Genomic DNA, 127642 nt, shown 5'->3' with positions numbered 1-127642 from the left:
CATATTTTGGTTGTCTTACGGTGAAATACTTCATACATACATACATACATACATACATACATACATACATACATACATACATACATACATACATACATACATACATACATACATACATACATACATACATACATACATACATACATACATACATACATACATACATACATACGATTATTGTGTTTGTATGAATGCTTTGCTAATGATAGCCAGGCAAAACTATTTATATCCATCCATCTATCTAGTTTCAATGCGTTTTTAATTTTTTTTGATAAAAAATTAATTTTATTTGAGAAAAAACTAAATTTATTTTAGAATTTTAATTAAAAAAATTTAATTAACAAAATTTTGTATTTATCAAGCAATTTGAAAGTTATACTCAATATAACTTTACACCAACGTTTAATATTTGCACCTTGAGTAGCTACAAATAACTGTAGAAGCATTAACATCGTGTTGCATCGCGGAGAACAACAACAACAACATTAATAATAACAAACAACAATAACAACAACAACACATAGATACGAAAACCTCAAACAACAACAACAACATTTCATAGCAACAACATTCAGCATCAAGTAAGCTAGACGCAGGCGAGAGCTTGCGCCATGTACAAGGACGCAAAAAATTTCAATTTAAATCCCCCCAAAAAAAATCCTGGTGAATTTGAAATTATAATCAAGAAATTATTCAAACTTGAAAGGAGTTTGCCAGTAGATTTTAACGGCTTCCTGTATAACCATTTGATTGCTGTACAATAACTTAATCAAGAACAACAAGATAAACATTAACAACAACAACAATAATAATAATAACAATGATATCTAAAACAACAAAATCACTGATCACATCAACAACAACAACATCAACAACAACAAATACACCCATCATCGTCATCAAATGAAAAGGTAACACATCATAAACACCAACACCACCACCAACAACAACAACAACAAACATAAACATACATAATAAGGCAACAAGAAACATTAATGCAAGCGCTATAAGAAGATCTTCAAACAAATTCATAATAAAAAACACTCAACAACAACATTAATAATAATAATAGCAACAACACAACAACGATTCAGAAATTTGTAGCTACCAGCTTGAAAAGAATCGTGGCAAATAAATTTTTAATAGATAATATTTTTTTGTGGTTGTTTTCACTGTTGCCGATGTAGAAGTGTTTGTTGTTAGTGTTATTGATGTAATTGTTGTTTGTGTGGCTAATGTAATTGTTGTTGTTGTTAGTGTTGTTAAAGTAATTTTGTTAGTGATGTTAAAGTAATTTTGTTAGTGATGTTAAAGTAATTTTGTTAGTGATGTTAAAGTAATTTTGTTAGTGATGTTAAAGTAATTTTGTTAGTGATGTTAAAGTAATTTTGTTAGTGATGTTAAAGTAATTTTGTTAGTGATGTTAAAGTAATTTTGTTAGTGATGTTAAAGTAATTTTGTTAGTGATGTTAAAGTAATTTTGTTAGTGATGTTAAAGTAATTTTGTTAGTGATGTTAAAGTAATTTTGTTAGTGATGTTAAAGTAATTTTGTTAGTGATGTTAAAGTAATTTTGTTAGTGTTGTTAAAGTAATTTTGTTAGTGTAGTTGATGTAATTGTTATTTGTTTGTGTAGTTAATGTAATTGTTGTTGTTTGTGTTGTTGATATAATTGTTGTTGTTTGTGTGGTTGATATAATTGTTGTTGTTTGTGTGGTTAATGTAATTGTTGTTGTTGTTGTTTGTTTGTGGGTATTTGTTGTGCTATTCCTTCTACCTCCTACTGCGTTTGTTAGTCATTAAAGTTGCATAGGTGTCGATGTTTAATTGTTGTTTAATTGTCTTTGCTGATTGTATAATTGATGTTGTTTGTATTAAGGTCACTATTTATGTTAATATGATAGCATAGTTGTTGTTTCATACACAAGCGTTGTTTGATGGTTTTGTTGACATACCATTTTTTTGAGTAGCTTGTTATATTTGAAGGTTCGCTGACCTCGGCTCTTCAAGGTCATTCAACCTGGTTTCAGTACGTCAGTCTGCATGATAACTTCTTGTTTTAGTTCTTTATAAGGATTCCCTCGTGGGTGTATGGTGAATTTAAAACTGTGTGTGGGTTTGAAAAGTAGTGAAGAGGTGTATCATAAATACAACTTTACACGATCTTTCCATTAATTTTTTGAAAAAGAGAATTAAAAAATTTGCATATGATTGTAAGAAATAAATTTAATAAAATCTTGAAACTGTGTGTCGTAAAAGGAACTGCTAACTTAGTTTTGTATTTTTAATTTTGTGACCGACAGTCATAAGAAAGATGGCTTAGCAGAAACAGATGTATAGAAACAATAGAAACAGTCGATTTGTACGTTCTTGCAGATGAATGAACACACATGAAGCCATGTTGTGTATACATACAGCCTGTTCACATCACAGATTACGTCATCCTCCAATATATTAGAGTTAGAAACCATTTATCTAAATTATTCCTTAACATCATTCATTCATTCATTCATTCATCAAATAATTATTATTATTATTTTCATCTTAACTATTTTTTGAATTAATAATGGACTTTTAGTATAAGATTAAATTTTCAATCAGAATTTTGATAAAACAACTTATTAACAAAAACAAATACAAAAAGTTTGTTTCATTGAATGAATAATTTGCTCATATATCTGCCGCTAAACTAATTTGATTGTCACGTGATAATAACGAGTGTGACGTCACATGTTAACGAATGTGACGTCATATATTGACTTTTGACCTTTATAACGAATATGATTCATTAAAAATTATTCATGACAGAATTGGAAAAATAAATAATTTTCTTAAAATTTTTTGACGCCTTCAGATGTTATCAGATCAAGTTTGTTTGAGTGAAGGATTAATCTCACTCAACTAAATGAATGAATGAATGAACGAACGAACGAACGAAAGAACGAGCGAACGAATAAATGAATGAACGAACGAATGAATGAATGATTGATTGGTTGAGGAAACGAATTAATGAGTGGATGAATAAACGATAGAACGACGACACCTATCTAATGATAGAAGAGCTAATTAAAGTTATGCATTGAAATCAAATTTGTGAAGCTCTTTATCAGTAAAGAAATTTTTTTCGTGACACCAAAAACTGTTGAAGAACGTCGCCAATAATATACGCTCATCTACTTACAACAATTCTTAATTCCGAAGAAATAGTTTTATAATGTTTGTATTTTAAATTTTAACTTCATAATACAGAAGAAATTATTTTAAAAGATTTGTTTTTTAAAATTTAAGTTCATATAAATAAAAGTAACTAGAATGTAGAATTAAAAAATTAAATTGCCTTTCGTGATATTTCTTAGAAAAGTCGTCTTATTTTAACAGGTATTAAAAATTAATAATGCATTATTCAAATAATTCAGAAGACTTTTAAAAATAATTCATTGATGTCTATTTTTTGTTCGATAATTTTCAGACTGAGTTCTTTATCTCTGAAAAACAGAGCTATCTGCCTTTGTTTGATCTAAGAGCTTTGTGCATCATATAGTTAACATGGAAAAATTACTTAATAAAAAACATAGTAAATTTAGAACTTGTTAACTCATAAACAAACAGACGAACGAACGAACGTATGTTTAAACAGAGCAAACAAGCCTGACATGAGATGACAAACACGTACATGTGCACTTATGTACATACACCCATGTAAACAACTGTACATCCACCCGTAAACACACAGAAAGAATTATGTATAAACGTTCATTGGTACATGTATACGCATATTATAAATACATATATATATATTATAAATTATAAATACATATATATATAGAAAAAGAAAAAGAGAGAGAAAGAGAGAGAGAAAGACAGAAAAAAAGAGAAAGATGGACAGTAAGTCAAACAGAAGGACAGAGAAAGAAAAAGGAAAAAATGTTTATATAACATGTATTACTGCTTAATAATTTTCCTTAAACATTAGCAAGTTTGTTTGTGATAGAGAAGAGTATGCACACGCACATACATCCACACACACACACACGCACGCACGCACGGTCACACAAACACACACTGTACACTTGCTTCGTTTTATTAATTGCATCAGCTGGATGGATTCCTCACATGATGCAAGCATGCATTGTACCATACTGGACATACCTACCCATTATACACACATATGTATATATATATATGTGTGTGTGTGTGTGTGTGTGCGTGTGTGTTTTTACAATATTCTATAAATTCTACCGAATTTTTGGCGTTAATATGTTTGTAAAACGAACTACAAACATATTAACGCCAAACATTCGGTAGAATTTATAGAATATTGTAAAAATTATGGTCTTTTACCAACATATATATATGTATATATACATTTATGTATACATATTATGCTATTAATATCATAATGAATTTCAACAAATTTCTCATTAATTTCAATAAATTGATAAACAGCCATCAAACTATTGTTTAAAAAAACGAAAGAATTATTGTAAAGTATTATAAGTTAAAAATTGGTAGATTTGATTAGCTCTACTTATGTTATAAAATATTAGAAATTATCGGTTTTTGTGTGTACAGAAAGATGCTACATCGATGGTGATTTGTTTAAGTTGCGTGGGCATTTATTTGTCAGTCAAACAGAAAGATGTGTCTGTGATTGATGGATTGATTAGAAACTTGTTTGCACTTGTGTTGAATGATGAAAGTTAGGTTTGTTGAAAGAAGGATAAAATATTTAAAGACTCTCGTTATCATCGTCATCATCTTCGTCGTCGTCATCACCATCCTCATCATCGTCATCGTCATATCATGCGGTTGGCTCTTTAATTAGGCAGCGATGATATATGAAGCGCAAACAGATTTGAGCCCAGGCTTACGTACGCGAACGTGTACGTGTAATATCGTACGAGTGTCCATCCATTTCTATGTACCTGCACTTCTATGGGTGTCCATTTTTGTGTACGTGTATATGGGATCGTTTTTTCGCATACGTGTATGTGCGTACGTGTTTGCAAGCAACCTAATGTATGCGTGTGTCTCTGCATGTGTGTTCAACTCACATTGTAATGCATTGTAGATTTGTAGAGCTGGTCATTTGGATTATCTCTAAACGTGTATCTAGACGTGTCGGTTGCGTTCCATCTTGTTAGATAGATACTATTTTGAAGGTTCCTGGAAAATTGTTTGCGATCGATACTGTTGACGGTTTGCAATGAACCAGTGGTGAGTCCCCAATTGAGAAAATTTTGTCTTTGCCCCAAATGAATCGTTTGTAACTTACCAAACTTCTCAGTCGACTTCTTTCGAAAATATTTCAATCGTAACTGGATTCAGTGGTTCTCGCTAATGATCTTGTGTGCTTCCTTCAATTTTCAACGGTACAGTTTTCCTTCGTAGTTTTTCTCATTATGTTTTGTCTTGACCATTTACTGTAGCATCAGTTTTATATGAAAAATTAAAAATTGATATGTCAGTAATTTCATATTGCGTTTTGAAGTTATTTGTTCATTTTTGTTTTTTAATTGTTTCTGATGTAAACTGAACACATTCTCGTCCGCCATATTGCTGATGTCACGAACGAGCACTAGTTGAGCCGCTCGCTCATTACATCAGGGTAATAGGTTGTACGGCTGTATTCATTGTATGTTCACTGTTTGTTCGTCGTATGTTCATTGTGTTTTCATCACATGTTCGTCAAATGTTCATTGCTCATCCATAGTATGTTTATTCTATGTTCTTTATTCATTTAAGTTTCTTTCTACGTTTATCAATTGTTCATCAAAGGTTCATCACGTGTTTGTTCAGTACATACGAACATTCAAATAAAAAAATTTTAAATTATGATATGTAGCCATGTTTGAAGACGTTCATATGACATTTCAATAGCTTTGTTGTCTGTAGATTCAAAATAAATCATTATGGATCAATTAGCCTGCTCTTTGTTTTTAAAACAAAACTTTGCCAGAGCATCTGGAGCGAAAGATGTTTATTTGAAGTTGGGGAAACCTGAGAGAGCCCTGATACCTAGAGCAAACATTCGAGATTTGTTCATGCTTCCTTCTTACACCTAGTACCTCTCATACATTCCAATGTTCGAATTTCGTTCACCTTGAAAAGTAAATGAAGTGCGAATAAAAACTTCCGCCTAATGACTTTTTTATTTTTTGAAGGAAAGTTTCAAATTATTCAGCCAATTAAATTTTTTGTGAAGAAATATTTGCTTCAACTCAATAATTACGAAACTTTCTTTTTAATATTTTTAAAGTAATTTTGAAATGTTTTCTAATGATTGTATGTTTTCGTTCCCTAGAATCAACTTTCCAAATAATTTATTTAAAAATATAATTATTTAAAAATTTAATTACAAAATTGTAAGGAAATGACAGAGAACGGAACTTTACCTGCAAGCCAGAAACGACTTTCGGTTTCGGTTTGACTTTGTTGGGATCGGACAGTGTGAGAGAAAGATAGCGATGGAAGCCGGATTGTTTGATGAAAGCAGGTTTCGATACTTCTTGCAAAAGGCAGGCCTTGGGTTTGTTTATTTGTGGTTTCTGTTGTTGTTGTTGCAGCTGTTGTTGTTGCTGGGGCTGCTTCAGTTTTTGTTGTTGTTGTAAAAATGACAAATCTCTTTGCACGTGTGTGAGATAATGTGCTTGTTCCACTTGAGAAGGTTCATGCGTTAGTGTGGAAATAGGTGTTGATATTGATATTATTGTTGTTGGAGTTGTCGTTGCCATTATTGTTGGTGTTGCAGTTGCGGTTGTTGTTGGTGTTGTATCGTTGCATGAATCCGAACCTAACAACGATGAATTGCTGCTCCAATTATCTGCCCCACCCACAACTTGATTAATATACTGCTGCTGACGCTCATGTTGTCGTTGTCGTCTAAGATATTGCTGGCGTTGTTGTGGCTGTTCCTGTTGTTGCTGCTGCTGTTGCTGTTGCTGAGACACTTGTCTACGCTGTTCTTGTCTAGACACGTTGCTGTTTTTAAAACTCATTTTCTCAACAGATCTAGGATTGAAGTCGATAATTTATTAAGCAGATTGATTAAAAGTAAAATTATACTGATGAATATTAAATGTGAAATTTATTAATCCATGAAATCGAACACGTTTAATATGGCGAAAGTCTTTTACGATGAATTAATTTGCTCGACTATATCTGCTACATTCCCATAGCAATCTCTTTAAGAACTGATAATGTCTATTGTGAATTTAAAATAATATATAGCTTCATAATAAGATTGAAATCATCTAAAAATCATATTATTAATAATAAATAAAAAAAAACAAAAATAGATAGAATAAAAAATGATAAAAAAAGGAATTTATATTCTTCCACTTTCAACACATATTGGCGTGACAAAATCGCCACCTCCCACATAAGGGGTTGTCGGTCTAGTCCGCACAACCTGCAAACAATTCCATTGTTGCCAGTGAATCTTTTTAAATTTGATTGACAATTCTATTGTGAATTGCACTGTTTATTCTCTGGTTTATTCTGTTCATTCCCTTGGTTTATTATTTTTATTACTCCGTTTGCACCGTCATCTTTTTGACGACGGTGTAATGTGCGTATTATCTTCTTTGACATGTATCATGTTTACGTGTGTGTGTGTGTGCGTGCGTGCGCGCGCGCGTGGGTGTGTGTGTGTGGATACGTTTAAATGTATTAGTTGATATATTAAACATATCTTGAATGATTTATTTTTATCCAGAGCCGATCTAGCGGCAACATTAACGAGGCCTTAATTTGAAATTTGACGGGTGGGCCAAAAACTACCATGTTTTTATTGATGTGACAAAAATCAGACTGGCAATCTTTTTTTTCCCTATTGCGCAAATATTTTTAATCAATTTTCTACTTGAAACGGTTTCCCAGTGTGAAAGCTGAAAAGTGATTTTTCATAAAGATACTGCTTTGTAACTTGGGGGTGGCCCTCCAAGTTCTAACACACACACACACACAACAACACCAAATTTATACAGATAAACACATACACAACCACATAAATACTCACACGTACACTCATACAGGCATACGCACGTACACACGTAAACATCACATACGCACGTACACACTTTCTATTTGCAGACACACTGCATATACACACACGCACACTCGCACGCACATGCATCACACACACACATGAGTATACTTTTGGAGAAAATAAGAAGGTTTGTTTGAGACAGATAGAGCCAAATGAATGGTTTCTGCCTGACCAGTTAAGATGGCAGGGACCTGTTTGCAATTTGTTTGTTTGCATGCCTCATCCTAATGTTTTTTGCATTTGTGTGTGTGTGTGTGTGGTGTGTGTGTGTGTGAGTTTTTATTTTAGTTTTATATATGTTTCTTGAATATTTGTTTGTAGGTTCCATTGTTTGGCTTTCATACGTTGTTTGTTCTTGTGTATGCCTAAACGCTAGTGTTTATATTTGTGTATTTAAATATTTGTTTGCATGTTTATATTTAATTTAATTACATTTGGCTGCGTTTGGTTATACGTTTAAATAAGCATGCATTTATTTACACTAGAAATCTGTTCGTTTGGTTCCTTACGGATGTGTCCATTTCGAACCTAAAAGTTGTTTGAGTTTATGTTTTTGTCTCTTTTTAATCGTTTATTGATTTATCTGATTGTTGTACGCACGAATGCCTGTGTGTGCGTGCGTGGTTTGTGTGTGTGTGTGTAATTGTGTGTGTATATATATGTGTGTGTGCGTGCGTGCATGAGTCTTTCCATTCGTTTGCTTGTCTGTTTGTTCGTTCATGCATAAGAATGTGAAACATTTGTTTTCTATGCAGACTGTGTTGTCAACATTTTCTCTACAAGAAAATGTTGCAATGTGTTGGAATTTATTTTACATTTGTTTTGACATTTATTTTTTTTTATTCATTCATTCATTTATTCGTTCGTTCGTTCGTTCGTTTGTTCGTTTGTTCGTTTGTTCGTTCATTCGTTCATTCATCAATTTTTTTAGTTTTTTTATTATAAGTATGTTCCCATTCAATTACTTTCTTTTAATTTCATAACATTGTCAATGGCGGTCAATCACATTTGTTATTTTGTACTTTTTCCACCACAACTGCTTTTATAGTTACTACTCCTCTTACAACTACGTACAACGAAATATGCTGCAACAACATGCTAAAACTCCAGTCAACTGGCAGGCCTTAGACGGAAGGGTCATTTGGCACGGACCTCCAATTATTATTATTATTATTATTATTATATTTGTTGTTGTTTTTTTATTAAAGGCCTTTAGAAAAAGGTTTCCAAAATGATATTATGAAACAGTGAAATGAAATAAATTTGTACCGACCGAGTTTTACAACGTGCAAGTGTGTTTAGTATTGAAATCAGTTTACTTTTTAAAACTTTTATTTAATTGAAAAGAAAATCTTATTATTTACTGTAGCAGATTTTGTTTAATAAGTTAGGCGTCACATATTATCAGTCAGTCAGTAATTATAAAAAATTTATAATGGTAATAAAAAATTTATTACAAATGAACCGCTTAATATTAATTGGAAAGACATGCGGAAATAAATACAAATGTCAAGGTCACATGCATCATTTGCATAATATGAATATTTATTATTACTAGATCTTCATTAATTGCATGCCAACGTTGATAGACGTATTTGTCATCCAGTCATTCCTAGTGTTGTGTAAGTAATGTACGCACATACACACACACACATACATACATTAGCTACAATTTAAAATTATCAACCCACTACGTAGTTATATATATGAGCATTTGTTTATTAATTTTTAGAAAAATCACAATGCATCATTTGCATAATATGAATATTTATTATTACTAGATTTTTATTAATTGCATGCCAGCGTTGATAGACGTATTTGTCTATCCTAATCTATTAGTTTATCCTAATCATAACGTGTTTTGGCATCTGTTGCATATAAAGTACACTGAAAATTACATAAGTCTAAGATGTTTGTGTTTGTTATAAATTACTTGTTACTTGGGGCAAGTACAAGGGAACCAGCCGTAACAAAAAACAAACCATAACTTTATTATTTAAGCAGTCGCAAACTCCTTGTTCAAGGTTTTACAATCTAAAAAATAGTAATCTCGAAATATGCAGTCAATTAGAAATATTTTTCTTTAACAATTCTATCAGAGGAAAATTTTTTAAAATAAGTCTTAAGCCTGATGAATTCCTTTTAAAAGAACTTTTTAAGTATAGTTGTCGGCTGGTGGACTAACGCGTAAAGCGGGCAGATACATTATATTTGTTGGTTTGCTGGTCAGTTAGTTACTATTAATACATTATATTTGTTGGTTTGCTGGTCAGTTAGTTGTTACATACATCATATTTGTTGGCAATGAAACGGCACATGTTAAAATTATATCAAATTAAACTAGAAACCTTTAAAAAGCAGAAACTATTTTACATGATGTGAACACTGAACAAGCAGCATTAACGTTACTAGGAGCGACAATAACATTAGCAATGCAGACATCAATCAGTTGACAGTAACGACAGTAACGGGAAATATAAAGACGTTAATACAGTACGTTACAGCAGAAACGAGCAGCAACAAAAACACGAACAAGGACACGAAGAAAGACAACAAAAGCAATAAGGAGTGCCGACAATAATAATTTCAACAGCATGTTGCCACAAAATATGTTTGCCGACTGCTCGTTATTTAATGTGTCAGGAAGACTGCAAACACATTCCTCCAGCATTGTTCTTCTTGTGATGTAGATATACATGCGCCAATAAGCATTATTAAATATCTCTTTGTTGCATGGCCATCTTGTTCGAGCACTTAGGCTTGTGTATCTTGTAGAGATTCTGTTGAGTGTATCTGTGTGCGTGTATCTCTGTGTGTGTGTGTGCTTGTGTATGTACGTGTGCACGTGTGTGTATGTCCAAATATGCGGATGAACACGACAATGCTGTTGTGTTTTTGCTTTGATGAAATAAGCTGAACATTTTTTCAGCGCTGAACTCGTAAACTGCAAAATTTATTCAAATGATTGTATTTCTGTTATGCGCTTTTGAAAAGTTTATTTAAAAAGCGCTATATAAATGATCACAATAATAATAATAATAACAACAACAACAATTGATTTTGTTTGACAACAAAGAGGATGTTAGTGATGTGGTGTACATGCATTAGTGCGCCCGCGTGAATGATCGGCGCAACTCGCTGACTGCCTACAAACAAAATGGGAAAAAATCCAAATGAAGCGTAGGCGTGCGGTTTGTTTCGTGTTCATGGTAATAATCACTACGCATGCATGTATGCGTGTTCGGAAGGCTAGGTCTCTTGCACTCCATAACGATTTGAAGTCATGCTCCTTAATGACGACGATGATGTCACGGTCGGTGATGATGACGACGATGACGATGATGACGTCATGACGATGATGATAAAAATGAAGTCAAACAAAGAAGAAAATGATGACGAGGTGCAAGTGATGAGTGGCATGGCGATAATGGCGGAAATTAGGATGATTGTGATATTTGTGAAGTCATGAATCTGCATTAATGGACAATGAGAGAAAAATAAACAAAAAATTTCGTGAAAAATTTCGGCAGTCGAAAAATAAAAACAATTTCTGAGACGCAATTCTTGGAAGAAAATTCTGCGCAGTTGATATACGCACACGAATTGTTGGTGCTTCGCGAATAAAGATGGCGCACATTTTGAGAATCACAAACAAGAATAACCCTCAAAATAAGTTATCCTCTTTTGGCTGAATTTCGATATGAATGTCAATATTGTCTTGGACACGTGGTTTGGTGTTAAATTAATGAATGTTTAAAATTAAAGTGATCATAACATATATTTTTCTATAAATCGCTTTCCGGTTCTTGAAAGGAGGACAAGAGAATTTTATTAGGAAAACTTCAAGCCATCTCCATGTCTAATGTTAATGAAAGTTTTACGGCTTATTTCTTGTGAGTATTTGTACAGCGTCTTTCCCAACTATCTAAGAGCCAAATTATTTTATTTACAAATTAAAATTGCTTGTCAATAAACTAGTTTTTTTTTAGTTTTAAATATTTGTAAACATAAACAAAATTGTTAAAAAATAATTTTTCGAACAATTTCAAAGTCTGATATAAAAAAAATATTTGAGAATTGAGATTATCTCGCGTGAGCACCACCACGCTGTCCGTCGTCCACTCGTTTGACTCAGCTCTTGAGATCCTTTTTTTAACATCAGATGTTAATACTGATCAGATGATAACATTGATCAGATGTTAATATTGATCAGATGTTAATACTGATCAGATGTTAACATTGATTAGATGTTAACATTGATTTGCAGCCCACTCAATTCACGTGGGCACATCCTTTGTGAAACTGTTGAGCGCTTTAACATCAGTGATACATTAATTGAACTTTAATTTCCAACAACACATCTTCTTACAGAACATTGACAATAATTCCGTTATGCTAAGCTTAGATTCACCGTTACAAGAATTGTAAACTGGCTAACAACTAACATTAATACAACAACAAATTGTTTCAAGTTGATTGGTTGTATTATCCAGATGTCCTAGTCAGTTAGTTGACCAAAGTAAGCAAGTAAATTCAGCGGTGGACAGGCAGCTTTGTAAATGATGTGAGAGAATAAAAAAATTTGATTGTCAAAATAATTTGTGTTGCCCGTGTTGAAGTAATAAATTATAGGATTGATTGAATGTTGTTTTAATGAATTAATAAATGAATGAATGTACAGTTTCTGCAGGTGCTATGATAGTGTCAAGCTTAATTTAATTATTTTATATAAGCATTAGCAATACTTTTTAAAACATTCAGCAGGAAGAAGAATGTTGCGACTGTTGAAGATTGGAAAGACACGACAGCCACAAGACCCACAACTGAGTATTTATGCAAGGTGATGGATATTTTGATAGTAAAAATTTTAAGAGTTGTTAAAATGGCTTCAAGTGCAGCGTATAAAATGCTCATCTGCTTCAAACTGCTGCTTTAATGCTCGGTGGAACATCAACTGGTCATGTATGCAGTTTTGTCGGTGTATGCAATTACTTCATTGTATGCAGTTACTTCATTGTATGCAGTTACGTCAGTGTATGCAGTTACTTCAGTGTATGCAGTTGCGTCATTATATGCAGTTACTTCATTGTATGCAGTTACTTCATTGTATGCAGTTGCATTCTAAATTTTATAGTTAACTCAATTTTTCGTTATATAGGACATAAGAGAGAAGAATAGCGAGAGAATTGAGTGGATAGTGAGCGAGGAAGATAAGAGAAGAACAGGGTGAAGACATTCCAGAAAATATTTACATAGATGCATACGCGTGCATGTAAACGCGTGCACACACGCATACACTTGTGCGTACGTGCGTACACCAGTTTATTCGTATGTATAGTCATAAAAATGTACGTACGTATGCACAAACGTATACAAAACTTTCACTGTTTGTATGAATGTATGGAATGTATGGAGAGATGTACTGAGCCAGACACAATATTCCCTGCGCGCATGCAGGGTTTGCTTGCGTTGCTTATTTGTGCGTACCTTTGCTTCTACGTATACGCTCCTTTGTATATGTGGCTTCAATTGTATGCTTTTGTATCAAAACGTTTGTATGTATTTTTGTATGTGTTGGATATGTGCACAAGCTGTGTTTGTGTACGCGTCTTTACGTATTAGTATGTGTACTTATATGTGTATACATGTTGGCGTGTTGAATATAAAATTATGCGTATAAATGATTGCGTAGGGTGACATATTTTGTCAGAGTACCATGCATTACTTATGTGCGTGCATTCGTGTGCGTGTGCGTGTGTGTGTGCGTGGCTTTTCAGATATTTCTCTGCTTTCGTGAGGTATGTGTTTTGTATAGGTGCATGTACGCTCGTGGTCATCCGTGTACATGAATGATGTTATGTGTGTTGTAAATGTACTTTAATAGAAACTTGACAGTATTTACTTTTGCATTAAAACAAATTATAGAAATCAATAAATATTTATATAATATCAAGCTCAAACACTTATTCTATATTTATTTTGAATGAAGTTTAATTTGAACAAGCAGCAATTAAAATAGAAGCTTATATTTCCGATTCATCCACCCAGTCTGTCCGCTTTTTGGTATCTGAACTAGGTTTCAAAGTTCTGATGTTTGCCTGCACTTGTTGCACAGACATCAAACAAAACAAGATATATTGTGAATCTCTTTCTCTCTCTTACTCTCTCTTTCTCTTTCTCTCTCTCTTACTCTCTCTTTCTCTCTCACTCTCTCTCAGCTTGTTTTCTTAGAAAAAGGTCTTCAGCGTTTTTGTTCGATTGAAATTTAATAATTTTACTTTAAATTTCACGAAGCATATAAGCCAATATAATGAAATAAAATTTCCACAACTGCATAGAACATTACTCATCTCTACGGAGCGATACAAATGTGCTAAATGGCATTTTATGGGGTACGAGCAGGTATTGACAAGTGTAAATAAAAAAGTTACGCCATTGAACTGGCGTGCAGAAATTTATTAGCACCTCTCAGGCCATGATTCATGCTGCTGTGACGTGTCATTATATAATCGTCTCACATAAAAATGATGGTTTTAACGTTTTTTTAATTTGTCCATTATTAATATTACCCCGTGTCATATTTCCTATTTTACTGTTTTTCTGTTTTGATTAGCGCTAACAATTGTCCTTAAATGATTAATTTCATGGAGGGTATAGATTGTTTCAAAATGAATTATTTACAATTTTCTCACGTGAAAGCCAAATAAGCATATCAAGCTTGAACTGCGCGCATAATAATTAAGAAAAACGAGGTTTGGAGAATGAAGTGTTTTTTTCTTCAATGATTAACATAAGAAAATTAAATTAATGACACGGCAAATAAATTAATGAGCTAAATGTGATTACACATTGGCGTATAATAAATTAAATAAATTAAGCCAATTAAGGTTAATCAATTTTTTTTTTCTTCATTTCAGCAAAACCGTTATTTTTATACCTACAAATATTTTTCTATAATAAATTAGTTTGTATCTCACCTTATAAGATCAGATTGCCAAAAAGATATTTAACAAATAATTAAATATATATATAAACGATTAAATTGGAAAATTTGAATATAACAAATAAATTCTGCTCTCATTTATATATGATAACATTAATTCAAATTACGATAATTAATAACATCTATTTGGCTACTTCAAGCAATTTTAAGAATAATTAGTAGAGATACATATACGAATTTTGAAATTAAAATTTCATAAAAAATTAACTCCAAACAATTTTAATGAACTTTGCTTAAAATTTATTAAAATAATTCATAGAAAGTAATCTAAACGATTTTAATAAACTTTGCTTTAAATTTAATAAAATAATATCTAAACGTTTTTATACAGAATCCTAAATGGCCGCCAAGAAAATCAACAACACGCACAGAACCCGGGCCGAAAAAACCTTAAATCTTATTGACCGGGCAAGACAGCATTAAAACTTTCTTCAACATATCTGCCGGCTTGCGCTGTACGCATTCATATATGCGTATATGTGTGCACAATGTATGTATGCGAGTATGCGTATATGTTATGTTATGTGTATGCGTGTATGTATGCATTTGTATATACGACGACATAATGTAACGCGTATTCCAACAAACGCTCTCATAATTTCAAGAATTATTCCCGCTCTGTTTAACTGGTAAAGTTTGCATGGGCCAACGTATTTCATTTGCTTCTCTCGACAGTTTTTTGACCGATTTCATGAATACGTGGTTAAGTAATTATGTTACAGTGTTATGTATCAATATGTGGGCAAACTTACATTGTATATATTCTACTTATAATTTTATTCAATTTTTTTATTAATTTAATTTTCATATTTATTCATTTATTTATATTTATTTAGCTGTAATTTGTAATCAACATAATATGACATGAAAAGAAAAAAAATTATCTAAGATATATTATATATTGTGATTTCAAAAATTTACAATAAAATTCAAATTTTTTTTTATATTTCAATTCAATTTCGAAAATTCAAATAAATTTTTATATGTTCGTAAGATAGACACACGGACACATACATACTAAAACGTACTCTCTCTCTCTCTCTCTCTCTCTCTCTCTCTCTCTCTCTCTCTCTCTCTTTCTCACACACACATATAGATAATACACACACACACAGATACACTTACATACAGAAAGACATTGTTTGATAAAACTTTTTGTATGAATGATTCACGTGATCGTACCATACTTGTAATGTATAAATCACTTAAATATTTTGAAATTGAAAACTCAATCACTTTTGAAAGTGTGAAATACGGATAAATCATTGCTGTTCTCAGTTCATGTAGGTAGTCTGGATATTATTTGTTGTGTACCTACCTTTAGACTTACCCGATATTTTAATTAATCACAGATTTTTGAATTTTTGACTAATTTACATGAGATACACAAATTTCTACATTTTGATCAAATTTTTTTTAACCTGTTAGCAATTAATGACTGCAGTTTTGAACAGTTTTATGTTGTTTTTTCAAATAAACTTCTTCATTTGTAAGAAACCAAAAATTTTAACAAAAATTTTATTTGCGAATCAAAAATAATTTTTTGTTAAAAAAATGTACTACTACTACTAATTTTCATGGTTTTAGGCCAGACATTTATGCATAAGCAAAATCGTTCACATTAAAAAATTAATTTGAAAAGAAGAACAATTCAAGCGAAATAAACGCAGAGACTGTCAGCTAAAGACATCTCAAACAAACACACATACACCATTTTAAACAAGCTCAAACATACACACATACACCAAGCTCAAACATACACACATACACAAAATAAACTCACGCGTCACACACACACGCATCAACACCACATCGGAACAAGGAGTAAGAAGTAAAACAAACCAAGCAGACAAATTCATATTGATGCACACAAGTTGGCATTCCTCGCGTTGAAAAAATGTTGATTACATAATTATATTTGCATGTGAATTCGTATGAGGAAGGGGAATGTGACAGGAACACGGACAGATTGACAAACAGACAGGCAAATATACAGACAGACAGACAAACAGATATACAGGCTTGCAGATATACAGACAGACAAACAGATATACAGACTAGCAGATATACAGACAGATACATAGACAAGTGTAAAAGCAGATATAGCAACAGATATACAGACAGACACACATATGCTTACCGATATACAGACAAATATATAAACACAAACAAACGAATAGACAATTTAGAATGATGCCTGTTTAACTAAGTTGGTGATCAAACTCCACATCGTGTTCAATTCATTCATCTATCAAATTGTTCATACACGAGAATATCTTATCTTTGCTTGAGGTATATTTTCATTTATATTTTATCTATAGTTATATATTTTAAAAATTTCTTAGTAAACCATATTATTTTCATATTAAAAATACCATTCACCAGGCAATCAAAATCTTCAGAAGTAGAACTGTAGTAGAACTGCAAAAAACACAGCACCGAGATATCCAACATTAACATAGCAATGATGGTATTTGCACTTTGTCACTCATGTCAGAATGGAAATAGGAAAGTTATACGGTGATAACAGATATTAATGATGTCTACGATTATCAAGGCAAGTGATAACGATGATGGCATTAATGATAATGATAATAATAATAATAATAATAATAATAATAATAATAATAATAATAATAATAATAATAATAATAATAATAATAATTACAAAATGATTGCAGCAACAAAAGCAATGGCAAGACAATGGTAACAATTGAAATAACTATAACAATAATGACAACAACAATAACAACAACAACGACAACGATGGCACTAATAACAATAACGTCATTGACGACTTGCTGAGAAATATCGAAATGATGACGTTTGAGCAACGTTAATTAGGCTGCAATATGATGAATTGCACTTGTTTGTAGTTAATGAAGTGTTCATCGTTGCCGTGTCTTCGGTCTTCGCGGATGATGACGACGACGATGACGATGAAAAAAAAAAGAGATGATGAAGATGATGAAAGTGATAATGGTGAGTATGTGAGTGTTTGTATGAATTTGGATTTCTGCGTTTGCCCCTAGGGATGTGTGTGTGTGTGCGTGTGTGTGTGTGTGTCTTTGTTTGTGTGTGTGTACTGTATATACATGATATATTTGAGTTTGTTCGCATTTTAATGTTAGTCTTGCATGCATTTCTCACGAGAACACGGCTTTCTTCATTTCTACATAAAAACCGATTCCACGAAATTAAAATGTTTTTTTAAGTTATAGAAGTTTATTCATAAGAATAAATACATAAATAAATATTTATTTAGCTTAAATTTGCACGCAAAATTTATTTCCAAAAAAAAACCGAATTTCGGAGTAAAAGCTCAATTTGTTTTTAATTGTTTGAAATTTCTGAGTCCAAAATCAACGACGCTGGAGTGAAGGTGTGGCAAGTTGTTTCCTGGAAGATCTAATTGAAAAGAAATTATTTTCATCCAGACAAAACTCTAAGTTGGTTTCGTGATTTGTAATAAATATTTCATTGAGGAAAGACAAAAAACAAAAAAATTGAAAAGTAAAAGTGAGAAAGAAATATAGTGAAAAAAACAGACTTCTAACAGCAATTTGGTAAGAGATCAAACAAACAAGTGAAGATGGTTATGACGGTACATAAAATGTATTTCATTGAAGGAGAACATTTCAAAATGACAAAATTCCGTTCCGACCAACCGTTAATTATAGTTAAATAAAGCTTGTTTGCGTTTTTATATGTGAGTGCAATGAAAAGCAGGCCTGGTGTGATAAATGATGAAGAGAGAATACCACTACTACTGCTTCTGCTTCTGCTGCTGCTACTACTTCTTCTGCCATTATTAAAAAGAAGAAAAAATTAGCAATAATAAGATATATTGTGCATACATGTGTTGACTTGCATGTTTTTTAGTTTGAAAATTATTTTTTGGAATCATAAAACAAATAAAAAAATTAGCAGCACACATTAACTCTTGTTGGACAATTTGCAAATTATTGTTCAGGCGATATCAATCTAACTGTTCGACACTTCTAATGCAGCAAATGCAGATGAACAGTCTGGGTGTGCACAACAGTTTGTGCAGGGTTGTGTTAGCTTTGTTTGTCTGTGCAAACACACACACACACACAACACATACATTCACTTTTATACGCTTGTCAATAAATAGCAATCTTGCATATACAGACAGACAGACATAAAAGACATATATCTTGGTACATTTGCACGTACAAACAAACCTACTTGCATCTATGCATTACATACATAAATGCACGCATCTATACAACAAAACCACATTATATTAGATTCATGTATAAACTCATTCATTTGAATAAAGTTGTACACACATATACACAGATACATAAACATACAAACGACAACAAACTGTGTTTCTAGCCACGTAATGTGCAGAAAATGTTTGGAAGGACAGAATTGCGTCTTCCCTCAAAATGACAATCAATTAGGTTGATGCGAAACTCGTGTTACGTCAGTTGTGGAGGAGAGAGGAGGCCTCCAGATCAAGAGAATGTACTTCAGTCACATGCTCTCAGATGCGCGTCATCATTTTTATATATTTTCCACAGTAGCTTTATGCATTTGAATACACGGCTGTTCCACATTTAAATGCTACGATGACTTTTTTTGAACTCCTCCCTCCTACTGTATACAAACACAACATGAACCTCTTACGTGAGATTTCTATTGATGTTGGCTCAACTCTTTTTTGAACGTTCTGTCATTCTGTAAGGTGCAGTCTGCAGGGAAGGTCAAGGTTGAACAACCTGCCCAGTACTCGTTCGTCTGGTGTTTACGTTGATCTGTTTTAATTGAATATTAATTCACAATAGGCATAGTAATTAATTTATTAATAAAAAAATGAAATAATATGAAAAATACAGTTCATTTTCTTTGTTAAATAACAGTTCATAATAGTAGCAATTTTTCATTTCGTTTGCTGACTTAAGGTATTAATGAATGAATAAAATTTATATTAGTTAACCTTCATAAGAGGTCGCAGTTTTAAAATTTATTGTGTCGTATTAATTTTTCTCTTTAACTTGCAGTATGTAAATTATTTCCACCTTTTAAATTCAGTAATTTTATTTATACCTGCCAGCTCTTGCGATGAATCGTTTGCAGCAGGTTCTACTGTGCTGTGCTGTAATAATTAAGACACACAAGTTCAACTTTGTCTGCATTGATTTCCATGTTGCTCAGCCAACTATATTGTCGATAATATTATCTCTATACATCGTTTCTTCTTCTGTTTGATTGTCAGCGCATTTCCAAATTTTTCTCCGATGAAACAATTTGTTTCATAAAATGTATTAGATGATTTGTTTTTTCGTATGTTTATTTGTTTGCTTGCGTTAGCTTGATCACCTGATTGTTCAACCCTTTCAATTCCAAAATATGTAAACACAGAAAAATGGTTAACACAATTCCATCACAAATTATAACGAAACAAAATTCTAGAGAAAAGAACAATATCAATTTTAGAGCATGAGTCCACATGTCACCCGCGCAATAGAACGTGACTTCATTGCCAATGATTATTCATAAAACAATTTCTGCCATTTGTTACGCAAAGATGGACGTTGAATTTCAAACGAGACGCTGACCTCACATAAAATTCACATCTTTGCTCAGGTTCTCAATGCATTGGAGAGTGTCCAGCGTTGTCATATCTGGCACTGCTGACGCTGTGAATTTTTTTCTGGAGTCTGATGTTCTCATCATCGAATGACTCTCATCCCTCTCTCTTCATTTGACATCTACTGACAAACCTTCCATTCTAACAACGTTTATATTTTTTGCTATAGAACGCTCATTTGTAATGCATTTATTCATTCATCCATTGTTTTATTCATTCACTCACTCATTCGTTTTTTCATACACACAAGCATTGATATATTCTTCCATTCATTCATTTTCCGTTCATTCATTCATTCATCGCCTGATCGTATGTTAATGGTTTTTATGTGGCTAATCCTGTCCAACAGTCTGTTTCATCATGATATTTATGCTCTAACGTGCGTCTTTCAAAGTACCAACCAGCCACCCATCTCATCTCATCAACACTACAAAATGCTGCTTTGCTTTCTTAATGTCCTCTGCAATACTAGCACATTGTTGAAGACATTGAATGAGTCTGTGTGTGTGTGTGTGTGTGTGTGTGCGTGTAGGTGCGTGTGTAATTGTGTGCGTGCGTAGGTGTGTGTGGGTGTGATAGTTTGCATTGGATGGATTTGTGTGTGTGTGTTTATGTTATGGTGCATTTGATGGTTTTGTATTAGAGATGGATGTGTTTGATTATTATTTTTGTTGGATCAATGTGTGATGGTTTGCGTTGGATGTATGTGTGCGTGCGTGTATCTGTGTGTGATGGTTTGTATTGAATGCGTGTGCGTGTGATGGATGGTACTGGATGTGTGAGAGTGAGCAATGGTTGATGCGAACGTATGTTATTTTTGGATATATCCTGTCTCTCAGTTAACAAAACGTATTCGAGAATCATGATTTGATTTTTAGCAATAATGATACATTTTGATCTTTCTATTTTTTTAAACTTTTGCTGCAAGAAAGAATGAATGTTAATTTTACGAAATTAAGAAACTTTGCCAGACATGCTTAATAATTTAACGACCGTTCAATTCACACATTTCAAATATATGCTGTGAAATTTAAAAACTTAATCTAAAAACTTTTGTAACAAATTAAGAACAATAAAAACTTGAAGCAGATTAAAATTTAATAATTTATTTAACAACATCTTGAGATGTTACCAGTAAAATAATAAGTTAATTCAGCATATTCAATTCACACATGTCCTACCATAAGGCGCCACTCTTATGTACGACATTAAGAATTTAATTTATGCGTAAAAGTAACTAACATATCCAATAAATACAAAATATGTTACAACATTTTATGTTTAGTTGTGATAAGAAAGGAATATCATCTCTGGATAAATGGTTTAAGCACGCCTGCATTTATCTACTTGTCTGTTTGCACAAAATCTTTCAATGTTTTTATATTGCTATACAAATATTCCTGCATATTCGCATACATCACACATTACAAACAAGGAGACAAGCACACGCACACACAAAGGCACACGCACAAACATGCGAGTTATGGGTTGTTGTTTTTACTTTTTTATCAACAAATAAAATTTGTTTCTCTCTGCTCTTTATTGTTAAGGTTTGCTTCAACAACCGCTAATGAAAAATTATTTTCCTACAAAATATTTGATAACAGAATAAGCGAATCTGAATTTATGGACGCCAGTCACTTTTTATTTTATTTAAGGAACCCACCAACGACAGAATTACTTACATAACTCTGTTCTATACTCTAGGAAGTTCTCAGTTGACAGCAGCCTGACAGCCAGAGAAACAGTTGATAAAACAAATCACATAAAAAAACAATTGAGGATGATATATTGAGATTTTATTAATACTCGAGATTTTATTAATACCGCATCAACGTATTTATGTGCTTAGAGAAGTTGAAATATTTTGGATGTAATCTTTCTTGAAATAATTTTTTTTGTTTTCGTAAACTTGAAATTTCTTTCGTAAGAGGAGTTTTATTTTTAGAGCAAAGCAAAAAGACGTTTCTAATTTAAGATGGATTTATTTATTTTCACCATCAGAAATAGATTGAAAAACGCACATAATGTAAACATTAACGCAACTTCAAACAAGTCTTGCATTAACAAATTTCTCTAAAAGTCAACAAAATATTTAACAGCTATTTAACTCGAGTCATTTTTTTATATAAAAAAAATGTCGGCATATTTAGTTGAATGTGTGCAGTTTGTAGCCGTGCAATTGAATGAGAAAGGTGAAATGTTTGGTTCATTTGGAGTGCGCCGCTGCTGCTGAAGGATGAGGTGCATTTGATTTTTTATGCGTGGTTGAAACGACAGGAGTTGACGACTTGTGGTTTTGTTGAGTTGTTGTGGTAGTCGTAGTGGTGGTCGTGCCGACTTCAACCTTTTCTGTGCTAACTGCTTTCACTGTTGTAGTCGTTGTAGTTGTAGTAGTTGTTGTGGTGGCAGCTGCTAAAGTTGTAGCTGAGTCTTCTTCTTCGTCGGAAGTTTTTTTATCGGATGACAAATTTGACTCTGCGGAATGTTTGCTTTGAACGTTAGCGGTCTTGATGTTGTTGTGCGGTTTTGAATGTACGTGCTGACGGGGAGCTCGTTCGTTTGAAATTGAAACTTTTTCCGATGGCACTAGCTCGTTAAAATCTTCATTCACGACGTCCTTCTTCTGTTCTGGTACTACTTCTGGTTCTCCTTGGAAGTCTGGTGGGACAAGTTAAAACGTCTAAACGTTAAAAATGAAATAAATTTTTGAGTAATTTATTTTTTTAATTATTAATTATAAATATCATCTCCTTCTTTGACGGCACAAATTAAAACGTTTAAAACAAAAAAAAGTAGATTTCTCAGTAATTTGTTTTTTAATTAATAATTTAAAATATTATCTTTATGAGTATCACTATCTATCAGTTCATTTGAATAATTGAAATGCACTTACATTCACACTGCGGGCCTGAATAGCCGGGCGCACACATGCACGCAGCTGCCTCCAACATGTAAAAGCACGTTCCTCCGTGGAGACAGGGGTGGCTTTCCAGGGCGCAACTGTTTACACCAATGTCGGCAGGGTACAAAATGGGTCCCGACGGTTTTGAGTCGTCTGAGGTAGCTGGAGTGGCTTCATCATCGTTTTGCGATAGTACCGACTGCGATTCTTCTTGGTGCTTTTGAAGTTCTTTCTGCTGCGAGCTGACCAGCTGCTCCAAATGCTCCAACTGCTTCCTCTGACGTTCCAAAACGGTAATTTGGTCTTCCAGGAATTTGTTTGCTATTGCTATTCAATTATAATTAATTATATCGTTTAATTAAATTTGAAAACATTTATTTTAATAACTTTAATAAGTTCGTTTTTTAAAAAATGTTTCACTACTGCTACCTATAGTTACATTAAGTTACATTGTCTATTCAAACAACTAAAACATGCAATTAATAATTGAAAATATTTTTCCAAAATTTTTGTTATCACTATTAATTTATATTTTAATATATCGTTTTGTTAAAATAACTGAAGTAGTTAATTAAAATCTACATCAATTTTTCTGAGATTTTTAAACCATTGCCATCCAATTATATAAAACTATCTCGACATTGATTTTTAAATAATTTAACTAAATAAATATTACCAAAAACGAAAAACTTCAAGTAAAAAAACCTGGCTTCGCTTTGGACAATGTTTGTTGCAAGGAGAGAGTAAGAACGACAAATGCCAGGAAGAACTTCATCGTGCTGCTTTCAATAACGTTCGTCGACTTAACAGAAACTACAACTTCCTTTAAACTGTAAGTTACTAAGGGTTAGTTAGATCCACTCGCTGTAGTTTTCTCCACTCAACTGATTTGAATTCCAACGAAAACTTACCAACATAATTGTTAGTCATACAATTGTTTCGACGCACCTTAATTTTTCTACTAACTTTAAAATAATCCTTTAAAAAATTTAACTTGCACACTACATAGCATGTTTTAATAAAATATTATTATTGTTTTGATTAACTTAATTTTATGTATCACGCACGAATTCTATGAAAAACTTCAGTAATAATTCGTAGCAAAGTTTTATAAACTATAACGTTAAGCAATGAATGATGTCAACTTCAATTTTTCTCATTTATTTATTTTAATTTATTTATAGTTGTTTTAGCTTTCAAACCAATTGAATTACAGTACATAGAAGGGGAAGTGAAGCGTTTGATCCGTACGTAGTCGATTCAATTATCTAATAAATAAATAATCACACTATTATATTCTAATTCCACAATATACAAAAAATTTGTTTGATATCCCAAGTTTTCGCATTTCCATAACTTTTCACACTTTCCCAATCTTATGCTCCAACATTTGAAACGATGCTAACCATTAAATTACGCATACGAATTAAGACATAAACCTGGAAGCACCTTGGAAGCACTATATTTATTCTACGCAATATCTCTCGTCAATAACCTGATACTCAGCGGTAAGGGCATCTCTTTTTTTTATACGAAAGAGCGAAGACCGCTGTCAAATACCACTATGCTAACTAAATCAAACATTCATGTAAACCACATAAACCAACTTGTAAACCACATAATTCGCTAAATCGCGTTCTAAATAATCAAATTTACTTAACTCGGGAATTTCAAAGAGATTTAACACAATTCAGTTTTTCATTACTCTTTATTTACATTTAACAGTTTAACTTATTACAGGTATAGATATACATTAAACAAAGCAGTCACAGCATGATTAAAAAAATATATAAAAAATTATATCAACAATGTAAGGAAGCATAATTGCGTAACTATAAATGTAGACACACAGAAGTCTTTAAATGTACCATTGATCAATTGTAAGCGTCTACATCAATGTCAATATATATCGCAATTATCTTCAGAGTTATAAACAATATGTACAATGTCTCAGGGTATCATTTCATCCAATGATTTTCACTCCATCTAATGGTTGTTCTCAACTGAAATTGAATTATTGAAAATAAAATTTTACAGAAATATTAAAAATTGTTAATAGAATTTTAAAAATTGAGACATATTCGAAATATTCAAAATTTATAAAGTTTAAATTCTTTTGAGCAAAACGTACTGTATGTAGTGTGGTCAATGACATCAGGTAGTTCGGTGATGTTCACTTCAAACCTTTCCTGCACCTCATTCAGCACCTTGGCATCAGTTTCATCTGACACAAAAGTCACAGCCAATCCTTTTGTACCGAATCTGCCAGCACGAGCAACCTATTTTGAAAAAATTTTAATTAAAATTAGTACAAGGCTTGTATCAAATTGCAACTAGATAAAACTGATTGAAGAAAAGATGCAAATTTTAAAACTAAGAAAGGTACCCTGTGAAGATAAGTGTCAGAGTTTTCAGGCATGTCATAGTTGAAGACAATGTTGACCCTTTCAATATCCATCCCTCTGCCAAACAAATTAGTTGCAACTAGTATTCTACTCTGGAAATCTTTGAACTGCTGATAACGACTCAACCTGAAAACAAGAAACCAAACACGGTGTAAGTATTCCATCTCATATGAAAATGTATGTCTTAGTAAAAAAAACATGAAACATTAAAAAATATCAATTACCTGTCATCTTGACTCATTGCTTTGTGGATGGCAATGGCAGGAAAGTTTTGTTCGACGAGCAGCTGAGAAAGAGCCACACACCTCTGTATGGACTTGACAAATATGATCACCTGGTTGAACTCAAGAGCATCCAACAACTCAAACAACTTTCTATTCTTTTCATTGTCCTTCAATTTTACATAATGTTGTTGGAGACCGTGTAATGTTAATTTGGAGTCATCATCCACGTATACTTCCATTGGCTATGAAAAAATAAAATATATAAAACTATAGAATTCATAATAAAACAAGCTATTTTAGATAAAAATAATATTTCAAAAAACTTCATTTCACAAATTGGGACCATCCTGATAAGCAGTGGTGTGCAATGATGAAAACATTGGCATGGAGATGTTCTGTGACTATCACATGTGCACAGCCATCAAAGTACATGGTTTCCATGCCCCCACAATGTAATCAGGGTGTATCAACCAGTTTCTATTTGCTTCTGATTTTGTAGCATTACCAAAATCAAAATGTTAATACCAGGTAGAGCCAAATTTAATCGTCAGTTTAAATTATTTTTACCAAGACCTAGCTAGACCAAACATTTTCTATAACCAAATTTTAATCTTCAGAGGAGTAAATCGATTTCTTAGCACCACCTAAACCAAAAATATTGTACCCTCACACAAACATATCCGACATGTCCCACCACTAACCAAACCATAAACTATTTTTACCAAAATGCTTAGCATCAAGAGGAAAAATTATTTTCACATTCACTATTTGTTAGTTTCAAAAATTGTTCAACTGATTTTAGGCTGATGAGATGGAAGGTAAGGAATTTGATGAAACTGAGAAGGTAAAAAGTTATCATTACATCTTGCATGAATTTTTTGCAGACAGGTCTAATATCCTTTCCGAGTGTGGCAGAGAACATCATGACTTGCTTCTCATGAGGGGTTGATTTGAAGATTTCTTGAATGTCTCTTCTCATATCTGTTGGAGTAAAAATTTATTTTCATCGCTAGTGTTCATTCAACAGAATGAACAATATATATTGCAAGTGGTATAAATAATATAAATATAATCCCACAACAAATTCAACTAAAATATTATGCAATTTTGGTTTTATAAACAAATATAGCCTAATATTTTAACTATTAATTGCATCAAAATTTACAAAATATACATCTCAGCAACAAATGAACAAACCTAATTGGTCCAACATTTTGTCACATTCATCAAGAATGAAGTGCTTCAAATGCTTCAGATTCCAAGTCTTTTCCCTAACCAGAAGAAGAATTCTTCCCAGGGTACCAAACAACATTTGGGGGACAGTTTTTTTCCAAGTTGCTTCATCCTTTTGTTATTGCCATTCCACCGAAGAAGACAGCAATCTTGACACCATTCATATACTTGCTGAACCTTTCGTATTCTTTACTTATTTGGAAGGCTAATTCTCTTGTATGACACATCACCAAAACGGAAACTTGCTTGTCAACGATCTCCAGCTGTTGAAGTGTTGCCAGCACGAAAACGGCCGTCTTACCCATGCCGGATTTTGCCTGACACACAACATCCAAGCCAAGAATGGCCTGAGGTATACACTCATGTTGAACTGCAAAGCAATAAAATATATTTTATAACTTTTAAAATACCTGGCATAAACATACGACAAACTGAATCAATAGATAATAGAAATAAATAACAATAAAATAAAAATTTTTAATATTTAAAAAAAAATTATTAATTAACTTATCTTAGAACATACAAATATTATAACACAATATAAAAGTAAAACACAAATATATTAAACAACATAAATTACAATTTAAAAAATGCTTAATTCATATGCTTATATGCACATATGAAGCAGATATAAGAATTTCATGAGGATTGCACTGCAACAATACAGATCATAGATAGAGGTTGAAATACAAGAGGATAATAAAAATATCTATACAATTGTATCTATAATTTACAATAAAATTTTAAAAAATTAAAAAACCTTCAGATGGATGTTCAAATCCGCAGTCAACAATGGCTCTCAATAACTCTGGTTTTAGGAGAAAATCCCTGAATCCAGAACTGTGAATGGACACATAGGTTCCTTTGACATCTTTCTTCTGTGAGACTCCATTTCTCTCTTCTACTGCATCAACATCTTCATTTTCTTCGTAATCAAGCAGATCATCCATATTGTCGGCCATTTCAACTTTCAATGAAAATTTTAATCTGAGAACGTAGAACGTGCGATAACACAGGATGCTTACCTAAGCTAACTTGACGCAAAATGTGAGGAGCGACCGCCGGGCCTGCTATTTATCGTCTAAGCAAACAAAGAAAGTAAAAAATATATGTTTTACGATGATGCAAAGAAAAATAAAATTCTCATTTAAAGTGAATTTTCTGTCATTTTAATATCTTTATTATACTTAAATAATGCCGAATAAAGCATATATAATAACTTATATAAATAAAATATACTATCTATACATGTAATTACTAATATTATTACAATTTATAACTGAATTAGAGCATTATAATGAAAGAATCTCAAAAAATTTTACTATTCGGAAATAATGTATATTTAATCCGGGGTGTTGTAAAACTAACTTTGTTAATACTCTTGTCAGCATTTAGTATCTTTATATCCTTCAGTATTGTAAAACTATCTTCTAGAACTATTATCCACGAAAGCAAAGAACATCGGTATTCCCATTACCAAATTATACATTTTCATGCTCAGGAGATTAAGTGCCATATGAATACAAAAAACCTACTATCTTAATTCAATAAATTTAAAAAAATCGAACTATAGTGTGTCTTCAGTGTTACACGATAACTAACTAATCGGTCGATTCAAGTAATTATAATTATATATAATTATATATAAATATATATATAAATATAATTGTTGGTAATTGACCATAATTTTTACAATATTCTATAAATTCTACCGAATGTTTGGCGTTAATATGTATGTAGTTCGTTTTTTCAATTTTTCTCACTAAAGTTTTTTGGTGAACGTTTAGTTTATTAAAATTCAAAATAAACTTATTTTCCGAATTCATGCTGCATATATGCATTTATAAATTCTTTCCGGCATAAGTTTAGTTCATTCTTGACACTGCAATCAACATCACAGTGATCCTATTGATTCAACAATTCAGTTAGTTAATTAGACAAATCTAGAACTACCTTCCTTTTCTAGAATTACCAACATTTACTCGAAGTTCTGCGACCAACCGACGCAATCTAACAATTGAACAAGATCGCGAGCAGCGACTGCTCCATCTCTCTCGAGAATTAGAAGTTTATTACCAACATTTACTCGAAGTTCTGCGACCAACCGACGCTATCTAACAATCGAACAAGATCGCGAGCAGCGACTGCTCCATCTCTCTCAAGAATTAGAAGTTAAAAGGAAGGTAGTTCTAGATTTGTCCAATCAACTAACTGAATTGTTGAATCAATGGGATCACTGTGATGTTGATTGCAGTGTCAAGAATGAACTAAACTCATGCCGGAAAGAATTTATAAATGCATATATGCACCATGAATTCGAAAAATAAGTTTATTTTGAACTTTAATAAAAAACTTTCACCAAAAAACTTTAGTGAGAAAAATTGAAAAAACGAACTACAAACATATTAACGCCAAACATTCGGTAAAATTTATAGAATATTGTAAAAATAAATATAATTATATATAATTATATTATATTAATTATATAATTCCATGATTCAAGTTAACAGATATAATAAACGTCGACGAGATATACATTACATTTTCATGCTTAAGAGTTTGAGTACCACATGAATCCAGTAAAACCTACAAGCCTAATTCGCTATATATCAGCGTCACATTCCAAAAAATCGAATTATACTAGTAATTAGTGCTACATAATAACTATTCGGTCGATTCAAGTTACAATATATCAAAACCATGGAGATTTTCATTTCCAAACTATACATTTTCATGTTTAGGAGATTGAGTACTGCATGTATCTAGTAAAAACTACCGGCTTAATTTGCTATATCGGCGCCACTCCAAAAAAATCGAACTACGGCGCTCCTTTAAAACACGTCCACAGCTAAAATCCAACAATCATTATAACGTTGTTAACATTCGTTTTTTACATATTCCGAAATATTTGAAGAACAAGAAACAAAAAATAATTGTTAGAAATTTATTACATCACATTTAATGATCGAAGTATGATCTAACTTATATAAACACACCTACATATACATACAATAATCAACGAACGTTAGATTTTAAATAAAAAGTAGCACTCCATAACAATAAATATAATAAAATATTTATTTAAAATAGTTTCGTTTGTAGGAATCATAAAGATTATTCTGTCCGGGCTTCATCAATTTGTCTGCTGTCTCACCACCTTAAAAAAACAAACACAAATTTAGCATATTCATGAATACCAACTATTATAGAAATTATAAACTACGTCAATAAGTAAATACTTTAATTAGGAAAGATTATGCACTTTTTGAAATTTTTAACAACAGATAAATCTTGAGAAAACATACTAAACAATTTAACTTTGTTTTCACATTGCAGAACATTACAACACAAAAATAATCTAAAAAATTAATTACCCAAACTTAATCTTCTTGATACATGTGAAACAATTGCCTTCATATCATCTGTTTCATTAACTAAAATTAAATAGGAAGTTAGTTAAACTTTAAATTTAAAGCCACTAATGGATAAAAATAAATACTCACAACAAAATGCTATTTACAAAATTTTTTTTATCTGAACTTGTAGAAACACAACTAAAATTATTTTATCTTAGTGTACCTAGCTAAACATGCTAATTAAGCATAATTAATTTAATAAAAAATGACATACAAACCTCCAAAGCAATTCAAATCATCATTCTCATAATCAGAACCATTATAATCATCATCTGATTCATAGAAGCACAAGTTTTCGTCTGGGTAATCATTCCTCCAATTAGATTCATCATCTTCATTATCTTCATCTTCGTAAACTTCTTCATCAGCATCTTCAAGGTATTGAAAATCATAAGTCTCCCTGAAAATAAAAAACATTAATTTAAGGAAAAAATTGATTGCATTAAATTTATTTAAAGTTAATATAATAAAGTGTAATTAAACCTAATTTAAACGCAAATATTTAAAAGATAGTAAAATAATTTATGAATATTAACCAACCTGTAGGCCTCTACCGATTCAATATTTTGCAGAAGTGAAAAATCAAATTTGTAATCATTCATATAGAAGATATCGTAAACGTAGTTCTTATCATTGGATACTTTTTCTCTGGTCAAGGTTGCATCATTGCAACTTATGCTGGACTTTATCTCATTTTTTTTGGCTTCGGACGATTCCTCTATTTTTTCCAAATTGAAAAGGAAATATTTAGATTCTTCAGTGACAGATTCTTTCTTTGAACTACCTAAAGAATCCAAATTATCTGCTGTCTTTTGCCCAATAATTGCATATCTACACAATGCAAAGTCATGTTATAGTTAGATGTTAGAAATATTAAAAACATTTCGTATGAGTACGGAAATAAATTAAATTTCAATATTTAATCTTTTAATTTGAAAAACTATTGATTACCCTTTTGTTAATGATTTGTTTGGTTTTCTAACTTGTTGAGGCTCAGCTGCTTGATAAGAAACTTTCATTTGTTCATTCTCTAATTTACGTTTCTTTATTGCACTCCTAACTGTTCTAATAACAGAATCATCCTGAAATTGAATAAATTATATTTTTTAGCTAGGACATTTCTTTTTAGTTTTATTTATTATAATATTATAAAATAAATTATATAAGAGACAGAAAAAAGTTTTGTAAAAGTAAACAAAAACTTCTTTTGAACTTTATCTTTCAAATTATTAAATATTCTGATTCCTACCAACTTTTGCGTTTGTCTGATCGTCAAGATCATCAACAGTTCCGGCAAATTTGAATTTATCTTCAATCCTCAGTAGTTCCTGCTGCTCCTCATCCCCAGCAGCAACTTTTTCGCATAACTTGGCTTTCTTACAGACAAACACAAGCGAATCTACCGGATCCTCGTCTCTTCTGCGTTTTATTCTCACGATGGCAGCCATTATTTTCAACAAGTAAAAAATAAGTAAAATAAAATGATATCTACCACAAGTAAGAAATGCCTAACGTACGAACATTAAGACGTCCCACAAGCGATATCCTGAATGTTATAGGAAGCCTCACTAACGTTACTCGTATATATCATTGCATATATATATATATATATATATATATATATATATATATATATATATATATATATACATATATATATATGTATATATATATATATCAAAAGTATCGATATATATGTATCAAAGATACCAGACATAGATACAAATATATAGATAATGTACCAATGCCCAACAATCAATCCATGGATATATATAATATCCATGAATCAATCAATCAATCAGTTATTGCTGTGCGTGCAGTGACAGAGTTTGAATATGACAAAAAGATTTCCGCCTATTGCATTTTGCACGTTTCATGTGTGATGCACCGATCGTATCCATATACTCTGTTCGTGTATTGTTGGTGATTCCCCGGAACCTAGGAAGAGTGGAATAGACCGAACCTCTAAACATTTTTTAAACTGAAACTGCTGAAGTCTGCTCAAATAATAAATATAAAACTTTTAAGATTTGTATAGAAATAAGCAATATATAAACTTATATTTACTATTATGATAAATGCAATATACCAATTCTATGATAAACGAGGCGAAAACATCTTGCGATAAATATTTTTTTGTAGTTCTTTGTAAATTAAATATTTTTTGACATTGTTGTTTTGAATTATCGTCTTATTTTATAGAATTATTTATTTTAAGTTACTAATTTTTTAAATTTTAACTTAAAGAAACAAACGCTATTAAATTAACGATGCTAAAATCATTTTTTATTATTTACTCGATTTTGCAACTGTTGACAGGGTTTGTATATTTTTTTTAAGTAAGTAGATGTTAAAAAAAGCTAGATGCTAGATTGTAGAGTAGACTACAAGCAGCTTGAGTACAGTACAGTACTATACTTAAATTAATTAAACATATTGGATTATTTCAATTTTTTTTTTAAATTTTTGTTTTAAAAATTTATATAAAGATTTGATAGAACTAAAAAATATAGTTTAGTCTTGCTCTTCAACTCATTAGAATATTAGAATAAAATAAATCTTCTTAGAAGTCCATTTTAAATTAATTTAAAATAAATATTATTTAAAAATGTTATGTATAAATAAATAAAAGTAATATGTTTAATAATATGTTAAGTTTTTTAATATATTAATTATTGTTAACACTTTCTATTTTCAATTCTATTTCAGTCAAATCCTATTCTTAATCTTAAAATACCTTCTTGACCATACAAATACACATTTTAGGTTCAGTGTTGTAATGTGTAATCTGTAATGTATTGTACTGTTAAGTTAATTAATGTTCAAAGATTACTAAAGGATCAAAAGACCACCTAAGTTCATTTGAGGCTAACTACAGATTGGCATTCTTATTATTTAATTTTTAATAATTATATACTTAATTAAAAATTAATTAATTAATGTATTTTTAACATTTGCCAGAACACACTGCGATATATCAAATAATATTGTCTCTAAATTGCTGGTGGACATGACAAAATTTGAAACTATTCAGAAGGTTTGTCTTTCTATTTGGTTATAATTATAATTAAATTGTTATGATTTTAACCTAACTATTATTTTTTTATATAAACTCTAAAAATTTTTTAAATGTGATAATGTTAAGCTTGGTTTAGTAAATCTAAATGTCAAGAATTTAATAATAATGCTATAAAAGGTGCACAAAGTTGAATTCCATTTACAAGTTGCAGAATCTGTATTTTTTTTTAAATGAGTTGATGAACAACTTTTTTTTGTTTTCAAAGTCAAAAGTTTCAGATTACTTCTGGTGAATATTTAATTAGTATTTTATTTACTCATAAAAATTCAGTGAGAATAATAATGAAACTAAAATCTTTTCTTTGCCTCTGTCTGTCTCTGTCTGTTTGTCTATCTTTCTGTTTGTCTGTTGGTATTTTGAAATGTAATATAACGCTTTAAAAGATGTGAACATACAAAATTTATTGTTATAAGGCCATGCAGTCATCATTTTTATCTGCCTGTTGTATGGATATTATTAATAGTAGGTAGGCATCTAAAAAACCAACTTTTCATTAATCGATTGACACTTAGACATTCTATACAATACAACATTAGGATTTATTCCAATCTATGAGCATTGCTCTGTTTAATAGTGTGGTAGTGTGTAGCTTTTTATTAGGTTATTAGATTTTAAAATTTTTGCTCAACTGCAAAGGTTGATTGAGCTCATAGTTTTGACAAATTCTTGAGAAAATATAATAAAATAAAATAGTTCATATTCTGTTTTTAATTATATTTAAACCTAAAAATTTTTCTGTATGTTTCAAATATTCAAATATTTGCCTACTTGAGAAAAGAATGATGGTGAAATGCCAATACTATTAGCATTTTGATTAGAATTATGAGAATGAATGCAGATGTTATTGTCATTAGATCTGCTGCTATTGCAACTATTGTAATACATCTAATATGCACTGTGAAATTTGGTTATTTTCTTTCTTCATTTATTAATTATCATTAAAATTACATTAATAATATGTTAATTTGATAATATATTAGTTGATTTAATAAATTTTATGCAAATTTTGTGTTGAGTTATGTTATTTGGCAATGACTTTTGATAAATTTAAGAAATTGGACCACTTCAAAATACCATTTAACCTATACCAATGTATCATGTTTAAAAAATTTTTTTCACTCTGTCAATTTTGCACCTAGAGATGTTTTGGAATTGAAAATTAAGTAACTTAAACAAAGTTTTTTATTTGTTTATGTTTAACTCATCCTAAATTGTGCAGTAGTTACCTAGCATAATCTAGCATTTTGTTGATGTTTTGTGTCTGGTTGCTTGTCTAACTCAAATGAATATTGGTGAACTATAGTTTAAATGTGCACTGATTTTGTTGTAACTTTTTTAAAAGAATTATGACAGGAATGGGCCGAGTGTTGAGGTAGTGAAGGTTTCACTGGATGAAGTCACAAATGTGGCTATCACACTCTCGAGGAAATTGCAAAATTATAGAGAAGAATTCAAGGTAGAATGTTTTTCTCATTTTCAAACAAATGTTTTAATAATATTTTTTTTTGAAATATTTACCTAAACTAAATTCAACTAAATTTTCAGAATCTTGTTGTAAAAGCTGAAGACATTTTAAAAAATTACAATGAAACGGTTTGCTTATTTTTTTAAACTCTTGAAAATTTGCAGATTAATTTTATTTGATGTTTATTTTATAACTAGTTTAACTTTTTTTTAGAAAGTTATCTCATACATTTGTTTGATTAATTGTTGTTTAATTAGTTGTTTAATTAGTTACTTATTAGTGAGTTGGTTGACTTGATTTATTATTGAATTGAATTATTCAAATAAATCAATCAGTCAACTCATCAATCAACAAATCAGTCAATCAAACATATTTATATCATACATTTCTACAATTCAATGATGCTCTAGCCAAATTAGCAAAATAATGTGTTTCTAACTAGTTAAATAATAATAACAATAATAATAATAACAAATGATTTGATCTGTAGACTTTATTAAACCCCGATGATGTACTTTGGGCTAGAGAGGCCAACAAATCAGAGACTGACAAGTCATTCGTCCACATACCTATCGATATATTCAGGGAAGGTGTGCCCCCTTTTTGAAATTATCTCATCCTTATATATATTTCAATTACTTGAAAAATTATTGTGAAATTATGTGTTAAAAATTCAAATTTGAAAAATGCATCTATTTCTGTATTTAATATTTTTCAATGATTATTTGGAATAATTGATTTTAATGTGGATGAATTAATGAAATGGCGTGAAAATAGAGAAGGACATAATGGAGGCGATAACGTGGACTTCACTGCTCGATCCACTCTGGGATGACCTCCTCAATACATTCACTGAAATTAAACTTCAATTCTTCGGCAGCACGACTGGCGTCATGAGATACTTTCCTGGTCGGTATGCCGTCAATTTTATTTCGATCAATCAATGAATAAATTATTATATTATTAATAATTATTAATTATTATATAATTATATATAATATATATAATAATTATATATATATTATTAATAATTATTTTGTTAATGTTAGTGAAAGACATGTTTTGCCACAATATTTAGGCTAAAAAGGTTGCGGAGAATGAAATAAAGGTGAAATGTATTTAGGATCAATAAATAGTTCAATCAATGAATGTATTGTATTGATTTTACATTAAAGTCTATTATGCTTACAAATTGTAAAGTCAAAGTTGGTTATATTCTATACATTAGTTTTACCGGCCGTCTTAGTACAATTCAATCATTAGATGCCAATAAACATAGAAAAATAATGAATGGAAGAGAAATTTTATTACCATAGTGTTGCATTTGCATGTGGCTGACTTATTTTATTTTATTTCTGTTTCTTAATGTTTTATTATGTGTAAATGTTGCACGTGTTACTCCTCTAAGAACTGTTAACTCTTATTTTAGTTATTTATACAGCCAAGAAATAATATTTTTTTAACCCTGATTGCATTTTACAATTAAGACGTACTCGAATTATTTATTTTATTGAATCTAAAATAAAAAATTCAAATATAGAAACGTTAAAGACTGTATATAATTTTTTGAAACTCATTTAACTTTGTCTCATTTGTTCTCTGATGAGTTTACAATTCAATCTGTTAGGGCCGAGATGACAAACACACATACCAAAGAATGAATTAGTATTACATAGAATTTTCATCGTTATCAAACTTGACAAGTCATATATAGTAGTGAAAAAGAAATTTCGTTGTGAATTTGTATATAATTTTATTCCTTTTTCTAACTTCAAGAGAATTTATTTAGAGGCGGTGTGGATAGGATGGAATTTTTAAATTATAGAATCGTTTTTGCACTGGTAATGTGCAATGAAAGATGAGAAAGATTGTGAGGGCAAATATTTTAAGATCTAGATTTAAAAAGACTGGAAATGTAATTCTCAAAATTTGATTGAATGATTGACAGGTGATAAGTGGACAAGTAGAGAGCTGGACAAAGATGAGAAGCCAATTGATCTGTATGACGTTCGTAGGAGAACATGGTTTGTGAACTGACCATTTTAGTTATTTACATATTTATTAGTTCGTTTGTTCCTTCACCTTTGTTTATTTGTATTTATGTTTTTTTTTAAATTATTTACATATTTTTAATTCATCTATCTGCTCATTTATTAATATTTATTATTCTTATTTATATAATATTTCAAAGGCTTGTTGATTTTTTATTTTAATGATTCACAACGCATCTTAGGTATATTGAAGGCATGTCAACACCGAAAGTTGTTCTCATTCTTATTGATAGGTCGGTTTTTTATTATCTAATTAATTATATTAATTAGTTAATTAATAATTAGTTAGTTAATTAATTAATTAGATATTAGTAGTTTACTACACTGGATGGTGATAAGGAAGTTGATAATTTGGATGAAACCATGGCGATGATGAAAATGATAGTAAATGATAATATAGTATGGAATGACGATGATGTCTGATGATCACATATGAAGTGATAATAAAATGATGGTGATGGTTATTAGGATGGAATATGGACTAAACTGATGACGATGATGATAATGATGATGGTAATGATGATGATGAATTATACAGTAGCGGAAGTTCGCAAGGACAGGCACTTGCTCTGATGAAGCACATGTCAAAGCAGCTGTTGGATACATTGACTGAGAATGATTTCTTCGATGTTCTTAATGTTTGTTTGTTCGTTCATTGTTTCATTTGTTCATTCGTTCGTTTCTTTGTTTTTTAGTTTAATTATTTTTTATAGCTTTTTTTAAGCAAAGTTAAGTTATCAAATTTTAATCATTCAAGTATTTTTTTTAAGTTGTTTTGATACCTTATTTATGTATAACGTTAAATTAATATTATCACATACATCCACCGTCATTCACTGATATATTGCTGGTTACTAACTCAATACTTTTGAACAATTGTTAAGTAATAACTACTTGAATCAAAATAAATTATGTTAATAAACAGTTTCCTAATGAAAAAACAGCAGAAATTGGGTCATGTTTTCACTCATTTGTTCGGGCTACGAAAAGAAACAAACTGGTCCGTTCGTTCAACTCATTTGTATTCATCATTATTTTCATTTCGTAGTGAATTTTTTTAGTTTTAGGAATAAGGTTGTTTTTAATTTCAGGATACCGATTATATCCGGATTCGCAAAATCTAATTTTTGAGATCCGTTTTAAATGAATTCATGATTAACCAACAGTTTATTATTTAATTCAAATTTGAACTAGTAGTTGAAAAAATAGTTTAATAAAATAAAATTGTGTTGTTTGTAGCTCAGTTTTATGTTACTAAATGCAACTTTTTTAATAGTGTTTGTAGGAGGAGTGATAGAAGTTGTAATATTGAAATGTACCTCCGATATTGTAGTGTCAGGAATGTTTCTGCCAACAGCAATATTTTCTTCGTGTAGTTAAATATTTACTGCTGGCATAATAATAAATCATTACGTGATGTGATGCTGTTTGGTGATGCAGAAATCCTGGGAGTACATAGAAGCCATGACATCGCTCGGCATCGCCAACTTCACCAGGGCCCTTGAAAATGCCTTCATTCTCTTCAACAACGTTCGCTATTTTATACTTTTTAACAATTTTCAGTCTGTTGCCTTCATTTTGCAACATTCACAAACGCAGAACTTCATACAAATTGTTTTTTCCTACTTCAAATTGCACCTTTTTAACACAAAATCTGGAACATTTACACGTCGTGCGTGCACGCACACGTTCGCGCAAGTTCCGCATCATACGCATAAGCAGACAACATTCTTACCAGATCAACCAAATTTTTCCCCTAATACCTAAAGAGAGCAATAGTTGTACATTGAACAGATTACAAAATCTTAACTGTAGCCGAAACTTTCCGACTGTGACTTGATTTGTATTTGATCAGACTGCAAGTTACGACGAGAGTAACAGGCTGTTTGGTCCACATTGTAACAAGATGATCATGCTGCTGACGGATGGCGGCAATGAAAAACCAGCTGATCTTCTCAGAACATACAATAAATATCTACAAGTGCGTTGAGATAACTTTCTTAAATATTCATTAGTTCCACTTGTACATGACTATACCTTTTTAGATGGTGTTAATTTATCATCAACCATTATAACATCTCACTATAACGATGATGCTAATTATATATAATTAAAGTAACAAGGGTATTTATTACTTACTGTTAAACGTAATCACACCGATGAAATACATCCATAGATAAGAATATTTACTTACCTCATTGGTCCCATATCAACACATGCTCCTGCCATTAAATGGATTGCTGAAAAAAATAGAGGTACGTTAAATGGGTGTGTGTGTGTTTTCGTGCGTGCGTGCGCGCGCGTGTGTGTGTTATGTATGTGTGTATGTATGTTTTTCTGTCTTCTGTTCTTTAAGTCAGTTTTCTTTGACATATGAATATTATTTCATAATTTATAATAATGTGAAAAAAGTTGCACGTTGCAGAAGTTGTTAATTATTTATTTGTCTGATCAGGGAAGTTCTACCAAATACCTTCAATAGTTGCAATCAGATCGCAAACACAAGTTAGTTGTTGTTTGTTGTTGTTGTTGTTGTTGTTGCTGGTGATGTTGTTGTTTGTTGTTGTTGCTGTTGGTAAACTTGTTGTTGCTCATGTTGTTGCTGCTGTTTTGTTGATTTAGATTTCAAGGTGGGTGCTTTTATTGCTCTACTGATTGACTGGAGTGTAATTGCGTAGTTGTTATTGTTATTTTGCTTCCAATTTATGCCGTTAGAGACGTCAATTTGTTTGATTTTGTCAGTAGATTAAGATAGCTAATAAAGTGCTTTTAATTTTATTAATTTAAAACAGTATTTGTTCAAATCAGATTGATGTTTTTCAAAGAATTACATGAAACTTTTGAAAAAGAATTTTTTTCTCTATTTATTTCAACATAGCAACATTAAATTTAACCTAAATTGATATTCTTTAAAGGATTACATAAGGTTCCTGGCGGACTCAAAGGCTCAGTCCAACAATTGGTTGACCATGACCACAGCTCGATATGATCAGATGGTTAGTTGGATCAGATGTCTTCTAATGCTTCATGACATTATGTGCGTGATGATGTCACTGATGACGACGCCATGTCTTCCTTATGATCGTACTGATTATGATGTTGATGATTGTGATGATGACGACGACTACGTGTAACAATAATTTGATGATATTTTAATGTTACTTTCATTTTGTAATTTTCGCAAATACTCTGGCGATATTTTAGCCTGTTTCATCGACCACCAAGTGAACAATAAAAAATAGGGAAACGTCTCAGCCGTACCTGCTTATCTCGACTTGTTATCAGTTTTGAAATAGTTTATTTAACTTTTTGTGAACGATAGGTTCTTTTCTTCATATCGTAAAGCCAGTTTCTCAAGTTCAACTGTGTTTTATTTCACGGTATCCAAACCACTGTCCAACTCACTTTCATGCCTCATTTCTGCTGACTGCTCTCCACTCGACGTAGCATTGGCTCCTGGTCATTTTTCGCGTCACCTACAAACTTGCAATTCTAACTTTTAAAATCCAACTAACACAACTCATTTCTTTTATAATAGTTTATTATTTTTATTTAGTGGATGAAATACATTTTTCTAATTCCTCGTTTGCAGTCGAACGATCTAGTCCTTACGTTGGTGTATCCACTGTTCAACATGTCACACGGGCAAGAGGTTGGAACTTTATATATTCATTATATGTTTAGGAACATTCTGCTATTGATGTCATTTTGTAAATGTGATATAGTCTTTATTTGTGATTTTTTTTTGTAATTGCTTCTAAATTTTTTTGCAGAGGTTCAACAACTCTCTCACTCTCTCACTCACACACGTACACGTACACACACACACACACACACACAGCGTATGCGATTACTAGTGGATCAAGGTTTCACACACATTTAAAAAATAGCGCTTCATACAAACTCATTTAATAAAAAAAATATTAGCATGTGATAGGCTTGGATATATTAGCATTCGAACCCAGTCAATTTACAACAGCAGAACTTTAACCGGCCTTAACAACTGGTAGAATGATTTCACGTTCTGAATGTGTTGGGCACTGTTTTGTTGACAATCATGATGACGATACGATGACGTTGATGATGTTTGGAGGAACAAAATATGGTATGATCACTCCACAGCCCAGTAATTTGACGATAATGGGAGTTCTCGGAATGCACATGTCAATCAAAAAATTGCTAGGCGACAGTGATGCCGAAACTTACGTTTGTATATCTACATATATCAATAATACTGTGCACTTTCACGCACTCCTCTTCATCTTTGCGTTTATTAAAAGTTGCAGCAGGATTATTAGATGTGACATATTTCTATATTTTTATTTCAGTTCAGGCCAGACAGCTATATTTTTATAGTAAATTTTCAAGGCATAGCTGTGTACCATCCATCTTATGAAAACATGGTTTGGTTTTTTTTTCTCTAATAAGTAACTTATTGTTTGGTGTTAATGTGTTAATTTATTTGATAATTTCAGAGTTGTTGGTTTATTATGTTTACCTCACCTGCTTGTTTAAAATAAATGCACCACACATGCACGCACACACGCATACACACACACCGAAACACACGACAGAAGAATGAGTTCCTCCCCGTTGACATCGCAGATTTAGAACCAAGTTCACATATATTTGAAGTTTGAAATTGTTTCCATGTCATTTTAAAAATTTGGTTATTTTAAAATTTCAAAAATGTCAATTTGTGCCAAAATGTTCATTTATAAACTTGGGAAGTAATACAAATCACAAACGTTTATTTGACCGAGTCGTTCTTGATAACACAGTAATTTCTTGAGTTAATAATATTTTGTAGCTTCGCAAGGCAATGATAAATGGCGAGAAAGGCCAAATCACTGTAAATGATTACGACATCTCCAATGATGAGGTGGGTTTGGCAAATTTCAGGAATTTATTTGTGTTTAAAATTTAATATCCTAGGGCAGTCATAGTTTTTATTAAACAATTTTTGCCTAAACTAAAATTTTCTTGATAAAAGTTAGTGAAATGATCAAAATATCTTCACGATAGCACCATGTAATCAATCGATCAAAGACTTACAACTACGATAAAGTGAAGGATTTCAATCTCAGGTTTGGCGTCATTGGCTTTGAACACGTGATTTTCTAATTTTAATCAATATTTTGGATACTTTTCCACAAAGTATTTGAAATGTTAAATGTAATTGTTTGCGATGATATTTGTAGCGGAGCATCATTTTCATTGATATTGATTTGAACACATACTTTCAGCGTAGCGGTGGTTAATCTCCGTGACAGCCATAAAAAATACACCATCAAATACAAGCCAATAATTGAAAGTCTGTTAACTTTCATTCAATCATTAATCTTTCTTTTTTATGTTTTTTTTATTCAATTTATTTTAATTCATTTATGTCCAGTCGGTTTGATTTGTTAAATTTCTTATAAAATGCAGAAGATGTCCAGTGGGATGATTTCAAGAAATCAAGTCTCACCATCAACAAAAGGTCATCATCATTTTTCTTTTTGTTTTTCAATTATAATTTCTGTAATTACGTTGATGCTTTTTTGTCGTTTTAAATGTTCCTATTATGTTCTAGTGCAAGGGTGGGCAAACCACGGCCCGCGAAGCTATTTTATGCGGCCCGCGAGGCCATGTTCGCCCAAAAAATGGTCGTCAGCCAGACATCATGACCAAAAAAAAGAAGCCACAAATCTTTAAAAAAATTTGATATTTAAGTACATAAGCGGCCTTTTAAAGGTAAAATAGTTCTCAATGCGGCTCTCACAGCAAAAAATTTGCCCATCCCTGTTATATTGCTATTGACAGGTTTTTGTTAGTTTAATACTCTCACCAAAACCACTGGTGACTGTTATCAACGAGACTGTCGGAGTCGGTTGAAGATCTTTTCCGAGTGGGATATTTCTCATCCGAATCCGACATCTTGGTATCGATGTGGCCTTCTTATGTACTGTTTAAAGAGTGAACCACTTGAATGTCAATCATTATCGAATTCCAGATTCTTAGAGAACAATGTAGACGGTGAGATAGAGGAGATGTTGGAGAGCATGAATGCAACCGACATTCTGGAATACTTCTACGAAAAGTTTATCTCGAAAAACTTGAGTCAGTCAGCGTTCATTATTGTTTCTTTGTCATTATTTTTTACTTTCTAGTTTTAATGGGAGATATCACTTTGTCAATAAGTTTGTGATGGTAATGGCGATGATATGTCATGTTGGATTTCTGAATTATATGCTTCTGGGGATTGTATTTGTTTGTTGATAAACATTATTAAAATTAACGGTTGATTGGTAGAATCTACCGCATCATTGTTCATCATCATCATCATTGTCCCAACATCATCATCATCGTCGTCGTCATCATCATCACCATTGTCCCATCATTATCGTCATCATCATCATCTATCAGCCGAAGGTTCTGATTCGCAGAACGAGTTATTTTTTGATCTGTTCACCTCGATGAACATTGAAGATGATTGGGAGGATTATTTCAACAACAATAATCTCACTTCGTAAGTTGTTGCTCTGTGGCTGAATTCTGTTTGTGGCTGTCTTGATCCTATCAACGTTCTTCTATTTTTTAGTAAATCTAAAGCTGTTTTTAACAAATTGATTGATTGGTCGATTGATTGACTGATTGATTGATTGATTAATCGATCGATTGATTGATTGATTGATTGATTGATTGATTGATTGATTGATTGATTGATTGATTGATTGATTGATTGATTGATTGATTGATTGATTGATTGATTGATTGATTGATTGATTGATTGATTGATTGATTGATTGATTTATTTATTTATTTATTTATTTATTTATTTATTTATTTATTTAAACTATTCTTTAAATAATCTTGTTGCAGAAATTATACCGGTTTCAATATTTTGAAAAGTCGAAGTTTATGGAAAATATATCCTGAAAAGTTGGTATATTTTGTTTAGCTTTCATTTTATGTATATAAGTTAATCAGCTCAATTGGAATTCATTCCATTTTTCCATGCATTCTTGTTGTTTCATAATTTTTTATTATTTTTCAATTTCTCATATGGCTATTTCAATTTTTCCTCCATTGGTTGTCATCCTAATGGCCTAGCATTCCATATTCCAACTGCAAATTCTATCTAAATTGCAATTATTTTGAGTACGCTGTATTACCTTTTTAGACGTATTTTCATAGTTTCTTTTTACTTGCCTGTCCATTCAGAGATGCACAAGAGGCTCGAAGTGTCATGAAGAAGTTTGAGCTGCAGTTTGAGGAGAGGATATTGAAGTCCGATGACGCGTGGGTGGTTGATGTTTATGACGCAGGTTCTCTTTTTTCTTTATTCGTTCATTCGTGTGTTCATTCATTCGTTCATTCATATGTTCATTCATTCGTTTGTTCATTTATTTATTTATTCATTTCTTCAATTAAAATGTGTGTGAAAACCTTGATCCACTAATATTCGCTTACGCTGTGTGTGTGTGTGTGTTGAGTGTGTTGTTTATACTTGTGAAAAATAAGTAAATATTTAAGAGAGAAATAATAATAATAATTTGTAAACGAAATTAAGAAATGAAATTCTGGAATGGAACTACTGAGAGGTTTCTAATATGTGGAAGAAATATAAAAGTTCATGACACAACTCTAGCTGGTAGGTCGTTTGTTTTCATTGCTTGCTTTTGAATTATTTTTTTTTTTTTGCTTATCAATACATTGTTTTCTATGCCATTTATGACTTGATAGATAAACTAAACTGCACGAAAGATATGATGACAAAAATGCTTCATCATCCTCATTATCATCGTCACAGCCATCATCATCGTCATTTCTACCGTAATTCAGTTGTGGCAGCTGTCTTCAGAGATCAGATTTTGAGGAACATCATCATCGAAAATAGTTTGACGTCATCTTCTTCGTCGTCGTCGTCGCCTGTGACATCAGTCTCCTACCTGCTTGATGATGGTGGCATCGTAATCACTGCTGATGATGATGAGGACCATGTCTGTTATCATTTCATCACGTCATTCATCTTTTGATAATATCGCTCGAGTCTTATTTTTGTTATTATTATCATCTATTCAGGATTTTTGGATTAGATTTCGCAGTTTGATCTCAATTTAATTTGTTGTCACTCTATACGTTGTAGCTCCGTCATATCAGATAAATATTTTTTATCCATTCGTTTATGATTAATTCTATTTTTTGCAATATTAATTATTATTTATTACTTATTTATTTAATAATTATATTTATTTTAAATCCTCCAAAATAGGTAGGTCTGTTTTTTGGCGATGTTGAGCCGCATGTTATGAAACATATGCTTGAGAATAGAATCTACAGACTGTTAGTTGAACTCCTCTTAGATGTGACGATATTTCGTAGTGGTGATGATGACGGTGATGGCAGTGATGGTGATGATAACGATGATGGTAGTGATGATGATGATGATGGTGGTGGTAGTGGTGGTGGTCATAATGGTGATGATGATTCGCGTTGTGGATAATTTGCAGACATGATGATGATGATGGAATGATGATGATGATAATTTATGAAGAAGAAGACGATGATGATGATAATTTGTAATGATGATCTCTTTTCTTTCTTTTTTTTTTACTCTTTTTTTTTACTCTTTTTTTTTTTTACTTTGTCAATAACGAATTTTTATTGGTTTATTCGCTGAACTACGTGTTAATGTTTTTATGCTGTTTCAATCCATTATATTGTCAATATTTTTGTAGCCTTTACGCAAGTTTAATTTTAAAGTTCTGTTTGTATTAATGTCTATTTCTTTATTTTAAATGAAATTTTTCTGTTTAACGGTGGTCTATCATAAGATCTTTTCTTTTTTGATCTCCGTATCATTTTCATTTCTTACAATTGTTTGATTTGATGAATAAATAAAATATTAAATTAAATATTAAATTAAATATTAAATGATCTGTGATGGTGACGAGGATAACGATGAGGATGATGAAATTTTTTTACCTTCCCGATCAACCTGGCAGGGATGAGACGACGAGGTACTTTTCCATCTGCTCAGACCTAGGATCAACTGATGACGCTTCTCACATCACATCCGTCAGCTGTCATTTTTTTTTATTGTTTCTGCTATTGTTGTTATTGACATTCACTTAGTTACTACTTAATTTTGAAAGATGCGTTGTGAAGTAGTAGTAGTAGTAGCAGTAGCAGCAGCAGCAGTAGTAGCAGCCATAGTAGCAGTAGTAGTAGTGGTTTTAGTATTAGAAGAAGGAAGATGAAAATGATAAAGTAGGTAGCCTAGGCGACAGTTTTGTATATTTGTTAGTCGTATTAGATAGACGTTTGTACAGGTTTAGTTGGCATTAGTTATTGTTAGTTGTTTCTGAGTGTTATCACTGATATACAAACAATGTCTTGAAAGTTTTAACAATTATTTTCATCATCACATGTTATGTTATCAGTTTTTTTCGAGTCTGACGTACCAGCTGATAATTCCTAAACTCTTCTCCTTCCTTCATGGGTGAGTTTTTTTTTTGTTTCTTTGACAATTTTTTTCAAAAATTATAATTTTTTTATGCTAAATAATTTTATTAGTATTTTTATTCATTGAATGTTTGACCTGCATCGAATGAGTTATGTGTAAGTTCTTTTCCTGTATATATTTGTGTAACTAATTTATAACTATAAATCTTTTATTTATTTATTTATTTTAATTATTTAATTATATTTCAGTCAATTCAATTAGTTTAACGTGTTTTTTATTTATTTAGATTGTTCACATTCTTTGAGATAATATGCAGGTTAATATAATTATTATTATTTTTATTGTTGTTGTTGTTATTATTATTCGATGGTAATATACCAATTTATTTCAGTGGTCTTATTTCGTGCAATAAAAGTTTAATTCAAATTGTGTAAAAAATTTTGATTTGTAAAATTTTTAAATATGTTAAACTTTTAGATTTGTAAATTTTTTTAAAAATTCGTTAAATTAAAAAATGTTCTTCTCATCCAACAGCGTAATGGTGGATATGGTTTTTTCCGATAGTAAGTTTGTTAAATCTTATTCACATAACCCATTTTAAAATTGGGTTTCGTTAGATTTAACATAGGTCACATGATAGTTTTTATTTTTTTTAAATGAAAAAAATTTGCCTGTTTAGTAAATAATTATATTATTACATCTCGAAAAAAAACAAACGAAACCATGTTGTTGATACAAACAAGTGTTAAACGAATGTTAAACGACACAGTTGAATTCGGCGATGAGCCAGACAACCGCCCAAAGGAATACTGCCAGAGGAACTTATACAAATATTCTTTTGGTACGAATGCCGCAAAGGAGAATGAGTTTTCCATCGACTGCCAAAATTGCTCAAAGTAATGTTTTTTTCATTTCTTTACTCGTTTTTTTCTTGGTCGTAGTATTTGATGCTTTGGGTATTTTTAATTTTATTTTTGCCCTCTTGCTAGTTTTTTATTTGTTTTTATTTATGGCTTTCAGATGTTTTATTTTAAATTTTGTTTTAAACGTAGGATATTATAAATATATGTCTTGTTTCTCCACTATTGTTTCAATTGTGTGATGTACACCTTTTGAAAGGCAGACCATACATGCTATCATGTTATTGGTCACCACTTACACGGTCCATAATTTACCGAAATCAAAAGATTTAGCATTATATACAAAGCATTATATATTAAGATGAAGGATGTTGTAGTTGGACTGCCAGATCATCGGCTATATATGATCATGTAAACATACCTATTTGTAATCAAAGTTGAATTTTTTGAATTGAAAATGTATTTTTTCTCTCCTATTTTTTTCACATATACGTTGCAATATATGCTCGCACTGGCATGTACTCAGGACGTACAAGACAATGAGGATGAGGGATGCGAACTTGATGTTGGTGCTGGTGGTCAGCAGCCATCATGCATACGACAACAGCGCAGACGGTGGCTCCAACAGCAATCACATATCTGACCACACAACTGACACGCAGTCCAACCAACATGACAACGCTACAGAGGTGAAGGACGCTTGCAAGTGTTACTTCAATGAATCCATGAGTCTTCCATTCAAACCAACTCAATATATCCTTTTTGCCATCTTTTACTAAAATTTTGCCGTATCGATGATAACTTGGGTTAAAATTGGAACATGCTTATTGGAACGATCTTGATAAAGCGGTTTTGCATTGTAAAGCAGTGTCTACATGAGCAATAGCATAGAGTGTTGCAATAAACTTTTTTAATATTTCAAAATAACGCTAGCTTTAGCTTTGACTTTTACAATATTAAAACGTAACAGTTTTGCTCTTAGCTATAAAACCAGATTTTAAATAAATTTTTAATCTAATTAAAATAAATTTAACTTGAAATGTTTTAGTTTTTTTTATTAGTTCTAACAAGAGGCTCAACAATATTGACCTTAATGCTAATTTGAAATATACATAAAGATAAAGATTTTCTGTTATCAAATTTTGAGGTGAACTCTGATGACTCACTCTGTCTACCCTTCGACAAGGTATGCCTTAACTTTCAATGGCTCTTTATAGTTTATCAACTTATATTTTGGGAATATTTTCTGATGATGTATGGCTTTCTGTGTATATTAAATGATGCGTATTTTAAGTTTTTATTTGTATTTTGAGATACTTTCGTCAAATCTTGATGCTTAGACAAATATTTGACAGATGGAAGAATCATTCAGTGCATCGACGCCCAACAGAGCAGCAGCATTCTCCATTCTCCTATCCACTTTCATCATCTTCATCTTCACGTTCATCACCATATAATCATGTTTAAAAGTATTGAAGTTTCATTCAATTTTTAACATCATTTTTTTAATCTTCTGAAAGTGATTTTTTTCAATTTATTTTTCAGTTTTTACCCTAATTTTAGTGTGGTGGTTTGATGCATACAGCGTAATTGTCATGCTTCTTCTTATCGTGCTGTTGTTGTATATTTATTTCAAAATGATCGATTTAAGCTTTTTTATATCAGTTACGTTTCAAGTTTTTTCTTTTTATTTATTGAAATCATTTATAACGAGTTTTTTTTAAATCATCGATTGTACTATATTTAATTTTCTCCCTCGTGTTTGGTATTAATTTTTGTTGTTGCTGATATGTGCTGCAAATTGGTTTTAAATTAAGTCTGCCTGAATTACAGTTTGATGTGTGGCTCGGCCGCAAGTGCCTTCCTTGTGGAAAATTTCCGAAACTTCATTTGAAAATTAGTCAAAATTATTTTCTTAGCTACGCTGCAGTTTTTAATACATGGTCAGATTCATTGTAGATGTTGCATAATAAGCGCATATAGAAAGAAAAATAAATGAAACCTCACACACATACAACACAGTTACGAATAATATATGCACATTTCTCTCTGAATTTTTTCTTTATAAATTTTTTATTCAACTTGCAACGGTATTTTCACATTGTATTTATTAGTGAATATGATTTGATCATTCTATCTTGTTACGACGTCACTGATGATCTATTGTTCTTAATTTTATTTGAGATTCAATAAGGAATTCGTGCAATTTTCTTTCTGTTTACTACTGCATATTTGTGGTAAATTTTATTTTTAATTTGCGTTTCTTGCTGTTTTGTTTTAATTTATTTGTTTTTGAATTTCCGTTTTATCTCATCAACTCTAGTCTGTAAATTTTTTTTTGGTTTCCGAAATAACGAATTACATTAATTCCCTGATCTTCATTGCTTTTATTTTAAAAATTGAAACAAAATGGAACATAAAATAATTACAATAGTCAATTTCTAAGAAAGTATTAATCGTTCAGAAGTGGTGGAGCGTGGTTGAAGTTTCGTTGAAAGGATCGTCGTAGTCGTGGTTCGTATCGATGAAGTCATCGCTGTTGTAGTCGCTACCTTGAGTTTGGCAGTTGTAATTATAATGTGGATTGTTGTTGCTGCTGTTGTAGAAAGGTCTGCTGCTGCGTGTCGGCTGGTAGAGTTGCTGCGTCTGGTAGTATTGCTGCGGGCGATGGCAGTGAGCAGGGTGATGAGGCATGAATTCTTCATCAGTTGAATAGTTTGGACAATAATCATACAATTGCGAATTTCGGTTTGCCATTCCTGAGACGTTCCTTGGTCGTGAAAATTGTGGAGTGATGCAGGCGGGAAAGTGTGAATAAGGATGTTGTTGCTGCTGCTGCTGATAATGACGTTGATGGTAAGCGAAACAATCGCTGCAGTTACACATTTCTTGGTTGGTTGTTGCTGCCTGTTGATTGCTGTGCGACGTGTATTGGTTCGATCTGACGTTGTAGTTGTTAGATTGATAAATGTTAGAGGAATCGTAAGCGTGTCTTTGTTTCATTGCAAAATTTGAGTTAGGATTCTTGTCGATGGTGTTGTAGTCACTCGTCTGTGATGACGTCACGATATCGTTCTGGAAAGGAATGATTACGTTGTGGGGATGTTTGCGAGTCAACTGCTCGATTATTGACTTTTTATCTTCGGCAGTATTGTTGGCACTGATGGGCGCACTGTCAGGAGTTTGGTTTATTTTGCTCTCTTTTTTGAATTTTGATTTGAAAAAATTAATATTTTTGAAAATACTTTTGAATTTGTTTTTGTTTGCCGTGCTGCAAACATTATTAGTTTGTGTTGTCTCATCTTCTGGAACTTTCTTCAATTGGGAAGCCACTGAGGGCATTTGGTTGGACATTGGTAATCTGTTGAATTTGGCCATATTCTCAACTGATGTATACTTTTTCAGTGTTTCCCTCTTCAGTCCACAAGTGCGTGTGTCGACCTGGGGCGTCTTTATTATCGTCGTGCTATGGCTGACCAACGATTCGTCGGATAGGGCCTTTTTCAGCGTAACTTGTGTTTCGTTTAATTCATTTCTTGAGATTTTAACTTTATTGCAAGAAACGTGTGATGATTCACGATTTATTTTCTTTCTGTCTGACACACTCTGTATGTTGGGAACGTCTCTTGAGAAGTTGTTTGTTATTTCAACGAAGGTAGCGTCATGGTTTGTGTTAATCCCATCTGCGTTCATTTTGTTACTAGTGGAAAAGCTTGGAATACGATTTCTTATTCTCTCATGTGAATATTTCTGTGCCGAATCTTTTGTTGAAGATGCAATGTTGTCTTGCTTACAAACCTTGAACAAGGTCAAAATTTCAAAACATTTCAAATCAGGTTATTATTTGCAGTAATTTTGCTAAAAATTGTAAGATATTTTCAAAAAAATATTTGGCAAAAAACCTTGTATGCTGATGAACTAGGAGTGTTAATCATCCAAGAATTCCTGTTGGCACATCTATGCACAGCAAAGTAAACGGATTCTGGTTCCGGTCCTTCGTAATCCATCGCATTCCTCAATGCTTCTCTGGCTGCTGAGTTTGTTAAGTTACGTAAGGATACTCCATTCACTTGAATGATTTTATCGCCCTCCTTCAATCTTCCATCTCTAGCAGCTGCACCACTTGGGTGGATAGACTTGATAAACAGCCCCAAATCATTCACATCTCCGTTGTCTTCTTTCTTGGTCTTACCTCGAACACTTATTCCTATGCCCATGTTTCCCGCCAAACTGATGACGTAGGTGTAGACGTCTTCTTCGCTGAGGTTGTTACCGAAATCACAATATGTGTCCACGTTGAAGTTGTTGTTGTTAATGTCAGCGTTGACGACCAGCCTTTCGACGAGCATCTCAACTTTCCCTCCTAATTTGATACCTCTCAGGTAAGAAACGATCTCATCCTGGTTTATTGTCGACGTGTCCATGCCATTAACCTGCGGTGCGAAATTTTTTAGTACATATTGGTGCATATTCGTCAAAATTGTATTTTTTAGTACATACAACGAAAGAGTTGCAGTTGCACCTGAACCACGTCACCGTTAATCAAAACATTGTCGAAACTTTTCATATGTTGCAGAAATATTTTAGAATGAAGAATAAAGATTCAAAAATTTAAAATTGAAATCAGTTAATTTTAAAACTATTCGCGCAGTCATAAGCAATATTAATTCAAACATATCTGCCAATACTATTTAGTAGCATTTGAACAAAACATCCGTGAACATGAAGAGAGCCTTTAAATCGAATGCACAACTCAACTGACTTTCAATATTTTGTCACCGGCCTGCAGCCTGCCATCTTCGACAGCGGCACCTTGCGAAAGGATGTGCTTGATGAAGATTGGAAACGTTTGTTTAGGAGTCACATTGTCCTTCGTCGTGATGCTGAAGCCCAAGCCGTGAGCTCCTGCCGATTCGAAAGCGTTTCAATATAATTTCTATGCTATGATAAGATAAGGAGTGGTAATTTTATTTAAAAATAGTATAAAATGTAGTTAAGCAATTACATTTATAGCTATAAATGTACCTTTAATTAGATCAACTTTAAAATTGACTATCTGAACATGTTGTCTGTCTGCAGTCGGAGCGTAGGTTTGCAGTTTTGATGAACTAACAAGAGAGTTGATTACGGGGTATGGTTGCGTGATTTTGGAGCATGTTGATGACTTGGCCATCTGACTCATGCCCCCTTGAAAATTGTTGCTACTTCTAACTGTAGGCGTGTAAAATGGTTTCGTTGAATTCACGTGTGCAGTTGTTGGTGGGTTCGCCTTGCTAGGTGTGAACATCAGTGCATCGTCTTTGCACGGTGTGGATGTTGACGGAATGGCAGGTCTGATGAATGATGACGTCATTCTGTACTCGTGTGGTACCACTCGAAGGTACAACTTTGAAGAGTTCAAGGCCTCTCTCAATATACTCTGTGCTCTGTTTCGTGATTAGTTGACGTGCATTATTCGACTGAATTATTTCTCAAATTAAAAATATTGTTGACATCAGTTTCAAATCGAATTAAATTTCGAATTACAATCATAACAGACAGTCTGCGTTCAAACATACGTGCATAAACAAAGTACCTACCGCATGGTTTGGAGATAATTTTTATTGCTTGAATAATAATAAATAAATAAAAAAAAGTGTAAAAATGACAAACAGTACCTTTGAAATGTGACGTCCGACAGCGAGGTGCCGTTGATCTCTACGATGCAATCCTTCTCTCGAATCTGTCCATTCTTCGCTATCTTGCCTCCCTTGTCGACGTTGTGAACCAGCAATCCAATTGTTCTATCGTTCGTTCGAATTTTTAGTTATATATAAAAATTAAAATAACACAGCATGAAAAAATGGAGCACGTTAACTTGTTAACATACCTGCCAAGTGAATCCTGATCGGGCATGACGTGAATTCCCAACGATTCCTTATCATTATCAAGGACGACCATCTTGTTCACCAGTCTATCAAATGAGTTGATTCAGTAGATAATAACAAATAAAATTCATATTTATATGAAATGAACGCTCAGTCACACTTAAGAAATTTGCAAAAAAAATGTTTAAATAAATCCTAAATTTTAGCCCTATAAAAAATTTACAGCTAATCAAAACTACAACATTCCTATGTACGTGCATGACTCATTCACATCATTCCCAATCAAAATTATATAACAAATTATGTAGTAGATGTTAAACTTAGATCAACAGCACAAGACAACAGTCTTTGAAACACGCGGTAGAAAGTGAATGATTACAATAAGCCAACATACGCACGTTGAAATGGACGAAACGTTCAGCGTATCATCTGCCTTTTTCAGCTCTGTAGATCCTACTGGCTCAGTTCTTTTGGATATCTTATAAGTCATAATAATTGGTACTTTAGTTTTTTTTACCATAAAATGTATGTTTAAATAGAAATTTGAAATTTAATTTATTTAGAAAAAATCGGACGCACTAGCACCAACCTTAAGATGCTGCTGCTGTTGGTTTTGAACCCAGTTCATCACATTCTTACTCCCTCTGAATGTTGATTTTCTCCAACTAGCATTCCTAACGAAGCCAATTGGAGGTAGTGCCGACGAAACATGTTGTGGCTGGCTGACGTTGTTGCCGTTGCTGCTACATCTTCTTCTGGTGGAGGACCTCTCGAATCTTCTCATTGATAAGATGGTGTCGTCTTGACTGCAACTGGCATTCGGGTCGTCATCCATCAGTTGCGGGTCGTTGGCGCTGAGAACTGGTTCACTGGTTTGTCTGGTCATGAAGGAATTTTCATCGAAACATTCGTCTGGATAATTCATCTTCGCTGGTTGCTTCCTAGACATGTCGGGACTGTTCGTCTCAATTGAACTTCTGCCATCTCCACGACTGCTTCGTATCCTTTTGTCGTCTTCCTCAAAAACGGCGATTATCTGAAAATTTTGTTTATCATTTAAACAATTAATTATATTTGCACTTTTAACATAACAATAACCAAATACACATACACACGCGCATATATGCACACACCCCAACACTCACTCACAAACATACACACACACTCAAACACACACACACATATATATACATATAATGTATAATTTATATACACATATAAGTATACGCCTGCGTGCGTATGATACATTAGCAAATTTGTGCGTGCGTTTGTGTGTGTTGCTCGGGCGTTGCGATATATGCCTTTGTGTGTCAGTCACAGGTGTATGCAAATTAATTGAATAGTTAAATGTCTGAAGTAAATGACATCGGATTAGATGGCAAAATGACATACAACAAACGAAATACATCAATCATTCATTCGATTAATTAGTCAGCTAAATCAGTCAACCAATCGATCAACGTGAGCACCTACCTTTTCTTTGTTTTCGATAACTTGCGACACTTCATCGTCCTCATCGAGTATCCCGCCCTCCAAGGACTTCAGATTGATGACATTCACGCCATATTCATGCGGCTGAACAGGTTAACGAAAAACAAACCTTACCAAAAATGTTTGCATCGGTGACGTGGTCAGTAGAGCAACAATTAAACATTAAACATTGTTACTCTGTATAAAACAAACGTTTATGTTTATTTCGCAATTCAAAAAAGAAATAAGAATGTAAATTTATTAAATGTTCTTGTACCATCCAACTAGACTAGACACGTTTAATGATTTAAAATAAGCGCTTATATATAAAAGCGTTAACATTGATGATAAAGTAAAGCACCACTTATTCAACTCGATCCATTGTAGAGAACCGTACACGGTACAAAATTTTTGAAAACTACAACTGCAAAAAAGGAGCCATAAATCTCAACCAACCTTTCCAATGGCTTTCTTGAACCGGTTGGCGGCCGCAAGCATCAGCTGTTTGATGGTCATGGAACTGTCGGTGCATGGGACGAGTACACTGACATCGTCGAAACGTACCATCACTTTTAAGACTTTCACTTCACTCTGCTGGGGCACCATCGTCTCGCTCGGTAGGTATTTGTTACCAGTTTAATCGAATGAAGAACTATGCAGTCGCGTCGTTGTAGACCAATTAGATGAAGTGTTGGAACAAATCAAAACCAAAACAAATTACAATTTGGAATTAATTACAATATAAGCATCAAATTTGTTATTTAAGGTTAATAATTACAGCTTATCATTTTCTAATTATATATTAATAGCTAGTTAATTTAAATTAAATTATTTCCCATTAGTTATCGCATCATAAACAAAAAGTAGGAAACTTTCTCCTAACAGCCAAAAACATTCACAACACGAGAGAAGGCCGACTCAAATGATTGCAATTTCTATCGCATACCAAACATAAATTACATTTGTACAATACCTTCTATACCTACATTATACTCGTATTGTTAGAGAAAATACTTACATCATATTCATATATATGTGTGTATGTATGTATGTGTGTATATATACATATGTATAATATATATGTCTGCTTCCAACATATATATATAATATATATATTTATTTATTATATATATATATAATATATATATATAGTGTAAACAAGAAACAATGAGAAAGAATACAATGAAAATAAGCACACGAGCAATTTGAAATTGGCGCTTAGAAAGCAAACACCTGCCTAACTAACCAAAGAATGTCGTTTGGATTCCATACGTGCGTATGTGTGTGTGTGTGTGTGTGTGTGTGTGTGTGTGTGTGTGTGTGTGTGTGTGTGTGTGTATACTAATACTACCTGCCTGTGCGTGTAAAAAAGCATGTATACTCTGTACGTGTGCGTATTATATATTTATATAATATATATATAGTGATATAGTGTGTGTGTTGTTGTGTGTGTTTATAATGTGTGCGTTAGTGTGTGTGAATGTATGCGTGCCATGTATATGCGTGTGGAGAGTATATGCAAATTACTTGTAGACGTGTGTACGTGTAGTTGCTTTGCTGCTGGAAGTGTCTAAGCAGGCAAATAATAATTAAGCAATCAAGAATGCTGACACGCGACGACGCATGAACGAACGAACGAATGAATAATTTACGAACGAGAGAATGAGCTGAACAAATAAATAAACGAACTAACAAATGAACAAATGAATGAACCAACGGACAAAATGGACAAACATTGATGAACATTAATTAGTATTTGCTAGTAAATAATTGGCAAAAGGCGAACAGGTGAATGACTCAGTGAAAGAATAAACTATGAACGAGTGATCAGATGAACGAATGGAATGAATGAATGAAATGAATGTATGAATGAACGAATGAATGGCCAGCAATCGGCAGATGTTCATAAATATTCAAGTATGTATGTACTTATTCATCTATTCATCTTCACTGTGAGAAACATAAATACGATTGTTATGATTGGTGCTACGTCTGTCTCACACAATTTTATTTTATTTACTCACTATTATGTTTATTTTGTAATATATATATATATATATATATATATATATATATATATATATATATTCGCATATGTATGCATATTATATATATTTATAATATACATGTATATATATACACATGTATGTGTGTGCGTGGTGTATATACACATACACTGCGGGTTTTTGAATTGTACTTTTTTAATTATGGTCTCTTACCAGCATAGTATATACGTACAACAGGAAAAAATTTATGGCTGTGATCATGGGGATCTCTCGCGACTATTCTATATACGGTGCATCGAATCAGTAGCGCAACACGATCCAAGTTTGAAATTTTCGTCCAGAAAGTTCTGCTTGAAAACTTCCTTGCTTAGCTTTACTCTAATTTTTAGTTTTCTATATTGAAATTAATAAAAAAAATGGAAAAAAAGAAAGATTTTAATCTGTTGAAAAATGAAATAAAAAATATAAAAACACACGTTCACACACACACACACACACACACAGGTACACGCACACGCTAACAAACACACATACGTTAACACACAGACACATAGTAATCCCTGATTGTTAAATATAACAATATTAACATGATTCAAATCTACGTTCAACATGAAAATATATTAGGTTTACATAACATTACATTACAATACATTCAAATGAGACATTACAAAACATTCGAAGGATAAATTACAATGAAATGAACATTATAAAGTAATTCTTAATAAAAAAAAAGACATTACTACTCACAACAGCAACAAATTACAATGCAGATAAAAAACTATATTGGCACACACACACACAGCAAACATTGTAGAAGAAATGACCAGACATATTCAAGCAAATGAACAAACGTAAAACTATACTACATGCACACATACAAACACACACACGCACAAACAAATATATACAGCACTTGTAAACAAACAGACAGCAGTGCACAAAAACACACACACACAAACAAAAACACAGACACACACACACGCACAACACATTTAAGGGACTAATCAACTAATATTCAATAGAAGTACAGAACAAACGCAATAACATATACTATTACCAAATCCTACGTTTATATTCATGATATCGATCGGTTAAAAAAGTAAATAAATTAATAAATTAATTAATAAATAAATAAATTAATTAATTAATTAATTAATACAGTATCAAATGAACTATAAAATATTTTTCTATACAAAATGAAGAAAAAACAACATAAACATAATGTTGAAAATTCCAGTGTTATCGTCAACAATGATATTATTATGATTATTTTATTATGATTATTATTATTAAAAACAAGAAATTGCACCACATCCCACACATCATCATCATCATTATCATCATCATCAGCACGGCATCGCAGTTATTACCATCCTCTTCGCCATCATCATCATTTTCTCTTCAGATGCTCCTAGAGGAAGTATCACTACCTTAACTTCCATATTCGCAATCATCATCGCCATCATCATTATCACCATTATCACCATCATCATCATCATTGTCATCATCATTATCAACATCATCATCATTATCACCATTATGACTATGACTTCTTCCTTTATCGTCACCATGACAACCATGTGTCCGAATTCTTCTGGGGCTGATTAAATATTAATTAATTAATGAATCAATTAATTAACTAATTAATCAATTTAAAATTAAAAAATATTAGTATTAAGAGAAATAGCAATGGGACTAACAATGCTGCCTAGTTGGAAGTTGTTGATGACCTCGTAGAGATTTTGGATCTTGTTTTGCATGAAGACATTGAAGTTCTGCAGCTGGCCACTGCATTTCCTGGCGCAATTGTAGCAATACATCTTGCCATCTTTGTCCAGTGTCTTCGTGAACACGAGGTTGAAGATTTCTATCTGTTAAAGGGTTGTATTTTGTTTGCTTCAGAGATGTTTAAACATCAAGAAAAAATATCCACAAGAATTTAAATTACAACCTCTTGAAACATCAACAACAGCAAAGTAAGAAACAACAGCAACAGCAAGTGACCTGACAAACGTCGCAATAAGCTACGGGGTCATGGTCGTTCTTCTGCTGATACTCAACATTCATCTTGAGGCCCTCAATGAACTTCATCTTCTGACAGCAGGCGTCTAATGTGTAGAGCAGAGTTCTTCTAATCATCTCGTACAACTGTCAGGTTAGGGTTATTTTTGTCGTCACTCAGTTATTGTAATGTTACTGCTACGGTTATTCAACTGTTCAATCAATCAATCAATCTTCGTTTTGCGTCAAGAGACCCGTTCCCCAAGGTAGGACGTTATTATTACGAGATTATTCAATTATTCGATTATTGTAAATAAAGTTGAGCGTTTCAAATCTAACTAATCATTAACAAACAAGAAACTGGAAGGATGAATGAATGAATGAATGAATGAACGAAAGAGTGAATGGTAAGGAAAATAAAGACAAAAATAAGCCAATAAATTAATAGATAGATAAACATAATAAAAAGTAATAGCATTAAATCGTAAGACAGACCTGTGCATCAACGATTTTAATGTTCCTAGCCAGGTTCCAACTCAAATGAATCATTGGAACGATGGACTTGAAATGCTCGATCTTAGAAATGACAAATTTGACGTTCACAAAGTTAGCAGGAAAAAATGTTTCAATAATTTGAAAAATCTAACGAAAAAATTCTGTTTAGTAAACACGTCGAAAAGAATGGTGAGTAAAAAAAAATGAGAAAACCTTATTATATGCATAGCTGTTCATAGAGAGTTGGAACTGCTTCCATATCGGTGCTCCTACGTTCCATGCTATGTTATTGCACCAGCCCTATATAAATGTCGGCTATTATTATCTTGTCTCAAAAAAAAAGTTCAATCCTTCATTTAATCGATCATTTGGTTATTTAATATCATTAAATTGCTTTTAATTTTAACACGAGAATTTTGATAGTAACCAACAAATCGATCAAACAGACCACGAACAAAAAAAATTACACCAAAAATTACACCAAAAATAAACGAAACTTCAGCGTACATACAAACTATACTATACTACACACACAAACACACACTCACACACACAGTAGACATGCACATTACACCAGCTACACACACACACACACACACACACACACACACACACACACACACACATACAAACGAACATCACACACCCACCACAGAACATCTACCAACCACAGATTGCACCCAATGAATAGTTCCAGGTCCCAGCCAGACTAGATCTCCAGGCTTCTGTATGAACCGATACACTGGAATATGATTGTCTCGGAGGTCATTCAAGTTGGGCCACCACGATCCAGTTAGGTAATTCACGTTGTTTCTGATTTGCAATAAAAAGTTTAATACTTCTTCTCAAATTGGTTATTTTTTCATTTAAATAATTTATCAATTCATATCAAAATGATCAGCAAAACTTAAAAAAAGATAAAAGTAAGCTGATTGGGATTGGCTGGCACCTTTGGCAGAGTCTGTAGAGAGAGCCCCAATACTGGTGGGGCACGGCAAACCACTCGCAGTCGCCGGGTCCAATGTTTATGTTGACGCCGCAAAAGTTGTTGTTCTCCTGGTGGCCTGTGTGTCATTACTGCACTCATCAACATGTCATCACGGTCTCATTAGCGTTGAATATAAAAATATTTATAAATTATGAAAGGATACAAATCGACGCTGATGATGAATTACAGGTTTTTAAAAATAAATTTAAGGAAAAATAAATGCAAAGACGAAGAGTAAAGTCCATTAAAAATCACTGTCCTACAAATCAATTAATTAGTTGAGTAATTGATGTAGGTAGCAGAAAGCAAGTAGAAACGGAACGGACCAGGCGTTCTTGAACCAGGAACCTTCATGTACAGCTGCACTGTGTTTACACCGAGGATATTGTAGCCTATGTGACTCAACAGGTTACTGGCTGACACCACCTGATAACATGTGTACAAAAAATAAATTTAACGAAATGATTGCAGACATGAAAATATTTTAAAGCATAGTTTATGTGATCAAATTGTACGTATTAATTAATTTTACATAAATACAAGCTTAGAAAAAATCATGCACAATTAAAAAAAAGATAAATATTTGAACCAACTCTAGCAAAAGCTGGAAGTTTAGTTAGTTCTTGCAGTTGAACTCTCCATTTATTTTCATCAGACAAATCAATATTTGTTCCAAATTTTATCATGGTGCGTTTTCTGCATTTTTATAATTAAAATAGTGAGGTTGGGTTAACAATGAAAGGTTAAAGAGTTGTTATATTAATGCCTGAAAATATGACGCCTACATTTTAGAAGTTGATGAAACGGAGTCGTCATCAGATTCTTTTTCCTTCCAATGTCCTTTAGATTTCTCATCTTCTTCCTAATTCACCAAAAAATCAATTATCCAATCAATTAAATAATTAATCAATCAATCAACCAATCACTCAATTGTCACTCTTTAATCCCATTAACGTCAATTTGTTAATTAACTTATCATCGTTAAACCAACCATCTTTACATTCAATTCAATCAATAATATAATCAGATAACCAAATCGCAACAATAAAAACTTAGTAATGCATGTACGAATATTTTAAAATTTCTATTCAGAAATATCAGCTCATTCATCGTTAACCAGGGAAACTCATTCCAACCTTCAAAGACTCCTGGAAGGAAGCAGCTTGGTAGTGAGCATACCTGCGTGAAAAATTTTTAATTCTATCAAACAAAACTCCCATCATCCTCATTAAGAATATCGCGTAAACAACCAACGACTAATAACTACCGACAACACCGTTTACCCAACAAAACATTTCAAAATAATCATTCAATCACGGAAGCATCCAACAAAGAAATATGAGCAACAAAGAATTGCCCAAATTGTTAAAAAACGTCAGAACCTGGCGATAGTGGTGTAGGACCTCGTGCTATCACACCACCAGACTTGTTCACCACTTGCATTGTAGTTATCATCTGGTGCTTGAAGCACTTGGGACCTTACCTCAACTCTGTGGTCAGGGTTCAACTCCACTAACGTCTTCGTTGAAAATAAACCCAGATCTTCAGGGAAATAAAATTTGAACTTGTAGGACGTTTAAAAACTTATTAGGAAAACATTGATAACAAATGTTTAACAATATCAGCGAGGAGCAAATCGTCACAACAGCAGATCAGAACACAACAGCTAACACAGAAACAAAAAATAGCAACAGGACGAACCCAACTTAAGGATGCCAGCCAAACCTCTGACAACGCACACGCTCTGCGAATAACAATATTGTTGCAGTTCTATCGAGAAGACATCCTTCTTGCTCTCCAACTGCAAATAATTATCGAGTATCCATCCAACACCGTGATCAATCACATGTTTGTCTTAATAACGAAACGTGCTCAAATAACTTAAACAATAGTTAAAATTGTAAAAAGTATGACATTGGTTTAAAACCAATAAAAAAAATTAATTAACTAAGAAGTCAGACACAATCGAAGTAATTCAAATATACATGTAGGTGCAATTTAAACTGAAGAAACTGTTTGAAAAGTCAAGTAGCATTAGGTAGTTAATTTCATTTTGACAATCAGTCATTAGTACCTACAAATAGGTCAAATAAAAGAAAAGAGACTAACATAAATACTTGGAACGGAAGGATAAAGTTTGTCGCCGTAAATTGGAGAGGGTGATGGTGGTGGAGACGGTGGACGACACATTGGACTCGCAGATCCATCTATTCCTCCTGTCCATTCATTTACAATTTTTCAGTAATACTGTTACAAACAACTGTCGTTATATTGTAACTTTCAATAGTGTAGTCAATCAAAGCCACATAATGAATATTCATTCATAATAATTTATAATAATTACCACACATTATCAGCAATAATACCATGATCCTAAATTCAGCGGTCCTATAAATTATTGAAAATTAATAAAATTCATAATGACTTTTGCCCGCAAATTTGTGAACATATATTTGTTCAAGAGCAAAGCAAAGCAAACACAGTGAATAAGGTTAATTGAAGATAGAAACGTTGGTAGGTAACCAAAATAGAAACGTCGTCGGTTACCACCTGTAGTAGCAGCATCATCTGCCAGAACCTCTTTCACTTCATCTTCTTTCTCCTCTTTTAACTTTGAGTCCTTTGAATGGAAATTTCTCCATTATCATCAAATAGATCATCAAAAAATCAGCTAAATGTAGATTGTCTACAACTGAGGAATCTTAAAAAACTAACATAACTGACGAATGTGATGTGTTATAATATAAAATATAACAAACAGATCAGTATTTCCTGAATAACGTTAAACAAATATCAATGGAACAAACAAAAACCATTAGATATTACACTGCATATGAAAGCATTTCAATAAACGAACCTCATCATCAGTTTTTCTCTTCTTACTCAGTGGCTCATCACCCGCTGCATGAAATAAATGCTGCTGCTGCTGTTGTTGTTGCATTGAGATCTGCTGTGGTTGTTGAAGTTGCTGCTGTTGTTGCGGTTGTTGAAGTTGTTGTTGAAGTTGTTGCTGCTGTTGCTGCTGCTGCTTAGAAGGTGAAAATGCGCGTTCATTGTTGCTCCGCGCCTGTTGGAGTGATTTCTAAACAATTTTTCTAAAAGAAATTAGGTGAGGTGAATGAAAAGAGAGACGATAATAACAGTGAGGATTAGGGCAGAAATGACGATGACGACGACAATGCGATGACGACGACGATGCGATGAAGTTTGTAATGATGATAATGAATTAGGAAGAGAAGCAGAAGATACTTGTTGGATGCCTTGTCTTGATGTCAGCTCAGCTGGTATGGGCAGCGTCCACGCTTCTTCAATACTGGGCAAACTCTTCGGCCTTGTGTGTGTGTGTGTGAATGTGTTTGTGTTAGTAATTATAATTCAATTTGTTTTCTCTCAACCAAATTATCAGTTAAATCAAATTTAAAAAGTTGGATGAAGAATACAAAAATGAACCAAACATGCATAAAAAACGTTACAAAATTCAATAATATGCATCACAACTAATCAGTACAACCTAATCAACGTAAACAAAAGATCATATAAACACATTCCAACAACAGACTTGGCTTGAAAGACAGCAGCCGGAGTGTTGCTGATGTGAGTTTGCAGAGCCTTCACTCTGTTCTTCAATCTACAAGGCGCAGCTAAAAATTCGTTTGTATCAAAATTATTTTAATTAATAAAAATTAATTTTGCCAACAGTGTCAAACAAATGTGGAGAAACCAACTTACACTGGCACATAATCAAATCAACTCTACTCAATCCCAAACCCAGTTTAACAAATTCCAAACAATGCAGCACAAAAAACAAGAACGAACATTTTGCAGTCTTGATAGCATTGGCGTAGCATATGAGAGCATCATTGAGCTGGTCACATGACTCGTACAACAATCCAAGATCATTCCATGCAGCGTAGTGAGATCGATCCAACTGAACGGCACATATGTAGGCCTGCAATGCATCCATGTGCTGATTCTGCTGCTGGTACAACACCCTGCATGGTTCGAGTGAATGGATGGCATGCATAGTATCGACACACTGCAAACAATTTGATGTCTATTTCATCATAAATTTCCAACGAAAGTAGAGACTCTTGCGTTGTTTACAATTTACATATCAAACATCATCACAGCTCTTCTTCTGGCATTTGGAAAAATTTAATTTGAAGAGAAACATTTTTTTGAACTTTTTAATGAAAAATATTTGAGCATAATAAATAGCTAATGATGCATATAAGTATCAAGTGATGTCAGCTACCCACCCAATGGAACACCAGGTATCAGCACTGGCCTCACTCTTGTCAATTGAATGTCTGTAGGACACAAAAGCGTCGTGAACCTTGCCCAGACTAGATAAGCATCTGACGACGAAAATTATGATAATTTTTAATCATCTTGGCGACGGTAGAATATTTTTCAATGAAAAAAAACAAAATATATAATTAATTACCGAAATTAACAAGAAAAAAAATAAGAAGAGTAAAATTTGGCCTACCTTCCCAAAAAATACCACGTCTGTCCAGAGGTTGGTTCCAATTCGATGGATTTCCTCAATATGTTGACCGCCATCGTATCTCGATACTGACCATCTCCAAAACTCTCACTTGTGTGATACATCCACCCTGGCATTACATATCATCATCCTCATCATCATTATCCTCATCATCATTATCATCATCATCGTTATTATTATTATAATCCTCATCATCATCAACACTATCACCATCCTCATTAACATGTTAATTATAATGATGAAAATAGTAAGTAACCTAATTGTTTCAGTGATCCAGCTCTGATTGAGTCAGGTACCAAAGCATTTTCTATCAGCTCATCAAACACTTCTTTTGCTTTCAAGCAATCATTCTGCAGATATCATAGACAATGTATAGATTATATACAATTCAATATATATATATATATATATACTACATATTGTAATATATATACTACATATATTATATATATACTACATATATTGTACTATATATACAACATACATACTACTGTATATACATACTTCTGTATATTGTATTATATATATTGAGGATATTTTATATATGATAATAGATATTGCAGATATAGAAATATTACCAATGAATTGATAAATTTCGTTAAAAATTGATAACCATTAAAAACATTAACCAGATGATACCATAAAAATAACGACAACAACAATAATGACGATGATGATCTTGATAATAATAATAACAACAACAACACTAACAATAACAACAAAAATAATAATAACAATAAAAATGAAAAAGAAATCCTATATCAACTTGTTGAAAGATAATAATTAACCTTCATCTGGTATATGTGGGCCTCACAAAATCTGACTGTTGTGAAGAGAGAGAATATAAACAATATTAGAAATGTATTAGATATAAGGTGTATATATATATGTGTGGGTTTGTGCGCGTGTTAAAAGAATATGTAAAAAATATAACACATGATAAATGAAAAATAATGGCCATAACAGGAGTGGTGGTTGAATTGGCAACTATCAAAATTATCAATCAATTACTCAATCAACTAATTAATTAATTAATCAATCAATCAATCAATATAACTTAAACAAATTATATAGGCTATTTTAAAAGTGCTTAAGGGCACATTTAAACATCTTACAAACATAGGGTAAGTGCATGGATGCCAAATAACAAACCACAGACTTCAGTGTTTTATAACGATGTTGAAATTAGAAAAATTATGAAACAAAAACGAAGTAAACAGACTTTGATATTTTGTGTATGTTGATGGGTTGCTGTCATTGTATGCCAGTTGGAAATGCTGTATTAGTATGGAAGTAGAATATTTTTTGCATCACTACAACCCTTATCATCTTCTCCATCTCATCAACATCAAGTCGAACATATCAAAATTGTAATCCAAGAAAAAACTAAAAACATTAATAACCTTGAGACTAGAATCGTGTTCCTTCAGTGCACTATAAATGTACGCTAATCTTATATGAACTTCAACACAGCATCTGTGATCCGAGTACAGATATAGGAACTTCTGGAAACCTTTAATTGCCCTGGTCAGAGAAAAAGATAAAACATTATTTAATTTTTTATTTGTTTATTTATTTGTAAATCTTATTTAAATGTAAATGAGGTAGACATTAGTAAAATGTCTTATTTACTCATATGTGTTACTGATCAATTTGGTTGTAAAAAAAAAACCATTAAACATATTTTTAAAAAGATCTAATTAATGTTCCACTATTTAGAACATCCCAGTAAGAAAGTTTCATCAACATAACAATCAAATGATAGCGGTCAGTAATAATTAGAATATTTAAATTTTACCATGGGTGGAATTGGAAATGGAAGTAGGTCATGGAGATGCCATACAGGAAGGATGCATTCTGAAAAACACAGACAAAATCTCAGAATAAACTAAATAAAATAAATAAGTTTTTCTATCTTTAAGAATTGTATCACCCTTTTGATTGTATCGCCTCAAAAAATAATTTTAAAAACCGCCAAAAAATTTAAAGGACAGTCCAGTGATCTATCATGACTAATATTGAGGAGGTACAAAAACAAAGTAAACAATTATGACAAATAAATTGAATATATGAGGTTGTAACATTTAGTAAAACTAGAGGAATATCTGTCAGGTTTTAAAAATTATCAAACAGGATACCTTCCAAGATTCTGGACAAATAGCATAATATCTTTGGTATGCTGAGAGAGCTTTGAGAGTGAAAAAAAGTAAAGCAAAACAATAATTACAAAAATAATCTAAATAGGAATGTTAAATGAAATTTATCATTTATCAAACAAGCATTAAACATGATCCTTATTTAAATCCTTACCTTCATCATAATTTTCCAACAAGAGATGTAAATGACCAAGTTTGCAGTATACATCGGATGTGTCTGATGGACGAGAGATCATTGAAGTGTTGTCTTCATAAACTTCCTTTATTAACTCACTTTCATAAGTTGCTATTAACTATTTAAAAGTATCAAAACATTCAAATTTAATTTAATTAATATTATGAGAGAGCTCAGATTTAGACTGAAAAAAAATCTTTTACTTTACCTTTAAAATAGACAACCTAGTTGGATCTTCTTGGTTTTCAGAAACATGTAGGAAACCATATTGGAAACTTAATGGTTATAAAAATTAATTAATTAATTACAAATTCAAGAATTATTAAATAATTGTTTAATTTTTAGCAATATTTAACATTAACAGTGAATTAGCCCAACAGAAATCATAGAATATTTTGATTATAAAAAATTATATTAAAAAAAAACAAAAAATAAAAATTAGCAATAAATTAATTTGAAAATCATTGTGAAAAGAAATGAATATGCTTTGTTTATTTTATACTTAAAAATAAAGTGTTATTCAATTAATTAATTTAATTTAATATTAAACTATTTATTTAATTGTTGAATCCATTGATTAATGCTAATTAACAGTTATTAATTAATTAATCCAATCAATATCAATTCAATCAAAAATTCAAAATCTTATCCAAATCAGTTCAGTTCAGTCAGAATGTACTAAACAACTATTACTAAACTCTCTAAATTTAAATCTTCTAAACTAAAATAAAACTAAACTAACTACTAAAACTAAACTAAACAGTTTATCTAACTAACTAACGCTAACCTAACTAAAACTAAACTTCTAAAATAAAACTAAACTAAATAAAAACAAAATTATTAAATCAACTTACCTATCATAATTATCGGAAGACATCTCATCGAAAATGAGCAACTAAATCATTTAATAATTATTATTATTCAAATCAAATCACTGCAGCCCTACGAGATGACACTAATTCCTAACTTGCTCCATTCTATGAAAAAAATTAGTAAACAAAACACTAGAAGAGTTGGTTAACGCAGTATCCATGTTGCTGAGCAAAGAACTGTTAACATTAGCATCTGCAAACTTTTTGAGAATTTGATGATCATTTGTCCTGACCTGATGTAAAAATTGGCATTTGAATATGTGTTTATTGGCGTTTATCATGGGTTTTCGTTAATATTATGCATATAAATCGTTATTCTTCAAGTCGTTTCAACTTAAATATGAAATGAAATAGCGTATACGCTTCTGTTAAAAGACATGATTTTGACAAAACTTTACTCTATAACCTATCAATCAATTAATCAATCAATCAATTAGAATTTCATTTCAATTTATCCCCTATTTATCTCCTATCCCCTCTACTACCCAGGGACCTGATAACTGGAAATAACAGGGTAAGAATGGTGACATTGATATTATCTATATTTTATTTTACATTTTATTTGACTTTTAAAAATACAAAAAAAGGTTATAAAATATCAACGTTATTCATAACTTGGATAACAACGATTAGATTATATTTATAAGAATTAGCCAAAGGGCTAGACCATATACATGTTGCATCAAGCTAGACGTTCCAATGGTGTCATGGTGTTCAATTTATTAAATTCCCATACTAAATTTTTGTGAAACGACATTAACTTTTATATATTTAATAATGTAATATCATAAATGTATATACGACTATAATATAATTACATTATTCTATTGTCTTGTACAATGTATATATACAATACATCAAATTAGTTACACACCTATTCTATATATGTGTTGATTTTTCCCTTAGTGTTATGGTTACACATTACAATGAATCTACTTTTTAGCGTATAATTGATAAGAACAGGAGTGGATAAACTTTTTTTTCAGAGGACTACATCGAAGAAAGTAGCGAGTTTTAATAAATAAATAAATATATATGGTTTTAAGAAGCCGCTAATTATAGAATACCATCATTATATGATAGGCATGATAAGAGGCAAACTAAAAACATTCTAACAGAACAGAACCATAATAGAAAAATTCGAATAACTGACATTAAAACTACAAAAATACGCATAGTATTATAGCGAAACTTGTTAACTGCAAATTGAAAAAACACTTCACGAGATTACAATTTACGTAATAGATTACACAGGTATATTTGAGGGCCATTTATAATTTTATAATTATTATGCCTATAATATATATATATATATATATAAATATATATATATATATATATATATATACATACATACATATAATTAGAATATATATATATATTTATTTATTTATATCTGTCTACATAGGAAAAGAATTGTTTTCATTTGTCATCGCTAGTCCCATACCTAAGTAGCGGCAGAGACGGCAGCTGTGTGCATCCCAAAAAGCGACCTGCAGTCTTCTTTTAAGATTTAACTTCGAATCCAGAGCATGATGGCAGGTGACAACGTGTTGGTCGAATTTTTCAAACTAATTTACACCATTCTTTTCAGCATATTGGAATCAATTTTTTATTGTTTCGTCTCTAAAAAAGAAAAAAGTGTAACCGATGAAATTGCTCTGGTAACGGGAGCCGGTTGGTACAAGAATTTTTGGTATTATTTTTTGATTAATTTAAAAATTCAGTTTTTATTTATTCACTATAATATAAAAATTATAAACACCCTGTTATTATAATAGGCTTAACTTAACAATATTATAAAAAATAATATGAAAGGTAAAAGCACTTTTAACAGTAGACCCCATACCATAGTAACAATGTGATAACATGATGAGTTATCATCTGTAAATTTTGTGGGTTTTTTTTATTATTCTATGTAATGTAAGAAGTATTCAAGTATTGTATTAGTTTTTTAACTTTTGTTGTTAAGATAGATTTTATACCTTTTAAAGTTTAGTGATCTAATTTTAATTATTAATTTGCTAATTTTTTCATATATGTTGCAACATTTATATGGCACAATATTTAGTTAGCTTTTTTATTAAATATTAAAAAAATACACCATATTTTATTTTCATTCAAAGACATTTAAAAAACTTAAATGCAAACAAAATAATGGCACAGGTTCAGGCATTGGTCGATTGATTGCCATTGAATTGAGTAAAAGAGGATGTATTTTGTTGCTATTAGATATCAATCCAGTATCACTTGAAGAAACTGCCTCAATAATTCGAAATTCAAAAGGGAAGTCATACAAATATGTCTGTGATCTATCAATAAGGCAAAATATTCATGATACCATGGCTAAGGTTATTATGACTTTATTTATTTATTTAATAAGAGATAGATTTTATTTGTGATTTTTTTATTCATGAATGAAGATAGCAAAAGATATAGGAGATGTTGACATTTTAATAAACAATGCTGGCATTGTAACAGGAAAAAGCATTCTGGATGCAAGTGATGAAGAAATTGAAAAAACATTAGATATTAACTTGATGGCTCATTTTTGGGTTAGCTTTATTGTTCACTTGAGTATTTTTATGTTTGTTTAAATTTGTTCATTAATATGTTGCCAAACAAAATTATATTTGCCAGTGTATGTATTTTGTTTTCCTGTTAACCATTTAATGACACTAATGATTGTTTTTTCCATCATAGATTATTTTTTTAGCTACAAAGTTTATTTCAAACATCATTTTAGTTGATCAGGAGTGTTTTGCCATCCATGCTAGCTAGAAACCATGGTCATATTGTAACCATAGCAAGTGTTGCTGGATTAGCAGGTATTAATAAAATGACAGATTACAGTGCCAGTAAATTTGGTGCTGTAGGTCTTGATGATTCTCTTAGACAGGAGATCATTCATCTTAACAAAACTGGAGTAAAAACCACTTGCATATGTCCGTATTATATTAACACTGGAATGTTTCATGGTGTCAAAACTAAGTTCGTTTCTTTACTATTACGTCATTGATAACCATTTACATAATACTTAATAACATTTTTAATTACAGATTTCCAAAAATTACTCCTATATTAAAGCCAGAGTATGTTAGCCATAAAATAGTTAAAGCCATATTAACAGATCAAGTCATTCTCGTTATTCCTAAAATAATTCATTTGCTCTTGATGCTTAAATCGTTAGTTATGCATTGCTGTTGGTAAAGCCATGCTAAATTATTACAATTCTATTACAATTCTCTTTTCAATATTTTTCAAAAGGTCAATATTTTTCAAAGGTATCGACGACAAACACACAGTGCGTGTAAATACAAGTAAAGCAACGCATCACGCACATTGCATATGATAGGCGAGGATCTCTTTTTTAATCGGGTCCGGTCACTACAATAGCAGTGCAAGGCACTTTACGGTTACACACTTACGCGCCACCCAAAATTAGTCAATATTTAGATGGCAAACATCAATCAGTTTATTTAACTGATCCAATTATTTATTTGCCGTATTCTAATCTAAGTACATGGTTGCTGTTCTTGCTGTTGATTTCTTCAAATACGTACATGACTAAAATTTGAATCTGTTTGCAATATGCCGTTGCTCACTAATAGATTGAAGATGTATTTTTAAAATTATGTATAATTTTTTATTAATTATTTTACCAGATTGTTGCCGACAAGAGGTTTCCAAGCAGTCTGCGATTTTTTTGAAGTTAACAAGGACATGGCAAGTTTTAGGGGAAGACGCGGAAATATGTAACTGTTTTTAATTAGCTAGCTATTATAAGTTTTTGTGTTGGAAAATAAACATAACTTTTTTCAGTAAACAACGAACGTATCTAAGGGAGCAAGACGTTGTTTTTGAATGTTTGAATCGTTATTTAGATTAGATCATTAGATCGTCGACTGTGAAATTACTAGCTAACGGAAAGCGTTATAACACGGTTTTAACGAGTTGTTAAAATGTTTCCATACGTTGTTGCTCAGTTGAAAAAAGTGCGCAAAAGGCAGCCTGCAAAACGCCAAGGATTGCCAACTGATTGCTTGATAGAAGAGGAGATGAAGTCAATTTTGAAAATTTGGAAAGGTGATGTAACGGAGTCCGTGCTGTTGTTAGACAAGGTTATTCCCAAGATTCCTAAGTACAAAAGAGGTGGAATAGCTGGAACCGTTTATAATCAATCAACATTTATATTACCGATGCTCCGTGAAGCTGAAACCATTGGCTCGTATAAACCGCCGTACGTTAAATCTTAAATGTAAGTAACCGTTTACATTACGGGCTATACTAATTATTTTTTTGATGTGCTATTTTCTAAAAGTGAAAAAGAAATAACTTTGGAAAGTATGCTCCAAGATCTGCTAATTGATGGCTATCACATGGTTTTTGAAGAAATTAACAATCTAATCCTTATTGACGCAAAGGAAAGAAAAGAATATGAGAAACTTTATGGAGCCCACAAGGCTAAGCCTTTGCATGAACAACTTGACACTATACAGTTTATCGCCCAATTCCTCAAAGATGCGGAGACTGCTAAAAACAATGGTGACATTGCTTATAATTATTATACAACAAAACATTCACAGAAGTAATACATTAATTGTTAACAGATGATTTTAGCTTGTTGTTTACTTGTCATTTAAATTTGGCGCGGACATTTGCTCAAGGGGAAAATTCACTGGCAGTGAGGTTTTTTGATTTGTGTATGAAAATAGCATCTGAATATCCTTGTGATAAGGATGGAAGTTCTTTAGCATTAAGCCAACTTTATTTTGGCCTCTATGCTAAATCTAATGGTGATCTTTTCTTGAGACATGTAAAATAAATTGTGATGGCGTTAATAGAATAATAACTTTTACACGTCAGATTATCCAGAATCAGCTTACAATTATTTAAAATTTGTTTATGACTTTTCTCGAGACAACAATCATCTCCCTCTTCTGGAGGATGGGACCAGTTTGTTTTACCAAAGTACTTATAACCTAACAGAAGTTTGTCTTAACATAGGAAAAAGTAAACTGGCGCTAAATCTTCTGAGAGAGAGTGAAAACTTTTTCAATGAGGCGTCTAAATTTGCCACAGAAAGTATAAATTTCCTACATAAGGCGTGTTGAAAAATTGTCGTGTTTTGACAAAATATTATCAGTTAATTTTTTTAATTTGTTATTGAAAAAAATTATTGGATGTGAATTGTTGAGTAAATTTTTATATTATATTTATTACTTTAAACCTCTCGAACGATTCAAGATAAAAATAGCTCGTTAATCGTTGCTTCTATGCTCAATTTGGGCAATTTCTACACCACCAAAGGAGATTTTACAAGAGCTTTGGAAGTGAGTAACCCTTCGACAAATTTGATCAATAAAACTTTATTATTTTATTTAGTTTAAATTGAGAGCGCCTATTTAAATTGTAAGATTTTAAAAGAATGTCTTCAACTATGTGAAGAAATGATGGACTGGAAAGGTGTGGCATCTGCAAGTCAATCTATTGGAGCAGTTTTCTTCAAGTAATGTGTATACACTTTAAAAATGTTTTCTTCATATAACTTTTTAAAATTTTAGGTTAGATGATTTAGATAAGGCAAAAGAGTATTATGGTCGGTTCATAGAGGTTTCTGATGAAGGTGAAGACAAACACGTTTTAACCGAATCTTATCTGGAAACAGGATTCGCTTTCAACAACGCTGTCAGTTATTTAAGTTTGTTTGAATTTTATAATCTTTCGAAGTTTAGGTATCATATCATTGTTTTCTTCAATTTGTTGTGTGGTATGAGACCAGTCAAATAATTTAGGTTTGCGATTGCAGGGGCATTACAACGTGGCTAAAGAATATGTAAAAAAGGCCTTTGGATCTGAAATTACGTCTGAATATGAAACAAAAGCTCGTAGCTTATATGGGATTGTTCATGCGCATTCCATGTATTCTTTGTACCTACCATATGTCAATCGAAGAAGTAGTTATGCTTTGGAAACACTACTTAACTGGAAAGATTTCAGGATCGATAATTTTGAAGAAAAGCCAATCAGGCCTAAAAGTATTTTCTGTATTTATAAACGTTTAATTATATTAAATAGGTTATGCTAGACATGCATTTTTACATTGTTATACAACCCGAGAAATCGACTGACATTTTTCATCGTTTTATTTGCATACAGATGAAGAAAAACCAATATTAAGAAGAGAAGTTGTGATGAAGAAAAAAATTAAACAGTACGATGATATAAAAGATAGTTCTACAACACTGCCCGTATTTCTTTCACATATACAACCATATAATTTAGAGCCAAAATCTGTGGGGAGTTTGAGATCTGATGATGTGGAAGATCTGGTTGATTATTCATTGCTTAACAATAATTCATTTGTGAAAAATGCCGTAACCACATATGCCGCTCACAGTGGAGCCCAAAACATTGACTTATCCGCCATATCTTTACATGTTAAAGCCAATACTCAAAATAAAAGCTTAATTGAACTCATTCAAACTCAAATGAATCTTGAAAGGCCGCATAGAGATAATAGATATGAAAGTTAATAAAAGCTATTTACTTATAACATGAATTGATTTAAATAATATTCCACTAACGTGCAACAAAATAATATTTCACATACACGCAACAGAATATGACATTGGATTCAGTTTTCACTTAAGTTATATGGTTGTAAGTATTTTTAATCGAATTTTAAAGTATTTTTCAATATTTTGTTAAAAAAAACCATTCATAATAGAATAAAATTGCCAAAAATTTGAAATATTGTCTGAGATTGGTTTACGGAATATGAAGGCAGATTCAATTTTCTATTAAAAAAACGCTCACCTAAGTTATGGTTGTAACCTTTTTAATCGAGTTTTAAATATTGGGTTCAAGAAAAAACTATTTTTATTAGAAATAAATTTGCCCAAAAAAAGTTGGGATTTGTTAATAGGTAAAAACTTGGCCCAAAAATGTCAATCGGTTGTCGAAGATTTATTAACAGACTAAGGAACGAGGTTTTCGTCGATACAAATGTCACTAAATATAATTGCTCATTTTGCGTTTATTAACTTTTTAGTAAGTAATTTAACAACACAAACCTATTGTTTGTATTTCACATTTTTTAGTTTTAGTAATTAGTGTCATAGTTAGGCTATCAACGTTGTTTTGGCAGAATTGCCAATTTCAAAGCCTAGAATTATAAAAGAATTAATAAAGAAATAAACTGAGAGCTGTGTGCGTGTGTGTGTGTGTGTGTGTGTGTGTGTGTGTGTGTGTGTGTGTGTGTGTGTGTGTGTGTGTGTCTGAGAATATGCGTATGTGTACCAACATAAACCTTATTACTTCGTATTTGATATCGGTTTGTGTAAGGAATTGGGACAAAGAAAAAGACTGAGCTCTCCTCTACTCTATAACCTATGCTGAATTTTTCAATTTAAGACGATATCTCGTTTTTTACTTACTACCTACCCTGAGCATGTAATGAAATTATTAAATTATTTTCAGGTCTCGGTTAAAGATGTGTTTTTTCACGCGTTTGTGTTTTAGAATAATGCTGAAAGCGCAAATCAATCAATCAGTTAGTTTATAAAGCGCTATTTCCGCGATGTTCAAAAGCGCTCCTCAATCAATTTTGCAAACATAGATGGTCTTGAGATCCGCTCTGAACTTCGTAAGTGATGGAGAAGTAGTCAGAAAAGAAGGTAGAGAGTTTCATAGTGATAGGTAAGAAAAAGCAAATGCAGATTTAGTTAAGAACAACATGAGTTAAGAAGAAGTGAGAACAAGAAGACTATTGTAAAAGTTAAATTAATATATCTGATAAGTGCGTAGGAAATAATTTAGATTGAGGAAGAGTTACAATTATCAATCCTAGATAAAACTAAAGAAGTAAAAAGGAGAAGAATAGGATTATAAAGAAAAAGCAAAAGTTTTTTTATTTTACGTAGATGAAAGCAAGAACTTCTAACAACACTTTTAATCTGAGAAGAAAGAGACACGCTAGAATCAAAGATAAAGCCTGGACTACGAAACTTGTGAGAAACATCATGAGTTTTAGAATCAGGTAAGATAATAATAGAAAGAAAAGTAATAGAGCGTTTAGATTTATTAAACGTACATGAGGTAATTAATTGTTTCATCGATTGGTTGATTCACTATTATTATAATTCAGTGGATTGATTGATCAAATGATTGATTTAAGTTATTTCACATTTTATTCTCAACGCAATAAATTCTGTTAGTTCGATAGACGGTGCTATAAGATGATTCAAAATATTATAGCGAACAGATTTTCAAAATTTTTAGTCAGCAAATCAGATGAAGCTTATTTTTAGACTCATGCTGCCAACCAATCAGAGCTCTCAAATGAAACATAAATTTAAATTTTTTATAATAATTTTGCATATCAAACAGATGACGCTGCAGAAGCCATTTTGTGTAAGTAGAGGTCTCTTAGAGGTCGTTTTCATTGTTTCTGAAGTTTTGGTTCGGTGCGGATGTTCTTCTTCATTTTTTAGAAATATTTGTGAAGTATCGAAAAAATTCTATCAAAATGTGTTTTTTGTGTGTCAAAAATATTTCTGGTCATTGTTTTGGCGATTTCAGAGATTTTGAACTGAAGATAAGAAGAATTAGATGAAAATTTCAACAAAAAGTAATCGCCTAGTTGTTAACGTTAGTATCGATGTCCGTAGTGTTTTTTTTTGATGTTTTTTGTTCAAACTCGTTTTTAATCAGTTATTTAATGTTTCCAGCATGTCTAGCTTATTTAATTTTTAATATTATATAAATTTTTTAAATTCTATCGAAATAGTGTGCGTTTTTTGCGTTGACGCCTGTTAAAAGCGTTGAATCAATTTTAGCCCTTAAAGTTGTGTTGGTAGCCTATTTTTAATCATTACCTCCGTTGAAACGTTTTTTAATTGATCTAATTCTAATAATTCTAATTATTATAAGGTCTATGTGCGATTCGTTATTATCATTGGTAACGTTGACCTCAACAGATATTCTGATGTGCGAGGCTGTACAGACGTGTAGACCATAACCTAAGGTCCTAACCTAAGGTGTATCAATTCCATGACAGTTACAAACGACATGCCCCAGTAGGAACTGCAAATCAAGAATAAAATCAAGTAATGGGCTTTTTGATCTAGTATAGTATAGATTGTTAACAGCAAACTGCAAAAATACTAGTTGTCTTTAGCATTGTAATGTTTTTTAGAATTCATTTAAATTCAGTTGTTGTCAAATCAATAAAATTCAATTTTAAATACCTGGAGCCTATAATTTACTTGGTGTCTGGATAGAAATGGTTAGGTGACTTGGGTGCTTGGGTCAAAGCATGAGTGTTGCTTGCAATTAAAATTGTTTGATTATAATTTGTTTAGTATTGTCCCAATATCAATCAATCAATCTTCGTTTAGTGTCCAGAGACCCAGTTTCCTGAGGTAGGACGTATTGTCTCAATAGTTACTAATGATTAGTATTACTTACAATTGGATGAGTTGAGACTGAGCTGTTCAAAATTTTTTTCTTAACTTTTCGTAACGTTTTGTCTTCACTTTTCTTAGGTTCATTAGGAATAGTAAATGTTTGAGATCAAAAATTATATTAGCTAATGATTAAAAGTTTTATTTTATTAGTAATAGTTACTTAAGATTAGCATTAAGTTTTTTGTTAACGATGGCTTTTTTATCACGTTTTTAATGTTATTTTTAATTTGTCTTTATTTTTGTAGACATTTTCTATTTCAATTGTTTTTTTTTATTTATTTTAATTAACAAATCAGTGTTGTTAAACAATAAATGAAGCTTTTACATTTTTTTAAAAATGTTTAGTTTTTATATTAAGGAATTTGTTAAATTACATGTAATTTTTATGTTTGATGCTATTTTTATTAACTGCTCTTTTTTTACGAAAACATTGTTTCAATGAGTTTGCATTTTACATTATAAATGCAAAACAAAATTTCTAATAGGTCTATTTAGCTAGTTGAAATTTAATAAAAAAAATGAATAGTGCCTAGACAGTATTCTTAAATTAAGTGGTTGACAAACTGAGATGAGCATAGCATGTATATATACAAAATGTGTGTGTGGCATGTGCGTTTTGCATACCACTCTATTTATATTTATATATATATATACACTTAATATGTATGCTTGTGTTTGAGTGTGAGAATTAATTTAGTGGTTAAATCAATGCAAACATAGCCAACTATTGTTTTTGTAGGATTGTGAAAAAATTTTGCTGATTAAAAAAGTTTAAAATTATATGCCAAACGCCAATCTTAGTCGAATCATATCAATTAATTTGATGATGAACAATTTGAGTTAAATAGTTGAATGAATAACCTAAGAAAAATCAAGGGGTTTTACAGCATTAAATGGATTAAGTTGACATAAAAAATGTAAATAATTCTGCATTGATCTTTTTGCTCTTCTGTTTTGTTGGTTGGTTGGTTATAAATTAAATCGATTAATCAAACAATTAGATAACTAAAAATATTTTGATGGAAATGTTTCTCTAAGCTGCAGAAATTCCACAAATTCGTTAGAAAATAATGCTTGGAAGCAAAAGATGTTTTATTTTGTTGAAATAAATTTTCAAAAAATTAAAAACTTATAAAAAACATTTAAAACTAAAGAAAATTATTTTGACTTGGTTGTGGTCTAAATGAATTGATTATATATATTTTCCTTGTCCTATTTATTTTGTACCAGGTTTTTTCATGTTGGTAAAGAGATTTATCTAATTAAATTTATGTACTGCTGTGTCTATAAAATTATTTTCATATTTAAGTTTAAAGTTATGTTGATATATATTTATATATATATATATATGTGTGTGTGTCTGTGTGCGCGTGTTTAAGTACTTATGCATATAAATAATTTTAGAATTAAATAGTGCCTATTAATATTTATTTATATTAAATTTATTTTTATTTGTAAAGTCACAGTTAAAACTCATGTATGTAACCATATAATTATATATATATATGTATTTCTGAAAATAAAAAGCAATACTGGGTTAGCAGGTTTTTTGCTAACCCTAACCCTAACCCTAATAGTAGCCATATATATAAATATGTGGCAAAATATATATATATATATATATTTAAGGCTTACAATGGCAATTGTTTTTTAGAAAAATGTATTGGTATGCCTGTATTGCATGTAATAAAAAATTGTTTACAGTCATGTTTTATCATCTGGTCTAGTTTGCTACTTTTCTGATCTATCTTATTCAATTTTAATTGATAATTAATGATTTTATTTAACTGTTTTATTCTTGTTTTTATTCAGTTATGCAATTGTTTTAAATGTATGTATATATACGCAATTACTGACAAAATGCACAACATGCTGTGATTTTCATCAATGGTTACATTTCTGACAGTCTTTATTATATATATATATATATATATATATATATATGTATGTATGTATGTATGTATATATATACACACATACATACGGTGGTGGATGTAGTGGGGCCTGTGCCCTCTTTTGTTAGTAGTGTTAGTATTTGTATCATTAGTCAGTAAGACTCATTTTTTAATCGTTTTTTAACGGAAAATGATATAAAAAAAAGGTCGTTGGTCACAAATGAAGCCCCGTCAAAATTTTGGCCCCTGCCAACATTTAAACATTTTGTAAATTTGCCAGATTAACGTTAAAAATTTGGGCCCCCTGCTAAAGTTGTCGAGATCCACCACTGTATATACATATATATATGTATGTATATCGACATATATATTTGCGTCTATGTATGTGTATTTCTGTGTATATATATATGGCTTATAAATAAACTTCATTTAAATTTTATTATTTTCAGATTTTGGGCAAATGTTCATTGTTGGTCATTCATCATCTATGAAGCTGCATGTTCATCAAAAAGGTGTCGATAGCTGCACATACTTCAGAAGAATAATACTAAAAAGCGACAGTATTTTTGATCTGAAATATGTATTGATTAAACCATCTAGTAATATAATCTCATTCATTTCATTGCTGGGTAGCTAAGTAGCCCTGAAGAATATAAATCTCGTGAAAATCTCGATGCTGGAAGTCTTAAGAAGCTGCAAGAACAATTTTAATAATTTTGAAGTTCTCTAGAGCTCAAACTGGCAACTTTGAGGCAAAGAAAAATTTGCAACAAATTCAATTTTTTGGTGCTGTGTCGGCGTAACGTTCGAAAAAGATTTCGCGATCCTTGGTGCCAACGAACGTCAGTGAAGTTCTTTCTCAACTCTACAGTGCAATTTCGGAAAAAGATCTTTTGTTTTCCAGTCTGGTTCCCGCCAACAAAGAATGTTCACATCTGTTCTAAATCGGTGTTCAAGATTTCTTAAATTGGAACAGCGCAAACGAACTAATTTATTCGTTTTCCATAATGACTTGTTATGTTGTAAAATATATTTAGATTGTTTTATGTCTATGTTCTTTATTCTACGTCACGTACAAATATGCGTAAAATATTGATAATCTTTGTCGGTATCGGGTTGTAAAATCTAATAAAGCGTATAAAATCTTTGCTCGTTTCGTGTTTTAATTCATTATCAGGTATTTGTTGGTAAGTAAAGCGAAAATTTTTTTTTTAGAAGATGGTTTCTGTTTCCTGTGCTGATCGTTATTTTTAAATTAAATATGGCGAAGTAGTTATTGTTCGCCTCTCGCCTTCTATGCTAGTAAAGAATAGAGCTTTATAAATATTTTTTATTTAAGGAATATTGAAATTGTAATTAATATAAGATGGCGTTCACTGCACTAAGTTACGATTTTTTCTGGCTTACTTCGGCGCGAACATATGATGCGAGCACCTGATGTTTGGCTCGCGGGGATGGGATTTAATGTTTTTTAAGTTTTAAACATCGAACAGACGTAAACAACTTTTGTCATATTTCGGTCAAAAATAACTTCTAAATTTTATTACGGCTAAGTAAAATAAAATGCTACGCCCAAAGCAACATGATAATTTTCTAAATGAGTTTTTTAATGTAAGCAAAAGTAAAGCTAAAATTATTAATTTATATTTTCTTATCTATTATATAGATATAGAACTGATATCAACATGGCACAAGATACAAATGCCTATAGCAGATCAGAGGATAGTAGGTTTGTGAAATGCTTTGTTTTTTATATCTTCATTCATTAATGATTTAATGTTCATTGTCATTAATTTAATTTTGTATGACATCTAAAATTGATCAGCTGTGCTGTTCTACTCATACCTATTGATTTATAATTTATCAGCTGTGAAGACAAATCAGAAGATGAATCAATTTCAAATGATTCCAAATCTGCATCCAGCAATTCTGAAGATGATTCTGATACTTCTGATAAAAGTGAAGTGCATGTTGAATTGAACAATAACAACCAGTTTTCATCCTTACATCTACCAAGATCTCAAAAGGGTACTAATTTGTCAGATTCTGATGACGATGACGATGATGAAGAAGAGGAAAGAAAAAGGGACATAATAAAAAATGAAACTAAGAAAGACATAGGAAAGGTATGATTATTTTAGTAGTTTACTAGTAAATAAAAATTAAGATTTTAAATTCTGAATGTTGATTTTTCAGAAAGCAGCTCAAGATCCGGAACTGTATTGCATAAGAAGATCTGACAGGCGTCGCACTGAAGTTACGAGGAATCATTTTGATGATGTAATTTATATTCTATTTCTTTAGTTTAGCTTAGTTATGGCACACAATTTATAAATCTACAATATCTAATGCAGTTATTTGAATTGAACTTGTAAAGTCAATTTGTTGCCATTATTTGTATAATAACTTTTTCAACTATTCTTTATGTCTTAATTCTCATAAAACTGATTTGGTATACATGTTTTTAGATTTGAATTATTGTCTTACTTATTTAAATTTTAATTGAAACTTTTTTCAGAATAAAAGTTTTGATAAGAGGAAAAAAAGGAAAAGGTAGGCTGCACTAGTTATCTTACTACTACATTAATCAATATTTTTCATTACTTATGAATAAAATTATTTCTCTGATGATTTTTAAGAATCGCAAACTCAGATGATGACGACGACGAGGATGACGATTCTGACAGCAGTTACAATGAAAATAAGAAGTCCAGGTCTAGACCTACCAGGTGAGATATCGGCATTATTAGCTATAAAGAAATTATGCTGATTTTATAATAGTAGAGTATTGTGTTCATAATCTGTTAGTTATGTCAAGTTGACTTTTTGAAAATGCTCATCCTAAATTTTCAATATTTTTATTTCTTTCTATCCACAGAACTACTAGGCAAGCAACAACTCGAAGTAAGGCTAAAGTGTCAAACAAATCAAAAAAAACGTTTTCTTCCTCGGAAGAAGAGGACGACTCGTATTCTAGTGATGACAATTATAAAAAATCCAGAAAGGCTGGCAAAATTTCAAAGTAAAGCTTATTTTCTTTTTCAATTTTCAAACTTTTAAAGTTTAAACATTTGATAACTTATAATTTTTGCAAAATTTAATTCATCTCAAACATCCATTGCAGGCATAGAATAACAAGAAGAAAACCGAATGCTTTCAAAATAAGGTTCACTCTTGATTTTATATATATATATATATATGTATAATATAATAGTTATATATATTATATCACTACCCTCGTGTGTGTATATGTATGTATGTATGTTTATATATATATATATATATATATATATATATATATATATATATATATATATATATCAGAAGTTGAACAATCCAGAAATGTCAGTTGATTAGATATTGCTTTTTTCTGTATTTTTTGGTTGAGGTTTTTTATATGATTGACACGGTTAAGACAACAAACATATGAACACATATATGTACATATATATGTCACAGTATAATTTACCAAAAAATTTGTCTAAAATTTTCCAAAAGAAGTTCATAATAATGAACTCTGTTATACTGGCAAATCAATGTTCTGTGATTGATGGTCACAAGTTTTTAGTTATTTTGAATATTTTGTAAAACAAGTAACATTTTTTTACAGTTACAAAGAGGAGTCGGATGATGTTACAGATTCTGAGGACTTAATTGAAATAGATCAAAATGAAGAGGAAGAGGATAAAGAACAGTATGAAACAATTGAAAAAGTTGTCAAAAGTAGGATAGGAAGAGTTGGAGGTTAGCCTTTCTGTCTATTCATGTTTTATATCATTTTATGTTATTGTGAATATATACTGTCTGCATCTTCATATTTAAACAAGCATGGCTATTCGAAATTTGCTTTCAAGTTTTTTAAATGTTGAATTTCAGCAACTGGAAGTCGAACAACTGTATATAATGTTGAAAAAGAAGGTGATCCAAATAAAGGATTTATTGTAGGAGGAGATGAAAATGGCGAAACTCAGTACTTAATCAAGTGGAAAAATTGGGCCAATGTTCACAATACCTGGGAATGTGAAGTCGGTTTAAGAGAACAAAAGGTCAATGGAATCAAGAAGTTGGAAAATTTTATGAAGAAGGAAGAGGAGCTTGAAAGATGGTAAGATTTTTTTTGTTATGTTGAATTTTGGTTTTTAATATCATCATTGATGTTCTTTTTTCAAATGTTTTATACTATCTCTAAACTGGTAAATACTTTTATTGCAAAGATAGTGATACTTTTTTATTGCCTGCAGGAGGAGTTATGCCACAGCAGAAGATCAAGAATATTACAACTGCCAGCAAGAAATGACTGAGGATTTATATCAACAGTACTGCTTAATTGAAAAAATCGTTTGTAAGTATTTTCTATTTGGAATAACAATAAAGATGTTATAGTTTTATATTTCGATTTTATAATTTACCTAAATTTTTATATTCAAGTACACATACCGAAACCTGGAGCTGATCAATGTGACTACCTGGTTAAGTGGGAAGGCCTGCCTTATTCTGAGTGCACTCAAGAAGATGGCTCCCTCATTGTCAAACGTTTTCCTAAAGCAGTTGAAGAGTATGAAGAGAGGAGAAAGTCTACCTGTTTTCCTAACAAAAATTCCAGGGTATCAATTTTTTGTTCATTTTTATAGTTTAAATGTTTGTATGTAAATAATGTTTTTTATTTTAATTTCTTGTTCTGTCATTCAAAAAAGTTAGCATTGGACAATAGATGAATGATTTTTTCCATTTCAGGCACTGAAATATCGGCCAAAGTTTCAAGCACTGAAGACTCAGCCTGATTACATAGGTGGGAAGGATAAATTAGAACTTCGAGATTATCAGCTGGCTGGTCTCAATTGGTTGTTACATTCCTGGTGCAAGTATGTCTTCTGCAGCATTTTAATTTGTTGATAAACTTTACTATTTTACTTTCTGTTTTTATTTATATTTTACCCATCTCTTTATATGGATACCGTTTTAAAATGTTCTTTATTTGTTTAAATTATTGAACTTTTTCTGTTGTTATATTGAATAATGTTATTAACATTTCTGTTTAATAATTAGGAATAATGGGGCTATTTTGGCTGATGAGATGGGCCTGGGTAAGACCATCCAAACAATTTCGTTCCTGTCCACTCTCATGTATTCTCATCAGGTATATGGTCCTTTCCTCTTAGTTGTTCCTCTTTCAACTCTTGTCACGTGGAAGAAAGAATTTGAAACTTGGGCTCCAAAAATCAACGTTGTGGTTTATATTGGGGATGTTAACAGCAGGGTTTTGGTCAGTTTTGTTGCCAATTTGCTCTTATTTTTCACTTGTATTCATTGGTTTATTATTTTTAATGCAAAAATAACTAACCCTGTATCATCTCTGTATCATCACAGATTCGAGAACATGAGTGGTACCATGGAGGCTCTAAACAGTTGAAGTTCAATGTCATCCTTACTACTTATGAAATACTGCTCAAAGACAAAGTTGGTTTAAATTAACATAACAATTTATCTTTTGTAAAATGGTTGCAGAATTTTGTAAATTTTCACAAATTTAATTTGCAGGCTATCCTTGGAACAGTTAACTGGGCTGTTTTGGGTGTTGATGAAGCTCACAGGCTGAAGAATGACGACTCACTGCTCTACAAAATTTTGATAAACTTTGATACCAACCATAGAATATTTATCACTGGCACACCCTTGCAGAATTCTTTAAAAGAATTATGGTCTTTGCTTCATTTTATCATGCCAGAAAAGTTTGTTTTTGTGATGTTTTTTAAAATTGTTATATTTTTGAAATAACAATGTTAACTTGTTAACAGTTTTCACATTAAATAAAATCTTTGTATCATTCATGTGCTTTTTTGGAAATATTGTTTATTTTTTGGATATATTTAAAGATTGATGTGGCAGGGTTATGAACTATTCCCGGAAAGACATTTTTTTGAAGATCTGTTGTAAAATTATACCGGTCCAAATAACAAATAAATATCTTTCAGATTTGATTCATGGGAAGATTTCGAGAGACGACACTCCTCCGCTGACAAAACAGGATTCCGACATCTTCATCAAGAACTGGAGCCTTACTTGTTGAGGAGAGTGAAGAAGGATGTTGAAAAGTCACTTCCCGCAAAAGTGGAACAGATATTGAGGGTCGAGATGACGAAAGTTCAAAAGCAGTATTACAGGTAGTTTTATTTCTTAAATTCTCCTCCATACATAAACACACTTACACATTTTCAAATGTAACTTTTTCAAATATAACATTTTCAAATTTAAGATTAATTTGTAATTTATCAAATTAAATTCTTTTCATGCAAGATGGATATTGACGAAAAATTACAAAGCTCTGACGAAGGGTGGTAAAGGAAACATCACAAGTTTCGTTAATCTGGTCATGGAGTTGAAGAAATGTTGTAACCACAGCTTCCTAGTCAGATCTCCCACTGATGAGGATTACACTAAAAATCGATTTGAGGTTTTTTATTTATTTGCACTTTGAATTTTTATTATTGGTTTGTTGGTTGATTGATTGTAAGAATGAGAAGTGATTTTGAATTTTGAAAAGAGATGTACTTATAGATTTTTTTGCAATTTTTTTTAGTTAAATTATTTATTTTAATGGTTATAATTTTTTAGATCTAATTTGATTTTAGAACCAAAATTTGAAATTATGAATGGTTACATTAATTTTATTTCTTCTTGCTCTTTAACGTTGAAAAAAGTTGATTAATTGAACAAAAATATGCAGTTGTTGGTGAAATCAAGTGGCAAGTTGATATTGTTAGACAAGTTGTTGCTGAAGTTGAGGAATGCAGGTCACAGGGTTCTCATCTTTTCTCAGATGGTCAGAATGCTTGATATATTAGCTGAATATCTGCAATTGAGGCACTTTCCTTACCAGGTTTCAACTCGTATTAATTTTATCTTAACATATGTTCAGATTATTAATGTAAAACAATAAAACAAACAATCAATATTAGATTTAACATGTTCTATATTTTGCCACAGAGATTGGATGGAACAATTAAAGGTGATATAAGAAAACAAGCCATGGATCATTTTAATGCTGAGGGTTCACAGGTTGATTAATTCACAAAACTATATTGGAATGATTTTTAAAATTTCAGGTTATGAGACTTATTTAATTGAGTTAAATATTTAACTTTTCAGGACTTTTGCTTCCTGTTATCAACACGGGCAGGTGGTTTGGGTGTCAACCTGGCCACTGCAGACACTGTCATCATTTTTGACAGTGATTGGAACCCACAGAACGATTTGCAAGCCATGGCTAGGGCTCACAGAATCGGACAGAAAAATCAAGTCAGCGTGTACCGTCTAGTTACTAAGAAAAGTGTCGAAGAGGATATTGTTGAACGAGCGAAGAAGAAAATGGTTTTGGATCATTTAGTCATTCAGAGGATGGATACAACTGGTAGAACTGTACTAAACAGAGCTGGCATGGGATCTCAAGCTGGGTCAGTAATATTTCTATTCTTGAAATGCATGGCAGACTGAGCATGAGTTCTCTAATGAGCATTTAGTTTAATAATATTAAGCTTTTTAAAATGTAAATAACATTACTTAATATTATTTGTTTTAAGATGGTAGTGTAATTTTTTTATAAATTTTATACAGTTCATCTGCTACACCATTTAACAAGGAGGAATTAAGTGCCATTTTGAAGTTTGGTGCTGAAGAATTGTTCAAAGAAAGTGAAGATGAAGATGATATTCAGGTTATTTTAGTAATGATTTGGTTTGCTTCTTATCACACGATTGCAAATACTTTTTTTTATTGTTGCTCCAAATATTATTTGCTATTATAATATATTTTGTGCCTCTTGTTGATTGCTATGAAAATTAAAATCCAACTTTTATGACCAACACCATCTCTTAGGTTGATATTGACGACATATTGAGACTTGCAGAAACCAGGAATTTTGAAGAGTTGAAAAACAGTGCAACGGATGAACTGCTTTCAAAATTCAAAGTAAGGAATTGTTCATTCTATATTGTTCTGTTTGGATGACTATTTTTCGATGTGTTTAACAGACTTATACGTCATCATACAATTTCATAAAAAATCCTATGGATTCAAATTTTTAAACAATCCTAATGTTGTTTAACAGGTCGTGAGTTTTGATAACTTGGAGGACCAAGAACTTGAACAAAACACCTTCCGAGCTCTGCGTTAGAAATTGTTTCAAGTTGTGCTAATTTATTATATGTTTTGCTAAAATTAACTTGCCTGATTATACATACTCAAAAAAAAGAAGAGTGGCTTTTTGGTTTGATTTTATTTGCAAAATTTCATTTATTATAAAATTTATCAACAATTTCACAGCCATGAAGGATTGGGAAGACATCATTCCTGAGTCAGAAAGGAAAAAAATTGATGAAGAGGAAAGGTTGCAGTTAATTAGAGAACAAAATCTTCCTCCAAGAAGCAGGAAAACTGTAACTGAGGTTTGTACATCCATCTACAAAGCTTTCTCTGCATTAACTCTACAAAATCAACAATTTTATAAAATTTTTCAAAATATAATAGTTACAGTTTGTTTATATGCTGTGTCAAATATTTTAATAATTTTTTTTCAGAAAAAGGAAGCAGGGTCGGATGCCGAATATGATGCCCGCAAAAGTAGAAGGAAACAAAAAGATGATGATGAAGAAGAGGATGATGAATCTAGCGACGATGATTCTCTTGATGGTGAGAAGTCTGGTAAGAAAAAGGTCAGGGGCAAAGAAATTGTTAAGGGCTTTAATGAATCCGAAGTCAGAAAATTTTTGAAGAGTATGAAAAAATTTGGTAAAACATTAGAAAGGTTATTCTATAAATTTGGTTATTTTTTCAATTTTTTTATATATCAATTTTTTTAAAGCGTTTTTTATCTTAATGTTTTGAATTTATTTTAATTGTCCAAAATAGATTGGAAGACATAGCTGGTGATGCAGAACTCCAAGAAAAATCTGAATCAGATCTGAAAAACCTCGCAGAATTAATTCTCAACAAGTAAGATTTAGAAAAAATATTTGTTTTATTGGGTGTCTAACGTGTTGTTTTCTGAAATTTAAGTTTCTGCATTTTTATAAATTTAAATAATTTTTGAATATTAATTTTTGTGAAACTGAAAACATTTATTTTTCACTAGATGTGATCAAGTGATGAAAGAGTATGAAGAAAAGTTACGAGAAGTGACAACGGCCGAAGAGAAGAAGGCAATCGGTCGACCGACATTTAGATTGGGCAGCATCATTGTCAATGCAAGATCTGTTCTGCAATCTCTCAGTGAATTAGAACCTCTGTGTGACATCATGCCTGTCGACGAGAAAGAACGTGATACGTTGGTTCTTCACTGTTTGTTGCTTCACTGCAGCTCTTAATATTACATACATGTCATTAGGCCATTAGTATTACGCATCATATATCATATGTTATGTTGGCAGTTAGTGGGGTCATGTAAAAAAGATTTAAGTTTTTCAGAGGTATATGTTTTTAATGGAAATTTTCCTATTTTACCCTCAAAATGTGATTTGGTTGTGTCACACTGTCGAGATATGCAAATGATTATTTTTCAAATTTTTCATAAATACAGCCTACAGATAAAAGCTCATGTAAAGAATGCTCACTTTGACTGTTTCTGGACTGTAGAAGATGATTGTCGTCTGCTGCGTGGTGTCTATGAATGTGGCTTTGGGAATTGGGATGCCATCAAGATGGACTCCACATTCAAACTGCAGGACAAGGTACTGAAGTGATTTCAGTGCCGTTTATTTTCACGCATCACTGTAAAAATTGTATTTTAATTTTAATATCCGATTTATCAGCAACTATCATTATGAACCATGAACAATATAGATTTTACCTGACGGTGACTTGAAGCCTCAAGCCAAACATTTACAAACGAGGACTGAATACTTGCTGAAAATAATCAAGAAAATCAATGATTCTTCAGGGATCAAGGTTGTAGCGTCTGTCTTTTATATTATCTACTATTTAACTTCCATCACTTGAAAGTTTTTGCTCCAATTTAGTTTAGTTAGAATTTGTTAATTCAAGATTCAATAAATTTCTTGATTTCTTTTAACTAATTTTTAGTAATTTTTGCTTTGTAATTTCAACAAAATTGAATTAATATCTGAAGAAAAAGCCAGTAAAGAACGTTGGAAAATCGTCTAAGAAAGTGAAGTCTAAAGAGATTATTGACGAGAATGCAGGAAGTGAGGACAACGATGATGCCAGCAATGAAGCTTCACGAGATGGTCTCGCCAAGGACAAGAAACTAAAAAAGAAGAAAAATACAGATAAGAAAAGTTTAGGAATGAAGGATCATAAAAAGAAGGTTTTTTTCAATTTTACTATTTTTTACTAATGACAACTTTTCTTAAAATTTCTCATCTTGTGAATTATCTGGCAGAAATCTCATCATCATCATCACCACCATCATCACTCCAACCAAACTGGACAAGCTGATGGCCCTCTGCATTTCACAACCAACCAAACTGTCTCCGTTGAAGAAGAAAGTGGCCTCGAACCTGAGGTTTTTAAACAAGTAAGTCCCCATTACTTGTTAATTGACAATCTGAATACTTATGATTTATTTATTTGTTCATACATTTTCTTTTGTATAATTGCACACAATATAGATGTTACCTCCTTTTTGTTTTGTTCACTCTGTTAAAATTGCAATAAATGACTTGGTAGTTTAGATTTAGTTAAATACATTCACTTATTACAATCAATTTTTTAAACACAAAACAGTGCAAGGAGAGTATGAGGGTGGTGAAGAAATATTTACAGCACTTGAAGTCGCCGGACACATCGATGGGAGATGATGAGTTGCTGAAGCGTACTCGTGACTGCCTCATCAAGATTGGAGACCGCATTACTGCCATACTCACCGAGTACAAAGAACCTAACAAGATCAAGGAATGGAGAGGGTTTGATTTAATTTTTCCGTTCATCCATTTGTCTGTTTGTTTGTTGAGTTGAGTTTTAATACTTTGATATCAACGTTTGAGTTGCGCATCTTGTTTGATATTCAATATGATTTTAGAACAGAGCAGTCAAATAAAAGTTTCAGATTTTGGAATCGCAAGATGATAAATAAGGTAAATATAAAATGAATTATTATACAGACACCTGTGGCAGTTTGTTTCGATGTTCACAGACAACTTTGATGCACCCAGGCTTCACAAAATGTACAAACATGCACTCAAGGGTAGGACATCTGAACAGGAAAAACTCAACTCTGAATCGGTCTGTGCACATTTTGAATTATTAATTTTATGCATATTTTGTTTTTTTTTAACAGCACATTTATTTAAATTCGTTGTTGTTTTTGGTTTTATTAAATTTATTAATTTTCAAAGTAATTATTTTCATGTAGATTAGCTTCCAGTGAAAGATTTTTTTTTTAACCACAATGAGTATCCCAATAAATATATCATTATTTCAACAGGGTAATCAATCAGCCAGCACCTCTCATTATCCCACCAACACAGCTTCATCATCAACGTCAGTCAGACATCACCATCATCATCAACAACAACCTTCTTCATCATCAACATCGTCGTCTACTCATCGGGCTGATAAAAATCGATCGATGGATGGAAGAAAAGAAGATCGGAGAAAAAGAGATGAAGAAGCATTTGGTTGGGGTTCCAAAGCAAGGGATAGGTAAATCAACATTACATTCTTTATAATTTATTATACACTAAATGATTTTATATGAATTTAATTATTTTTTTTAATTTGGCTGATAAAAAGTTTTCATCTCTACTAGCACTAGAATGCAATTTACAATTCTAATGCGGTGGCTGATATTAGTGATGATGTTACAATTTTTAAAACAGGCCGACAAGAGATCAGGGTTCATATCAGAACTCTTATTCAGATCACAGGCAGAAATCAGGCAGTGGTTACTACAGAGACGACAGGTGGAGATCTAGGTTGGTTACTAACAATTTTCATGTTGTCATTTCTTTGCAAGATGTTATGATTGTTTTTTAATGACTATGTGTGTCGATATCATCATTTATATATTCAATAATAAACCTGTAGGTATGGTGAGCATGAAGCCACTCAGCAGCAGAGTCAGTCAAACCCTGGAAGTGGTTATGCGCCTTCTGCCTCTCAGTTCACATCTTCGTATCAGTCAAGGTGAACATCAAAATTTTTGTTATCGCCATATGACCACCGTCACCATTGTTTCATCATCACTATTATTTTCATCATTGTTTTTGCACCAATAACTTGGCATTTAAATATCTCAGTTTTTTCTGCTTCAATGGTTTTTAATCATACAGTAGCTTTTGACAAAAAAATGACATGCTCAATTTCTAGATTCAAATGCCTCTGACATTTGTGTATAGTATAGGATTTGATAAATGAATACACCTTGTTAAACGGGAACATTCTGAATTTTGTTGAAATGGTGTCCGGGATTTTGTCATGAATATAAATTCATGATTATGTTTTGAACATGTTTTGTGCAATGCATTCGACTAAATTTTTATTGTGGATTATTCATAAAGCTAACCATTATATTTCTGCAATCAACCAGCTACCAGTCATCGTATGATCGTCCAAAAGGCACTGGTCACCATCAGCGTGCCATGGGTAGAGGTTACCCCCACAATCGTGATTACACATCGTCATCTACTGATTCTCCTCGGTACTATCCACCTCGTAGGCCGCCGTACCCTCCCACCGATAGGAGAGATCATCATGGCTGGTCTGAAGCTAGTTTTTCAATGGCGTTTGATTCCAGTTCTGCTGCTGCTGCTGCTGGCAGTGGTACAACCAGTCAAGGAGATCAAGAAGGAAGAGATTCCAAGTGCCTATTTATTTTTACAAAAATTGTTATTAATCTGTTCCTTTAAATTTTATACCTGGCTGCAGTAGTAGTTAAACCCTAAAGTTTTATTGTAAACTGTAACTCCTCTAGTTTTTTAGGGTGTTTTGATTTTTATTTTAATCATGTTTTTTATTACGTCTTGGCAGGCATTTTGATAGGAAAAGAAGGCACGCTGGATCAACAGATCGAGACCCCCGGGGTCGTGTCAATGAAGGAAGGCCTCCAAAAGATAGTCGATTGACTGCATCACCATCTAATCGCTACCCGCCGTCATCTAATCCCTTACCACCTCCACCACTTCCAGGCATGCATCCGCCACTTCTTACCATGCCACCTCCAGCACTCTCCATGCATCTAATGGCCCCGCCTCCCATCAATCAGTATCCTATGCAGCCACCAGCATAATAAATCAACTTGTATATTGGTTGTCAACCAATGGACCTCTGGAGCAACCTTGTTGCAGTGGCAAATTGGCTCCGACCTCGATTGGACATCAACAATAAAATCAACTTGTATATATATTCACATCTGAATCTAAACTGTACATATTTACATTTATTATTTAACACTGTTATTAAAAACCGCGTTTTTGATTTAATTATGTTTAAATTGATTTATTTGTTCTTACTAATTAAGTGAAATACTAATTTTAATCAGGAAAAACCGAATAATTTAGCATGAAATTGGACAAGCGTAGCGTTTTTATTTTCCATTGAAATGCAATCTGTATTTAACGTTCATCTACTGCAGTGGATATTTTCCGTTCAAATAAATGATAGAAATTTATTTTTGTAAAATACCTGTGATCGTGTTTGCGTATTTATTTTTGTTCAATGAGTTGAATGTTCATATAGGCTAAAATTTTTGTATAGTTTGAATACTTTGGCTACTGGGATCGTTGAGACCCTTTTCTTTTTAAGTCAAGAATTCGGCAGAGAAATTGCAAATGTAATGGGAAATTTGTTAGGGAAGGACTAGTGTTGATTTTTTTTTTGTCAATTGACAAACACTTGAACACGTAAAAGTTTTATGAGTTTAATTTTACCACATTCATATATGATTGTAAAAGATATTGATTCATCTGTGGGTGAGAAAGTATAAATTATCGAACTATAAAAGTAGCGAGTAGGTCAGTGGTGAAGAGTTTTTGGAATATACCCAAATAATGATGAAAATGAAGTGTAAAGAAAATTGTACAAAGTAGAAGAGCATGAAAATGAGTTTAAACTGCATGATGTGATTGAAAATTATTTGTTTTTCTGTAATAACAATTAGAAAAATGAAAAATGTTTGTGCTTTGTCGTCTTCTGTTGGTATTTTGTCCTAAAGTAAGTATTCTTCTCATTACAAACTATCAAAAACAGAAGCGGCATTGGCGTCTTATACCTTACCTTATTGGTTTTATACCTTCGTCTTATACCTTATCGGTCTTACACCTCAATAATGATCGGAGTCTGATTTTTTAAAGAATAAAATCTTAATCATTCCAGAGCCATTTCACATAATTTTCATGTGTATCATAGGTTCTTATCATTTCTTCATAAATTTAAGCTTGTTCGTTTTCGTATCAATTTTTTGCAAGTTGTTTTATGCTATTCCAAGCCGTTCTAAGCCTTCTGAGTATACGCTCCAAGTTTTTAAATCAGCGTGTATGGTATACACTGCAATATAATCGAAACGAATTGTCAGAATTTTTAAAAAGAATAGCAATGAGTAAATAAATTTAAGTGTAATTCGCTAGCCAAAATTATAAATAGAACTATACGGTTTATTAACTTTTAGAAAGTTTACTTAATTTATCTAATTTTCATTAATAAGGAGTAGAAATTCAATTCTGCACAGTTGGTGCATAAAAATATTGCGCTATAAATTCCTTTGTTGTTGTTTAGAAAGTTGATGACTTCCTTTTTTGCTTAGTTTGATTGGTGAGTATGTCGGTTTGATTTTCTCGTTTTTAATCTACAAAATAATTGATAATCTTGAACCATCGAAATATAAAATTTGCATTATTTTGTTTGAAATGCGTTTTGTTTTAATAACAATGATTCTTAATTAGAGGTTATAACAAGTTATTTGCTTTTTTCCAGAGTAGCGTCAAAGATGACTAGGTATTCGTTAAATCCGGAGAATGCGGCAAAATGTTAGTTTAATTTTATAGAATTTAATATTGTAATGGAAAAGTTTTTAAATTTAAAATAAATTTTTAAGCTGCCAAAGCCAGGGGTTCTCATCTTAGAGTTCACTTTAAGGTAAGGGCTCAAGTGTTGTACTAATTTTTTAAATGTGATATGATTTATAATATAATTAATATTAATTTATTTATAATTATTAATTTAATATGCATGATGTTTTTATCATTAGTGAATTACAAGTCTTAACTGTTAGTCTTCTGGGGATACATTTCTGATAAAATTATAATTCAAATTTAGAACACAAGAGAAACAGCCCAAAACATTAAACACATGCACCTTAGAAGAGCTGTTGCCTATTTAAAAAATGTCATTGATCATAAAGAATGTGTTCCATTTAGGAGATTCACTGGTGGAGTTGGACGATGTGCTCAGGTAATGTCATGCAATAGCGATGTTCCATTTTAATTTTTTAGTAAATTAAAATTTTATCAATTAAAAAATACACATCTTTAGTAACTTTATTAAATTTTAATAACTTAGAATTGAAATAGGGATTAACCTACAATTTCAACCCATAGTTCTTTTATATCAGAATGTTCAAATACTAAGATTTCTATGGGTATATAATTTAAGCATAATTTTCTTAATATTAATATTGGGATGTATTACAATTTAGCTGGTATTTAAAAACTTTCTGAATGCCTAATCATTTTTTAGGCAAAAGCCTGGGGAACAACACAAGGTCGTTGGCCCAAGAAGAGTGCAGAATTTTTGTTGCAAATGTTGAAAAATGCAGAAAGCAATGCTGATTTTAAGGTTAATTTTAAATAAATTTTCTGATAATACATTACTCATCTAATTAAATTTCAATATAAACACTTTTCAGGGCTTAGATACTGACCATTTGGTGATTGAGCATATCCAAGTCAACAGGGCCCCAAAAATGAGAAGGAGGACATACAGAGCACACGGAAGAATTAATGGTTTGAATTTTCATCTTTTATAGTTTTTTATCACAACTACAACTCTGATCTTGAGTTTATTTGCTATTAAATGAATGTTTTCATGTTTTGATTATTTTTATTAATGGTGATATAAAACATTTTACATTTTTTTGTTTAATTTATGTCTGAATGTAAGCTTAAGCAGTTTATTTCTGCTTTTTGTCTAAGATTAAACCATAATAAATGTTGATTGTTTCTGGTCATGGAGATTTAACCTTGAGCCGCTGGTTTCTCAACTGACAGCCAGTTAAATGAGTTTTACAGTTTGTGTAAATATATATGATTTTTTTAAAAATTTTTCAATCAAAAGTTTGTGCACTAATGTGATTAATTCTTATTTTTGCTAATATTGAATTGTTTTTACTCAGCTTACATGAGCAGTCCCTGCCACATTGAAATCATATTGGCAGAAAGAGAACAAGCCATTGAGAAGCCAGCTGGTGAGGAGGAGAAGAAGAAAAAAGTTTCACAAAAGAAGCTGAAAAAACAGAAGATGATGATGAGGGAATAAACTCTTTGTTGAAATCTATTTGATTGTACTGGCAATTGTCTGCTAAAGTATCAAAAATTAATCACAAAATATTGTTATTTTTTTTTTACATCAGAGTCAAAATCATATTTTCAGTTTTATAGTATTTCCAGTTGATTATTAAGCACATTATTGTAAGGTTAATAGTTTTTTAGTATGTTCGACATCTTCATGTCAATTTGGTGTTTCTTCATCAGTTCCTCAATTTTCTGTACCAGCTTGGGGTCCTTGAAATAATCTTGAAAATGGATACATACTTAAGTGCGGTGTTTCATTGTGAAAAAAGCTAGTGAACTAACTTGAAGCGTATGTTCTAATGTCCCTTGGTTGATCCTTTAAGATGCATCTGCAATTTACACGATTTCATGAATGATTCGTTTTTATAGTGTTTCCAGTGAATTCTTACCCTAAGAGGTCACTGATCAGGCAGTCTATTTCCGGGTGCTTCCTTAGGTAGTCCTCGTCTTCAAATCGCATTTTTTTCTGCAGGATGTTAATATGTAGTCTTCATGTTTAATGTGGCTTAAAATAAAAGTAGGTTGTTCTGGTTTACTTCTATACATAAACAAACAAGAGTTATATGTGTGTATGCATTGTTCCTATTTAAAGCTTGAGATCAAGTCGTTGAATTTATTAGGGTTTATGCAAACGTGTGCGTGATATTTGTGTCTCATGACGTTGATTAAGTATTCTAATGTATATTAATATTGACAAATTTTGAACACTGATTTTGGATTGAGCTAAGAAACGCTATCGCAAACTTTGTACTGGTCTAATTGAGTTTGTTGCGTTTCACTCAAAGCGCCCAACTCGTCGAAAACACCCGGCAGGTCGTAGTTCTCCATGCCGTGGGGTGGGTCTGGAAAGTTGCGCATTACGGAGGAATTTTTAACGGCTGATAAGTTTTGACCTTCCATTTCTAAATTAAGTATTCAAATTAATGTTGCTTGGATACGAACATAATCGAGTTATTTGTTGTTTTTTTTTTATCGAATTAGTTCTATAAATGAATGATTATAATCTTTAAAAAAAATCGTCATTTTCAATAGAATTCTTCAAGTAAAACTAAATGAAATCTTGATTTGTCGGGTTTCTTTAAATATTTGTTCAAGAAGAAAAAGTAGATTTCTGAAATAAAACGCACTTTAGATTAAATCCTCTTTTAATTTCATTCAATCGATAGATAAACTAATAAAATTCTATGTGTTATATAATTTAAATTTATCAGAACACTATTTAATATAATATAATTTCAAACATGTAAGTTATTTAATGTTCATTTTTATGGAACTTCAAATTTTTTCAGAGCACTACGTTCAGCTGATGCTAAAATGGTGATACTAATTTTATACCAAAACCAGAAAAGTCCAAAACAAAAAAGGAAAAGCAAACTAATATAATTCACTTTTTTTAGTTACTAACTAACTAACTAACTTACTAACTAACTTACTTACTAACTAACTAACTAACTAACTAACTAACTAACTAACTAACTAACTAACTAAAAAACTAAAAAACTAAAAAACTAAAATTGCCAGATAACTAGATAGATACACTAGTAGTAACAATGCTTATATGATTAATAATTATTATTATTTAGTTTAGTTATTATTATTAATGGTTAATTTAATTGATTAAAAATTTTATTTTTATTAAATCAAAAAACTTGACATTTGATTTGTTAGGACTACCACAAGTGCCCAAAGCAAAAGATTACAACAGACACAAGCTCAAGTTGATGAAGTTTGTAAAATAAGGCCACATTTATTTGATTGCTTTTATAATATAATATAATATAATTAATGTAATTTAATATAATATAAAATATAATATATATATATATGAAAAACTTAAAAAGAACTCTGTTGACTACATTTTAATTTTATAATATTTATTTATATTTTATTTCTTTGATTGATTAAGGTTGTTGATATTATGCGAGTAAACGTGGAAAAAGTGTTGGAAAGAGATCAGAAATTATCTGAATTGGATGACAGAGCTGGTTAGCTAATAGCCTGAATTATATTCTTAGAAACTTTCAAATTATTTAACTGATGTACAGTACAATACATTATGGTACAATACAACAAAATAAAATACAATGTATTATAGTACATTATAATGCAGTACAATATAATACAATACAAACAATATATAACATCAGATGCTTTAGAAGCTGGTGCCCATCAGTTTGAGGCCACTTCTACTAAACTTAAGAAAAAATTCTGGTGCCAAGATATGAAGGTTTCATGTTACTACCAATTTTAATATAATAAATTAATCAAACAAAAATTTCAATATCAAAAAACCGTGCATAATTTTTTTTTCAATTTTTCAGATGACAATAATATTGGTTGGTGTAACTGTTTTGATCATCTGCCTTATTATTGGTTAGTATTTTTATCTTGATCATCATTTGGTTTTAATTAATTCGTTATTTGAATTTTCTAACATTTCAGTTTATTTAGTCCTGAAGTTTAAATGAGGAGAGACCTGTGCTATTCAATATGCTATTCAAATTTGTTTAAAGATCTTTTTAAACTTTGTTTTTTCATCACACACGGTAGGCACATCTATGACTGCATGTTTATTTAATTCAAATAATGTTTTCAAATTGTAATTTTTTTTACATTCAAACACCCACCTAATTTTGTTTGCCTGTTTATTCTTTTTGAAAATCCATGATATTTCCATTTATTTTCCTTATTTTAAAGATACAAAAGTTTTATTAATAATCATAACAAAGCATTTAGGTTTCAAACTTTTTATTAGTTTTTCATAAGTAATCACAGTGGTTTTAATTTTCGGTCAATCAATTTTGGTATTGTTTTTTGGCCTTATAACTTTTCTGTCAACATTCAGTTTTTATGTCCAGATATATTATCTTCTATTCTTTAAAATTGTTCTTAAGCTTCGTTCATCTAGTCATAAATAATACAGATAATGATATATAAAGCTATATATACATATATATATATATATATTAATTATTACAAATTCGAATGAAACACTAGCGTTGTTGGGCCAGTGTTGAAATTTGCCTTATTTATATAATATTTATAACTCATCATGTCCACCATTATCCCCATCTTTTGATATTATCATCCAATACACCATTCATTTGTGCTACATATATAATGCAAGAGTTGCAACAAATATAACCTGTCATTCGTTTAGTTATTCATCTTCACTATCATGGATATGCGCACTGTCATTAGATTATCAGTAGATATTCAGGTGCACTCATATTCATCACTAAACTTAATCATTCTGTCAACCTTAAAATTCCATCAGCATACAAAAAGACTGAGAAATCAAACAAGATTTGGCAATATTCGCGACTCTATGCAAATTGTTACCCGACATTTAACATGCTACAAACATCAAAAAATATTTTGTTTTACTGCTTCAAAAATGTTTTTCATTTATTCAAAAACTTATATTCCATATGAGGTTGAAGATTTTATTACATATTATATATTTCTGGTATGGGTGATTTTACTCCTCTTTTCAATGGATATTTTTCATGCTTAACTTGCATTACAGGAATTATGTGCCTTTTAACCGAAATATTTTCGATTCATGAACATTAAATAACTCAAAATTGACATTTATGCAATTTTAACATTCCTTGCTTTAATACTTAATAACGTCGAATAAACACTCAAAAAAAAAGTTTTCAAGTTTATTAATCAACTAATTGTATTTTGAAATTTTACAAAACAAATGATATAAAAACACTTAACAAACTGCAATAAAAAATGCATACAATATAAAATAAATCTGATGTTGAACTAAATAGAATACTTAAGTAATAAAAATTCTGAAAAATGAACAGCAATTAAAAAAATAGAAACAAATTGTACGAATTCAAGGTCAGATACAACTCCAACTTTGACATCCATTCATCTTTTTAGGTTTTATTTCAGTTTCAGATCTACAACAAGTATTTACAAATTTTAAAAGCCGATCCTTTTAAAGAGGCCAGCTAGCTGAACAGTGAAGAAGACTATGTCACTATAAACGCAAAAAGTGTTAAATCTACCAACGGGTGATTTGGATGAATATGGAAAGATGAAATTTCCTTATTGATCTCTGCAAAGACGCAGATGGGAAGATGAATGAAAATGAGAAACTGCGTGAATCAGTTGCAAGTGAAATAAAATAAGTTAGTATAAAAATCTTACCAGTACAATGAAAGTTCATCTATATAACATATATATGTAATATATATAACATTATTTATATACATATTTATACATGAATTGTATGCAGGCAGTTTTTAAAGATTAAAATTCTTTAACCTTTTTAAGTAATAAATGACTCAATAAAGAAAAAGAGTATGAATAAATTGAATAATTTAGGATAATTATGAAATACAAATTTATTCTTACTCAGCTCTGAAAAACTTTTATAATTTAAAAAATTTTTGAACAATTTTTACTTTTAAATACTTTTCCCCTTTAGTTAAGAGTATCTATAAACATGCATGCCAGCCAGGCATGCGGGCAAACATGCAGAGGACAGATCTCCTGTATGCGTGCCAGCAATTCGATTAATATGGCCATTCAATATATTCAATACGGCCACTCACATTCAAATTCACATAAAAAATATAAAGTTAGCCAATAAGAACTCGACTGTAAAAAGTATAAAAAATTAATAGACAAATAATTTAAAAATACAAACGAATATTCAATGTACAAAAAGGACGAAAAGCGCAGATATAAAATGTAAAACGAATCGTATGTACAACTCTTAAAGCAACAACTAGTAGCACAGCATTGCAAAGATTATCACATCACATAACATAACATAACATAACATGACACGCACACATACACTACTATGCGATGCGCAAAAGACAGACAGACAGACAAATAAATAAATAGGTAAGCATCGTTGAAAAAATTACAAATGTAATTATCAGAGACAACAAAACAGGTGCACACAGAAAGAAGAGACAAATTGTCCGACTATCAAAACGTAATATTACCTCCTTCTTACATAGAAAATAGTATCATTTAAATTAAACGAAAATGACAAAACGTATAAAATAGCCAATACAATATCTAGAATAGAATCGTCATATACAACACATCTCTACATATAACTTTCACGTAACTAAACACAGATCATCATTCATCATTCGCAATTCATAACAAATCCTCTCAAGAGACAGCAGATTGTTTCAACGGTGAGAATATTTTACAGCCAGTGAAACAAACTCTACTCAATTCTAACAATTCATAAAATTGAGTCTTATAAAAGCCAACAAAACTAAGTAATAAAATAATTAATTAATTAATTAAATATTAAATAAATAAATTAACAGATGAATGAATGAATGAATGAATGAAGAGCTTTGTTAGCACTTGACACCTCCCCACTTATCAACTGTAGCCTTCGACATAACTTCCTTGCTCTGCAGTATATTCAGTATGCAGTTGAACGTCGTTGAAGCTGCAATGTGGTGAAAAAATCATTAAAAAACAACAAAAACATCGATAATAAAAAGTCAATATGAATGAGCGTCTTAATCAGTCGAGACGTTACCAACTAAAAAATAAACTCTACCCAGGGCTTATAAATCTAGAACCTTTAAAACCATGGAAAGATGTCATCTGCGCAAATTCAAAGACAGAATAAAATTTGCTCACTTTATATAACAATTAGACAAGAAATAGATGACTGAGGAAATTGAGCATCCATTCATTCATTCATTCACTCATTCATTCATTCATTCATTCATCCATTCATCCTTCCACTCATTCGATGATTCATATATTTTAACCTTGGGGCATATCAACGATGGTGAAAATTTCTCTTTTCAGATTGACCAAGACCAACCATTCCAAATCCGGGTTGTCGTGGAAGCAGGATTTGAGATGGCTTGAGTGCATAAGTAACATCTCTTCGTTCACGGCTTTGTTGTCACCCTTACCTGGTAATGGTTATACGGAGGAGACTTGATTGATTGAAAAAATTATGTAATCAGAAGTTTTATTGATAATATGAAAATAGAGAATTAAGCATGATGTTTCGAATTAAAGAAAATCAATGAAACTAATTCTCATAAGTGTGAATGCTTGCAGCGCAATATACAAAGATGGGAGAACAAACCATTGGTATTCAAGTTACTGAGGAAAATGATGAGATCTGCCATGAGATGAGGCTGATCAACCAGGTTCAAATCCACCAGCTGAAAATAAATAAATGTTTAAATAATCTTCTTCATGTACATAATGAAAAGTACAATTAGTAAAACAACTGTACAAATAGCCAAAATGTTAAATAAACAATTGTCACATTAAAATACATTTCAAGATAATAGTAAACAATAAATAAATGAAACAAAATAATAAAATGAAGATGTGGCAACAGAAAGTAAAGTAGATTGAGAATTGACCAACCAGGTGATCGGCAATGTTGGAGACGAGCAATCGAACGAGAAGCACCTGCTTATCACGATCGCTGACTTGCTGGAACAAACTCGAGAGACTGGCAAATGTAACGACCCTACTAAGAAGTGCCTTTGATATCAGCTCCGCCAGGTAGTTCCAGACTTTTGGAATGTCCACAGAAATGTCATTTGCCTCCTTCAACACTGAAGACAAGCTGATCAGAGTCAAAGCATTAGCAAATAATTATACTTTATATGTAAGAAAGAGTAACAGCAAATAAATATAGTTATAATTGATAAATTAATAATTTCTAAATTTGAAAAAAGTAAAAAAATATGCAGAACCACTGAAACCTTTCAAGAAAGACATCAAGTGATATAAGGTTCTTTAGAATGAGATGGGAGAGCAGGATATGTATTTTGGATCTTTCCCTCTCTGACTTCTCCAACGACCTCTCCACCATGCTCGACACCAGCTTCACAGACTGACTCTTGTCACTTTTGCAATGACTGTTGATATCTTTGAAACAAAAGCAGGCTTCCTGCGGAAAACAATTTGTAGATATATCTCCTAAAAGTCAAATCTAAACAAACAGAATAATAAAGATGATATCAAGCCTATGGAAAAATACTGCACATGGGCACATCTCTAGGAACATCTAACAAACAGGATATTTAACTTCAATTTTAAGTGAATAAACGATAAAATCTAAATTTATCCAGACATACATGGAAAGCAATATAGGTAATTAAAATTTCTGATAAAACTATTTTAAGATCATTTACAGTTAAAATTTAAATACTTCATGACAATAGTTACAAATAACCAGAGAGTAACATTTAAATAAAAAGAAAAAAAGTCCAACATCCAGTTCAGAAATCTACCTGCAGATCATCATTAGCCAGGTACTCATCGAGCAGTGACTTGCATTTCTTCTCAGTCTCCATCTGCTTGTTGGCCAGCTCTCTCGGAGATAGTGAAACAGATCTGACTGACGTCAGGTGAGGTGGTTTAGTGTTCTGTCGCAGGGCTGACGACGATGCAGAAGAAAGAGATGATCTGGAAAACGGCTTGCCACCGTTAAAAGAGGAAGTAGTGAAGGTGTTCGGTGCGGAGGCTATAGATGCATTCATGAAGGAATCCATGGAGTGACTAGATGATATATTCCTGTAAATATGATCAGATGTCATGTGCTAAATAACACGTCGACTGAACGCAACTAAATAAAAATCCTACATTCATTCACTAGTTAAAAATAAAATTGTTCAAATTGATTTTGTTTTCATTACTACAACTTTATAGTATGATTAGCGTAACCCCCTCCCCATCATGATCCATAACAGCATTATTTACACCTGTATCAACAAACTTATCACCCCTCCGAAGCCTACCTGGCTGCCTCAATGGCTGAGTGTTTATCCTTCTCAAATGATTTGGGATCAACGACACGAGACCTTGGAGTGATAGCGTATGATGAACTGGTTGGATGCTTCAACTGCTGTTGGTTTCTTGTGTTAGCACTAGTGGCGTAGATGTCTGATGCTGACGACCTGAAGTCAATTCATTCCAGTGACACATTTGCACCATTCAGTAATTAACTTGCTAGGTTAATTATAACAAGATAATGATAGATTGACAAATTTCTAGTAGATAAACATAAAAATAGCTAATGATTATGTCCTAATTGTGTTGTCAATGCAACTTTCACAACTAAAACAATTTGAAGTTTTTTCACTAAACTTCAACACAAGCATTTTTAAATAATATAAACCGAGCTTGATGAATGATAAATCGTGTTCAATGTTCAATTCCAATTCACGTTCCAATCTCACAAGGGAAATCAAAAATTAACTACTGACACAGTAGGCAAGCAATTAATTAATTCACTGTACAAAGCTGAAGCCAAATTAAAAATAATTTTGAAAGAATAATTTTATATGCAATTATGAAGGCGAGAAACCAGAAAATTTTTCTTTACAAGTGGGTAAAAGCACAAACAAAAAGTTTAAATTAATTAACACCTACAATATTCCGACTGATAAGCAATCAACAATGCATGAAATATAAGAGAATCGAAATTCAACGCCATCAAACCTTGATCTGAAAGCATTTGATGATGGTGGGAGGTTTGAATTATTGTTGACAAGTGATTTGTTGTTAGTGCTACTGCTATCATGCAAATCACTGGAGCCATTCTCACACATTGATCTGCTCATCAGATACGACTTCATGCCGTCCATAGATTTTCCTTTTGAGCAAAAAATGTTGAAAAAAATTGTTAAAAATCGTTTCAATTGTTAAAAAAAGGACATGTGAATTGGAAGAGCATGGCATAAGAACATGCATACCTTCACTGGCTCCACAGCCAACAAGAGCCCTAGCAGACCCTCTCCTAACAGGTCCGAGTGTTGCGTATGCATTTGTCCTACTGTTGCTGCTGCTGTTGCACATTAAACTACTGTTCTCAAAAATTTTCATTCTTTCCAGAGAGCCAAACTTATCAGGGTTAGATTTTATGGATCTGTCGATGCTTCCTCGTCCGTGGTATTGTTGTTGAGGTTGTTGGTTGTTGCCAGAAGTGTTGTTGAATATTTGCTGTTGCAACATCCCATGTTCACTGGCTGTCGATGAAGACAGCGACCTCTGGATCTCGTGTGGCAGAGAATGTTTGCTGCTGTGCGGTTGTTGAGGATGGTAAAAGGGATGTTGTTGCTGTTGTTGGTGGTGGTGATGGTGAGGATGATGATGAAGTTGTTGCAGTGACGGTACATTAGGATGGTGGAGATGTTGTTTGCGTTGCATCTCTTCGAGTTCTGCTTCTTTGTGAATCTGCTCGATCAACTTTGGCTGGGTGTCCTCTCGTCTCGGCACCCAATCATTCTGCTCAGCAATTGCATTGTTTGTATAGAGTTATTGTTAGGTGAAAATTATCATTTCAAAATCAATCAAATATACGGCTAGCCATTGACAATCACGTCATCACAACTGATTAATCAATTATATTGGCTGTTATTTCAAATGAAACAAGTTTCCATTATCACCTCATCATCATTATTATTATCATAGATAACAATTACTATAATTATTTTCTTATCAACCACAATAACAGTAATTAAGCGGAGGATTCCAGATCTAACCTCCCTCAGCTCTAGGACATCTTGAATCATGAACTTTATTCTTGACGAAATGCTCTTTGAATATGAAATGGACTTGAGTTCTTCAAACGTCTGATTCAGTCGTTGCTGTTTTGAATAAATCATTTTTAATAATTACCTCGCTATAATGACGAGCATTGTCAACACTGATTTGATATAATCGCGTCACAAAACCAAAAAATTCATGCGCTAAACTTTATTAAAAATAAATGTTAGAATTATTAACCTTAGATAATGGATTAGCATTATCAAGGTCGAATCCAATGGTGATGAGCAGACGACAGAGGCATTCAACGTTGTCCTCATCATTCGAGTACTTCAAGAGTCGATTGATGCATTCAAACATTATATTATCCGTCAACATCTTCAACTTGTATAATTCGCCTATAAATCTGGGACAGCGAAATCATACAGGAAGTAAAAATATGTACTGGTTTATTTATCTATTTTAGTTAAACGACCTAGCTTAACTTAGCATTTCTTAAATCATCTCCACCAAAATTGTTAAATCATAAATATTGTAGCAAAAAATTATTCATTTAAGGTCATATAAACAAGGTTGAATTTGTAGTGAGAGTAAATTAAGCCGTGGCATGAACCTGATGTTACCAATGGACCTCCTCTTTGCAACATTCTCAGCCTGCTGCTTGGCTTCAGTCAACTGAAGTTTCTCTTTCTCCTGTTCAATTTCAGACAATCGTATTTTTTTTAATGAAATAAAATCAATGTAAACTTATACCTAGCAATCATTTAAAACATTATCTAGATGATAATCTAAAGCATCGGATTTTAGCGGTGAATAATTAATTACTAACGGAGGTTGATTGTTCGATTTGCAAGGTCATCTTCTCGAGGTCAATCTCCTCCAACTTATCCTTCTCAAACTCCTTCTGGCACTGATTCAGTAACAACTTTCGGAAGGTGACCGTCTCACTCGGTTGCTCATCCATATGCACTCTCAGCTGTAACGTTCAGGGCAGGAACAAAAGGGAATTAGAAAAAAAAGTAGCATGGAAATAAATATTTACAATTCAATGAATAAATAAATTGATTAAGTAATAAATGAATTGACAAACAAATAAAAAAACGAACGTTGTTGAGACTCTTGGCCATTTGAGCATAAGCAATTGAATAACTGGGCTCACCAATGGCCTAAATTATAAGTAACGAAACATTAAATTAGACAATTGTTTTTTAATTAAAAAATAATTAGGAAGAAGGAGTGCCAGCCATGTTTTAAAAAGATTCTGTTTTAAATTAAAAGTAGTACATATTTCATAGAAAAACATTTCACTCATAACTGCAAAACATTTGTTAATATTTATTTTTTGTCACCACAATCTGCTAAGATTTTACTCATGTTTATTACTTGAGAAACATTTATAACAGATAAACATTCAAACAGTTTTAAAACTGAAGCATCTTTTGCTTTGTTTCTAACCATCACTAATCACAGAAAGGTCGTCGACATTCTTAGTTAAGAGAAGTCAAACATTTTGAAATAAAATTTTAAACGAATTTGCTTGGATTTGTTCAAAACGGGCTTTTTTGATGACGGAGCAATGAAAAAATAATATAAAGGGTCTACCCAGTTTTCCCATGATTTCATACGGTGAGAACAACACCACACCACACAACAGCAAGCCACACTACCCCGATCAATAATTATAAATTATTATAAGAGATTTAAAATGGATCAAGCTAATGGTTCACATTAGCGTGAACCTTCTCAAAGATAAGCTTGATACATCCCTTTAGTTTCTCCTCTGTGTCAATGGAGAGATCGTGAACTTGCTGAATGAGGGTGTCAAACTTCTGTGGAGTTAATTTGTTGAGGATGCTCCTAACTTTGCGATACAAATCCTGGAGAGGAGAAAAACTATCATAATATATTTATACATTTCAGAATAAATAACCATTTAGATAATTATTTCAGGTGTGTAATACAGTTGATGAACAAATTTCTAATTCTAATTAACCTTATAATAAATGTTTAATGTACCTTTATTTGAATTTTTGTTAAGCAGTTTAAAAAAAACTTCACAACTCTGTTTATGCATCAAGAAAATTTTAATTGCAAAAATATTAAAAGTTAATGCCCTGTTTACCGGCAGCCACACATTTCATTTCAAGCTGGTCATAACATTAGTGTAGCATTCAATTTAGCGTGTCCCAAAGAAGAAACATTTACGTTTAAGTACTAGCGAAAAATTGCCAGTTTGAAAAATGAAAGATTTTAGGTTTCTCAAACAAGGTTTGATGAGTCTTTCTATTTCTAGACAGGAGTTCATTTATTTTCTACTTGTTTGTGTACTTGGCCCTTTCAACAAATTTTTTATTCCAGTGCATATTATTTGCACCCACTACTGGCTTAGACACTTATGTAGTTATTTCAAGTATGCATGTTCAAGCCTGCCTGTGTACTACCGTGATGGCTAATTTTATAACAATATCAAAAACAAATTCTGTAATAAATTTAATGCTATCAAATGAAGACTTCCAGAATCTGAAATAAGCCAAATTCATATTTATACCTGACGGTAAAATGGCTACAAGGTCAATAATAAATGATGGATTGACAAAATTAATCCTGTGAAAAGTAAATCAACTGGTGCAACCAATCTGAAGCAAACAAAACACTTTTATAGGTGAAAAAATTATTCTTGAGCCATACAGATTGTATAATCTTTTAAGAATTGTTTTAGAAAAAAAGAAGAAAAACTGACTGAGCTACAGTTTTCAGAGAGGCCAAGATCATCTTTCCTGTTGGCTAGCATCATCGGTTTCCATGCATTTTCAGACTGATGCAGCTGCACATTTTGACCCAGAGACATTTGAATAACCCTCCTTTGTGGTTGTTGTTGTTGCTGCAAAGGTTGTTGCGAAGATTGTTGCAAAGATTGCTGCTGCTGTTGTTGTTGTGGCTGCTGTAGAACTTGTTGCTGCCCCAGAAGTGGTTTGCCTTTCAACTGACGACCATTATTCAATGCATTTTGCTGTTGTAGTTGCTGCTGCTGCAAAAATTGTCTTTGTTGCTGCAGTTGATTCAGTTGTTGTTGCTGATGCCCAGCCATCATCATCATCATTGCAGGGTGGTTGGGGTGTGGAAATCTAGGGGATACAAAACTATTTTGCTGGTTCATAGACGGTAGAGACATGCTGGAACTTTTAGAGCCCATTCCAACATTGTTGAGACCGTTGTTGAAAATAGGTTGAACTAGCAATGGGTTGGTAAAGCTGTTGTTGCTATCTCCTAACACAATTTGTCTGCTATTTATTGCACGATGCTGACTGTCAGACATCTGACTGTTGTTTGGATGTTTTCCTGGCTTCTATTCAGTAAATATAATTATTAAGGTAAACAAAATCAGCAATCTAAACATTAGATGGTGCTGTAGAGAAATAAACTAACCATCCCAGAATGAATTATCTCTGGAAATGTGATTGGATCTTTTGGTATTTTCAAACTATCCGGTTCAAATTGTAAGTTCAACAAGAACTCTCTGCTGTACTGAATCCTACCATCTAAAAGGAAAATTAATTACATCTAGACAAATAATGTTGAAAAAATGCAAAAAGATTTAAAACAAATAAAAATTTTAGCATGCCCTTGTTATTTTCATCTGCTTTTTTTTCTCCCGAAGCAGAATCTTTTGTACTTTGAATTACATGATTGGAACCAGATACTTTTTCCAGGTTACCTCCTTCTGACTCTGATCTAGACATCTTCAACTTCTGACTACTTTGTTCTCTCTTTAGAATATAAGAAGAATATAATTTAACATTCAATTAAATTTTCCAAATAATTGTGCACAACCTTCTCACACCACCGTAGCATTCCTTCATCTTCAAGATTAACATTTGAACTTCTACTTCCAAATCTTCTATTATCATGACCTTTCATAATTTAAAAAATAAACTACTATAAGGCAAAAATTAGTTGCATTTCAGATAGTTTGAAAATAGATCAACAAATTTTTAAAAAATCTGCACTATTTGCAATTCGTTAAATTAAACTTAACCAATCAGTCGTGTGTGCATTACCATTTTCTGGTGGTAGTGGGGGGCGGTGACAGCGAACGTTATTAGAGCTAGATGAAGAATGCAGAGCTGGAACACTAGGTCTTCTAGTGGGATTATCATGACTAGATGTAAATAAAGAAGTACTTGATCCTCTAGACCAAAGTTTTGAATGACTCCTAGCGTTCTCTGATTCACAAGTGTTAGATGAATTACAACTGGGCGTGTTGCTCCGTCGTCTGCTCGGTCGGCGTTTGTGCTTTTTAGATTTGTTTGAAGAAGATGATGTCAAGTGGATAGTATTTAAATTGTTGTCAGACGAGTTTAAATTTTCTCTGGACTGCAACATATTCGCCTTCTTCCCTCAGATACTTCCTTAAGTTAAGGACGAGTTTTCACAATAACAATCTTTCCCGAAAGTACTCAAAACTTTTGCACTTTTTTTTGCAAATGCTGGTGAACTTAAGGATCAGCTGTTAAACTGTCCCAGGGGTCATATTTTACTTTTACAGAATTAGATAATTATTATTAAATTAGTGAAAAATTGTAACTTGATTTTTTTTTAACCAAACAAAAATTCTAAATCACGCAACCTCAGCTGAATCGTTTTATTTTATAAATAGGACTCAGATTCGAAATTTTGAAAACGAAAACAGCGGAATAGATGAGAACTCCATGAAGGTGAGTCAACTGATTCTCATTATTATATGATGGGTATCATTTATGCACTTTCAAACCGCAAAAACATCATATCAACAGAAACTTAAAAACGAAATTGGCGTGAAATACACAAAGCAAGCCTTTCCAAAAACATTTAGATGAGTTTTACATTTTATTTATATTAAGTGTACATATATATTTATACATACATATGCATATATTAAGAGAAGCTCACAGCTTATGCGGAAAACTTTTTGTACAAATATAAATATTATATACATTAGGTTATGAAGTATAGGATGCATGCAATACGGGCATCATCATATGTAAGTATATACGTTTAAGCAGTTATATGTACCATGTGTGTAGTTTGTAGTTAATCCAAACAACAACGTGTAGGCACTTCAAACGGTACAGTATACACACTTTACTTTATCATTAGCATAATTCGCGGCGTTGCAATGCCACCGCTGCTCTTCATCAATGTTTATCGTACAGTAGTATGCAGTTATTGAGTTATAGAAATGAAATGAAACACTAGAATTAAATAAACTTTTGAAACGTCTAACCAATGTTGCGAGCTTTATCTCCATCCAGCGGAAACAAATCCCTACTGAACGGCGGAAGTAATCTGGCTTTCTGGACGCAGGCTTCTCCAACTACCTCGCCTTCAAAGAAGAAAGCTTTGCTGGAGAGATTGCCGGAGAAGACAAATGATTTAGCATTCGGATCCAGAGAACCATCCTTATTAATATCCTTGCTAGTTGTAACTTCGCAAGTCTCCTCCTTCATCTTGCTGGTACCTTCTGCTGAGCTTTCATTGTTAGTACTTTCATTATTGTCAGCTATACTTATTTCAAACTTCATAGATAAATTATTCTTGTTGTGGATGGTTTTTAGTAATTTCTGATTTTCACATTCACCATTCTTTTGAGCATTACCGCCGAAATTAGACACCTGGCATTCCAGTTTTGATTCATCAAGTATTTCATTCAGACTATTTTTGCCATCTGAAGATGGCTGTGTTGTATTTTCATCATACCCTAAGGATAATTCTTCAGAACTGTTTGAACCACTGCCATTGCTCTGGCTAGTGCTTTGAACTATTTTGCTAGAGGAAAGTTCAGACAATTTTTTAATTTTTTGTTTAACAGGTGAAATGGAATTGACAATGTTGTTGATTGAGTAATAGGGGTAAGATTGGTAAAACTGATGTGGAATGCCGTTTGGACTGGTGGGGGAGTAGTAGCAACTGGACGATTGATCTCCATAGTGTTGAGGTAGTAGTGTGTGTTCCGTAAATGCGTTGAACCTTACACAATTTACCTGTGGCTGTGGTGAAGCATACGTCTGTGGTGATCTATAAGAACTTCTGTTATATTCATAACCTTTAATTGAAGTTCGACCAGAAGCTATGAAATTTCCATTTCCAGGTACGTGGAACTGATTTTTGTGCACTACTGTTGAACCCAGGTGTTCAGAATTTTGAAATGTATGAATGCTAGGAGGAGGGCTTTGAAATGCAACATTCTTCTTCACTACTACCGGTTTAGCACTATTGGCATCTGTCAGGTGAGAGTTGCTTTCCTGGATTGTCAAATTTGCCATAGATACTGCTAAACTTGTTGGGGAGAATGAAGGTACATTGGAATGATCAATTGTGAGGCTTAAGTTGCAGGACTGCACTGGAGTGCTTTCATTGTTGACAAGTGCAACTTTGGATTGATGATGAAGATTGTCAGAAGTTGAATGTGAATTGGAGGTTAGTGGCAGAAGAGTAGTTGAATCACCTGCCACCGTGGAACTTACTGCACTGGTTAAGTTTTCACCCTGTCATTAATTTTTTTCAAATAAATATCATTTATTAATTTATTAACAATACTTTTATTCAAGATTGGTATAAATTTTGATGATAAAAATCTTAGAACCTGATAGGCTATCTGACAAACAATCATTCAAAAGAGCTAACTTGAAATTTGGTTGAGGGTTACATATGTTAAATATTTTCATAATTTTTTTGGAGTGTTTCTCTTTTAATTTAAAAAAAAAAACACACTTAGTGGATAGTTTATAATTATAAACTTCTACAGGCATCGATTCATATTCTTAGGATGTCAATTTTGAATTTTGTGGAAAGTACACAATCACATTTCAATGTACTAATACATTGATGTGCTGTGCATTCACATTCATCAATATCAAAATACAGATTTTTAAATTTATCAAAGAATGATGAGATGTCACCTTAGCCTCCGTTTCATTCAACTCAGATGACACACTCTCAGCTTCTGATAAAATTGACACTTTTGTGTTTTTTCCTTTCCCCAGTTCGATAAAAATGTTATCCCCTGTCTCAGGATTGGTTATTTTAACAATGTGTTTAGGGCGTGCTTGCACAAACTTGCGGGCTTGTATATTATTAGAACACACATTTGAATTACCTGTAAACATTTTGATTAAAATTATTTCATTTTTTAAATATAAAAAATTTTTAATGTTCCAACCATCATGCATGCTGACGTGCCTGTACTGAAGATTTCTTTGAGAATAATTGTCAGAATTTGTCCCATGTTGTGAATATGGCAGAGATGTTTGACAAAGAGCAGTATTTTGATTCAAATTAGGATACTATGTACATAAAAATAAGAAAGAAACAAATGTTTACTAACCATCAAAATAAAAAAAAACACATTACATACATAAGTTAGCATTTGTGATGTTGGAAATCTACTATAAGATGTTTGTGGAGTATTTGAACTGTATCTCAAATTATTGTATTGACATGTAAAATTCTGTTTATTTAAAAAATTGTTTAAGTTATTTATTGTTATATAATATATTGAAAAAAGACTTGTAATGAAAAGTGATTAAGTTACCAATGTAGACGGATCATAGCTTGAAACAGACTGATACATCATAAAATTACAACTCTACTAAACCCCATCAGCATTAGATTTGAGGATTGATTGTGCAATTAATCTTTATTAAAAATATTTTATTTTGTTTGAGACATATCTATATATTTGCAGACAAAAGTACTCAATCAATACTATCTATTGTATGGTTTAACAAAATTATAATTTAACATAAATTAAGTTTAGATTTTGTGGAATATGCAGTGAACACAAAAATGAAGCCAAGTTTAATTAAAAATACTTTAAAATACACACAAATACAGACGCACACACACACCAATATTATAAATCATAAATGATATTAATGAAAAAAATGAACAATAATTTAAGAAGATTTACAATCCTTATTTACTTGTAAAGTAAGGATTGAAGTGGTTTTGCAAAATAATTTTAGTTCGGCTGTCTCGTACTTTTAAAGAATTCTCTCTAAGTTGATATTTATTAGAAATTCCGTGAATGTTTTCAATACAAACGGTGAATTTTTAAAATTCATCCCAACAGTCGCAGCATGAATAATCATTTAGAGTTTATTTAAATATCCATAACTCGAATACGGGCAAAATAAAATATTTCTATTTTTTACGTTTAACAAAAAAAAAATCAAAAAACAACATAAAATTATTTTAAATTGAGCAAAATTGTTAAAAGTTCGTGAGGTGATCTCTCGGAATAACTCGCTTAATGAAATTCACATTTTTAATAAAATTAGCCCTTTAGATGTTTATGTTTTTATATCTATTGTTGATACAATGTGCTGAATATAATAAATTTGTGTCGTTCTAACTTTTTATCGCATTTCATTTTTGCAAATAGATTTAAAAGTTTTTTTATTTAAGTTGATTTATGATGGATACGAACGATGCAGTTTTGTCTGTGGAAGATTTTTCACAGGTTTGTTTTTAATTTAAATTTTTTGTATTATCGCCTCCAGTATCACGTTGATTTATGACTGGTTTCTGTTAGGAGGGTTTAGGATGATGTGTGCTGATTAGTGACAGGATTGTTTATTAAAAGATAAATTTATCAAAAAAAATAATGGCAAAATCCTAGGACAGTGCCTACCATGCAATTGAAAACACATTATAAATGCGGGAGATATGTATAAAAAAAGAGTGCACATAAACAATGACCAATGAGATTGTGAGCACAATGTAGAAACATAATGTAAGAAATTTAAAAAAATACGGAACTGTCAAATTTTATTATTTTAAATTATTTATATTAAAATAATAAAATGAAATAAATAATTTTTATTAAAATAGTAAAAATGGAAAAAAAAAATCTTATTGGCCATTTATATCATCAAATAATTAAAAATTGAAATGAAATGGAATAATGAAAATACCAAATAATTAACAAATAAAATTTTGGCAAAATCCTAGGACAATGCTGATTTGTTATTAGTACATTTTTTTTCATTAATCTAGTAAAAATGCCGCAGAAACAATTTTTATTATTTTGAAGTGGTTATGATTTACGCGTGCCATAGCTGTTCGAATATGCCCAAAATGAAACATCTTTTTTCGCGCGTCGTAGTTCCTTTTTTGAAAAAGACGATTTATTGTAAAATGAATCAGGCAATAATATTAAATTGTTTAAATTTTAACAAGCTATATCGTCTCACTAGAAATCGTAGAATAACTAGGCAGTGGTTAAGGTTTAATGGACTGTTGCATCGGGAAATGTTTTGCAAAAACTGCGGGGAAGAAATGTAAGAGGTTATTCATTTAGTTAATAAAGTTGACCAAGTCATTTGGCGATGTCCAAAAAAAATTGTCAAATGAAGACAAGTATTCAAAAGGATTCATTTTTTAAAAATAGTAAATTAGGGATGTCAAAAACGATACAAATTCTTTATTGTTGGGCATGGAAAATGCCTGTATATTTGACAACAAGGGAGGTTGGCATAAATAAAAATACTGTCGTGGACTGGTACAATTTTTGCCGGGACGTTTGTATAGACCGTTGTATTGATAATTTTGTACAGATTGGGGGTCCCGGAACAATTGTAGAAATAGATGAAACTAATATTCTGAAGGCAAAATATTATAGGGGAAGAAACAACAGATATAAAGATGGATGGGTGTTTGGAGGAATACAGCGAGGGACAAGAATATGTTTTGCAGAGGAGGTACAGGCACGAGACTCACAAACTCTAATCCCTCTCATTCAAAAATGGATTGCTCCTGGGATAACAATAGTCTCTGATGAGTGGCGTGCATACAGTCAGTTGAACAACTTGGGTTATACTCACATCACAGTGAATCACAGTGTAAATTTTGTTGATCCAGTAACGGGTGCACACACACAAAATATCGAATCGATGTGGGCCAGATTGAAGCGTACATTTAAATATATGTATGGGACATCCAAAGACTTGAAGGTTACATATTTAGCTGAATTTATGTGGAGAGAAAAATTTGGTAAGTTGCCTTTTGGAAATATCATTGTACATGTTAGACGGAAATGCAACATATGCTAGGGACTATGATACCTTAATTTTTCTTTTTTCTTAATTTCAGTTTTTTATAATTATTTTTATTAGTACATTTGTTTGATATTATTTAATGTAAAAAAATACAAATTTTGAGATGGTAAAAGAGAATAAAATGTATACAATCTTTTTGTCCAAAAATTTAATTTATATAAATACTAGTTTATATTGCTGCCTGCAATAGATTAATTGATATTTTATATTCGTGACATTAACACTTCGATAGCTCCGTATTTTTGTTCATTCATTAAGTTACAGCTGTGTTGCGTTCACTTTTCTAGTTATCTCATTGGTCGTTGTTTATGTGCACTCTTTTTCATACATATCTCCCGCATTTATAATTTTCAATTACATTGTAGGCACTGTCCTAGGATTTTGCCAAAATAATTAAACGATAAATTTTGTTTTGATCCAGTAAAAAGAAAAGTGAAGGCATGATATGATTATCATATTATGATAGAAATGTTTCTTTTAGTTTTAAGTTTTAACTTTGAAATTTTTTAATAATTTTATTTTTCAATCATTTCAATTAATCAATGATAATGATAGGTGAGGATCTTTTTGAATTTGAAGCCAATCATCACGTCATGTCATTTCATAGCATAGAACAGTAGCAAATCAAATATTAACTCATGATGAAGACTTACAAACTAACATTGATTACTATTTGATTTGTATTTTTTAAATATTTATTTATAATATAACTCACAGTTACGTGAATTTTCATGTTTTTAATATATGATCATTCTGCATTTGAGAGTCATAAGTAGCTATTGTTATGCTAGCTATATGTGCTATGCTATGCAGTTATGCACTAACATTTGCATTGGTTTTTGCTTCTGGTCTAGTAGATCTGACAAGTAGAAACTGTAGGAATTTTTTTACTTGCCCGAAGTTTGGGTTACTAATAATATATAATAGACTTGGTAGTAGTAGTATTTTAACATGATGAGGATGAAGAGTTTGTGTGCGTAAATTTTAGTATAATGCTTCAGTTAAATTACTATACAAAAAATACATTTTATAAAATATTGGTTATTAATACTGTCGTCTTTTTGATAGGATATTATAAATTGATAAGATATTCTAAATATTTGATAAGATATTTGATAAGTTATTTAAAAATTATTTTTTATTAATGATTGCAGACAGTTTTCAAAGCAGTAACAGAATCACGAAAGCACGTCGACAGTTTGCCCGTCAGTGGCAGTGATTTTGAGTGCTGGACCAGTTACGATGAGTTCACGCATCTGACCAATCACCACGGCAAGAGGATCCTGAACCTGTAAGTTAAAATGGAAATAATTAAGTTGTGCCTACCACCAACACCACAAGGAGGGCTTAACTTATCGATGTTGCTTCTGTTAAATGAATTATTGTTTTTGTTACACTATTTGAAAAAGTTTTTAGAACTATTATAATTTTTTTGACAAAAGCATCCAGCTTATTCTGTCGAAGCACAACTTGAAGACCGATATTTCTTCAGAATTGCTGGATGTTGAAGAGAGATACGACCTCCTGACGGATGCTTGTGATCAGCTGATGGATAGAATAGTTAGATATATCTTTTTTTTTCATTTTCTTCTCTTTTCATTGATGAAAATATTTTTATTAAGGTATAAATATATGAGAAAAATGAAAGTATTATTGTTTTAAAAAATTTTGATTAATTTAATTGATTAGCATTTTTATCATTAAACATTTATAATATTAAAAGTTTCATGTATTAAGCATCTTTATTATTAAAATTTCTTATTGTATTCCTAATTTGTAAACAGGGCACAAACCTCGATGACGCTTCCAACCCTAAGAAGGCTGCATCACTGATTGTGTCATCCAGACTGAGCAACTTGTGTTTGACATCTTCGGTCCCCACACCATCATCATCGTCGTCGTCATCTTCTATGTTGATGTCATCTTCACCAGTGGCTGAAAAACCACACAATGCTTCTTTCAACAAAACATCTGTATGTGTATATTGTAATTTGTATGCGTGTGTATATGTATTGAGTATGTATGATTATTGATTTGTATATCATTATGTGTTTTTAGTACATCTGAACTTATATTTGTCAGTGCATTTAGTACGTTTGTACTCAAGTTTCAGTGTGTGTTTGAAAATGCTGATGCATTATATATTTATACTTTGACTATTTTATCAAGCTTTTATTGACATTTTCATTAATAGCATCATCCAACAGAGTTGAACAATAATAATTTCTACCTGAATGAACATTTTTAATAACATCTTAGGTGTCAAATTACACCCTGATGACGAGCAAAGTTGTCACGAGGTCTCAGGATAAATTCAAAGACAAAATTGACAACTCGAACAGTCCTTTCCTGCCAAAAATTACTGAGAAGCCGAATGCCATGATTCCACTTGGAGGTCTCTTTCTCTCTATTCTTTAATCTCTTCTTTTTAATTATTAGTTTTGCGTTATTTCTATATTTATTTATTTTTATTCACTTATATTCATTTAATACCATTTTTTTATTATATTTTCACATCTGATAATTTTTCAGAAAGCTTGAAATTGGAAGCCAGTACAGAGGATATTGATGATCTCAAGTTAGATGTTACATATTTTTTTTAGAAAGATTCATTTCATTTTTATATTTTTACTAATTATATAATATTAAAATTTAACAAATGTTGTTTAAAAATTTAATAATTTTTTTAATAAATTTTTAAATCGAAAATAAAATTTGTAATAAAGCCTTGAGTATCCACATCCATATCAATATGAACTTGATCTGTTTCGACCAGCGCAGCAACTCCTTGAAAAAGTAATCACTCAGGTGACTAACTGACTCTTCTTCACCTCAATCATTTTTTCATCCTTTGTATGTTCTTAAAACTAATATTTTGCTGCCTGAATGTCAGTCAAACATTTTATGCTTTCTGCTTTGTGGAAATGATTTATGTGAATGATTAATTTTTATTATTGCAAATTGAAAAAATGAATTGAATTATTCCAGTTAATTGCATTTTATTTAAATACATTACCTGTTTTTATGTTTATTTATGTTGAAGTTTGTAAATTGTTGTAGCAGAAAATTCTTTTGATGTGCACATGATTCAAACTTGTTAAATATTCAATTATTAAATTAAACTGTTCACAAACTGCCCAAAGGTTCCAAAAGGTGTAGAGACGACACCATTCACGTACGTCGACACGGAGGAAAAGTTTGATGAATTAATTGAAAAGTTGAAGTCAGTGACTGAAATAGCAGTTGATTTGGAGGTTGGTGTTGATTAGAAAGTTTTGGTGCTATCCACAAATGTTTGGTATAGTAATAACAATGTTGATTCAATGATGATTTATTTGTTTAGTTTTTATTTTAGTTGTAGTTTAAATTAAACAATTAATTCATTGATTTTTCAATATATCCTTTTATAATTTATAAAATTTATCATATTCCTCTACTACCTGGCAGCACCATTCCTTCAGAAGTTTCCAGGGCTTCACATGTCTCATGCAGCTCTCGACCAGAGATGAAGACATCATTGTAGATACGTTGGCGTTGAGGCACTGCATACATAAGATCAACTGCGTTTTTACAAACCCTAATATCATTAAGGTTAATTTTCTAGTAAAATTTAAAATAAAAATTTTTCTCTTTTTCACCTTTTATTCAAACAATTTTAATTGAGATCGTTTTACTAAGTTTTCAACTCCATATTTTTATTTCACAAAATGCCAAGCAGGTTTTGCACGGTGCAGATATGGATGTGGTCTGGCTGCAGAAAGACTTCGGAGTGTACCTAGTTGGAATGTTTGACACTGGACAGGCCTCCAGGATTCTCGGATTGCCCTACTTCTCATTTGCATATGCCCTTCAACATTACTGCAATGTCAAGGCCGATAAACAATATCAACTTGCTGATTGGAGGATCAGGTCTTCATTTTTTGGCTTATTTACATATATGGTTATATAATAATTTTACGCGATTTTATAAAAGTTCATTTATATTGATGTCTTAATGTAAAAGACGTTACTCTTGGGCAGGCCATTACCGGCTGAATTGATAAAGTACGCTAGGGAGGACACGCACTACCTGCTCTACATGTACGACTGCATGAGGAATGATTTGCTTCACAAGAGCAACTACACTGACGTTCTCCTGACGAGTGCATTTGCCAACAGCAACAACCTCTGCAAGAAGGTCTTTGAATGAAGATTTTTTTTTTCTAATTAATTGCTTCATAAAGTTTTGTTTGTTGCATGTTTAAGTTGATGTAAAAATGATTGATGACGTTTTTATTATTATGTAATTTCGGGGAGTATAGCCAGTTATTTTTATAAGATTGAATGTCGTATAACTTTACTTTGAAACTTACTACTTTTTTGTATTTACAATTTACATGTAAAACTAAATTCTTCTATTTTATTAACATTTAATTACAAATTCACCAGAAATATCAGAAACCACGTACAACTGAAACCAGCCATAGAGATATGTACATGGCTCTGAAGGCAAGGTCTTCATCTACCAAGCATCACCTCAATGACCGGCAGATGGAAGCACTGAAGCAGCTGTTTGCCTGGAGAGATAAAATTGCTCGTCTCGAAGACGAGAGTACTGGGTTTGTATTTCTGTGGATGTTGTTGCTGCTGCTGTTGCCTCGCTGCTTGTGGTGTCTTGTCGTTGGTGGTCGTGTGTCGCTGTTAATGTTTATTCTGTACATTTTCAGAAGTGATACTGTTTAAAATTCTTTCACGTCATTAATGAAAATTTTTTTATTAAATTGATTATGATTTCAGTTTTTTTCTCTTAAGTTTAATTTTTTCAGTTTTTACGATTAAAATCAGCGCTCATTAATTGATTGATGGTTGTCTGCTTATCCTGTTGTTATTTTGTTGTTTAAATGGTGCAGCAACTTATAATAGCGACTCAACAACATCAGGTTCATCCTTCCAAACCAGATGATGTTTCAGCTGGCTGAGCACCTGCCAAGGTATGTCGTGTTACTAACTGTCACCCTCCTTCATGTCTGTAACTGTCACATTTCATCATCTACCTCATCAGCGTCGTTATTTCCGTTTTTCCGCCACAAACACATCATCTACATATCTTTTATCATCCCTGTATAGATATCCAACTTATTAATGCTCTATTTATTATCTTCATTTAAATATTTTTTAAAAATTGATATGCATAGTTTTGTTGATTGTTTTAAGCTGCTTTAAACCATGTTATTTTTTTTAAAACTAGATTTGCATGACTTTTACATTGATTTCTCGTGTTTATACTAGCAATGTCCTTTTCTGCAATCCCTGCTTTTAATTGCTTTTTATAAGTTACGTTCTCAATCTTAACTTTCGTTTAAAGTAATTTTCAATGAGTGAGCGTGGGTGAATTATATGGTTACTCGTCATAGTAATGGGCACATAGTTTATCATTTTGACGACCCGACTTTGACATTTGAACTTTGACATTTAAACTTTAGAGAACCTGAAGGAATACTGGCCTGCTGCAAACCCCTGCCCACCTTTGTGAAGAAGGAATTAGCTGACATTCATAGAATCCTCAGAAATGTTCTTGAGTTACCTGACAGCTATTTTGTTAGTCCAATTCTTTGAGTTGTTTTTATTTGTAATTTTTTGAAATTATTTTGAAATCAACTTTCTTAAACTGGGAAAACTATTTATGTGTCAATTGTACAATTTTATGAAAAAGTAACAAATTATTTTTTTTTTGTAATTTGTTAAAAATTATTTTAAAATTAACTTTCTTAAGCTGAGAAAACTATTTGAAGATTTTTTGTTGTTGGTATATTATTAGTGAGACATTATAAAATTTTCTTGAAAATAAAGTCCCAAATTTTAATTTAAATATTAAAATAAAAACTCGCCAGCTTACAAGTACGACAGCAATGGATTCTTCAACATTGGATGACACGAACGCCAGCAAAAGAACATTTGGACCAAATAAAATGGACCATCCTAGCAACTTTAACCTCTTTATCACTAAGTATGAATCAAAAATACTGAATGGCTTATACGCTGATGACGAGGAAGAAGAACTTGAAGAATGTGATGATGATGACAACAACAATAAGAATAATAATATTGATGGTGGTCAGATGATAGAACTCCCGATGAAAAATATTGTCACTAGTCAAACTGAAAAGAATCAGCAGTCTGCATTTTTCAATGTCATCTGTGTAAGCAGTTTTTTTTTCAGTTTTAGTTGTTTTCACTGCACCTGTTAACTCCTGTCCACCAGTTTACCATTTTTTTACCTCCTCCGTTTCCATGGTTTTATTGTTTTTTGTGTGGAACCTAGGTGCGAAAAGTTCCCTTTTGTGGAACCTGTATAGAAAATTTGTTCAATTCCCAGCGCTAACAGAAGCTGAACAAATTTGTAGCTAGTAGATATTAGAAAAATTGGTTTATGACGAGACGTGCAACGAGAAATAATTTACGAATCTTTGTTATATATCCTTCTTAGATTTTTACAAATAGTATTTAAATATAAATACATAAATTAGTATTCAAATCATCTAAATTTAACGCAATTGCACTGAACCAACCTGACAATTAAACAACTAAACAATATTGACAAAGTTTTTCTAGAAATCATAGCGCTATATATTTTAAATAATAAGTTAAGAGGAGGTTATAAATTAATGAATAACACGTGACACTGCAGCTAAACAATGGGATGCCACAAAAGGCAAAATCGGCCAAAGTGATGAAAGTAGAGATGATCCGTAGCAAAATCTTCAGTCCGTACGCTCCAGTAAGTGAGTGAGTGAGTGAGGGAGTGAGTGAATTAGTTGTAATAATTTTTTCATTTTGATCTCATCTTCAAATATTATAAAAATTTTAGTAAATACTAACATGTAGAAATAAAATAATTTTCGACAGTACCTTCCCGAATATTTAGTGGACAAAAAGGCATTGGTCAGTTTAACAACACTTGAAATAATTTCAATTGTTCATTGTATTTGTAGAGTTTGGACCGTAAATGATATAATATTATGCAAATGCTTTTTGAAGTTGAACATGTGTACATAATGTATGCATGTGGATCTGGATACTTATGAATTAATTTTCACATGTAAAGCCATCCTCTACATGACGCATCTAATTTTCTTGTCCATTCAACATATGCTTAACTTACGTTTTGATGATACTATTTTAAATAATTTAGATTGATTTTGAACTGCTTGCTGATGCCAAACTATTTTTGACGAGTTCATCTGATTTGTCCTGTTACAAATTTGTATCGCGAAATTTTTCTCCATTAGGCTTCATTTACAAAGTGGAAGTTGTTACCACATCCCAGCCGGCAAGTTACACAAGAAGACAAACAAAAACCAGGTCAATTTTTTAAACTGATCACTTTTTATGGTAATAAAGCATCAGTTTGGTTCATAAATTTTAATATTGGTGATGAAAAATATAGGACTGGTTTGTTTAATGGTTTGTTTGTTGATGGTGCTTTGGCGGTTTTTTTTTTCAAGTGATGGTTATCTTTTTGTTAATCTCATCTTATTTGTTGAATGTTGCAGCTTTTATTTCACTGATTTAATTTTTTTATATTTCGAAATTCCAGTTTCAAAAATAGAGCTAGAAGAGGATGATGATTCAGAAGATGAAATTGTTTACACAGTTCGTGATAAGGTCAATCTTCCAACAATGTCTTGTTGAAAATAATTATCTTCTTCATTTAGCTCCTTAGTGGAATGTGCTTGAGAATTTGTAAATTCTCTTAGAAATAATTATTATTTGCTGTACAATCTTGAATCATTGCTGACTTTATTTAGCCTAACACGTTTGTTATAATTGAGAACATGATTGGATGATGCTTTTTTAAACGCTCCTTCATATGCAAGCATCAGCCTTTTTACATTTTTTTGATGTTACAATTAATTTTGGAATATGGTTTCTTATTTATATTTATCCAGATTCATTCAGAAAATAAGAAAATTACTGGAGATTTAGTAGAAGGTTTGTTTAAAAACTTATTTAGACGTGTTCATTTATCTATACGAATGCATGCTTGCGTTGAAAAAATAAAATATTAGTATATAAATTATTTCGGATTCTAAAATTGGTTCTTAGAGTATTTTATTTCATATACTGACAAAATTTTATTACTTTTAAATCAACTTATTTATGGATTCATCGTAAAAAAAGGATTTTATATTTTTTTTGGTATATATACATTTACACCATATATATCATATTCAATTTTTTTTATAAGACGTTTAATTCCGCTGTGAGGTTTATTACTGCAAATTATTTTAAACATGATCATAAATATTATCCAAATTTTTTTTGTCGTTTTTCGTTGGACTTTTTCATTCTAAAATTTACGCTAACCTCAAACATAAAGTTTATGCTAAGTTTAAACATGGAATGATACGTAAACAATGTTTTCGCTTCACAGGAAGGTCTCATGATAATTCCAACAAGAGGAAAAAAAGCAAAGATAATAAGAGCAGTATGGAAAAGACCACTTCTTCTACTACTTCCGCTTCTACTGCTACTTCAACTGCTGCTACTACTACAAATAATAATAGTAATAATAATAGTTTTAGTAAATATAGCACTAGTAATAAATATAACACCAACAACAACAGCATTAGCAATAGTAGTAGTAGGAGTAGTATAAAACAATTTGATGCACTTGACGATACGCCCTACTTCCAGTCTGAGGTTTGTTCAACCTTTTGTTTCTTCATCTCACGAATCTTTCAATTTAATCTGCTGCCTGGACAAATTAATCATCGTATTTTTACTGTTTTTTATTTTCATTTGGTATTTTCATTTCATTTTTTTCACCAGTAAGAAACAAAACAAACGCTAAAAAAATAATTTAAACGTGTTGTTCATTTGTTTAGTGCATATTATAAGTGAATTTAGTGGATTTTTTTTTTATTAAACAGAAGGTCAGAAGGCCGCATGGATCTCACAGCCATCACAAAAGTTTTTCATACAGAAATCCCCCGCTAAAAAATTCAGCCACTCATTCTGGAAGCAGTTCCTCTGGCAAAGTTGTTGGCACCCCGACTTCGAAAATATCATGGCCTGGCAAGAAATGAAAATATTAGGATGTTATTAACACTCCTTTGGAGTATTCATTCATTCATCATCGTCTACGTATTTGTTGTGTTATCATCATCATCGTCGTAGTCGTCATCATCATCATCATCATCATTATTATATTTAACATTTTTATTGTTACAAAAATGTCGCGAACTATTTTGAACGAGGTGGAATGATGAATGGTTTGAAATGAATGACGTTTTAATTTTTTTTTCCTTGTTATTGATCAAATGTGACAACAAAAAGTTTTTAAAAAATTATAAACAGACGAATGAATGCATTCGCCATTCACCCTCTTTTGTTTCTTCTGTAAATTAAAAGAACAACAATGCCCACCTGCTATATCTATAGCTTCCTGCGATACTAAATTCTCTTATATTATACACTAAATAAATAGACATAAATAGATATATTTGATGTATGTATACATTGTGTATACAGATATGTACGTATACAACGTAAGTACATATATATATATATATACATACATACGTACATATAATATATATATATATAATTTATTAATGAATATAATATGACAATATATATATATACAAATATATATATATACACACATACGTGTGTATACATTGTGTATACAGATGTGTACATATACATACGTAAGTACATATATTATATATATATATATATATAGATATACACATACATATGTACGTACTTATATATATATATACACATAAGATGACTTCAAACCATCGGGCTATTATCTCCCAGCAAATTGTTTGTCATCGCGTTGTCATTAGGGGATGAATGGAGGAAAAGTTGAATGAATGAGCGAGGCGCTTTTAATTTCTTTTTTTTTCAACAATTTAATTTATTTTCAACATGGAAAAATGTTGTCGCATAGTGCATGCATGCATACCTACACAACACATTTCACTGTGGTATGTATGTATGTATGTATGTATGTATGTATGTATGTAGGCATATAGAACATGTGCAGTTCGTTCAAAAAGTCGTATTTGCATGAAGTTTGTATATGGGTATGGATTTTTTAATGGCGCTCACTATAAATTGCCTGGCATGTGAATTTGGAAGTAATTGTCATTACATTAAGGTTACATTTGTAACCTGTCATCTCGATACGTAGGTATTTTAAATGAGTCTGACTGTGTGTGTGTATGTGTGTGTATGTATGTGTGTATCTGTGAATAGACGCATAGATAACTGAACGAACAGATGAACGAACAAATGAACGAACGAACGAATGAATGAGTGAATGTGTATAAGTGCATGCTTGTGTAAGAAAGATGGTCTGACTGAATTAGTGGAAAGGTGAATTGTGAATTGTTGTGTGTCTTTGGCGGCGGCAATGTTCTTGGGGTGTGGTGGTGTGGAATTTTTAAAAGGTATTATTTTAGAGTGGAGATTGTTGACCTGAGGTTGCATAATTATTTTATTGCCGCGTTGTTGGTGTTTGATATTCAATCGCACGTCTGCTTTTAACATTTCGCTAATAATTTCCCATCTAATTGCGTCTGCGTGAAGAAGTGAAATATCACCCCCACCTATCATTGCTCTCCAAACGTCTAACCAAAAATATCATGTACATGATGAATGAATCAAATGTAGGTGAAAAGCATTCACTGTTATCTATTATAACCACGATATTGTAATTATTACAGTTGAATAAATTATTATAAATAAACAAACTGGTAATATAATAAGACAAGTCAATGCAAGGTTGGAAGAAAGTCTTACATGATGAAGCACTTACAGGCGCGTACAAATGCGTAGGCGCACGCACGTCTCATGCGAGAGTGCTAGCTGATGCTAGTTGGGCGGGAAGTGAAGATTTACAGCTCATCAAATCATGTGCTGTATGTTTTAAAATAAACAAACAAAACTCATTGAAAAATAAATATATAAACTGTCTTAAGTTATTTCGAATATGTGCAGTGCATGTGTGAGTGTGAGTATGTGTGTGTGTGTGTGTGTGTGTGTGTGTATGTACGCCAATGAGAATGTTATATAGAAGTGTGTGTGTGATCTCGTGGAATAAAGAGAGTGCAGGTTTTAAGATGGAGCAATGCGGAGCTTTGTCATTAAGAGTTGTTTGTAGAGAATCTAGCAGGAAAGTGTGTGGGAGGAGGCAGGCAGGCAGGCCACTGGCAACAGAGTCTTTGATTACTCCACGTGGAAATCACACGGCTCGCTTAGTTCAGGAGCAATCGGAAAATTTAACGCATACATTTGTGTGTGTGTGTGTGAATATGGAGAAATAAATGTACACGTGGATGTGTATAAATGCGATTTTGTATGTGTGTGTGAATGTGTATGTGTGCGTGTGTGGGTTCTATTTGCATTAAAGTTTTATTCTGTTCCAATGTATTTTTCACTAAGATGTTAATGTGTGCGTGTTGTGTCTTTCTACATTATTCTGTTTGAATGATGGATTTTTTAACTTTTAAAACTACGTATGCATGAATTTGTGTGTGTGTTTTTTTTTCTGTTTTTTAGAGACAACGTGTGGATGACGATTCGTTTTTTTACTTTTTTATCGTGTCGAGAATCATCCAATGTTGTTTGATGTCATCGCAAGTATCATCACCATCATCATCATCATCATCATCATCATCATCATCATCATCATCATCATCATCTCCATCCTTATCATTGTAGTCATCTTCTCCATCATCATCCATCTTTATTGCATCATCAACATCATTCCTCTGTTTTTAAGATCTCAATTTTATGTCCAGTTGGATATGTTGATATTATCGTTATTGCCTAGATCC

General features: G+C 31.7%; 17 protein-coding genes across 17 annotated transcripts; 9 read left to right on the top strand and 8 right to left on the bottom strand.

Moving 5' to 3' along the window:
- Nucleotides 1-6041: 6041 nt before the first annotated feature.
- Nucleotides 6042-6733, bottom strand: HELRODRAFT_175164 (hypothetical protein; the record flags this gene model as incomplete). Its single annotated transcript, XM_009022599.1, has 2 exons — nucleotides 6042-6101; nucleotides 6395-6733. 2 exons carry the CDS (start codon nucleotides 6731-6733, stop codon nucleotides 6042-6044), a joined length of 399 nt encoding a protein of 132 aa, XP_009020847.1.
- Nucleotides 6734-8640: 1907 nt separating this feature from the next.
- Nucleotides 8641-13227, top strand: HELRODRAFT_82188 (hypothetical protein; the record flags this gene model as incomplete). Its single annotated transcript, XM_009022598.1, has 3 exons — nucleotides 8641-8732; nucleotides 10838-10900; nucleotides 13020-13227. Coding segments are annotated over 3 exons (363 nt in total), but the record flags the coding sequence as incomplete, so codon positions are not given.
- Nucleotides 13228-25271: 12044 nt separating this feature from the next.
- Nucleotides 25272-28472, bottom strand: HELRODRAFT_112898 (hypothetical protein). Its single transcript, XM_009022597.1, has 8 exons — nucleotides 28203-28472; nucleotides 27586-27812; nucleotides 27407-27554; nucleotides 27072-27190; nucleotides 26210-26451; nucleotides 25967-26111; nucleotides 25712-25859; nucleotides 25272-25583 (listed from the first exon to the last, which is right to left on the bottom strand). The coding sequence occupies exons 1-8, from the start codon at nucleotides 28402-28404 to the stop codon at nucleotides 25567-25569; spliced, it is 1248 nt and encodes a 415-aa protein (XP_009020845.1). The 5' UTR covers nucleotides 28405-28472; the 3' UTR covers nucleotides 25272-25566.
- Nucleotides 28473-30808: 2336 nt separating this feature from the next.
- HELRODRAFT_175162 (hypothetical protein) lies at nucleotides 30809-32306 on the bottom strand (the record flags this gene model as incomplete). The annotated part of the gene is made up of 5 exons (XM_009022596.1): nucleotides 30809-30876; nucleotides 31077-31258; nucleotides 31399-31689; nucleotides 31810-31940; nucleotides 32112-32306. The coding sequence occupies 5 exons, from the start codon at nucleotides 32304-32306 to the stop codon at nucleotides 30809-30811; spliced, it is 867 nt and encodes a 288-aa protein (XP_009020844.1).
- Nucleotides 32307-33128: 822 nt separating this feature from the next.
- Nucleotides 33129-41336, top strand: HELRODRAFT_175161 (hypothetical protein; the record flags this gene model as incomplete). The annotated part of the gene is made up of 15 exons (XM_009022595.1): nucleotides 33129-33178; nucleotides 33820-33895; nucleotides 35280-35393; nucleotides 35893-35992; nucleotides 36180-36311; nucleotides 37351-37426; nucleotides 37636-37686; nucleotides 37992-38091; nucleotides 38894-38983; nucleotides 39309-39434; nucleotides 39630-39708; nucleotides 39909-39958; nucleotides 40369-40449; nucleotides 41046-41105; nucleotides 41295-41336. 15 exons carry the CDS (start codon nucleotides 33129-33131, stop codon nucleotides 41334-41336), a joined length of 1227 nt encoding a protein of 408 aa, XP_009020843.1.
- A 188-nt stretch (nucleotides 41337-41524) lies between these two features.
- Nucleotides 41525-50131, top strand: HELRODRAFT_192384 (hypothetical protein; the record flags this gene model as incomplete). Its single annotated transcript, XM_009022594.1, has 16 exons — nucleotides 41525-41659; nucleotides 42028-42087; nucleotides 42264-42335; nucleotides 42479-42540; nucleotides 43449-43559; nucleotides 44318-44377; nucleotides 44660-44763; nucleotides 45009-45089; nucleotides 45281-45438; nucleotides 45711-45781; nucleotides 46444-46516; nucleotides 46882-46940; nucleotides 47439-47467; nucleotides 47674-47800; nucleotides 48291-48519; nucleotides 48879-50131. 16 exons carry the CDS (start codon nucleotides 41525-41527, stop codon nucleotides 49074-49076), a joined length of 1629 nt encoding a protein of 542 aa, XP_009020842.1. The 3' UTR covers nucleotides 49077-50131.
- Nucleotides 50132-50137: 6 nt separating this feature from the next.
- Nucleotides 50138-53704, bottom strand: HELRODRAFT_192383 (hypothetical protein; the record flags this gene model as incomplete). The annotated part of the gene is made up of 6 exons (XM_009022593.1): nucleotides 50138-51562; nucleotides 51667-52197; nucleotides 52527-52669; nucleotides 52790-53190; nucleotides 53422-53547; nucleotides 53634-53704. The coding sequence occupies 6 exons, from the start codon at nucleotides 53702-53704 to the stop codon at nucleotides 50225-50227; spliced, it is 2610 nt and encodes an 869-aa protein (XP_009020841.1). The 3' UTR covers nucleotides 50138-50224.
- A 486-nt stretch (nucleotides 53705-54190) lies between these two features.
- HELRODRAFT_175158 (hypothetical protein) lies at nucleotides 54191-55707 on the bottom strand (the record flags this gene model as incomplete). Its single annotated transcript, XM_009022592.1, has 3 exons — nucleotides 54191-54667; nucleotides 55105-55206; nucleotides 55558-55707. The coding sequence occupies 3 exons, from the start codon at nucleotides 55705-55707 to the stop codon at nucleotides 54191-54193; spliced, it is 729 nt and encodes a 242-aa protein (XP_009020840.1).
- Nucleotides 55708-58765: 3058 nt separating this feature from the next.
- Nucleotides 58766-67493, bottom strand: HELRODRAFT_82278 (hypothetical protein; the record flags this gene model as incomplete). The annotated part of the gene is made up of 27 exons (XM_009022591.1): nucleotides 58766-58978; nucleotides 59112-59255; nucleotides 59604-59684; nucleotides 59817-59903; nucleotides 60272-60416; nucleotides 60553-60667; nucleotides 60918-61017; nucleotides 61185-61287; nucleotides 61377-61453; nucleotides 61728-61770; nucleotides 61974-62133; nucleotides 62293-62392; nucleotides 62701-62785; nucleotides 63039-63227; nucleotides 63420-63673; nucleotides 63841-63922; nucleotides 64151-64212; nucleotides 64343-64583; nucleotides 64851-64949; nucleotides 65084-65210; nucleotides 65358-65451; nucleotides 65890-65924; nucleotides 66324-66378; nucleotides 66505-66625; nucleotides 66900-66958; nucleotides 67240-67289; nucleotides 67412-67493. 27 exons carry the CDS (start codon nucleotides 67491-67493, stop codon nucleotides 58766-58768), a joined length of 3003 nt encoding a protein of 1000 aa, XP_009020839.1.
- Nucleotides 67494-69839: 2346 nt separating this feature from the next.
- Nucleotides 69840-72063, top strand: HELRODRAFT_175156 (hypothetical protein; the record flags this gene model as incomplete). The annotated part of the gene is made up of 6 exons (XM_009022590.1): nucleotides 69840-69981; nucleotides 70471-70655; nucleotides 70728-70859; nucleotides 71051-71295; nucleotides 71364-71489; nucleotides 71970-72063. 6 exons carry the CDS (start codon nucleotides 69840-69842, stop codon nucleotides 72061-72063), a joined length of 924 nt encoding a protein of 307 aa, XP_009020838.1.
- Nucleotides 72064-72266: 203 nt separating this feature from the next.
- HELRODRAFT_175155 (hypothetical protein) lies at nucleotides 72267-74840 on the top strand (the record flags this gene model as incomplete). Its single annotated transcript, XM_009022589.1, has 8 exons — nucleotides 72267-72544; nucleotides 72626-72849; nucleotides 72915-73100; nucleotides 73552-73637; nucleotides 73722-73813; nucleotides 73869-73992; nucleotides 74114-74342; nucleotides 74464-74840. 8 exons carry the CDS (start codon nucleotides 72267-72269, stop codon nucleotides 74838-74840), a joined length of 1596 nt encoding a protein of 531 aa, XP_009020837.1.
- A 6514-nt stretch (nucleotides 74841-81354) lies between these two features.
- HELRODRAFT_192382 (hypothetical protein) lies at nucleotides 81355-93301 on the top strand (the record flags this gene model as incomplete). Its single annotated transcript, XM_009022588.1, has 37 exons — nucleotides 81355-81398; nucleotides 81537-81795; nucleotides 81866-81949; nucleotides 82188-82222; nucleotides 82548-82691; nucleotides 82794-82835; nucleotides 83280-83413; nucleotides 83546-83774; nucleotides 83911-84011; nucleotides 84098-84273; nucleotides 84404-84531; nucleotides 84716-84932; nucleotides 85037-85126; nucleotides 85208-85398; nucleotides 85642-85830; nucleotides 85964-86120; nucleotides 86394-86546; nucleotides 86654-86725; nucleotides 86816-87120; nucleotides 87281-87380; nucleotides 87542-87634; nucleotides 87774-87834; nucleotides 87989-88110; nucleotides 88243-88469; nucleotides 88574-88657; nucleotides 88797-88988; nucleotides 89241-89391; nucleotides 89504-89608; nucleotides 89790-89987; nucleotides 90063-90197; nucleotides 90407-90585; nucleotides 90784-90904; nucleotides 91107-91324; nucleotides 91501-91596; nucleotides 91709-91807; nucleotides 92211-92483; nucleotides 92651-93301. 37 exons carry the CDS (start codon nucleotides 81355-81357, stop codon nucleotides 92907-92909), a joined length of 5463 nt encoding a protein of 1820 aa, XP_009020836.1. The 3' UTR covers nucleotides 92910-93301.
- Nucleotides 93302-94604: 1303 nt separating this feature from the next.
- HELRODRAFT_157283 (hypothetical protein) lies at nucleotides 94605-96151 on the top strand (the record flags this gene model as incomplete). Its single annotated transcript, XM_009022587.1, has 6 exons — nucleotides 94605-94644; nucleotides 94713-94753; nucleotides 94934-95068; nucleotides 95354-95452; nucleotides 95523-95619; nucleotides 96009-96151. 6 exons carry the CDS (start codon nucleotides 94605-94607, stop codon nucleotides 96149-96151), a joined length of 555 nt encoding a protein of 184 aa, XP_009020835.1.
- Nucleotides 96152-96309: 158 nt separating this feature from the next.
- HELRODRAFT_175152 (hypothetical protein) lies at nucleotides 96310-97086 on the bottom strand (the record flags this gene model as incomplete). The annotated part of the gene is made up of 4 exons (XM_009022586.1): nucleotides 96310-96407; nucleotides 96469-96515; nucleotides 96576-96652; nucleotides 96931-97086. 4 exons carry the CDS (start codon nucleotides 97084-97086, stop codon nucleotides 96310-96312), a joined length of 378 nt encoding a protein of 125 aa, XP_009020834.1.
- Nucleotides 97087-97873: 787 nt separating this feature from the next.
- Nucleotides 97874-98437, top strand: HELRODRAFT_82261 (hypothetical protein; the record flags this gene model as incomplete). Its single annotated transcript, XM_009022585.1, has 3 exons — nucleotides 97874-97912; nucleotides 98093-98171; nucleotides 98334-98437. Coding segments are annotated over 3 exons (222 nt in total), but the record flags the coding sequence as incomplete, so codon positions are not given.
- Nucleotides 98438-105387: 6950 nt separating this feature from the next.
- HELRODRAFT_134242 (hypothetical protein) lies at nucleotides 105388-107594 on the bottom strand (the record flags this gene model as incomplete). The annotated part of the gene is made up of 7 exons (XM_009022584.1): nucleotides 105388-105453; nucleotides 105711-105815; nucleotides 105955-106120; nucleotides 106328-106407; nucleotides 106544-106690; nucleotides 106821-106880; nucleotides 107454-107594. Coding segments are annotated over 7 exons (765 nt in total), but the record flags the coding sequence as incomplete, so codon positions are not given.
- A 6569-nt stretch (nucleotides 107595-114163) lies between these two features.
- HELRODRAFT_112893 (hypothetical protein) lies at nucleotides 114164-121406 on the top strand (the record flags this gene model as incomplete). Its single annotated transcript, XM_009022583.1, has 14 exons — nucleotides 114164-114214; nucleotides 116966-117102; nucleotides 117254-117371; nucleotides 117596-117784; nucleotides 118071-118206; nucleotides 118344-118389; nucleotides 118538-118619; nucleotides 118955-119065; nucleotides 119259-119402; nucleotides 119530-119720; nucleotides 119832-119988; nucleotides 120240-120409; nucleotides 120731-120781; nucleotides 121274-121406. The coding sequence occupies 14 exons, from the start codon at nucleotides 114167-114169 to the stop codon at nucleotides 121404-121406; spliced, it is 1713 nt and encodes a 570-aa protein (XP_009020831.1).
- Nucleotides 121407-127642: the final 6236 nt, after the last annotated feature.

The sequence above is a fragment of the Helobdella robusta genome (genome assembly GCF_000326865.2).
Source record: "Helobdella robusta unplaced genomic scaffold HELROscaffold_32, whole genome shotgun sequence".
Taxonomy (NCBI): domain Eukaryota; kingdom Metazoa; phylum Annelida; class Clitellata; order Rhynchobdellida; family Glossiphoniidae; genus Helobdella; species Helobdella robusta.
This window is presented reverse-complemented; position numbering and strand designations above follow the sequence as displayed.

What these genes read in the sequence shown, in the direction of transcription:
- HELRODRAFT_112898 (XM_009022597.1), bottom strand. Translation starts at nt 28,404, where the DNA reads ATGGCCGACAATATGGATGATCTGCTTGATTACGAAGAAAATGAAGAT. An exon ending in TGAATGGTGTCAAGATTGCT is followed by an intron (nt 27,555 to 27,585) that starts GTCTTCTTCGGT and finishes CAATAACAAAAG; the next exon opens with GATGAAGCAACTTGGAAAAA. An exon ending in GCAAAAAATTCATGCAAGAT is followed by an intron (nt 26,452 to 27,071) that starts GTAATGATAACT and finishes ATTTTTTCATAG; the next exon opens with CCAATGGAAGTATACGTGGA.